Source organism: Myxine glutinosa, chromosome 3, assembly GCF_964187855.1.
Source record: "Myxine glutinosa chromosome 3, kmMyxGlut1.1, whole genome shotgun sequence".
In the NCBI taxonomy this organism is placed as follows: Eukaryota; Metazoa; Chordata; class Myxini; order Myxiniformes; family Myxinidae; genus Myxine; species Myxine glutinosa.
Window position 1 is genome coordinate 160113716 of NC_136263.1, and position 144179 is coordinate 160257894.

The window sequence follows — 144179 nt, forward strand, 5'->3', positions numbered from 1 at the left end:
AGCAACGTGGCACAGCATCTGACCGGAAGTGACATTTAGTCTGTAGTGTCGCCATGCAATGCGGCCGGCTTTGGTGGCCTTTGATGTGCTACTAGTGGTCCTTCCAAAAGCAGATTTGAAGTACACATTTATATTAAAATGCTTGAAAAATTAGGTAAATCCCTATAAGGCACCATCTTACTATAATTCACCAAATGTCTGTCCGTCTGTCCGTCCGTCTGTCTGTCTGTTCCCAGGTACTGCAAAAACGGCTGAACCGATCGCAACGAAATTTTGGGTGGGTAATCCTGGGACCCCCTGGAGTAAAATAGGCAATATCGTTTTTCCAATTTTCCAATTTTTCCAAACACGATGGAATAATATTTACCGATATGAACAGTGATGTGGCTTTTATTTAAATTCCAGAAATACTGTTTAGATTTTGATGATTTGCATGTGATATGATTTAACGGATGTTTATATAAATCGTTTAAAATAAAAAAGCCTTCAATTTCGGATATTTTGCCTTTTCATTTTGGCCTCCCAATTGAAGCCTCGCCTGTAGGGCACTTAGGGCAGGTACCGTTCGTTGCTAGTAGACTAAATTCAGTGTTTTAATTAATGATTTTTAAAAATGATATTTTTCATGAATTTTTTTTTTTTTTATGTGAGAAAACGGAGGGAGGGAAGATTGCATTCCCTACAGGTTCTAACAGTAATACAAATATTTTTTCGACCAAAATTCAAAGGAAAAAACATTTTGAATTATGACAACGACACTCAGCGACACTCATTCCTCCACCAGGCTGAACAGTTTACGTTTTGTATCCACCGATAGGTCAAATCTAGATTTGGACCTGAACCAGAATCGAATCAGCTTGTTCTTGTCACCTAACCAACTCATCCACCTCCACCTAATTTTGTCATGTCATCCACAACCTTTTTGAAATATCATGTTATATATCGTTTTGGCCCTATTACTCAATGGTGAAGAATTACTTTGAAAAAAATTTAAAGTGTTGTGTCCGAATTCATATTCGGATCTTCAACAAAATTGAATCGATTCGTCCTCGTCAAACACAACCTGTCCACACCCCAGGTCGAAAATTCCCATAGAAAACCACCAGGACAAATCCCATAGAAAATTGGACCAGTAGGATCTACTGGTTTCAATAAGGAAAGTGAAATACTGGACCAGTAGAAAATACCAATAAAAACCAGTAGGTCAATGAGACCAATATGAGACTAATAGAATACCAATATATACACAAAGAATTAAGTTAAGCACCCCCCCCCCCCCCGTTTTTTTACAACCTCGCACATTACAAGTTTGTTGTCGTCAAAACAGTGTAATATACCCATGATATTGCTATATTTTCTGGAGAAGTGATATTATGGTCACATAAAAACATAACAATCATGCCGTTTTCAATATTTTATTCTGAATAATTTAAGGTGGAATTTTTTGGGAATTTTAGGCATATTTTCACCTCAATTTAAGTATGGAGCTATAGGTCCATCACGGACAGTGTGGATGACGTTTATGTTTTCTAACGTACAGTCATTGTTCTGAGAAGACCTCTAGCGATCTTTGCGTCAATAACGTGTGTAGGACCCACGTGATCGGATCACTGACTCAACCCTACGTCTCATAGACCCTGTAAGCCGTCGTATGCGTTGCTGTGGCAGGTTGTTCCATTCCCGATGTAATGCACGTTCCAATTCATCCAGATTGGCTATTGGAGGGACCATCTTCGCAATTTGTCGTCCCAACATGTCCCAAACGTGCTCGAGGGGGTTCAGGTTCAGGACAGGATTAGGGGGTGCTTAACTTAATTCTTTGTGTAGGGGTGCTTAACTTAATTCTTTGTGTATATAAATGAACAGGATTGAAAATAACTAATTCACATATGTGGGAAATGACATGTGCAGAATGGGAATCGAACCCAGGTCATCCGGTGAACTGTACCAGTGCAAGAACAATAATAAAAAGAAGAAGAAGAACAACAACAACAACAACAACAAGAACAACTAGAACGGCACTCAGTGGAGAACAAACCTCCACCTGGTTGGCCAAATCACTCAATGGTGAAGAATCACTTAAAAAATTAAATAATTCTCATATCCGAATCCATATTCAGATCTTCACCGAAATCGAAGAACAAGACCAACTGGTCCATGTTACATGGCTATAACTCAATTCTATATGAAACTGTGTTTTGCGTTTATTTTTAACAAAATATAATTAAAGTATTTTGGTTGGTCCATGGGTTTTCAGAGAAGTTTATGCTAATGGTTTCTACAGGACCAGTTGAACTTAAAGGTTCCTATTGGTTGCTATGGGTTTCAGACCAGTTGCACCTAATGGTTTCTATTGGTTTCAACTGGAATCCAAGTTTCGTCCGAATCTGTCCACAACCTTTTGAGACTTCGTGCTGTATATAGTTTCTAGCCCTATGACTCAATGGTGAAGAATCACTTTTAAAAAATTCTCTAATACAGATCCGGATCTTCACCAAAATCGAACAATTTCTTCCTCATCACATACTCAACCTTTCCACCACATTTTGTCCGAATCTGTCCACAACCTTTTGAGACTTCGTGCTGTATATAGTTTCTAGCCCTATGACTCAATGGTGAAGAATCACTTTTAAAAAATTCTCTAATACAGATCCGGATCTTCACCAAAATCGAACAATTTCTTCCTCGTCACATACTCAACCTTTCCACCACATTTTGTCCGAATCTGTCCACAACCTTTTGAGACTTCGTGGCTGTATATAGTTTCTAGCCCTATGACTCAATGGTGAAGAATCACTTTTAAAAAATTCTCTAATACAGATCCGGATCTTCACAAAAATCGAACAATTTCTTCCTCGTCACATACTCAACCTTTCCACCACATTTTGTCCGAATCTGTCCACAACCTTTTGAGACTTCGTGCTGTATATAGTTTCTAGCCCTATGACTCAATGGTGAAGAATCACTTTTAAAAAATTCTCTAATACAGATCCGGATCTTCACCAAAATCGAACAATTTCTTCCTCGTCACATACTCAACCTTTCCACCACATTTTGTCCGAATCTGTCCACAACCTTTTGAGACTTCGTGGCTGTATATAGTTTCTAGCCCTATGACTCAATGGTGAAGAATCACTTTTAAAAAATTCTCTAATACAGATCCGGATCTTCACAAAAATCGAACAATTTCTTCCTCGTCACATACTCAACCTTTCCACCACATTTTGTCCGAATCTGTCCACAACTTTTTGAGACTTCGTGGCTGTATATAGTTTCTAGCCCTGTGACTCAATGGTGAAGAATCACTTTTAAAAAATTCTCTAATACAGACCCGGATCTTCACCAAAATCGAACAATTTCTTCCTCGTCACATACTCAACCTTTCCACCACATTTTGTCCGAATCTGTCCACAACTTTTTGAGACTTCGTGCTGTATATAGTTTCTAGCCCTATGACTCAATGGTGAAGAATCACTTTTTAAAAATTCTCTAATACAGACCCGGATCTTCACCAAAATCGAACAATTTCTTCCTCGTCACATACTCAACCTTTCCACCACATTTTGTCCGAATCTGTCCACAACTTTTTGAGACTTCGTGGCTGTATATAGTTTCTAGCCCTGTGACTCAATGGTGAAGAATCACTTTTAAAAAATTCTCTAATACAGACCCGGATCTTCACCAAAATCGAACAATTTCTTCCTCGTCACATACTCAACCTTTCCACCACATTTTGTCCGAATCTGTCCACAACTTTTTGAGACTTCGTGGCTGTATATAGTTTCTAGCCCTGTGACTTAATGGTGAAGAATCACTTTTTAAAAATTCTCTAATACAGACCCGGATCTTCACCAAAATCGACCAATTTCTTCCTCGTCACATACTCAACCTTTCCACCACATTTTGTCCGAATCTGTCCACAACTTTTTGAGACTTCGTGCTGTATATAGTTTCTAGCCCTATGACTCAATGGTGAAGAATCACTTTTTAAAAATTCTCTAATACAGACCCGGATCTTCACCAAAATCGAACAATTTCTTCCTCGTCACATACTCAACCTTTCCACCACATTTTGTCCGAATATGTCCACAACTTTTTGAGATATCGCGTTCACAAACAGACAGACAGACAAACAGACGGATGAAAACATAACATCGATCCACCTTTGTCGGCGGAGGTAACACGTTAGGCTTGTTACGGACTCCATTAACTCACTTGGTACATTCTTGCAGCCTGGGAGATTCTTGAAGTGAACCTTGTTCCTCCATTGCCGAAAGGTGGATGGGAAAAAAGCCACCAAAAATTACTTTTCCACTCAAATAAATGTTCTTCAGCTCTATTTGCGTCTTCGACCGGCACGACCCTCCACAACCAAGAGGCATGAACGTACATAGCAATAACACCTGCAGTAGCATGAAGAGAAAGAAATCACTTTCTGTGATCCTCATTACCTCCCTGGAAATTTTGTTTGGAAATTTTGGAACTTTTGGAAATTTGGAAATTTGACAAAAGATTAATATTTCTGATTATATTTGTTTGTTATGCATTTGTAAAATAATTATTGGACGATGTATAGTAAAGAAAAAATCACTTGTACATGAAGTACATATAGATGTGAAGGTGGTGTCTTTTAAAGGTCATCTGCTGTAGATATATAAATAATCTCAACTCGTTTGCTCAGTCTGACGAATAAGGAGACAACAATCCGAAGAGATATTTCGTAATAGTCTGTTAATTTTCCTTCAATGAAAATTGTTAAGTGGAAATATTGTGCCCCAAAGGCAAGTTTGATGAACATTTCCAAATTGTTCCAATTGAGAGGTTAGTGAATACAACTGATACATTTTCATCAAATACGCCTTCGGGGTGCAATACGTTCAATAACAATTTTCAGTGAACGAACTATCTCTTCTGATTATTTATCCACATCCACCCACCCTCTTCCCTCTTCCCACACCTCCACCCTCTCCAACCCTGCCACATCCCATCTGATTTTTTTTCCCCACCTGAGAAGTTGAGATTCATTCTTTGTTTTAATATTCAATATGTAAAGCTCGCTTTATTATCAGATTTATATTATGAAATTATGTAAATTATGAAATGAAAAATTATGAAAATGAATAAATGTTGAAAATTATGAAATATAATATTTATGAAATTATGAAAATTATGAAATATGAAAAACTTTGAAAAACCAATGGTTCAATCACTTGATTTTTATTTGATTTAAATAGCACTTTGGAAATCAATTCAGCCAAGAACACCAAAAGCCATGGCGACAATAGCAAATATATCCGTAGCAACAGCAAACTTCCCTTAACTGCTGCTGTAAGCAGGAACAAAAGCCATGCCAACCAGGAAGCAAAATAAAAGGCTGTAAGAGATGAACCTAAACTCCTCATTTTGTGTTGATTGTTTTTGGGATTCGTTAGCAAGGGCAAGGCAAATGATTGCTGGAATGGCTGGGCTGGCCCTCCTACCTCACACTTTGCTCAGCTTGACGAAGTAGAAACTAAGGACTTCAAGATCATTGCAGTCTCCTGTAACGATGGCAGGTCAGTGGTCTCTCTTTCTTGCTTCCTCTACTCTTTCTGTGCCTTGTCCCTCTCCCCTCCCCAGATTTCCACAGGGCTCACACGGTCCACAAGAGCCTGGTGTTGGCTTAACGATTAGGGTTAACTTCCCCACCCCCCTACCCACGCCTCCTCCCCCCAAGCCCTCTTCCTCCCACAGATCTCCCGATGTCACTGCTCTCAAATGTTGTGTTTGTGTGCTTCCCCTTCTCTCCCCATCTTGTCTACCGCTCCCCTTATTATATGTTTCGTGTGTCTGTTTGATTTCTTGTGTGATAAATTTTAGTTCTTTCACGAGCCTCGATCTTGTATCCAAAAAAAAAAAAAGGGTGCCGGCTTGGGATCCTAGGATCCTGAGTTCGAATCCAGGTCGATCATTGAATTCACGCCAGGTGGGGTTGAGTGGTTGACTCAACCTGTCGTCCTTCCGAGGTAGGCAAATTGAGTACCAGCTCACTGGTAATTGGGGCACTGCATCAGCGGCACAAACGCCCTTCCAGAGAAATGATGCAACCAGCAGCCACAGGCTGCATACGAAACAACTATGACAACAACAACATACTGTAGTTCACAATCAATCCCCTTCTGGTGAAACTGCCTAAATCCAGAATCACTGCTCACCTCCACTCATTTGCTCCTCTTTTTCCCACCTGTGGAACCCACTTCCACATCCTCTTCAATCTCATTCCTCCTTCCAGGTCTTCAAGACAGGTGTTCACCACCATCTCAGATGATGGATGATGATAATGATGATGATGGATGCTAATGTTGATGATGATATTGATGGTGGATGGTGATGATGAAAAGGATGATGCTGACAATGATAAATGGTTGATGATGATAATGATGGATGATGCTGATGATGGATGATAATGATTATAGATAGTGGATGATGATGACAATGATAATGGATGATGCTGATAATGTTGATGATACTGATGGTGGAGGATGATGATGATGATGATAATGATAATGATGATGGATGCTGGTAATGGTGATGATAATGATGGTGGATGATGATTATGATCATGATGACAGATGATGGCTGATAATGATGATGTTGTTGGTGATGATAATGATGATGATGGTGTTGGTGATGATAATGATGGTGGTGATGATGACAATGATTTTGTATGATGATAGTGATGATGGATGATGGTAATGATGATGTATGATGACGATGGTAATGGATGGTGATGATAATGGATGATGATGATAATGATGGTGGATGATGATATTGATGATGGTAGATGATGATTATATCTCCGGATGATGATGATGGATGATGACGATAATGATGATTGGTGATGATGATGGATGATCATATATGATGATAATGGACGAGGATGATGATGGTAATGATAATGGACGATGATAATGAATGATGATGATGATGGATGATAATGATGAATAAAATGGTGTAGTCTGGCAGCATTTGCTTTTTTCCATCAAATGATTAAAAATGATGAGCGTGAAGCACGCGTAGCTACGTGCGTGACTTGCTACCAAGGAGGAAGCGGACAACGCGGTAAGTTTATAGTTCTTTATTCCAAAGAGGTCACTGTAGCACTGGCGCGCTCCGGGCTACGCGCCCGGTGTATATCCTGAGGCCGGGCCTACCCCTCGGGCGTGGCCGCCGCCCACTTGGTGCGCAGAATGATGTCACCACGCCAGTGGGCTTTCGTGTACGCCACATGCGCCCCCCCCAGAAATCCCACGCACCTGGAGGGCCAGTTTGCGGGGCAAACGGATGACCCGGCCGAAGCGCCCTCTGGCGTCCGCGGTGCAGGGATGCCAGGTGAGATGCCCCCGGCTGTACCCGGGATGGGTGCCGGACCGGGGGATGGCGTGCCTGCGGTGCTGGGCGGTGCCGGGGGTCCGCCCGCAGGGGGGCGGCCCCGACGCGGGGGCTGAGCCACCGGCGGTGGGTGGTCCACGTCGAGGTGGGCCGGCTTGAGGCGGTCTATGGAGACCCAGTCAGGAGTGCCACCGATGTCCAGGGTGAAATGTTTCACCCCGGTCTCCAGCAAGCGGAAAGGCCTGTCGTACGGGGGCCGCAGTGGTGTCCGGTGGGCGTCGTGCCGGACGAAGACGTACTCCGCGGTGCGAAGCTCCGGGGCAACGTGTGTAGGAGGGTGCCCGTGGTGCGCCGTCGGCACCGGGGCGAACCTACGGGCGGTCTCCTGCAGCGCAGAACGCTCCTGCGCCGCGGACCAAGGTGCCGTGGGGTCGGGGAGGAACTCGCCCGGCACCCGCAGCGGTTGTCCAAAGACCAACTCCGCCGCGGATGCGCGCAGGTCCTCCTTGGGCGCCGTCTGGAGGCCCAGCAGGACCCAGGGGAGTCTGTCGACCCAGCCGCCGTCGCGGAGGGTGGCCCAGAGCGCGGCCTTCAACGAGCGGTGGAATCGCTCACACAGGCCGTTGGCCTGGGGGTGGTAGGCCGTGGTTCGGTGCAGCTGGACCCCGAGCCCCCGCGCGACCACGGCCCAGAGCTCCGAGGTGAACTGGGGGCCGCGGTCGGACGAGATGTCCGAGGCGGCGCCGAACCGGGCGACCCAGGTGGCGATGAACGCCTGCGCGACGTCTGCAGCCGTCGTCGCCGCCAAAGGCATGGCCTCCGGCCACCGGGTGGTGCGGTCCACCATGGTAAGGACATGGGTGAAACCCCGCGAGGGGGGCAGAGGTCCCACTAGGTCCACGTGCACGTGGTCGAACCGACGTTCCGGCACCGTAAACGGGGCCAAGGGGGCCTGGGTGTGCCGGTGCACCTTCGCGTGCTGGCACGCGAGGCACATCCTGGTCCAGCCGCGGACGGCCTTCCGGAGGCCATGCCAGACAAACTTGTCGGCGACCAACCTCTGGGAGGCCTTCGTGCCCGGGTGGGACAGGCTGTGGATGGCGTCAAAAACCTGGCGCTGCCAGCCTGCGGGCACGATGGGGCGAGGCCGCCCGAGGGAGACGTCGCAAACGAGGGCCGTGCCCGTGCCGTCGAAGGGCACCTCAGTGACGCGGAGGCCCGTGACGGCGGTCCGCAAGGCCTGGACCCCGGGGTCGGCGGCCTGGTCCGCCGCCATCCGGGCATAGTCAATGCCAAGGTGGACTGCGTGGGCGACTGCCCGGGAAAGGCAGTTGGCCACCGGGTTGTCCTTTCCCGCGACGTGTCGGATGTCCGTCGTGTACTCGGACACGGCCGCGAGGTGACGCTGTTGCCGGGCCGACCACGGCTCGGCGACCTTGCCCATCGCGAAAACCAGCGGCTTGTGGTCGACGAAGGCCATGAACGCACGGCCCTTGAGCAGATGGCGGAAGTGCCTGACCGCCAGGTGAAGCCCAAGCAACTCGCGGTCGAAGGTACTGTACCGGCGTTCGGGCGGGCGAAGCTGCCGGCTGAAGAACGCCAGCGGTTGCCAAGCACCACGCACCCATTGCTCGTGCACCGCGCCCACCGCGTAGTCCGAGGCGTCGGTGGTGAGGGCGATCGGTGCATCGGGCGCCGGGTGCGCGAGCATGGTGGCGTTGGCCAAGGCGAGCTTCGCGCCCGAGAACGCCGCGTCCATCTGCTCGGTCCAGGTAACGTCACCTTTGCCCGGCTTCCCTCGAAGGGCCTCGTGTAAGGGGCGCAGGAGCTGGGCGATGTGGGGCAGGAACCGATGGTAAAAGTTTACCATGCCCAGGAACTCCTGGAGCCCCTTGATCGTGCGGGGGCGCGGAAACTCCTTCACCGCCTCCACCTTGGCCGGTAGGGGGACGGCCCCGTGCCTGGTGATGCGGTGCCCCAAAAAGTCGATTTCAGCGACACTGAACCGGCACTTGGTGGGGTTCACGATCAGGCCGTGCTGGCCCAGACGTTCGAAGAGCATGCGGAGGTGACGAAGGTGCTCTTCGCGGGACGCGCTGACGACGAGGATGTCGTCCAGGTAGACGTACAAAAAATCCAAGCCGCGCAAGACGCTGTCCATGAGGCGCTGGAACGCCTGAGCCGCATTTTTCAAACCGAAGGGCATCCGAAGAAATTCGAAAAGCCCGAACCGCGTGATGACAGCCGTCTTCGGGATGTCCTCCGGCCTGACAGGGACCTGATGGTAGCCGCGTACGAGGTCCACCTTTGAAAAGAAGGACATCACCGCCAACCGGGCGGAGAAGTCCTGGATGTGGGGGACGGGGTAGCGGTCGGGGGTGGTGGCGTCGTTGAGGCGCCGGTAGTCCCCGCACGGTCGCCATCCCCCGCCGGGCTTGGGCACGATGTGGAGCGGTGATGCCCACGCGCTCTCGGAGCGCCGCACGATGCCGAGCCGCTCCAGCGTAGCAAACTCCGCTTTCGCTACCGCGAGCTTCGTCGGCTCGAGGCGGCGTGCCCGGGCGTAGACCGGTGGCCCGGCGGTGGGGATGTGGTGTTCCATCCCGTGCTTGACGGTCCCCGCCGAGAAGGTGGGCCGCGTGAGGGCCGGGAAACCCGCGAGGTGGCGGGCGAATTCATCCGCTGCCGGAAGCGTACAGATGAACCTGGCCGGAACGGAACCGCTCAGCAAGCCGCTCGGCCAGCCGCTCGGTGAGCTGCTCAACGAGGCGGGCAGCGCACACGCGAGCGAGCTGAACGTCTCAGCCTGGACAAGCCTTCTGCGCTTTACATCGACCAGTAATCCATTAGCACATAAGAAGTCCGCGCCGAGCAGTGCCATGGGCACGTCGGCCGTAACGAACGACCAACGGAAAACCTGACCTACGAACCGCAGGGAGAGACAGCGTTTTCCGTACGTGCATATAGACGTACCATTGGCCGCAAGCAGCGCGGGACCTCGGCCCGCGGTGTGCTTGTCGGACGTACCGGCAGGAACGACACTCACCTGCGCCCCCGTGTCGCACAGGTAACGGTGCCTGGACAAGGTGTCCGTTATGTACAGAAGGCTGTTTGAATTGCCGACGCTCACCGTTGCCACCGAGCGCCGGCTCGCCCATTTCCCGACCTGCCGAATGAGCACGGCGGGCGACACTGCCAAGCCTCGTGGCCGAACTTGGCATGGAAGAAACACCAGGCGGGCAGCTGCGGCGTCGGAGGCCGCGGTTTTCTTCGCGGCGGCGGCGGTGGTGGTGGGCGGGGCGTGGCGGCGGACACGAGGTGCGGTGCATCAGGGGGAGCCTCGGGAGCGGCAACCGCGCCAAGACTCGCCTGCGTGTCCAAAGCCGCGTAGTATTTGTCGGCCTCAGCAGCGAGCGCACGGGGTTCCGTTAACGCGGAACCAGCCAAAGCGAGGCGGACTCGTGCTGGCAGCTGGCGTCGAAACAACGCCCGGAAGAGCGTTCGGGGTTTCGTCGCCCATGAGCGCCAGCATATGGTCCATACGGACCGACGGTCACGTGTCCCCGATCTTGGGGAGGTCCAAGAGGCGATCGGCCCGTGCGTCCACCGTAAGGCCGAACGTGGCGAGGAGGAGACGCTTGACCGCCTCGTACTTGCCGTCGGCAGGTGGATCCCTTAGGACCGATACGACGCGGGTGGCCGTGCTGGGCCCGAGGGCGGCGACCACGTGGCAGTACACGGTCTCGTCCACCGTGATGCCTCGAAGTCGGAACTGGGCTTCCGCCTGCAGGAACCAAACTTCGGCTTGTGACTCCCAGAATTCGGGGAGCTTGATGGAGACCGCGTTGGTAGCCATTGTTGCGGCGGTTTCGGGTAGTCAGCGACGGCTGACTCGAATGTCGGAGGTCACCAATGAAGCACGCGGTGCTATGCGCATGACTTGCTACCAAGGAGGAAGCGGACAATGCGGTAAGTAGGCTGGGCCAAATTAGGGGTGATTTTCAATTTTTCATACTACAAGGTTGTAATTTACCTAAAAGTTGTGGCTGGTAACAGAAACAAAACCATGAAATTTTTTTTCAAAAATATTGACGTCTTACGGTAAAACAGCCCGTTACCATAGCAACCGTTACAGACGACTCAAAAAATTCTTAAAATCGATGATTTCTCAGGCTGTGTATGACCCCCAGAGTTGATTCTGGTACCAAAAGATTCAGAATTGAAAGCCAAGGATGATTGGATAGCTTAACAATGTCTGTGACACAATTCAATACAACTTTTATCCCAAAAACTCATTTTTATCTCAAATTTAAGGCATTTGTTTGAAAAAAAAATGAAAATTTTGCTTTTTAATCATAGGATAATCATTAATCAGAGCTATAGTCAAATTAAATGTACTTTAAATTAACTTTTGTCATTGATTAAGCTTTTTTGTCTCAAATTTAAGGTCTGACATTGAACATTGATAACAAAATAAAAAACCTAGTCCCAATTGTAATCAATGGAGGCCAATGACTTCTTAGTCACAACCTCAGTGGATGTTGCCAGTCCATGCAACTTCTCCCTGACGCCCTTCACAACCCTGTATAGAGCCTGGAGCTGCGCCTCAGATTTGGGGGCCTTGTTAGTGTTCAAATATGTGGCGAGTCCAAGTGTCCGCTCTGCTGCGTCATTGACAACTGGGAGTTTGGCCACAACTTCCTTGCCATGACGATAGCTGTCTGAGGTGGGCCACTGTGCAACGGGGAGCTTGACAAAACTGGAGTCAATACCCAAGAGTTCAAACATGCTCCAAGAGTCGTAACCAACAAAGTCTTTGAGGGCTTTACTCCCCAATTGCTGTGAGGCTGGCATCTCCTGTATCATGTTATGTGCAGTCCCATGGTACCTGAGCATAGCCCTTCTCATAGTCTGCTTGTCAGATGACGTTCTGTCCGAGAAGAGTGCCAAAGAGACCAATCTCTCTGAGAGGTACCACAAATGGTTTTGTAGCTTCTCTCGGGCCACAGTCACAAAGGACAGAAATTTGGCAGGCCACTTTGTTGGATTCTTTGCGATACTGGCCTCAGCCTTGAGGAGGTGCTTCATCAGGTACATGTCGTTAGATGGTGCATCTGCAGCACTGGTACATGTCAACCACGCTTTAGTGTAGAAGACTGACATGAATGCAGCGAGACTGGTTATGTCTTCCAGCTCTTCGGGTGTGTAGATATCTCCCAGCTGCCAACGGAAGAGTGCCACCTTTATAGTGTATAAAGTCTTGCTCATCCAACGGGCGTGGTGGAATGCCCCAGGAGCTTTGATAGTGATGGTCCTCATACCATCAGGGACAGTCCCTCCAAGAAACAGCAGTGTGAGGTGTGCCAGCTCCAGGTAGTCGTGTCGAAGAGTCTCCTTTGTGCTATTGTCCATCCACGTCTGAAGGAAGGTGATGGTGGCATGTACATGGCCAGCCAGCTCTCTCTGTTGAGCAGACACCTCGACCAATGTGTAGTTGCCCTGGTCCAATTCACTCCAAGTGTTGAGCAGTCACTTGAACAGCTGTTCATTAGGTCCTGTGGTGGGGCCATACACTATTGAGCAAGACGCCCCTCCAACCAATTCGTGGATGTGGTGCCGACACGCCAGTTGCAGAAGACTCCTGCCAAACTCAGTCTCCAGTCTTACTACGACTCCACTCTTGACCCCAGAGTTCACTGCCGTTGTATCGAAGACAAGAGCGCCTATCCTTGATGTGTGCAAGAGCGCCTTGAACGCCCTGATGAATGGTTACAGTAACAACCGAAAGCAGGCATTAAAATTAATGATTGTAAGCTGCTTTTGTTAACTTTTTTTTATTGAAATGAAGATGGCCAAATTTAAACAACGTTATAACAGTTATAAAAACTGGACAATACAAGGTTGTAAAAGACAATTTAAAGTAAATTTAATCTGATTAATGGTTATCCTATGATTAAAAAGCAAAATTTTCAATTTTTCTTCCATAAATATGCTTGAAATTTCAGACAAAAATCAGTTTTTTGGATAAAAGTGGTATTGAATTGTGTCACAGACATTGTTAAGCTATCCAATCATCCTTGGCTTTCAATTCTGCATCTTTTGGTACCAGAATCAACTCTGGGGGTCAAACACAGCTTGAGAAATCGTCAATTTAGGCATTTTTTGAGTCGTCTGTAACTGTTGCTATGGTAACGGGCTGTCTGACCGTAAAACGTCAATATTTTTGATTTTTTTTTTCATGATTTTGTTCCTGATACTCACTCACAACTTTTAGGTAAATTACATTGAATTAGGAAAATCACCTCCGATTTGGCCCAGCCTAGCGGTAAGTTTATAGTTCTTTATTCCAAAGAGGTCACTGTAGCACTGGCGCGCTCCGGGCTGCGCGCCCGGTGTATATCCTGAGGCCACGCCTACCCCTCGGGCATGGCCGCCGCCCACTTGGTGCGCGGAATGATGTCACCATGCCAGTGGGCTTTCGTGTACGCCACAAGCGCTTTGAAATACATTTAAATAAGGTTCTGTCGTGTCTCACAATTATCTTCATAATATGCAATTTAATTTTACTGCAACAATAAACTAGAACGCCACTCAGTAGAGCGCATACTCCCGCCGTGGGTCAAGTTGGAATAGTACGATTTCACAAAAGTTTGAGGGAGTAGTTCAGTGACAACACAAGACAGATACTGCACAGATATATATTTAGAATATATAGAAGATAATGTTTTAAAAAAACAAGGCAATTTCACTTACATTTTCGGATTCAGCGTTCAATTCTATATAAGTGAGTGCATTTTGAGGCATGTGTGACTTCAAATAAAATTGTAAGCCAAGAAAAACCGCCGTTTCATTCCTTAGGGATACAACATGTAAAACTGGCCCAAACGTCAAAACAAAACTCGCTCATTTAAGTCGTTCAAGCTAATGCGTCCACTCATTCTTCTGGGAAGAATCCCGTGCACATGCTTGTCACACTTATAACTCACCTAAGTCTTTATAAGTTCATCAAATACTGACACCGCGATTGACATTCGCTGAGGTAAATGTTGATTGTTGATCTCTTCTGAGGTTAAAAAAAAAAACAGTTTTAAAGCATTATACGTATCAAACGATACATTTTATGAAACGGGGAAACCTAATACCCACTTTGGTGGTTTAAAAATGACAGAATATGTCGTTATTAGAAGAAAAAAAAAACCTTGGAGACGACGCTGCTAACAAAATACACCGCTCTAACGCATAACCACGAGTTTAAACTACATTTACAACAAATATGAAAACTATTTTCATATCACAATGTTAAATATAGAAGATAATGTTAAAAAAAAATGAGCCCTATCTTCCAATGGTAATCCTTCAAAAAATTCCTGGATCGGGAATAATATCCTGAGCTTCACCAAAAACTAATCAATTCTTCCTTATCCCAAGAACAATCATCCCACCAACTTTCATCCAAATCCGTTCAGAACTTTTCCAGATATCTTGTTCACAAACACACGAACACGATCGAATGCATTACTCCCTGGCGGGAGTAATAAATTGTGAATTTTGTTTTCCTCTGATTTGTCGGCCGTTATTATAAAACAAAAATAAATACAACGATTCATTAAGGTCAGCATTTTCTTTATATCCATTATAGCTTAAGAGTTTGACACACAAAGGCGTTTACATAATAGTTTATGCAACAAACTCTTCGGCAACAACAACCATTTATGTGACTAGTGGAGTGGAAAACAAGAATCGACTCGGTTTGAGGCGGTGTATAAAATACGTAACATTAAAGTTACTCGTATGTTAATATATCGATCGCTTCAGTGGTCATTTCTTTTAAAGGAGCTTTCAAGTTTAATTCATAGTAAATGTGATATTAATTTTGCTTTTATAAGAGACAGCAGTTTGTTATTTGAAAGTAAAGTATCAATTGACGAGCTGAGAAAATAAGAACTAAGCAGGAATTCTCTCATCGCAAAGTTTTTTTTTCTTAATTTCAAAAGCTCAGCCTTTTTAAGATAGATATTTTTCTCTTTTTCTAACCATTTGTTGTTTATTTCGTCAATTCGTGGTTCGTGCCATTGGACCAAAGGAAACGGAAAGAGGACGAAAGAATATAAGAAGAAGATTCGCCCTGTACTGTACGATTGATCATGGCAGCAGATTGTGCGAGTGGTCGCGCCGTGCTCGCTTCAGGCCTGCTCGAGGTGCTGCGGCCGGCGGTGCTGGAATTGGATGGCAAGGTGGCAGCTCTGAGGTGATACTGTGCTGACGAGTGAGGAAACGATGCGCTTGATGCTCGTTTTGATTCAATATATTGTTACGCGTGTGGGTCACATTATTTAACATCTCTTACTTGGGAGTAACGACCTACAGGGAGTAACGCTGACTCTCTCCACCTTGACCCTCCATCCACAACCTTAAGCTTAACACATGTGAGGAAGGTACGAGTACTCGTATGTATCTCGCTACACAATCTGTTGGTAATCTTATCCATCCATGTGGAGTGCGAAGAGGTAATAATGGATGGAATTTTAATGTGGATTGTTATCGATGTCTTCGGCTCGCGGCAGAGCTTACACACAAGGCAAGAGTATTATTATTAGAAGAAGAAGAAGACTAGCACACTTCAGATCACGTGGGACTTTCGAAACGACTGCCCCAGATTCCCAGAATGCTCGGCGCGCATGCGTAGAAACTGGTCATCGGGGCATGTTGTTGTGTTGCCCCAGTCAGTTGTAGTTGACCAGACCAGCTGCACGGAGATAGCCGATCGATCTCGCAGGAGCGACCAGAGATCCCTCATGTCCAAGATGTTCTCTTGCCTACGTGAAGCCAGGACCGCTCGGTCTTCCATGATGTGTTTTATTGTGTGTGCAGCGGCCTGGCAGCGGTTGCAGGTGTCGTAGGTGTATTTTGTGAGGTTGGTGAGGAGAGTGTGGTGGAGTGGTTTGATCTAAATTGGGTGTGAGAGTTTGTGAGTGTAAGTATAAGGTGTTCTGTAACTTTGAGGGTGTGCAAAGTAATGTGATGGGTGTGTAAGAGGCTGCTTTGGTGGTATCTTTGGTTTAAGGAGGGTAACGATTTTACCGAGTTTCCAAATTTGGGGAATTATTGAGTTGTTGTGAGAAATTGTTTATATTTGTGAGTGCTGATATGCCGTGTGGTCCAAGGTGTTTTAAATGTAAATTGGCGATGTCAGGGCCGGAGGTTTTGATATTTGTTGTTTGTGCGGGAGTTTTGTGCCAGTTTTGTGTTTTTGGATTTTTTTCATGAGTATTTTGTTGTTGATTTATGGATTTAGTGTTTGAATCCTTTCTACTACACCATGTGCTTGGTCTTCTAAAGCTTGTTTTGCAACAAACAAAAAATTGGGTTGTCTATTTATTCAATTTGTCCGTGATCAATTCTTACCTGTGACGTCACATGTCTACAAGTTTTGCCTTGCTGTTGTTGGGGTTAAATTTTTTGAAATGTGCACCCATTGGTGGGACAGTTGCCGGACCACACCCACATCCCACGCTCGACTCCACCCACTATATCGCCAGAGACAAATTGATATGGCCACCATCTTGGTTTTCTGGTGGGCCTCACATTAGGTCTGTCTGTCTGCTGAGTATACACCACCCGGGTTTGCTGCATCAGATTTACATTGGCTTTGTTTGGGTCGAGTTATTGACGATGAGGGATCCGCAAAAAATATAATCATATGTCGAATACAGGTTTAATCTAGCTCGTCAAAGCATGGTACATCAGAATGTACGGTAATCAAGCTTTATGTTATGTACTTGAGTGTTACGGTACACCAATTACTAAAAAAAAAAAAAGAAGCGTTATGTCATTTTTTTTTAATGATCCCATGTTCGGGTTAAGCAATCCAAGACTGTGATGAATCCACTTGTTCTGATGTAACTGTGGAGAAGGTGACCTGGATAAGAGGTGTCACGTTAATCTTTTAATAGTGCTTTAAATGTGCATTTCCCAATTGGCCCGTTTTTTTTTTGTTTTTTTAAAATGTATTACAAGAATCTGAGCATCAGCTATTACTGTGGTTTTGGTATGATCAATCGTTCATTTAGAAGTGTGTGGTTTTGGCTTCATCCAAGATGTCTGTGCTACAGGGCGGCTCAGCTTGAGCTCAGAGGACAGATAGAGAGCTTGGCTACAGGTGAGTGAAACGATTGTTACATTGGACCCAATGTTTTGCTTTTCAGTCGGTACGATTCCCCTTTTCGTGTAAATGCTATCAACAGTTAAAAGAGCAATCAGAGGTTGCACACCCTTGCCAGGATGTGCTTGTGTGGTGTATTTTGTGTGGTGTTTACTAGCGACTGTGATTGTGTGGTTTATTGATGGAGATTTATGTTCAATCCAATATGGCTGCCGAACCACGTGACCGATGACCAATTTTATTCTCGTATGAAATATTTGTGTAGGTCATGCTCAATAAATTTGAAACTGATCTTATCAAGCAAGCGTTCTACTTGTCGAATTATGACGTCATAAGGAAGGCACCAATGACGTCATTAATTTGTTCTTCTTGGAGTACCTGACAGCCATGTTACAATTTTTTTTTTTTCCATAGAGCGGTTTCGTTGATAGAGGTGCAAAGTTTTTCGGTTTTTCAAGATAGCGCCCATAGCACGTGACCCATGACGTCATAATTATCAAATTCTACAGGAGGCGATGCTCGTATGGTGAAAATTTCATATCAGACCCACGGTTGCAGAGAAAAGTATACTTGCATTCCGTGTGGACACAGACGAACACAAATATACAAAGATGAAAAATTACTCAGAGCGACACATGGCAAAAAAGAACAAAGAATGGCACTCTGTAGAGCATACTTTTGACCTCACAACTAATTGGTGGTTGAATTGTGACATGATATATGCAAATTGTCTTCAAATTAATTTAATCGGATGAAAATTGAGGATTTTAGAAATTTGGCCTATATTGACCTCAAAAATAGTTGGTTGAATTTAGTTCACTGATATGCAAATCCTATTCAGATTTCAAGTCAATCGGATGAAAATTGAGGATTTTAGTCATTTGAGAAAAGTGGTTGACCTTCTGACCTCAAAAATATATCGGATTTTGTCAGACCACAAACTCTCCCATTTGGTGAAGTTTCGTGAAGATTGGTTTAAAATTGTGATCTGTAGGCAAGTATAAGTGAGCAGACAGACAAACACACAAACTGGAGTGATCAACATACTTGTGAAAAATTTTTTTTGCCAAGTAACAAACAAACAGGCAGACAGACAAACGGACCCAAATGCAATACCCTCTCTTCTGGCGATGGTAAATATTCCCCAACTATAATTATTTTGTTTTATTGTTTGCTTCTAAAATTGCCATATGGTTTGTTCCAGCGAGGGACACTTTCATATAGTGAGCATATATAATTCCCGAGTAACATGTTTTGCAATGACAGCAGGGAATCGGGTTATGGGCTGGCAGCTTAGCTTTTTTTCTTCTTTTTTTGTATACATAATCGAGGCTCGTGAAAGAGCTAACATTTATCACACAAACAAATCAAACAAACAAACAAAGTATATAAAAAGGGGAGCGATAGACAAGATGGGGAGAGAAGGGGAAGCACATAAACACAACATTTGTGAGGGATATCGGGAATGTGTGGGAGGGAGAGGGTTTGGGGGAAGGCGGCGTGGGAAGGGGGAGGGGGTGGGAAGTATAAACACAAGGACACCAAGGACTTCCAAGAAAAAGTTGGTATTTCAAAAAAGTTGATTTGGGGTGAATTACCGGGGGTAGAAAAGATCAAGGTTTTGGATGGGGGAAGATAAGAGATGGTGGTGAACAGCTGTTTTAAAGACCTGGAGGGAGGAGTGGGATTGAAGAGAGTGAGGGAGTTTGTTTTTTTTGTATACAGAATCGAGGCTCGTGAAAGAGCCAACATTAGCTGAAGGAAATGCACTTTTTGGAACTTGTGAGCCTGGATTTGAATCTCGACCTAGCTATAAACTGTCGTGGTGTTTTGTGAGCAGGGCGAGGCATCGATGTGTGTGCCGGATGTTAAGCCAGAGGTTAAAGGTTAGAAAACGTGTTTCATGAATAGTCGGCGAGTTATCGCCAGCTAGGATGATGACTACATGAAATAAAGTGTACAATGCCATGAAATGTTTATATGCTATACTGGCAGAGCTGCAGCGTATAGGTGAAGAACAGCATGCGGTTTTGGACCTAGATCCCTACGTGAAGAAGCTCATGAACGCACGTCGGAGGGTCGTGCTGGTGAACAATATCCTTCAGAATGCACAGGTACTACTTGGCTATACTTGAACTCTTGAGGTTCCACACAAGCTTATGATTTGTAAAAATGCAAGCAAATGGACCGTTTGTCTAAGGAACACAGGCCAGCGACCTAGTGTTGGGTAACCCTGTAACTAAATTAATGGTGTGTTAACAGCTCAAATTGCTGCAACGGTCGATTTGTTACACTGTGTGCAGGAACGGTTGGGAAGATTGAATCACAACGTGGCCAAGGAGGCAGCAAGATTGCGAGCCATGTTGGCCAGTGGGAGCTCCGTAACCCATGTGGAAGAAAAAGGAAAAGCTTCTTGATGGATCAAATGAGGGGCTGGTATGCCCAGTTGTTTTGAGCACCCTGATTTATTTATTGTAGGGGGTGGGGGGGGGGCTGGGTGAATATTACGCTTTGTAATACAATGCTGTACATTATTAAATTGCAATTTGATGCAATAAAACCAAGGACACAATGTGTAAAACGTTAATCATGAAATTCCTTCGATTCCATGAGCAAGTTGATAGTCTGATAACTATAACGGCACGTGGGAGAAAACATACCTCCGCCAGGCTGATCAGTTTACGTTTTTCTGTCCCACTGATGGACCGGATCTGGATTCAGACCTGAACCAACATCGAATCGGCTTGTTCTCATCACCGAACCAACTCCTCCCCCAAGTTTAGTCATAACTCGTCCATAACTTTTTGAAATATGTTATATATCGCTTTTCACCCGATCTCAATGGTGAAGAATCACTTTAAAAATTATTGTATACAACAACACCAACAACATGCATTTTAAGGCCATTTTCCCTGCTAGAGCGGGGGTTAGCCTTGCGGTCCCCATGACGATCTTCTCCATTTTGCCCTATTTTCTGCATCTCTCCTTGTTAACCCCCTTGCCTGCATTTCTTCTTCGACCATCTTTTGCCAAGTCTTTCTCGGTCTTCCCCATCCTCTACTTCCTTCTACATTCATTTTCATCACTCTTCTCAACCAGTCACTTTCATCCTTCCTCAACACATGACCAAACCATCTCAACCTGTTCCTCTTCACAGCATCAATCACAGGCTCTATTCCCATCATCTTTCGCAATTCATCATTTGTCTTCCTCTCTCTCAACGATACTCCACACATCCACTGAACCACCCGCACCTCCACCCCCACCCCCTCCAGCCCTCGCTGCCGCTCCACATCCATCACCCATGTCTCGCTCCCATAAACCACAACACCTCACACATGCAGCATACACCCCTCCCCCCAGCTTCAACGACACTCCCCTCCCCACCAGCATGCCAGCCAGCTCCCGAAACTTCCATGCACATCCCACCCCCGCAACAGCCGCCGAGTCCGATCCACCCTCTCCACCGAGCATGTCTCCGAGGTAGCAAAATGCCTTCACACCCCCCAGCCCCACGCCATCTCCAACATCCAACTCAACATCCCCTCCATCTGCAGCTCCCTCCGTGCACACCCCACACTTGAATGTAGCTGCCACACTGGCCAACGACCCTCAGACCACCACACTCCCGATGAACCGACTCGGCGCACACTGCACACCGAATGGAGTCCACTCCAACACCCCTCCTGCACACAGCACACGGCCACCTCCCAGCTCCCTCCACCTCACCACACGCCCCACCACCCTCGTCCCTCCTATATTCACCTTCAGACCTTTTGACTCCATACATTCCCTCCACCCATTCATCTTCCCCTTCAGTCCATCCACACCTCCCGCAATCAACACCAGATCATCTGCATACAACAACTCCCACGGTAAACCTTCCTTTACGTTCCGAGCCAGCACCTCCATCACAGCCACAAACAGCAGCGGACTTAGTACCAACCCCCGACACACTCCCACCTCCACCCCAAACCCACCACTGCTCCCGTCCCTCGTCCCCACAGCTGCGCATGCCCTCCCGCACACCGCCACCACCACTCCGATCAACCACCCCTCCACTCCTAACCTCAATGCCCATGCCAACACTTTGCGTGGAACCCCATCGAATGCTCCCTCCAGATCAACAAACCCAAGAAACAACTTCTTCCTCTTCATGTACTTCTCCTGCAACTGCCTCACAACAAAGAGCACGTCTGTCGCTCCTCCCCCCGGCACAAATCCAAACTGCATTTCGTCGATGCCCACCCCCTTCCCCATCCTCCTCCCCAACACCTTCATTCCATGCACCAACAACCCCATCGCTCGGTACGTGCCACACTCCAGAGGGTCACCCCACCCCTTGCATAGAGGGACGAGGGTACTCAGCTCCCCATCCACTGGAACGCGGCCTTCCCTCACCACCAGACCACAGATCTCCGTCATTCTCCCCACACCCCAACCCCCTGCCGCTCTCAACACACGTCCCACAACTCCCGTCGGCCCTCCCACCCTTCCACTCCCCATTGCCTTCATCGCTTCCTCAACTTAAGTTATCTTCTCTGCCGGTCCTAAAACGGTTACTCTATGTTGCCATCCCTTTCATTCTCTGTATTCAACAGCATCTCCACACATCTCTTCCATCCTCCTTTAATTCCATCTGGGTCCACAACGATCCGTCCCACTTCATCCTTCAAGCAACTCACCCTCATCACATCACACCCCTCCCTCGCCATCTGCTTTGCAATCCTGAACACCGCTCCCTGCCCCGCCCCGGAATCCAACCCCTCTCCGAACATTTTCCCACATGCCACCCCGCCACCCCACTCTTTGCAGCCTTCTTGGCTGCCTTATAACTTTCATGCTCTGCCTTCTCTGCCCCCGTACCCTACGCCACTCCCTCGACCTCTTCCTATTCTCGTCAATCCTCTTTCCAACTTCCTCATCCCACCACCATGTTTCCGAGTGCCTCGGTGGTCCTTTTGTCCATCCACATACCTCACCAACTAATTTAAAAATTATTGTATCCAAATCGATATTCAGATCTTCATCAAAATTGAATCGGCTCTTGTCACACACACACACACACACACACACAACCTGTCCACCAAGTTTCGTCCAAATCTGTCCATAACTTTGAGTTATCCTGCTATGTATCGTTTTTGGCCCTATCTCCCAATGATGAACAATCACTTAAAAAACTAGAACGCCACTCAGTAGAGCGCATACTCCCGCCGTGGGTCAAGTTGGAATAGTATGATTTCACAAAAGTTTGAGGGAGTAGTTCAGTGACAACAAGACAGACACTGCACAGATATATATTTAGAAGATAATGTTTTAAAAAAACAAGGCAATTTCACTTCCATTTTCGGATTCAGCGTTCAATTCTATGTGAGTGTATTTTGAGACATGTGTGACTTCAAATAAAATTGTAAGCCAGGAAAAACGTTCGTTTCATTCCTTAGGGATACAACATGTAAAACTGGCTCAAACGTCAAAACAAAACTCGCTCCTTTTAAGTCGTACAAGCCAATGCGACCACTCATTCTTCTGGGAAGAATCCCGTGCACATGCTTGTCACACTTATAACTCACCTAAGTCTTTATAAGTTCATCAAATACTGACACTGCGATTGACATTCGCTGAGGTAAATGTTGATATCTCTTCTGAGGTAAAAAAAAAAACAAAAAAAAAACGTTTTAAAGCATTATACGTATCAAACGATACATTTTATGAAACGGGGAAACTAATACACACTTTGGTGGTTTTAAAATGAGTCATTAGAAGAAGAAAAAACCTTTAAGACGCTGCTAACAAAATACACCGCTCTAACGCATAACCACGAGTTTAAACTACATTTACAACAAATATGAAAACTATTTTCATATCACAATGTTAAAGATAGAATATATAGAAAATGTTTTAAAAAATGAGTCCTGTCTTCCAATGGTAAACAATCCTTCAAAAAATTCCTGTATCCGGAATAATATCCTGAGCTTCACCAAAAACTAATCAATTCTTCCTTATCCCAAGGGCAATCATCCCACCAACTTTCATCCAAATCCGTTCAGAACTTTTCCAGATATCCTGTTCGCACACACACGGACACGATCGAATGCATTACTCCCTGGCGGGAATAAAAATTCTACTAGCCGGATCCGAATCCGGATCTTCACCAAAATCTAATCATCTCGTCCTCGTCACATACACTACCTCTCCGCCAAATTTCATTTGAATCCGTCCACAACCTTTTGAGATCTTGTTCACAGACACATGGGTGAAAACATAACCTCAATGCACTTTGCTGGTGGAGGTAATAACAAAACCAATTATTGTTAATTTTTTTCCAAAACCTATTTTTTAAAAATTTCAGTGGCTTGACATTGCAGGTGGAGGCCAATCCATCGACACATTCACCTTAAATTATACTTTCCAGTTTAAAATCTGCATTTACTAGTCATCTCTGTTCCTCTTGTGCATGTAGAATTGCATTCCGACATCAGTATAATCTCGCTCTCCTCTCCTGGCTTCAAGCTGGAAGCTCAAATGGCTGTCTATCAACTTCCATCTCTTACAATATTATTTTCCCACAGTGACTAATAAAGGGCAGATTATGCCCCAAATAGTGGTATTTCATTCAAAAATCTTCTCAAACCGACAACCGTATCCAGACCAAACTGGCCATGCGGCATCGAGACCATGACCTAACCTTAAGTTATGCTCCCCATGGCCGTATCTCCTCTGGAAAGGTGGCCACGGGCTCCCTCCTCTAATCCCTCTTTCGATTAAACATATTTTCCTCACAAACTACCTGACCATGAAGGACCAAATTTGGTACAATACATCAGAACAGCGAGGTCTCATGAGGTTGTGATCCCCATCTGCATCCACCCCCCAATAAGAGGTGCAAAAAGGGGGTTTTACTTCAAATTCAGGAAATCTATCTATAATTCCAGTAATCTCTGTGTGTTTGTTTGTTTGTACGTTTGTTTGTCTGTGACCGCTGTTTCTCGACAACCACGGGTCCGATATACTTTAAACTTGCCAGGTATATTGCTGGGGACCCGAGGATGTGCCTTTTCAAGGTTTCATATTAATCGGACAATTACTTACCGAGCTATGTCCAAAAAACGATTCAACCAATCAGAGAGCAGCGAGCTATCGCGTGTGCCGAACGTGGCGAACACACTCTGCCTCGGATGGCACATTTGAGAGCGTATTCATTTATTTCACGTTTGCAAACTATGTTGGCGCTATGTTGGCGTTAAACGATGTTTTAAAACTAATTAAAACCCCGGGGGGATTGTCACTGTACTCGCAAGCCGTTCGCCGTTCGCTTTGGCGTTGCGAATGGACCAAAACATTTCATGTAAAACGTTCGCCGTTCGCTTTGGCGTTGCGAATGGACCAAAACATTTCATGGACCAAACCATTTCATGTAAATAGAGGGGGGGATATAATTTTAGATATAGATATAGTACGGGCATGCCCTAGTGTTTTAAAATCTCGGAAATCGTGAGGAAATAACCATGAGTCCCCCACAGGACTATATTTATAGAAAAGAGTAGGCCATTGTGTGCTTGAACTTCGGCCAAATTTCATATTCCTGCTTCAAATTTCTCAGGGGTTGGAAATGAACTACAGCTAGCACCAACCAAGTTTCAATAGCAGAAAAACACATACTCTTCCTTCTCAAATGGACAAATTTCTTTTGGGAGGAGGAACAAAAAGTTTAAAGTGCTTTCTCCTGAACAGTAATCATTTGGTGTAGCAGCACCAAGTATTGTGCCACATAGTTAAATCTTTGGCCTTTGTCCATAAAAAGATTCCCATCAACCAGACTTGGTGGCATAAAGGTTGGGGCTGATCCAAGTCCGTGAGGTCACTGGTGAGAACTCGACTGAGCCACACCAGACTAAAAATGGTACGTGCTGCTGCCTTACTCAACGGTCAGCATTTAAAAAGGATAGAGGACAAGACCATAGCTTGGCAACCACAACACACGCCTGATGGTCCTGATGGCCTGTGTTGAAGTATCTTCCATGAACCAAGTGACTTTTTTTTTTTCTTTTTTTCTTTTTTTGTATGCAAGATCGAGGCTCGTGAAAGAGCTTGTGATTAAAGATTAAAGAAACGTGATTGTGAACTGTGATTAAAGAACAACATTAATCACACAAAAAGTCAAACGACACAAAATAAAGGGAGCGGTAGACAAGATGGGGAGAGAGCAGGAAGGACACAAACGCAACATTTGAGAGCAAGGACATCGAGAGAACTGTGGGAGGGAGAGGGCTTGGGGGGAGGTGGGAGAGGTATAAAACATGGACACTGCATGGACTTCCAGGAAAGAAGTTGGAATTTCAAACAAGGTGGATCTGGGGTGAAAGTTAGCAGGGGTACAAAAGATGCAGGTTTTGGATGGGGGAAGATAAGAGATGGTGGTGAACAGCTGTTTTAAAGACCTGGAGGGAGGAGTGGGATTGAAGGGAGTGGGGGAGTTTGTTCCAGAGGTGGGAGAAAAGGGGAATGAAGGAGTGAAGGTGAGCAGAGTCTTGATTTTGGCAGTTTAACCATAAGAGGGTTGCAGGCAGATCTTGTGCGACCTGTAGGAATATTAGGAGGACAGAGCACAGAGAGAGCTGGGGGAGCAAGTCCGGAGAGGAGTCGGTAGAAGACAGAAACCACCAACCTGCCTGCGGTGAGTGAGTGAAAGGCCCTCGGAGTTAGCTTCATCGCAGGAGATTCCAATGATTCTGAAAGCTTTGGTTTCAACAGCGTGAAGCCAAGCTCGGTGTGAGGCAGGAGCACCATCCCAGAGGGGGGAACAGTATTCCATTGAGCTGCGGATGAAAGCCTTGTATGTGGTGAGAAGCTCAGGTGTGCCGAGGAAGGACCGCACGACGGAGGATGCCCCGTTGGCGACTGGCTTTGGAGGCCAGCTTGGAAATGTGGTTTTCCCAAGAAAGATCATGGCAGATAGTGAGATAATTCACATGGAAAACAAGCTCAATGTTGACATTTTCCATGGTGGCAGCACATCCACTTTTTTTCCCCCAAATTACACAAAAGTTTTCCATTTTTATGACATTTAATCGTTTTATTAAAAAGTGTAATGCAATCGCAGCAACATTCAAATGCCTAAGTATTAAAAAAAACAAAAACATTTTGTAAGGAGCGAGCACTGGTGTCGGCATCGCAAAGCAATCAAATTGACAGCTTCAGTAAGTAACCAAAGACAGTCAAAGGTTCCATATCAGATAACTGCATGGACTAAACTTTACATGATCAGCAATAATGTCATTTTCTACAAACCAACAGTGACCAGTGTTACACCAGAGCTTGAAAAAGACAGGTAAATTACGACTTCATGCGAGAAGTATTAAAGCCGGTAGCTCGAGCATGTGCATCAGACAGAATACAAAAGTAACTATGACGCAGCAAGTGCTACTGCCCAAAACCCCTTCGCTCCAGTGAACGGACCGCTTCAGTGTACTGACTACCGTGCAAAATGTGAACGGAAAACTTACAAACACACACGCTTGTCTTGAAACAAGCGGATAAATTATCAGCACATATGCAACTTCAGCAATGCAGTTTTACTGCAGGATTAAAACGATTGGATGTAAAATATAAATCTTTCCTCAAGTACAGTGTAAGGTAGTAAAAAGTGAATTAAGAAGACCGTCAGAGTTGAGACGTGTCATGCTATCGTAATAGATGGAGTCTCGCCCGGCTAAATTACACGTTTCAAAAGTGACAAAATAAAAACTACGATATGCGGATGTCGTCATCCAGGGATAAACACATCTCAAACTCAGACATTTTCATTCACGAAAATTAAAATCAAGTTCCATTTTGATCATGATCACAACCGATCATCGTGCAAAACTGCAAACCAGGAAAAAATAATTGCTGTTTTTTTTTTGTTTGTTTTTTTTTGCAAAAAATGCAGAAAAAAGATTGCAATGTTCTTCGTACCTACGAGCACCTGTAGCCTTTTGAGTAGTTGCATCGAAAGCAATAGCTGGCAAGAAGGTGCGACTTCGTCCACTCGTACAGTCGATGCCTTGCTATTGGTGGAACCTTCTCTCCTCTCCAAGGGGGGGTCGGAGTGCCTCAAGGAAGTCTTGTGCCCAGTCTTCTTCCTCATATACACGAATACATTTCTGACGCTCTGGCAACCACCCTCATCATTTTTGCAGATAACCCCACATTTTGTCATACAGTACCTCCATCCCATTGATGGTCAGGCAGCATCTGCATCATGCTCCGCTGATCTCAAATTGACGAGATGGTCTCGTAATTTTATGGCGCATGTCCTTTAATCCTGGATAATCTTCCAGTGTCATGCTGTTGCTCCAGAACCGTCAAACGAACCCACTTATCTATTCATTTCCATGGTCAGCCAGTGGAAAAGGTTCAATCTCTTGCACTTCAACATCACCAACAGACTTGACCTCTCCTGGATGGACCATTGGACCATGGAGCAAAGCAGGCCTGCCAAACCAGCTGTAGAATGGGAATCCTCCATCGTTCCAAGGCTTTCCTTGAAAAATAAGATATACTGAGAATCTACAAGGCCTTTGCTCATAGTTCAACGGAGTAATGTTCTTCTCCGAGCTCGTACCCCAGTATCACATTTGTCTCTTCTGGCGTATGTCGATTCTTAAGCTCGGCATTATTGGCATCTCCTACAATGAGGCGGAAGCACAAGGTCTGTTGCTTTCACATTGCAGACAGGAAGTAACCTTTGTTGGTTTTTTTTTCTGCCTCTCCTCCAGCTGAACTCTTTCAGTCCTCCAATCCCCCTCAGAAACATTAGGATACACATTTCCCCATTAACCCTCTCCTGGTTCAATTTCCAATATCCAGGTAGACTGCACACCTCAACTCTTTTGTTCGCTTCTCCCATCTGTGGACCTACCTTCCTGAGGCTGATCTATCAAACTCCTCCCTCCAGGATCCAAGTAAGTGGTGCACCACCATCTCACATTACATTACCCCCCCCCCCCCCCTTTCCACACCCCCCATCCTTACCCACAATCTATTATCCTCATTTAACCTTCTTAACCCAACACTCTTACTTATAGGTTAATGTTTCCTCCTCTCCTTTTCCTATTCATTTATTCCCTTGCTTATTGTGTCCAACTGTTGCCCCATTGCCCATTTTCAGTTCATACAGTATCATCTGGCATCTTAGTCTTCCATGAGCCTCAAGTCAAAAAAACAAAAACAAATTAAAAGGTGCCTTTCCATTTTTGGTACATTCTGAACGCATGTCCATGACGATCTCTATCATACTCTACAGAGCATTTGTTTTGCCACAGCAGTTTCTTGGCAAGGGTTAGGGCGAGTGGATCTCGCCAGCAGTCATTCTGGGTAGGAATTTGTAATTTGTTCAGTGCCGGCGATAACTCACTCTTCATGAAAGACACCATGTGATCTAACACCAACTAAAGCTAGCAGAAGGGATGCCCGGGTTTAATATCCATCCACGTTGATGCTTCGGCCTGCCTGGAACACATGCTACACAAAATGAGATTGAAAACGTAGAAGTGATTGGGCACGTTTTCACTGTGAATACTATGTGTGACACTGCTAACCCATAATCCAAGAAGTCTCTGATCCATGAATCAAGCAATTAGTCACACTTACTCCTCAAGCTGAAAACACCTCAACCATAACCCTGTCAACTCGTTTTGTAGGATGGAAACCTCAACATATAGCAGGATCCTTTGATGCATATGGCTCCCGAAGCAGTTTTTTGACTATTGGGCACAATCCTGGTCGGGGTGCCACTCCTACGCAGGATACTCGAATGGCTCATTGATCCCAGTAAGCTGGTACTCATTTCGCCGACCTCAGAAGGATGACAGGCCGAGTCAACCCCACCTGGTGTCAATTCAACGATCGACGGGATTTGAACTCAGGACCCTGGAATCCAAAGCCAACACCCGAACCGTTAAGCCAACACCAGGCATAACAGGAGCCTTTAGATTTTTAAAGATTTGTTAGTCTAATCATATCAAAATGTCATAATCATGAAAAAATGTGATTTGTGTCTTGTTCTATGTACAATTGTGCATTAGTATCAAAAGGCATTACGATGGACAGACTGCTGCAGATCAGGATTGTGCCTCTTCGTCAAGTAATTGAATAATGGTGGAGAATTCAGGCCGCTGCTGACTTTCTCGCCTCCAGCACTGCAACATGATGTTGTAGATATGGGGCGGACACACGGCAGGGCAAGGCAGGTACCGCTGCGGGCAGATTCAATAACGCCACTTACGACATACACATGGAAATCGAAATCCGTGCAAGTTCACGGCAACTTATTGATTGGGGATTAAGGGAGGTCGTCGCTCATAGAGACAAACCAAATCGATTTGCTGTTCACCATACCTGCTTCCCACGGTTCATGAACACTTCACTGGCATTTTCAACCACCTCCTCGTCAGTTAGTTCCTGGTAGGGCTGCTTCTTGCAAGAGGTCAACACCTCCCATAAGGTCACACCATATGACCACACATCACTTGCTGTGGTGAATTTCCCCTAGATAGGTTGGACAGGCATTGTGTAAACACAAGAACGCTATTAACGACAAAGTTTAAGCAACGATTGCCGTAGTTGACCCTATCAGACGTCCTCCAACCATTGCCGAACATGGACTATCAAACATTCCAGTTAAACACGACACAGACAGCATACGAGACATGAAGACAGGTGCACATCATCCAATAATCTATAGTTCATTGATCAGGCCATACCTATACACCATACAGGTGAAGACCATGTGATACATTCCGTTAAGGTGTACGAAATACACTGATAAAATAACTTGCATATATATTATTTTTCCTCACGGGGAAAGTGGTATTACATTTCCGTGGAATGTTACGGACATGAAAGACAAAAAGAGCAGCTGTTGCAGTGATAGTTCCAATATAATTTGCCAATTGCTGTGAATATGATATTGGCTCCTCAAAAGGGCCCAACAATAAGGAAGAAGAACCACCACTCCCTTCATATCTTCATTTGCATAGTGCTGCCGAGGCAGGTTTTCCTTGGCTAGGGGAAACAATCTTGGATGGGTTGCCACTCCAACGCAGGATGCTCAAATGGCTCGTTCTTCCCAGTAAGCTGGTACTCATTTTCCCGACATCGGAACAATGATAGGCTGAGTCAACACACCTGGTGTTATTTTAATGGCACGACAGAGGCTGAAAATCAGGACTCTTAAGATCTTAAGCCGGTCATCTTAACCGTTAAGCCACCACCAGGGTGAACAACAAGGTACACACAAAAACAAATTGCCGAGTGAAAATCCTTCATATGGACCTGGAAACATCCGCCCAATGCTGGATATGATTGCCCCAGCTATGGAGGGACATAGAAGATGGTTTTTAATCCTGGACCAGCCCCGGCAAATGTTTTGCCACAACCATGGGCCTTTCATTGATGACTATTATTCATTTCATTCCTCTCTTCCTCATTCGAAAATCATAATCAAAGCACACTGCGCAATAAAACCAAGGCAGTTATAGAGGGATTCACATGAGGAAAGACCGCCAACCACACATCTTGAAACGACCAACAACTGGTAGCATATGATGGCCTATACTTATCAAATCATCTCCTCCAATTTCCTCCACAAGGCTTAGATGCCAGCTCTCGTAAAAAAAATAGAAATCGTACATTCAGCAGCTACAAGATCAAAGGCTACAAGGTGAAAATACAAGAATAATATTGAGTGCCCAGAAGAATTTGCAATCAAACAGACCCATACATCTCGCCACAACCGATAGTAAATCTATACTATAATAGAGATGTTTGTCTGTCTGTGTCGCCATTGTTCAAAGATGGTCGAAAGAATCGTTGTCAAACTTTCAGAGATTCATCGGTGAGTGTTGGGGAGTGTTTCAGGCAACAAAAAAAAACATTTGATAAAAAGTTGGATTTATTTTTCTCTTTATTGAATCGCTCTCTAGTGCCTAAGTCTTTGTAGCGATTCAAATGGCATTCTAAATTCAAACTATTTCTGTATCACAGTACTTTATCAACTTGTGATTTTAACATAGCAATAACAATTATTGGAAGTCTACAATATTCTACGACAAGCAGATTTTCGAGAAAAACAATCCCTCAAGTGTGACTATGTTCCACAACTCCTTGGTACACATTTCAGCTAGCATCAATATTTCAGTATTTCCTTTTTTCCTGAATATAGTACCTACCAATATGTCTTTCTTTAAACACAAATAATGACAACGCACAAGCACCCACACACATACGTGCACAACCCCTCACCTGTAAAAGGCTTTCCCAGGCAAGCCATCGTATAGGCAAGACCGCTCGACCTTTGATCCGATAATAATCTGCAGAGTATAGCTGGCGGCTCAGACCAAAATCTGCGACCTTGATGGAAAGGTCTGTGCCCACCAGACAGTTTCGTGTGGCTAAGTCACGGTGCACAAGGTTCACCGAAGCAAGGTAGGCCATGCCGCAAGCAATCTGCCGTCCAACATGCAGCAGGCTGCGCACACTAACAAAAAGTTTGTTTTTTTTCTTAGAAAGTGTTCGGATCAACTTTTCTCAAGATAAACGTTTCAAGAAAAACAAAAACTTTACAATATGTGGAAAATTTAGAGTTGATATTGCTTTTGGAAATAACTTGTATTTTAATGATGATAACACAGCAGTTTTAAGACACTGGTACACCCGTTAATTATGGGTGTGGCAGGAAGGGTCATTCTTCTCTGGGATATATAGATTCCAGTAGATCTACGGTCGGGGGTGGGAATTGGTGTACTAGTACTAGTAATTGGTGTACTAGAACATTGGGGTGGGAATAGGTGTACTAGTATCTGAAACTAGAAAACAGGTTGTTTTCCATTCATGTAATATTAATTGTTCATGAATGATTGTAGAAAGTGTAAGTAAAAACAAAAGCACATTTCATTTGAATACCTTATACAAGTTAATTTGTTGCAGGTAGGCTCTTTTGATATCGTGTGCAGCTGTAGAAATTGATGCAAATCTCCATTGGACATGTACTCCGTGACCATACACATTGGATCGTCTCGCAGAGAGACACCCAGCAGGCACACGATGTTTGGGTGGTGGAGACAGGAAAGGATCTTCACTTCCTGCAGAAAATCCTTCCTGTGTCGGACACCATCGGTGTCAAATGCAAAACAAATCGGTGTCAAATATGCAGACGTACAAGACATCCTTCACTTTATTCAACCTCCTTTCATGTGTGGACAAAAAATGCAGCACACTTCATTCATTGAGTATACAACATGCATTTTAAGGCCATGTTCCCTGCTAGAGCGGGGGTTAGCCTTGCGGTCCCCATGACAATCTTCTCCATTTTGCCCTATTTTCTGCATCTCTCCTTGTTAACCCCCTTGCCCGCATTTCTTCTTCCACCATCTTTAGCCAAGTCTTTCTCGGTCTTCCCCGTCCTCTACTTCCTTCTACATTAACTTCCATCACTCTTCTCAACCAGTCACTTTCATCCTTCCTCAATACATGACCAAACCATCTCAACCTGTTCCTCTTCACAGCATCAATCACAGGCAATATTCCCATCATCTTTCGCAATTCATCATTTGTCTTCCTCTCTCTCAACGATACTCCGCACATCCATCGAACCATTCGCATTTCCACCCTTTCCAGCCTTCGTTGCTGCTCTACGTTCATTACCCATGTCTCGCTCCCATAAATCATAACACTTCTCACACATGCAGCATACACCTTTCCCTTCAGCTTCAGCGACACTCTCCTCCTCATCAGCACGCCACTCAGTTCCCGAAACTTCTTCCATGCACATCTCACTCGAGCAACCGTTGCCGAGTCTGATCCACCTTCTCCATTCAGCATGTCTCCGAGGTAGCAAAATGTTTTCACACCTTCCAGCTTCACGCCGTCTCCAAGATCCAACTCAACATTTCCTCCATCTGCAGCTCCCTCTATGCACACCTTACATTTGAATGTAGCTGCCACACTGGTTAATGACCCTCTCAGACCACTACATTTTTGATGAACCCACTCAGCACACATTGTACATTGAATGGAGTTCACTCCGCCACCCTTCCTGCACACAGCACACGGCCACTTCCCAGTTCTTTCCACCTCACCACATGCTTTACCACTTGCCATCACCTTTGTCTTTCCGATATTCACCTTCAGACCTTTTGTCTCCATACATTCCTTCCACTTGTTCATCTTTTCCTTCAGTCCATCCATACTTTCCGCAATCAACACCAGTTCATCTGCATACAACAACTCCCACGGTAAACCCTCCTTTACGGTCTGAGCCAGCACCTCCATCACAGCTACAAATAGTAGTGGACTTAGTACCGACCCCTGATGCACTCCCACCTTCACCTCAAACTCACCACTGTTCCCATCCTTCGTCCTTACAGCTGTGCGTGCTCTTTTGTACATTGCCATCACTACTCTGATCAACCATTCCTCCACTCCTAACTTCCTCAATGCCCATGTCAATACTTTGCGTGGAACCCTATCGAATGCTTTCTCCAGATCAACAAACCCAAAAAACAACTTCTTCCTCTTATCCATGTACTTCTCCTGCAACTGCCTCACAATGAAAAGCGCATCTGTCGTTCCTCTTCCTGGCATAAATCCAAACTGCATTTCGTCGATCTTCACTTTCTTCCTTATCCTCCTCTCCAACACCCTTTCCAATACCTTCATTCCATGCTCCAATAACTTTATCGCTCGGTACGAGCCACACTCCAGAGGGTCACCTTTCCCCTTGTATAGAGGGACGAGGGTACTCAGTTCCCAATCCACTGGAATGCGGCCTTCTTTCACCACCAGATTACAGATCTCTGTCATTCTCTTCACACCTCAACTTCCTGCTGCCTTCAACATATCTCCCACAAAAATGTACAAAAGTATTGTTGTGTGATTCCCCTCGGTGAAGACCGGGAAATCACGGATGGCAATCGAGCGTTACTTCGAGGTGACGATCAAATACGGACTCACTATACAAGCGTGGAAAGAAGAAGAAGAAGCTGGCTGCTTTTACCTGACGCGATCTCCGAGCAGTCTTCAACCCTGTGGAAACAAGCGTTACGCCTAGGTCCCCCGTCGGGGAAGTGATGTGAGTTGACAGAGTGGAAGACGCAGAAAACACGCTATGATATGATATTTCGCTCACAAGGTTCAGACATACATGGAGGCGGCCATCTTGGATTTTGACGTGGCAACCCAATTTTCAATAGCGTTCTTCCTTGTGCCTAGATACACCCACACACCAGATTAGAAGTTGGTACGTCGCTTATTTTTCAAGATATTCAGCTCACAAGGTTCAGACATACATGTCGGTGGCCATCTTGGATTTTGAAGTGGCGACCCAATTTTCAATAGGGTTCTTCCTTATGCCTAGATACACCCACACACCAGATTAGAAGCTGGTACTTCGCTTATTTTTCAAGATATTCCGCTCACATAGTTCAGACATACATGGTGGCGGCCATCTTGGATTTTGACGTGGCGACCCAATTTTCAATAGCTTTCTGCCTTGTGCCGAGATACACCCACACACCAGATTAGAAGTTGGTACGTCGCTTATTTTTCAAGATATTCAGCTCACAAGGTTCAGACATACATGTCGGTGGCCATCTTGGATTTTGACATGGCGACCCAATTTTCAATAGCGTTCTCCCTTATGCGTATATACACCCACACACCAGATTAGAAGTTAGTAGTTCGTTTATTTTTCCAAGATATTTCGCTCACAAGGTTCAGAGATATATATGGTGGCGGCCATCTTGGATTTTGATGTGGCGACCCAATTTTCAATAGCGTTCTTCCTTATGCATAGATACACCCACACACCAGATTAGAAGTTAGTAGTTCGTTTATTTTTCACGATATTTCGCTCACAAGGTTCAGACATACATGGCGGCGGCCATCTTGGATTTTGACGTGGCGACCAAATTTTTAATAGCGTTCTTCCTTATGCCTAGATACACCCACCCACCAGCTTAGAGGTTGGTACTTCGCTTATTTTTCAAGATATTCCGCTCACAAGGTTCAGACATACATGGCGGTGGCCATCTTGGATTTTGACGTAGCGACCGAATTTTTAATAGCGTTCTTCCTTATGCCTAGATACACCCACACACCAGATTAGAAGCTGGTACTTCGCTTATTTTTCAAGATATTCCGCTCACATAGTTCAGACATACATGGTGGCGGCCATCTTGGATTTTGACGTGGCGACCCAATTTTCAATAGCTTTCTGCCTTGTGCCGAGATACACCCACACACCAGATTAGAAGTTGGTACGTCGCTTATTTTTCAAGATATTCAGCTCACAAGGTTCAGACATACATGTCGGTGGCCATCTTGGATTTTGACATGGCGACCCAATTTTCAATAGCGTTCTCCCTTATGCGTATATACACCCACACACCAGATTAGAAGTTAGTAGTTCGTTTATTTTTCCAAGATATTTCGCTCACAAGGTTCAGAGATATATATGGTGGCGGCCATCTTGGATTTTGACGTGGCGACCCAATTTTCAATAGCGTTCTTCTTTATGCATAGATACACCCACACACCAGATTAGAAGTTAGTAGTTCGTTTATTTTTCACGATATTTCGCTCACAAGGTTCAGACATACATGGCGGCGGCCATCTTGGATTTTGACGTGGCGACCGAATTTTTAATAGCGTTCTTCCTTATGCCTAGATACACCCACCCACCAGCTTAGAGGTTGGTACTTCGCTTATTTTTCAAGATATTCCGCTCACAAGGTTCAGACATACATGGCGGTGGCCATCTTGGATTTTGACGTAGCGACCGAATTTTTAATAGCGTTCTTCCTTATGCCTAGATACACCCAGACACCAGATTAGAAGTTGGTACTTCGCTTATTTTTCAAGATATTCCGCTCACAGGGTTCAGACATACATGGCGTCAGACATACATGGCGGCGGCCATCTTGAATTTTGACGTGGGTTGCACCCACACACCAAATTATAATTCGGTCCTTCGCTTACGCACGCACGCATGCATGTTCGCACGCACGGACGCACGCACGCACACACGGACGGAGGGGAAAACCATAGTCCCCCTTTCGCTCCGTGGTGCGACGGGGGACAATTAAACTCACACGAACCGGATTTTATGTACAAAAATAAACAGGGCTTTATTGCCACGGATGCCGATAACAAGAAAACATGCCGGTTACTAACTAGGGTTCCTATTTGGAGCGCTCCCACACCAGACTTAAACATAAACAAATGGGGAGGATAACTGGATAAAATTAATAGTGTGGGTTATCGTGCACTCAGCTCAACTCGCTCAGTGCGTCGTGGCAGCGATTGTCGAGTCCGAGCGCGCACTCCGGTGTTGACAGGAAGTAGGCCTCAATCCGCCTCGTTCTTCCGCTGCTAGGCCTAACCGGGCATCCCGCTCACCCCGGCCTTATGGTGTTCCAGCGGCAAGCCGCCCTCGTCCACGCGCAATCGCTCGCGATGTCCGGAACCAAGAGGAGAGAGTCGATGGTGGAGGAAGGCGTAAGGGGCAATTGAGATAGAAGGGAAGAGAGTCCAAGGCGAGGAGAACGACCATACCGCGAAGGGATCCAGAACCAGAGAGGGGAAATGCCGGCCAGCCAGTTCTCTTCTTGGCCGTGGTGTTACGTCATCGGTCCTTTCCACCAACCCCCGCAGGCCACCGCTACAAATCGTCCAGCTCTCCACCAATGCCCGCAGGCCACCCTTGGACGTCATCGGCGTGCCCTGCCAATCAGTCGTCTGCTTCCCTCTCAGCCTTCCCTCCACCAATCCGCAGGAAGCTTCTTGCCCCGCCCCTGGCCAATCACAAGTCCTTCCTTACTCTAGCCTTTGGGTTGGTCGACTCCTGCCCAATAGCAAGTCCTTCTGGGCGTGGCTCCCGGCCTGCCTGTGCTGTGTGGGTTGCTATACAAGTTGGTGACATAGTTGGCTGTGGTTATATCGGCAGTGCCCCGAACTGGCTTCCGGTGAGTTTTATTGTGGGGAATTTAAGTAGTGTGTGGTGTAACTAATGGGCCTGCCTAGTGTCTATGTGCGTTGCCATATGGGACAATGGATAAATCACAGGTCTCACACACAGGGGAATTAGCATAATCCCTACGATACCGAACACAAGGATCATCCTTGTATGATCACAAAGACACACTTACGCGAACAAACCGCCTAAACAAAATTACATATGGGGTTCCCCATCACGATAATCGGCGCATGATACCTACACAGATCTTCCTGATCTATATTTCACTCTACCCCAAAATTCATAACAGTATTTCATAAGCATCCAGATTAAAAAGAAGAGCAAAAACAATGGCTGGAACTTACATAAATCATCAAAACAATCTTGGAAATGAAAAATAATCAACCCGTACTTGTCACCCTTGCAAGCATCTGCACGTAGAGTCTTGACGGCCACTATTAAAGGTGAAGAATCGGAAACCTCAGCATTAACTCGTTCTTTGGACACTTCCGGTAGTTCTGTCGTTTCACACAAATGAACCTGAAAGAAAAATAAAATTCACACCACCAAGTTCATTGGTTTTCACTCATCATTGCATAAAGCTACCTAAACGTATGCAAGGCAATCAGATTTTGTGACTACATTACATGATAAGATCAATCCTAGTAACACTGATAACACTTTAAGAGTAACACTAATTAACAAATTGCTTCTCATGACCAGATGGATGAAACATTCACAATCATGAAAATTCATTCATTTCAACGAATGTTGGATTTAAAAAAAGAAAAGGCTCAAAGAATGTTGTTGGCTAAAAAATAATAATAATAATTGTACCTCCCCAAATTGGCCCTCTCCCAGCCTTTCACAGAAGCGCAGCTTTTGTAACGGCAACTCGAAGAGATCCAGATCAACAGGGCTTTGGTGCTTGGCGACAAAGCGAGGGATGGCATATGTGTTGATGCTCAAAGTGTCCGATACGATCACCGCTTCGGCGTAAGCCGGGATGCCATCAAAGGGTGGATTGCCAATGACTGTACAATCCAGGGTGGCATATGGAGGTGGAGGACCAAGTGGAGGGGCAGCTGGAGGTCTGCGAAGTGGAGGACTAGGGTTGCCTCTGATTGCGCCAGGCTTTGAATGGGCGGCATTCACCTCTGCCACAGAATGGATAACACGAGGCACTTTGTGTAAAATGTACAATGTTCGTTTGGAATAACAAGATAATTTTAGCAACATTTATTATGTTATGAAGAATAATATTTGAAATTTTATAAATAAAAAGTTTCATCTTAATAACTAGCTGGGGTCGTTTAATTGTCTTGTCTATCGTCTTGGTGCCTGTCTGTCCTTTAATTACTTGATCTTTGCCGCTGCATATCAGCGGGATTTCTTTTCATTTTGGTTTATCTATTCCTTGGTGATATACCCTGTGATTTTTCTCGATTTTGAGTAAAGGATTTGCATTTATGCCACCGTTTTGAATTTAAGAGCCTGGTGTTGGCTTAGCGGTTAGGGTGCGGCTTGGGATCCTGGGATCCTGGGTTCAAATCCCAGTCGATCACTGAATTAATGCCAGGGGGGTTGACTCAGCCTGTCATCCTTCCGAGGTCGGCAAAGTGAGTACCAGTTGACTGGTAATTCCCAATGTGTCGCAAGAGGCGACCAACAAGGTTGGCGGCAGGAAGGGCATCCGGCTGTAAAACATTGCTTCAAAAAGGGGACCACGGTGCCCGAAAAAGGCCAACCCCTGCTCTGCAGGGAAGAATAGCCTCTAAAAGGTGGCTGGTATCTTCATAACTCGCTCCCATACGGATCCACCGATATGCCTCCGCCCATGTCACATGTCAACCCACTGTTATGTTCAATCTCAAAAGTCACTTGAAAAGATAAAGGTAACATGAGAGCGCAAAATAGAAAAGAGACACCAGATTCCAAGAAGGTGAGGAAATGAAAAATAGGGGTTAACGCAAAAAAGGGAAGCACACAATAAGGAAAAAAAATGGGTACTGAATGTCTATTACACCCAGGAGGGGAGAGGGTGGGATTAAATAAGATATAGGGTATGAGGAAGAACAAGCACAAATACGAGCTAAACACCACCTTTATACCACCCGGAATGTGTCGGAAGACATATGTCATTCTACACAACAATCCGAGGAGTGCTAATGGGGTATTTATGGGACTTCAGTGTCCCATAAATTATAGTATTGGCAATGACATGTCATATTCTAATATTAGCTGTAAGATAACTACTAAATCCCCGAAACCATTTTTGTAAACCTATTAGATACTGTATATGAATATATTAGTGCTGGGCTGATATCGGTAATATTTTGGTCATCGGCATCAGCCGATTGGTCAGTGGGCGTGCCGATTACTGATTATAGTTGTGCTGTATACAACCCAACATGTATACAACCCATCTTGGGTTTGGGTGTGTTGATCTGGAGAAAGCATTCGATAGGGTTCCACGCGAAGTATTGACATGGGCATTGAGGAAGTTAGGAGTGGAGGAATGGTTGATCAGAGTAGTGATGGCAATGTACAAAAGAGCGCGCACAGCTGTAAGGACGAAGGACGGGGACAGTGGTGAGTTTGAGGTGAAGGTGGGAGTGCATCAGGGGTCGGTACTAAGTCCACTACTATTTGTAGCTGTGATTGAGGTGCTGGCTCAGAACGTAAAGGAGGGTTTACCATGGCAGTTGTTGTATGCAGATGCTCTGGTGTTGATTGCGGAAAGTATGGATCGACTGAAGGAAAAGATGAACAAGTGGAAGGAATGTATGGAGACAAAAGGTCTGAAGGTGAATATAGGAAAGACGAAGATGATGGCAAGTGGTAAAAATGTGGCATGTGGCATGTGGTGAGGTGGAAAGAACTGGGAAGTGGCCATGTGCTGTGTGCAGGAAGGGTGTCGGAGTGAACTCCATTCAATGTACAATGTGCGCTGAGTGGGTTCATCAAAAATGTAGTGGTCTGAGAGGGTCATTAACCAGTGTGGCAGCTACATTCAAATGTAAGGTGTGCACAGAGGGAGTGGCAGATGGAGGAAATGTTGAGTTGGATCTTGGAGACGGCGTGAAGCTGGAAGGTGTGAAAACATTTTGCTACCTCGGAGACATGCTGAATGGAGAAGGTGGATCAGACTCGACAACGGTTGCTGGAGTGAAATGTGCATCGAAGAAGTTTCAGGAACTGAGTGGCGTGCTGACGAGGAGGGGAGTGTCGTTGAAGCTGAAGGGAAAGGTGTATGCTGCATGTGTGAGAAGTGTTATGATTTATGGGAGCGAGACATGGGTAATGAATGTAGAGCAGCAACGAAGGCTGGAAAGGGTGGAAATGCGAATGGTTCGGTGGATGTGCGGAGTATCGTTGAGAGAGAGGAAGACAAATTATGAATTGCGAAAGATGATGGGAATAGAGCCTGTGATTGATGCTGTGAAGAGGAACAGGTTGAGATGGTTTGGTCATGTGTTGAGGAAGGATGAAAGTGACTGGTTGAGAAGAGTGATGGAAATGAATGTAGAAGGAAGTAGAGGACGGGGAAGACCGAGAAAGACTTGGCTACAGATGGTGGAAGAAGAAATGCGGGCAAGGGTGTTAACAAGGAGAGATGCAGAAAATAGGGCAAAATGGAGAAGATTGTCATGGGGACCGCAAGGCTAACCCCCGCTCTAGCAGGGAAAATGGCCTTAAAATGCATGTTGTTGTTGTATACAACCCAAAAACCTTGAGTAGCTTCCAACCTTGTTTTGGGCGAATTTCAATGAACAAACTTTTAAAACAACCTCGCATTATGGACATTTAAAGATGTGCATAAACATTATTCTTCATAAACAGCTGGCAATCGTCGTGACAGGAAGAAAAAATTTGGCTCTGTAATTTGGAAAACATGTTAATATGGCAAAGGGCTCAGAAATCGGGTGTTATCAAATTTATTTTGCTACGAAACTCACAAAGTCACAACATAACCTTTCTAAACACACACGATTCATACAAATTAACCAATTGCTTTAGAAACAGCCGCTCATACAAAAGAAAACGCGATCGCTCGTATGCTGCTGAGGTTAATTAAAACTTACTGTACCTCAATCCTGGCAGAGTATGTCTTGACACGATACATTCCAGGAATTATCAAAGCGTCAGTTAAATATATTTTTTCACATTTCAAAAGCGGACTGACAGTATTCTGGGCCCCGAAGTAAAAGGGGCACATTTCACCTGCAGTCTATAACAGCCGCATTATATACCACGTTACTTGGAGGTATGTTATAAGTGCATATTGCATTTCTGCTTTGTGGTGTGCTGGCTTGAACGTTCCTTCCTCTTTGCTTCCATGCTGCTTCATCAGGATGAAGATTAACATTTTACTGCACACTGCCGAAAGTCCAGCATTATTTGGAATTATTTTCTGATCAACCTGCTTGATCATACTTTGGCCGATCAATTTGCACGATTGTTCGGAATGGAATCCCTTTCCTTTGGAACTCCCTGTACTGTATTTTGTACAAAACTGGCATTTCACACGACCAGAGTATGAAACGCTTCATTTTAATATTCCTCAATAGCTTATCGAATGAGAATGGACAGACAGCTTCACCAGCATGTTTTTCAGTTGTATATACAGTCAAGTGAAAAAGTAAGTACACCCCATGTAACGTTTTGACTTTTTCAACATATTTCAACATACAGCTATTTGATCTTCATCTATCTATAATTCCAGCAATCTCTGTGTGTCTGTCTGTGTGTCTGTGTGTTTGTCTGTGACCGCTGTTTCTCGACAACCACGGGTCCGATATACTTGAAACTTGCCAGGTATATTGCTGGGGACCCGAGGATGTGCCTTTTCAAGGTTTGAAATTAATCGGACAAGTACCTACCGAGCTATGTCCAAAAAACGCTTCAACCAATCAGAGAGCAGCGAGCTATCACGTGTGCCGAACCGTTAATGCAATGCAAGCGTTAATGCGTTAATGCAAGGCTTTTCTTTTTTCCCCTCTTCTCTTTCTACTTTTCCTTGCGATTAAATTGCAAACAGCCAAAATACGTTGGCGCTAATTGAATAATTGGCCATTAACACTAAAATAATCGTAACTGCGATATGCCAACTTCCGGACAGTGCAGCCTTCCATGTTGTTGTTGTTTGCAGCAGCTGTTTGCAGCAAGGCAAGGCTTTTCTTTTTTTCCCTCTTCTCTTTCTACTTTTCCTTGCGATTAAATTGCAAAAAGCCAAAATACGTTGGCGATAATTGAATAAATGGGCATTAATAGATAGATAGATAGATATGCGATATGCGAACTTCCGGACAGTGTGCGCGTTACGAGCTGACCGCCATTACGGTACGTAATTCGATTTCTTATGCGCATTATTTCTCCCAATTCAGTCAGAGCGAAGGGCGGAAGCGAAGAGCGTTGTTATTTTTTGTTTACGGGCGTACGGGCGGGGTAGAGCGTACGGGTAGCGTTTTTTTTTTTTTTGGGCAAGGAACGGGCACCCACGTACGGGCAATGCCCTAGTTTCAACAATATTGATAGATAAAGGTGCTATGATATAACAAATATCATGAAACATTTACATTTTGTAGTCCATTGTATAATTTAAATAAACATAAATGCAAATTTCGCATGTGGAAAAAGTAAGTACACCCTTGGCTCTAATAGGTGGTATTGCCCCCTTTGGCAGAAACAACCTCAAGTCGGTAACCTCAAGTGGTAACAAACAACCTCAACCTCAAACAACCTCAAGTAACCTCTCTGACATCGACTGGGAGAAATTTTTGCCCACTCCTCCATGCAGAATTCTTTCAGCTGTGCGATGTTTGAGGGGTTTCTTGCATTCACAGCTCGTTTCAAATCCACCCACAACATCTCGATGGGATTTAGATCCGGGCTTTGACTTGGCCATTTCCGAACCCTCCATTTCTTTCTTTTCAGCCATTCCTTGGTGGATTTACTGGTATGTTTAGGGCCATTGTCATGTTGCAAGGTCCACCTTCGGTTGAGCTTCAACTTTCCGACAGATGGCCTCACATTATCCTCAAGCTCCCTCTGGTACAATGAAGAATTCATAGTGGATTCTATGATGGTGAGCTGCCCAGGCCCTGATACAGCAAAGTTGCCCCAAACCATCATATTTCCACCACCATGCTTTACAGTTGGTATCAGGTTCTTGTGGTCAAATGCTGTCTTTGGTTTTCGCCAAACATGTCTTCTGGTACTGTGGCCAAATAGGTCTACCTTTGACTCATCTGTCCAGAGCACATTGCTCCAGAAGTGCTGGCCTTTGCCTAGGTGTTCATTGGCAAACTTTAGTCTTGCCCTGATGTTCTTTCTGGACAGCAAAGGTTTCCTCCGGCCACACCTCCCATGTAGATCAAATTTGTGCAGGCTCTTTCTAATGGTAGACTCGTGCACTTTGACATCAACAGTGGCAAGAGCTACATGTAGGTCCCGTGATGACAATCTGGGGTTCTTAGAGACTTCTTTCAGCATCTTGCAGTCTCTGCTCTCGGGCTGAACTTGCTGGGGCGGCCTGGCTTGAAGAAGTTGGCAGTGGTTTGGAATTTTCTCCACTTGTAGATGATCTTCCGGACAGTCGAATGATTGATTTCAAATTGTTTGGAGATCTTTTTAAATCCCTTCCCAGACTTGTAGGCATCTATAACCTTCTTTCTGAAGGCCTCAGAGAGCTCTTTTGATCTCGGCATGGTGACGCCACACACTTCAACAACAAAGAGCAAATCAAACTAAATGTCTGAGGTTTAAATAAGACAGGTTCCTCCAAGATCCTCTCCAACAGTGTTCTAATCATTTGCACCTGAGCTGGTGCACCTGATTCTAATTTTACGTATTTGAAGTAGTGATAAATGTAAGGGTGTACTTACTTTTTCCACATGCGAAATTTGCATTTATGTTTATTTAAATTATACAATGGACAACAAAATGTAAATGTTTCATGATATTTGTTGTATTATATCACCTTTATCTATCAATATTGTTGAAATGAAGATCGAATAGCTGTGTTGAAATATGTTGAAAAAGTCAAAACTTTACATGGGGTGCACTTACTTTTTCACGTGACTATATATATATATATATATATATATATATATATATATATATATATATATATAGATATATATAGAGGAGAGGCTTCCGTCATATATATATATATATATATATATATATATATATATATATATATATATATATATATATATATATATATATATATATATATATATATATATATATAGACGGAAGCCTCTCCTCAGTGAAAGACACATGAAAGCCCACTTGGTGTTTGCAAAAAAGCACCTAAAGGACTCTCAGACTGTGAGAAACAAGATTCTGTTGTCTGATGAAACCAAGATTGAACTGTTTGGCTTCCGTCTGGCCACTCTGCCATAAAGCCCAGATCGGTGGAGTGTTGCAGTGATGGTTGTCCTTTTGGAAGTTTCTCCCATCTCCACACAGGTCTCTGGAGCTCATCCAGTGACCATCGGGTTCTTGGTCACCTCTCTTACCAAGGCCCTTTTCCCCCGATTGCTCAGTTTGGCCGGGCGGCAAGCTCTAGGAAGAGTCCTGGTTGTTCCAAAGTTCTTCCATTTAAGAATTATGGAGGCCGCTGTGCTCTTGGGAACCGTCAATGCAGCAGAATTTTTTTGTAGGCGTCCCCAGATCTGTGCCTCGACACAATCCTGTCACTGAGCTCTGCAGGCAGTTCCTTCGACCTCATGGCTTGGTTTTTGCTCTGATATGCATCGTCAGCTGTGAGACCTTATATAGACAGGTGTCTGCCTTTCCAAATCATGTCCAATCAATTGAATTTACCACAGGTGGACTCCAATCAAGGTGTAGAAACATCTCAAAGATGATCAAGAGAATTGGGAGGCATCTGAGCTAAATTTCAAGTGTCATAGCAAAGGGTATGAATACTTATGTCAATGTGATATTTCAGTTTTTTCTTTTTAATAAATTTGCAAAACTTTCTAAAATCCTGTTTTCTCTTTGTCATTAGGGGGTATTGAGTGTAGATTGATGAGGGAAAAAATGAATTTAAACGATTTCAGCGTAAGGTTGCAACATAACAAAATGTGAAAAAAGTAAAGAGGTCTGAATACTTTCTGAATGATATATATATTTATTTATTTATTTTTTTAACCTGTATATGTGTAAACTAACGAGTAAGTATACAAACTAAGTGAGCAATAAAAATGAATATAACTCGAGATTGCATGAACAACAATAATTTTAAACTTCCACTTGCACTGTCGGGACCCAAGATCTCTTAAATGTGGTATAATTATAGCATTGTACATGCTGTGGTTATGATTTTTACCCTGATCAGACACAATCAGGCACAACTTGCATATATATACTTGTGGAAAATCTGGTTCCACTGGGCTGTTCCAAAATAATTAGTTCCTCTTAGAGTGTAGAATAATTAGGGAGTTTGACAGGAATGTCCTTTGACTGCAGAATGGCAGGGACCCGTTGAAATTGGGCGTTATGTAAAATGTTACCTCAAAGTCCTCAGTACCCCTTTCTTCCTCAAGCCCTCCTCCCAAATCCCAAGTCCTCGACTTTCCTCTCCCAACCCAAAGGTTTCAATCCTGATCCTGCCCTCCACACTCGAAGCCTTCAAACTCCCACCCCACAACACCCTAACCTCCCCCCAATCCTCCACCAAAAGCCCTCAATACTCCCCCCCCCCCCCCCACCCCCACCCAAAAGTATAAACCTCCCACTCCCAAGTCCATCTTTGCTCTCCCTACCCCTTCTGAACCCCAACCTCCTGTCCTCCCATGGTTCATCCTCCCTCTCCCTCATAAAAGCAAAAGCGTATTCTTACATCAATCACACATTCTTACATCAGATAGATAGATACATACACACATATAAACATGGATAGACAGCCAATACAAAATTACATTGCAAATGCTCCTTTTACAAAAGATTACAAAAGCAAAATGTCGATCTCTGGTTTTGCCCGAAATAAGAGCCGAGTGAACACAGAAGTTGCACAAGAGGACATAGATTCAAACAGCGAGTTATTAATGCTTGACTGATACATATTATGGTTGAAACACGAAAACATGGAGACAAGCAGAAGAAACCAAAACAACCTTTACATTTCTTTTTTTTCACCAAGCAATCAAAATTAGATGAGAAAAGACAACAGTGAAGAGGAGGGAGGAATTTTGAGTGCACTAGTTTTAATTGAACAACAGTATCAGTGTTTGAGTAGTAAAAATGTTTGGAATAAACACATTTAATAAGGGAGTCTCAGACATGTTTGAAATGTTGAAGTATATACGGTATTTTATAATTACAAAATGATAATATACGGTATATATTTTATTATTATACAGCTATATTAATGATCCCTGGTGTTGGGTGTTGGGCTAGCGGTGTTGCCTGGTGTTGGGCTAGCGGCTAGGGTGCCAGCTTAGGATCCTAGGTTCGAATCCCGGTCGATCGCTGAATTAACGCCAGGGGCGTTGACTCAGCCTGTCATCCTTCCAAGGTCGGCTAATTGAGTACCAGTTCGCTGGTAATACCCTGTTTGTCGTAAAAGGCGACAAAAAGGGTTGGCGGCAGGAAGGGCATCCAGCCGTAATACATTGCTTCAAAAAGGGGACCAACAAAAACAACAACAACCACGGTGCCCGAAAAAGGCCAACTCCCGCTTTGCGGGGAAAAATGGCCTCTAAAGGTGGTTTTTTTTATATTAATGATCCTGGGTTCTGGTCGTGTTGAGGCTCATCAGGCACACTTTTCAGATCCTGGAATGAACACTGCTCAAGACAAGGTTGATTTTCCTCATGCCAAACGTTCACACAAAAATAGATTTGATTGTCAAATTTTTTATCAGTAAAAAAATGATTTATCTAAATCTCACCGGCTTTGTTTGCTGCTGCAGTGCCGGAAGTGCAACATGCATTTGGTTCTCCATTTTCAGAGCTTTGGCCAGGAACAGTCTCATAGGCAATGTCATGACTTGGCAATCTTGCGGTTGAACCTTCTGCTCTTCCTGCAACCCATCTCATGTCAAGTCCTCTTCCACGTTCCTCGCGGCATAACTGGTGGATTGAACAAGCAAATCGTCAAATTAAATATTTGTTTGAAGACAATAATTTATTTTTCATTATGTATGGCAGAAATAGTCCGACAGGTTGGTGCCGTTTCACAGGCACGCCATTGGTTCACAAAGTGTGCCGTCCCTCAGACGGTCGTTAAGCTGGGTGCTGGCATGAGTTTGTGGCCATTTAAGATGCCACTTTCACGAAAAGTAAGAGAGTTAGCATGAACAAATTACAAATGCCTGTTTCTGAAAGGCTTTGACCAACTACTTTCCCCGGCCAACCCCACATGAAGATAGGAATAATTGGGGCCGTTAGAGTAGTCGTTGTAGTATTGCAGAGCTACAAATAAGTTGCATTATCTATTCACAAACAACTAATTAAAGTTTTAGTACTACGATAAAAGGATCCAATTATTTAATACTACGATAAAAGGATCCAATTATTTACTTGTGTATACCCAGCTTTACAGCCCTTCCTCATCCCTTATGGGAACTAAACCAGGTCACTTTCATCTTGTTTCATTTTTTACTGCTTATCAAACCCAAATGAAACATTTTATCAGCAAGCATAGCCTGAAAACAATAACCACATACATAATGTAAACCGAACCGTTGTTCCACACAATCAGAAAAATGTGGTGATTTGATTCTGTATTATCGTTGATGTTGTCTTTATGAAACTTACCAATTGCAAAACTTCCTTCCAGTGATGTCTACATAAGATAGCAGCAATGATCAAGAGCAGAAGCAAAATGATGACAACAAGAACAACCACAACCACGTGAACATATCCTCCAGGTTGAGGTTCAACCCCGCTGGTCACCGTCACCAGGAGTGGAGATTCTAGTCGTGACAAATAATGGGAAAAGATGCACGCTTAATCTTGATTTTCTTTTGTTGTTGGTGTTATTATTAAATGTCAAGTATTAAAAACATTTTGAAAAACGTGAAGGGACGAAGGGAAGTTACTCCAAAAAGTATGTAAACAAGGTAGGGGTGATCATAAAAAAGGAAACCATACCTACACCTTTCTTTGAATAATGGTTGTCCCTAGAAAAGACAAAGTTATAACGAACTAAAACAACACACACACACACACACACACACACACACACACACACACACACACACACACACACACACACACACACACACACACACACACACACACACAAACACACACACACACACACACACACACACACACACACACACACACACACACACACACACACACACACTTTTCGAGGTACAACCATTATATTCAAGGAAAGATGTGGGGATGGTTTCACATGATCATTTCTCGCATGACCATCCCTACTTTATTTCCATACTTTTTGGAGTAACATCCCGACATCCCTTTACATTTAAAAAAAAAAAAAGTTTTATTACTTGTTTCTTTACTTTTTAAAAATATATATTGATAATTACAAGCTTCAAACCATAAGGATGTGATTACGCTCCAGCCTTAAGTGTGCGGTGACATATCCAGTACTGGTAAGAAGCAGCTACACTGGGGCAATGTTGATTCAGCTGGTGGTTGTCCAGCTTGTGTGCGCGCAATAAGAAAAGAAAAAAAACCCATGGGGGTCAGGGCGGAGGGCAGGGGGAAGATGCCAAATAGAGGCCAGGAAGGGCAGCAAGACCAAATGGCTCCCAACTAATTCATATGTACAAAATGTTAACCAAAAACAGATCGAGCATGACAGCAAAACCACAGTCTGTGCTCTTTACTAGAAAGAGCATACACTTCAATGAAAAATACTCCGTACTAGCGGTGGGGACCAATTAAAGAGACAATGCAATGTGGGGGTCGTCAGTGTGATTGGTACAACTGCATGCAAACAAGCTAAATCTTACAGACACAAACTATTGTTTTTGTTACACGAGTGTAATCCTTGCAATGCCATGAGCAATTTGAGCATCAATATCTAAAACATTAGAAACATCCTGTGTGCAAACAGTGGATATTGATTATTAAACCTCCTCCCTCCTCCCTCCAGGTCAATAAAACAGCTGTTCACCACCATCTCTCGTCTCCCCCATCCAAAACCTTGATCTTTTCTACCCCCGTTAATTCACCCCAGATCCACTTTTTTGAAATTCAGACTTCTTTCCTGGAAGTCCTAGCAATGTCCATGTGTTTTATACCTCTACCCCCCCCCCCCCCCCTTTCCCATGCCTCCTCCCCCCAAGCCCTCTCCCTCCCACAGATCTCCCGATGTCCCTGCTCTCAAATGTTGTACTTGTGTGCTTCCCTCTCTCTCCCCATCTTGTCTCCCGCTCCCTTTATCATGTTTTATGTGTCAGTTTTGTCTTTTTGTGATTAATGTTAGCTCTTACATGAGCCTCGATCTTGTATACAAAAAACAACAACAAAAAAAAACGATCTATAGTGTATTGTCCCAAAAGAGCAGGGTTGCTGTCTAAATTTACTCACCTGTCCCAAAAGTTCCTTTACCGTCGACAGGGTTTTGATCCATCGTGTCGCTGGGAAACAGCCCTTTGGTTCGCCCACTTCGTTCTGCTCACGTCACGAGTGCAACTTTAATTATTTCATCAACATACAGCAGTGACACCCATGCCCGGTGCTCTCCCCAACTGCTAAGCATCATAAACCATGTGATACAGGTTTCAATGCAGCTCAGCATCCCATTTATCCAAGACTCTTTTAAAAATGAAGTCAACGCAGAACTGTCCGACACTCTGCTCTCACCATTAGTGAAAGAAACCTCACTGAGCAAAAGCCATGGTGCAGCAAAGTATAGATGGCAGGTAACAACCCGGCCCCACTGACTCTTCAAGGGAACGTCGATCACCTGGCCTCCAGATTCTCGGCCGACCTTGACCTTGTGGTGGATCTCCAGCGAGGCGTCCCACGGCAAACCCACTGTTGGCCGAACTACACAGCGAGCCTCTTCAAAAACCTGAATATTCAGTTTTGGTTGATGATTGCAGTACACCTAGAGGGTACAGTATAACAAAAGGAACTTTAACTGTCACAATTGCTTTCTAATGTTTCAAAAGATTTCCCCCATTCACACCTACCTTTTCCCCTCCTGTACCACATCGCCTATTCTCCCAGCTGTATATACTTTTTTGTTGCTGATTTTAGACTTTATATGATGGAATAATAACTTGGCCTCTAGTCCGGTCATTAAATAGTTGATGTTCAACAAAATTTGTACAAAAAGTTTCTCGATGGGTTTCACCTCTTTGATACCTCTACTTTAAACAAAAAAAAAGTTTACCAATATATGACATGGGGAACTACCTGAAAATAGGCCAAATCCAAGATGGCCGCCATTAAAATTAACCAAAGTGGAATTTTTTTTTAAATATGGAACCCGCCAAGATAAAAACATGTATGATGAGTCTATTCATATCAGCATATACATATACATGTTATGGAATGTAATTTTCAAGTTCAATGCTACATAAAATGCAAAATGGCCACCAAGATTTGACGAAAAATGCAAAATTAGTATATCTACATGTACATAACTAACGGCATTAGAAAGTGGGTAGAAATCTCTATCAATTTGCATATTCAAACCCCTGACATCTATATATTCAATGTTGATGACAAAATTATAATGTCAATGGAACTCTAAAACATGTTCTTATTCACTTTAATTGTTGGATTAAGGTTAATACTACCATGCCTCTCTGCACCTATAATGGCTTATCTCAAATGTGCACAGTGCATCACTATTAGTCAGTGGTGTCACTGGAATCATGAATTTGCACATTTGTGCATGTTATCCCTTTACAGTGACCACACACCAAGTTACATTTGAGTCCATTTTTCCTGCAGGAGCATGTGTTTTTGGCACACATTCCAGTACAGTTGCATTTAATGATCTTGAGTAGAGATGCAGGTGCAGCAAGTTGATCCATTCTGTGTGGCTTCAAGATAGACTCATGCTGGGTCTTGCAGAGCACCCAGCCCCATTCTGTCGCCTCCATGTTGTTGCCTAGCCAGGCCTGCACTTGGAGATAGACCCGCTGGCTGTGGAATCTGGCAGCATCTGATGTCGGTGGAAGACGTTCAGGGGGCACATAGCCGGAGCTTGAAGCAACCTTCTCGGTGAACGTAGATGCACGTTCAAAATTCAACTCTGAACCATGCTTACAACCATAAATGTTTGCAATGGCCTGATTACCAGATAGCTCAAGATCCTCACGATTAATATCTGCCACCATGAACAACTCTGCGAATTCCTTGAGGCCATGGTATTTACCCATAGCTGACATTTTTCCGATGCCATAGGGCCTCAATGTCGTATCACATCCAGACAGTGCATGAATAAAGGGCAGGGAATGACTGAGGTCAGGGTCAAGTTCCTTCTGCAGGATGGATATATCAATGAACTTTGTGCTAGTTTGAAGATAGATGGTCTCATGTTTGCTGGGCGTGAAGTGGTGTTGCAGCAGAATGAGAAGGTCAGTGTCATCCCCTACAACTACCCCAGGCAGTGTCAGAGCAATTGTGCAGGCAGTCATTGCAATGTCATAATCAGCATTTCCAGATGAGTGACTGACCTGAATGCCTTCTTTCTTCTCCATCTCAGATCCCAAGAGATGAAGGAATTTCTGTTTGTTTCTCGTGTTTGCCAAAAATGGCTTTTTCGTCATTTTGAGCAACATATCTGGAGTTAAATCCACATCCACTCCCATCTCACCACCAGTTCTCCTCTGATGAGTGTCATCTTTGGTAGAAGGGCCACTGCCATAGCCATCAAACACAATGTGAGCATTGGTATAGTGGTTGCGCACAAACGCAATATATAGTTGGCAGAGATTGGCATATGATGTGGACTTGGCCCAGGGCAGGTGCTGTAACAGGGCGCCTCCATCGATGACGTAGGTAACACGGATGGGCAACTCCTTTATAACACATGCTGGTACCTTCTTGACTAACCCATTCAGTAGATCAGCCTTAACTGCAAGTCGCATAAAAAGTTTTGTGTCGAACAAGGATGAAGGATAGGAGCACAGCTCATACTGGAACAGTGTCTGGATATCAATAGTGCCAATGCCTGCAACAAGGAGGCGCTGATACAAGATATTTATTGCTTAGGATCGATCTGGATCTTCTCACCATCAACAGATACATACACTGAGGAAGCTAGGTTATTAACCTGTTGTTTTTTTTGTGAATTTGTGTTTTGAAACTGACAGTCCCTCCATAGATACCAGAATAGCAGCACCAACAGTCTCAGCAGAGTCAACGTCTACTGACCCTTCTAGTGCTATCACTCCTGATGACAGGCTCCGGAGTTCTTTAGAATTCTGTGAGAATGGCTTTCTCTCCAAGATAATCAATGATGGACTGTAGATCTTTGGCATCACGCTTGAGTTTTGCCTGTGTGAGATCTTTGTGCATCTCCCCTGGACTAGAGATACCTGTTACCTCCTGCATAGCCTTGTGCACTTCACCACATGCAGGCATAGATAGTAGCCAGCTCAGACTGGTTGACTCCTCGAAACAACGTCCTCTAGTCAGCCCACCGACTGACTTTATACTGCCCATCAGAACTTGCTCAATATACAGGTCGCTAAATATTCCTGCCCAGTGACTGTCACTGCGACGGAGAACAAACAGCAGAAGTGTTTTCTGAGCTGTATCTGTAGATGCACTACGTTTTTGATCTGCCTTGATTGCTTTTGGGTTAATATGCTTACTTCGACACTCTTTGTGTACAACAAGGCAGCAATTTTCAGTGTATATGATGTCTGGAACATCTAATTTGTGCAGTCTATTGGCATTAGTAATACCAATACAGCCTTTTTCTGTCAACTTTGCATAATCCTGAGGCTTGTCCAGGTTAATTGCCTCCAGGCACAGCACACAGGTAGCCATCTCTTTCTTGTCTACAGTTGACACAATCAGTTGAGATCAGTCACCTGAAAAAAAGTAAACAGATGTTGCATGATTAATATTAATAAAATTGTAAATAATTTCATATTTTCTTTTTAATTTTATATATTAATTTATAATTAATAAATAATTTTAGCCATTATTGGGCAAACATTTTGTATTTGATTTAAAATGTTATTTCTTTTTAAACAGTCTACAATCTCTATGTTATCATATCAATCAGCACATATAAACAATACATTCCAATGCATTTATCTTTTCAGGCTGATATAAATAGACTAATCATACATGTTTTTATCTTGATCAATTCCATATTGTTGCGGTTTTGAGAACCCACACAGGTAACATCATTAAAGGTTAAAGGTTGAACCCCATAGATAGGCCACATGCAACATGTAGGTCACCTTAGGACGTTAGTTATTTCATAGTATGTGTTTAGAATAAGGCCATTCCCAATAGTTGCAGTTGCGTTGTGTAAAACAAATAAGAGTAGGCCCCATTCGTTCATTTTAGCAGCCTCCCTTCCATCGACGCCATTAAGCGCTAACCAGTCTGTACTCCATCGCCCTCGCAGTTTGTTACACCTTTGCCAGCAGCGTTCGCAACCTCGCTGGGCTTCCGCTCGAACCAGCTCAAAAGCCACGAGGTAAGGCCTGAAAAAGGGGGCGGAGCACAAGGGTGGGGGTGCGGCCACGTCAAGCAGCCATCAAGGCGGAGCCGGTAAGCCCTCACCAGCCAATCAGGGCTGAGGTGACATCGCCTTACAGGGTGTGGCTGGACATTCGAGAGGGTTCGCTGGGCGTGGCAATATAACCCCTTGCCCGAGGCCCCCACCTCAGTTATGAGCCGAGGTCCTCTGTGGAAGAGTCTAGTTTTGTGTTACGGGAAAGACGCTGGGAGAGTCAGGAGGAGAGACGCGCTGTGGCAAGCATTTACAAGGGACTGGGCGCGGTGCGCATTGCAGAGGACTGCAGCATGAGAAGGACGTTGGTGAAAGGCACTTGGATCGATCATAATACCGGTAGCGCATATAAAGGCGCCGGTACAAGTATTACGTACGATATATAATCGCCAACCGACCTTTCCCCGATATATAATTGTCCGCGTCGCGCCAACGTCATGGGGAGCTGCCTGCCGTATTCCACCATCTGCACGGTACGAGTCGGGGACCGGACGAGCTGTGGACCCTTGGACCCTCAACCCGACCATCTACAAACCCCGTGTGAGTGACCCTGAGAGTGAGTCTGAGAGTGAACGGGCCCGTGTCCAGGGAATAAGTTAAGACTGTTATTAAGGCTGCCCTGTGTATCTGCTTCTTCCTCTTCCCTGTACATTCTCTTCTTCTTTTCCTCTTCTAATTGTACAAAGTGTGAATAAATTGCCTGTTCTTCCTGGTTTTCCTCTTAATCCGATCGTCCTAGTGATTTCTCAATTGGGTAAGCGTGGCACGATTACAACCGCTTAGAATCGGGTTTAGTACCTGTTAACGGCCCGAATCGCGGCTCGCTTCGCTCGGCGTGTCCACTAACGCCGTGTTTCGGGCGGGAGTTATTTCCTCGTTTCCGGTCAGCGTTAGTACTTAAGTAATAGGACTAATTCGACCAACAACCCTATTTAACGCTGCCCGGGAAGGACGTTATAGCCCCCTGGGATCGCGTCAGCCAGTAAAAGGACAAGGGGATTAATCCCCCCTTGATAAGGGGAGGGCCGACGTCGGAGAACCGCAACAATATTTATGACATTTTTCCACTTTGTTTAATTTTGATGGTGGCCATCTTTGATTTGGCCTATTTTCAGTTAGTTCCCTATGTCATATATTGGTAAACTTTTTTTTTTGTTTAAAGTAGAGGTATCAAAGAGGTGAAACCCATCGAGAAACCTTTTGTACAAATTTTGTTGAACATGCAGTAATAATTGTTGTTTAATGACTGGACTACTCCACAAAGACAACAAGATAACATTTTCCAAGACCACCATATTTGTCTTTACTTGATAATCCCTTGTTAATAATGTTCCCTCTCTCATGAGCCTCATTTTGTGAGGTCAATTTTTTTCAATAGAACATTCATATAATTCCAGGGGGTGGGGAGGTGTGAGATAGAGAGAGAGAGAGAGAGAGAGAGAGAGAGAGAAGGGTGGGGAGGGACAGAGAGGGAGAGGGACAGAGAGGGAGAGAGAGAAAGAAGGAAAAAAAAAAAAAAGAAGAGAAAGGTGAGGGGAGGAGGTGGAGTTAGCAAAGAGGATGATATTTTATGCTTAATGACCGTGTGCATGTGCATGCGCATGCGACACACAAACACACACACAAAAAATCTCCCGTATGAGCGCTTAGGAGTGAACCATTGTGTCCGATGCATCGTGACCTGTTTTAAGTTCCGTTGTGGTGATCTATACACACACACAAACTTAAAGTACATCAAAACAGCAACCCAAAAGGTTTCCCTTTAAACAGGCCTTTGCTCGTCAATCAATGTACGTTCTACTTTTTAAATGAAGGAAATAAATAAAATAGACTATAGCATGAGGAGGGAGCAGGCCACATTATTTTAATTTGATTTATTTTGCCTTCCTAACTCCAGAGATTTCCCCCACAGAGCACTCAGGTTTGACTGCGGAAGCAATGATAGCGATCCTGCGGGTTAATTATTTTCATTGCACTCAATAAAGTTATACTTTTGGCCACATTTCTTAATCTTTTATTCTCTCAAAATAATTCCTGGAACAGCAAAAAAAAAAAAAAGGTAAGTTTAATGCTTTGGCAATATGGAGAAAGAGGAAGAATATCTCTCCACATTCAAGATTGAACTCTCAAACCTGTCTCCTTCGTCCAAATCCTGGTGGCGTCTGATCAAATCCGTTTCTGGTGTTTGTTCCCCCTCCATCACCTCAAATGGCTACACAATCGACACCGCACGTGACAAAGCCGAATGCCTCAACTCTGTGTTTGCCTCAAAATCTTGTCTCAAACCCATCTCTCTCTGTTCCCACCTTTCCCAGTCGAACCCAACTGCTCCTGGACTCTGTGTCCTTCTCTCCTGACAAGGTGGAGAAGTTTTTGTCAAACCTCGACTCTGATTGTGCAACTGGACCAGACGGCATCAGCCCACGGGTCCTAAAATCCTGCTCTGCCGCTCCATCTCACCCTCTCTCTGTTCTTTTCACCCTCTCTTTTGCTCAAGGTCATCTGCCAGCATCTTGGAAATCAGCCAACATCACCGCTTTACACAAAAAGGTGCAAAAACCGATCATTGCAACTACAGACCAATCAGCCTGCTCCCAATTATCAGCAAAGTCATGGAATCCATCATTGCCTCGGATATCAAATCCTTCCTCTTCTTCAATGGCTTTATCTCTGATCATCAATTTGGATTCAGACCAGGTCATTCTACTCTGGACATGTTGCTTCTGCTGTCTCAACAATGGATGGAGGTCCACAATGCCAAACAAAAAAATCAGAGCCGTCTCCCTCGACATATCACGTGCCTTCGATACGGTCTGGCACCCAGCTCTGCTCACCAAACTCTCCTCCTATGGTATCCATGGAAATCTCCACTCATGGCTTGCAGACTTCCTCTCTGGTCGTAGGCAACGTATGGCCCTGAATGGATTTCTCTCATCTCCCCTTCCTGTTCTGGCTGGAGTTCCCCAAGGTAGTGTTCTGGGCCCTGTGCTATTTCTGGTCCTCATCAATGATCTCTCCTGGTGTTGGCTTAGCAGTTAGGGTGCCGGCTTGGGATCCTAGGATCCTGGGTTCGAATGCCGGTCGATCGCTGAATTAACGCCAGGGGGGTTGACTCAGCCTGTCATCCTTCCAAGGTCGGCAAATTGAGTACCAGCTTGCTGGGATGAATGATCCCGGTGTGTACCCCGGCTTTGAATAGGTACACCGTATCCCTGCGCATCGAAGAGGCGACCAAGGGTTGGTGTCAGGAAGGGCATCTGGCCATAAAAACTTTATTATTATTATTATTTTATTTTTTTAGTATACTGAATCGAGGCTCGTGAAAGAGCTGACATTTACTTCACAAACAAATCAACCAGACAAACAAAATATATAAAAAGAGGGAGCGGAAGACAAGAGAAGGGGATGCACACAAACACTTGAGAGCACACAACATTTAAGAGCAGGGAGATGTGTGGGAGGGAGAGGGCTTGGGGGGAGGAGGCGTGGGAAGGGGGGGGGGAGGTGGGAGAAGTATAAAACACAAGGACACCAAGGACTTCCAGCACAGAAGTTGGTATTTCAAAAAAGTGGAATTGGGGTGAAATTAGCGGGGATAGAAAAGATCAAGGTTTTGGATGGGGGAAGATAAGAGATGGTGTGAACAGCTGTTTTAAAGACCTGGAGGGTGGAGTGGGATTGCAGAGAGTGAGGGAGTTTGTTCCAGAGGCGGGAGAAAATAGGAATGGAGTGAAGGTGAGCAGAGAGTCTTGATTTTGGCAGTTTAACCATAAGAGGGTTGCAGGCAGATCTTGTGCGACCTGTAGGAATATTTGCAGGACAGAGCCCAGAGAGAGCTGGGGGGGCAAGGCCAGAGAGGAGTCGGTAGAAGACGGAAAGACCACCAACCTGCCTGCGGTGAGTGAGTGAGAGGCCCTTGGAGTTAGCTTCATCGCGGGAGATTCCAATGATTCTGAATGCTTTGGTTTCAACAGCGTGAAGACGAGCTAGGTGTGAGGCAGGAGCACCAGCCCAGAGGGGAGAGCAGTATTCCATTGAGCTGCGGATGAAAGCCTTGTATGTGGTGAGGAGCTCAGGTGTGCCAAGGAAGGACTTCGCACGACGGAGGATGCCCAGTCGGCGACTGGCTTTGGAGGCCAGATTTGAAATGTGGTTTTCCCAGGAAAGATCATGGCAGATAGTGAGACCCAAAAGCTTGAGTGACAGAACTTCTTGGAGAGGATTATTCAGAAAGTGGATGGGAGGGTTGTCCAGTCAGTCTTTTTGGAGAGACATCGTAAGAGTGTGAGATTTGTCAGGATTGAAAGACATGTTCCACTTATTTGCCCAGTCTGTGATTTTGTCCAGGTCTGCAGAGAGTGAGGAGGCTGCAGACTGCCGATCTGTGGGATGAAGAATGGAGCGACAGAGAGTAGAGTCATCAGCAAAGAGATAGAGAGGATTTTCAAGAGAGTCAGAGAGATCATTGATGAAGACCAGAAAAAGCACAGGGCCCAGAACACTGCCTTGGGGAACTCCAGCCTGAACAGGAGGAGATGAGAGAAACCCATTCAGGGCCACACGTTGACTACGACTAGAGAGGAAGTCCACCAGCCATGCGTGGAGATTTCCATGGATACCAAAAGAGGAGAGTTTAGTGAGCAGAGCGGGGTGCCAGACCGTATCGAAGGCACGTGATATGTCAACGGAGACAGCTCTAATTTCCTGTTTGGCATTGAGGACCTCCATCCATTGTTGAGAAAGCAGAAGCAGCATGTCCAGAGTAGAGTGACCAGGTCTGAAACCAAATTGATGATCAGAGATCAAGCCATTGGAGAAGAGGAAAGATTTCATATCTGAAGCAATGATGGATTCCATGACTTTGCTGATAATTGGGAGAAGGCTGATTGGTCTGTAGTTGCTGGGATCTGTTTTTGCACCTTTTTTGTGCAAAGCGGTGATGTTGGCAGATTTCCAAGCAGATGGCAGATGACCTTGAGCAAAAGAGAGGGTGAAGAGAACAGAGAGAGGGAGTGAAAGAGAGGGAGTGAAAGAGCGGAAGAAAAGGATTTTAGGACCCGTGGGCTGATGCCGTCAGGTCCAGTTGCAGAATCAGAGTCGATGGTTGACAGAAACTTTTCCACCTTTTTTTTTTTTTTTTTTTTTGTATACTGAATCGAGGCTCGTGAAAGAGCTAACATTTACTTCACAAACAAATCAACCAGACAAACAAAACACACAAAAAGCGGGAGCGGAAAACCAGATGGGGAGAGAAGGTGAAGCACACAAACACAACATTTGAGAGCAGGGAGATGTGTGGAAGGGACAGGGCTTGGGGGGAGGAGGCATGGGAAGGGGGTGGGGGGGGGGTGGAGGGAGAAGTATAAAACACAAGGACACCAATGACTTCCAGGACAGAAGTTGGTATTTCAAAAAAGTGGAATTGGGGTGAAATTAGCGAGGGTAGAAAAGATCAAGGTTTTGGATGGGGGAAGATAAGAGATGGTGGTGAACAGCTGTTTTAAAGACCTGGAGGGTGGAGTGGGATTGAAGAGAGTGAGGGAGTTTGTTCCAGAGGCGGGAGAAAAGAGGAATGAAGGAGTGAAGGTGAGCAGAGAGTCTTGATTTTGGCAGTTTGACCATAAGAGGGTTGCAGGCAGATCTTGTGCGACCTGTAGGAATATTTGCGGGACAGAGCCCAGAGAGAGCTGGGGGGGCAAGGCCAGAGAGGAGTCGGTAGAAGATGGAAAGACCACCAACCTGCCTGCGGTGAGTGAGTGAGAGGCCCTTGGAGTTAGCTTCATCGTGGGAGATTCCAATGATTCTGAATGCTTTGGTTTCAACAGCGTGAAGACGAGCTAGGTGTGAGGCAGGAGCACCAGCCCAGAGGGGAGAGCAGTATTCCATTGAGCTGCGGATGAAAGCCTTGTATGTGGTGAGGAGCTCAGGTGTGCCAAGGAAGGACTTCGCACGATGGAGGATGCCCAGTCGGCGACTGGCTTTGGAGGCCAGATTTGAAATGTGGTTTTCCCAGGAAAGATCATGGCAGATAGTGAGACCCAAAAGCTTGAGTGACAGAACTTCTTGGAGAGGATTATTCAGAAAGTGGATGGGAGGGTTGTCCAGTCGGTCTTTTCGGAGAGACATCGTAAGAGTGTGAGATTTGTCAGGATTGAAAGACATGTTCCACTTGTTTGCCCAGTCTGTGATTTTGTCCAGGTCTGCAGAGAGTGAGGAGGCAGCAGACTGCCGATCTGAGGGATGAAGAATGGAGCGACAGAGAGTAGAGTCATCAGCAAAGAGATACAGAGGATTTTCAAGAGAGTCAGAGAGATCATTGATGAAGACCAGAAAAAGCACAGGGCCTAGAACACTGCCTTGTGGAACTCCAGCCTGAACAGGAAGAGGAGATGAGAGAAACCCATTCAGGGCCACACGTTGACTACGACTAGAGAGGAAGTCCGCCAGCCATGCGTGGAGATTTCCATGGATACCAAAAGAGGAGAGTTTGGTGAGCAGAGCGGGGTGCCAGACCATATCAAAGGCACGTGATATGTCAAGGGAGACAGCTCTAATTTCCTGTTTGGCATTGAGGACCTCCATCCATTGTTGAGAAAGCAGAAGCAGCATGTCCAGAGTAGAGTGTCCAGGTCTGAAACCAAATTGATGATCAGAGATCAAGCCATTGGAGAAGAGGAAAGATTTCATATCTGAAGCAATGATGGATTCCATGACTTTGCTGATAATTGGGAGAAGGCTGATTGGTCTGTAGTTGCTGGGATCTGTTTTTGCACCTTTTTTGTGCAAAGCGGTGATGTTGGCAGATTTCCAAGCAGATGGAAGATGACCTTGAGCAAAAGAGAGGGTGAAGAGAACAGAGAGAGGGAGTGAAAGAGCGGAAGAACAGGATTTTAGGACCCGTGGGCTGATGCCGTCAGGTCCAGTTGCAGAATCTGAGTCGAGGGTTGACAGAAACTTTTCCACCTTGTCAGGAGGAAAGGACACAGAGTCCAGGAGCAGCTGGGTACGACTGGGTACGGTGGGTACAGAGAGGGATGGGTTTGGGACACAAGATTTAGAGGCAAACACAGAGTTGAGGCATTCAGCTTTTTCACGTGCGGAGTCAGCCGTGTGGCCATTTGAGGTGAGGGAGGGGATGGAGGGGGAACAAACACCAGAAACAGATTTGACCAGACGCCACCAGGATTTGGAAGAGGGAGACAGATAAGAGAGTTCGGTCCTGAGAACGGAGAGATATTGTTTCCTGGCTCTCCTGAGGGTGGACACACACTTGTTTCGGGCTTTGTGAAAGGAAATGAGATTTCCTTCCGTTGGATTTGCTTTCCAGGAGACGAAAGCAAGTTGTTTCTGGGCAATAGCCTCACCACAAGATTCCGTGTACCATGGACGGGAGGAAGGGTATGACAACAGAAGACGAGATGGGATAAATCTGTGCATGAGAGAGAGCAGTTTGCTTTGGTAGAATTCCCAGGATGAGTTGATGTCAGAGGCGGTGGAGATGGGAGACCAGTCCAGATGATTGATGGCTGCTTGAAGACCGTGCCAGTTGGCCTGAGTGAAATGCCAAACTCGTCGACGCTGAGGAGGCTCTCTGAGAATGGTCAGAGAGATGTCCACTTTAACAAGCACATGATCAGATGAGCCGATTGGAGCAGAAGAAGAACAGCAGACATTTTCAGGGAAGTTAGTCATAACCAAGTCCAGAAGAGAAGATGCTCCGTTGACTGAGATCCGGGTCGGGAAATTGACAGATTGTGTCAGTCCCAGTGAGTCACAGAAGTCCTTTGCTGAAGAGCCATGGCTGGTGAGAGAGGTACCCACACCCAGCCAACTGGCATGGTGACAATTGAAATCACCACATATGAGGAATAGAGAGTTGGGATGGGTAGATAGAAGTTGGTCCATATTATCAGACAGCGGGATGTAGATGGAGTCATCACTATGTTGGGAACCATGATTGTCATGGGGCCCGCAAGGCTAACCCCCGCTCTAGCAGGGAAAATGGCCTTTAAACGATCATTCATTCATATTCATTCATTCATTCATTCATTCATTCATTCATCAATGATCTCTCCGACTCTCTGGAAAATCCTCTCGATGTCTTTGCTGATGACTCCACTATCTGCCGCTCCATTCCTAATCCCTCAGATCGGCAGTCTGCAGCCTCCTCACTCTCTGCAGACCTGGACAAAATCAGACTGGTCAAACAAGTGGAACATGTCTTTCAATCCTGACAAATCTCACACCCTTACGATGTCTCTCCGAAAGGACCGATTGGAAAACCCTCCTATCTACTTTCTCAACAATCCTCTCCAAGAAGTTCTGTCGCTCAAGCTTTTGGGTCTCACTATCTGCCATGATCTTTCTTGGGAAAACCACATTTCCAAGCTGGCCTCCAACGCCAGTCGCCGACTGGGCATCCTCCGTCGTGCAAAGGCCTTCCTTGGCACACCTGAGCTCCTCACCACATACAAGGCTTTCATCCGCAGCTCAATGGAATACTGTTCCCCCCTCTGGGCCGGTGCTCCTGCCTCACACCTAGCTCGGCTTCACGCTGTTGAAACCAACGCTTTCAGAATCATTGGAATCTCCTGCGATGAAGCTCACTCCGAGGGCCTTTCACTCACTCACTGCAGGCAGGTTGGTGGTCTTTCTGTCTTCTACCGACTCCTCTCCGGCCTTGCTCCCCCAACTCTCTCTGTGCTCTGTCCTCCTAATATTCCTACAGGTCGCACAAGATCTGCCAGCAACCCTCTTATGGTTAAACTGCCAAAATCAAGACTCTTTGCTCACCTTCACTCTTTCATTCCCCTTTTATTCCGCCTCTGGAACAAACTCCCCCACTCCCTTCAATCCCACTCCTCCCTCCAGGTCTTCAAAACAGCTGTTCACCACCATCTCTTATCTTCCCCCATCCAAAACCTTGATCTTTTCTACCCCCGCTAATTCACCCCAGAAACACTTTTTTTGAAATTCCAACTTTTTTCCTGGAAGTCCTTGCAGTGTTCATATGTTTATACCCCTCCCACCTCCCTCCAAGCCCTCTCCCTCCCACATTTCTCTCGGTGTCCCTGCTCTCAAATATTGTGTTTGTGTCCTTCCCCCTCTCTCCCCATCTTTTCTACCGCTCCCCTTATTTTGTGTTTTATGTGTCGGTTTGACTTTTTGTGTGATTAATGTTAGCTCTTTCACGAGCCTCGATCTTGTATATAATACAAAAAAACAAACAAAAAAAAACAGCCTTGCTTAAACCTTAGTTATAAGATATACACTTAGCTTAGCTTTAAGAGTCGCTAATATCTTAAATTTTGGCACATTCCTCAACTTCTTCTACTGTTTGGAGAATTGTGTTGAGTGAAGAAAAGATTAAGTTTAATGTTTCGGCAATTTCATTTTCTTGTGAAAGTATTGAGGAGGGGGATCAGAGCCTTGCTTGCTTTAAGTAAATACGTAGATGCAATTAGTAACAAGAATCGTTAATATCTTTAAATCGTTACATTTCACTCCAGATTTTGATACATAATCAGTCCTCATGCTCCGATCATGAAATCCAAAATATTTTGATTATAAAATTTAATTGGTCTGTGAGAGCAGATCGTGTTTCGGCCTATTCAGGCTGTTCATGGCCTATTCAACCTATTCAGGCTGTTCATGGTCTATTCAACCTATTCAGGCTGTTCATGGCCTATTCAACCTATTCAGGCTGTTCATGGTCTATTCAACCTATTCAGGCTGTTCATGGCCTATTCAACCTATTCAGGCTGTTCATGGCCTATTCAACCTATTCAGGCTGTTCATGGTCTATTCAACATATTCAGGCTGTTCATGGTCTATTCAACCTATTCAGGCTGTTCATGGCCTATTCAACCTATTCAGGCTGTTCATGGCCTATTCAACCTATTCAGGCTGTCCATGGCCTATTCAACCTATTCAGGCTGTTCATGGCCTATTCAACCTATTCAGGCTGTCCATGGCCTATTCAACCTATTCAGGCTGTTCATGGCCTATTCAGGCTGTTCATGGTCTATTCAACCTATTCAGGCTGTTCATGGTCTATTCAACCTATTCAGGCTGTTCATGGCCTATTCAACCTATTCAGGCTGTCCATGGCCTATTCAACCTATTCAGGCTGTTCATGGCCTATTCAACCTATTCAGGCTGTTCATGGCCTATTCAACCTATCCAGGCTGTTCATGGCCTATTCAACCTATTCAGGCTGTTCATGGTCTATTCAACCTATTCAGGCTGTTCATGGCCTATTCAACCTATTCAGGCTGTTCATGGCCTATTCAACCTATTCAGGCTGTCCATGGCCTATTCAACCTTTTCAGGCTGTTCATGGCCTATTCAACATATTCAGGCTGTTCAAGTATGAATAGGCCAAAACAAAATGGTGGCTTAAAAACCCAGCAATGTGACAGGATTGACAAAGATGGTGCACCGCCATTTTGTTAAGGCTTATTTTGGGGGGTTTTTGTGATGAGCACCCCCTAAATGATCTTCAAAAGGTGTGTTTAAACACCCAAACACCCAGTTTTCATTCGTGTACTCCCTTTAAGTTTGTTAAGCATGCATGCGCACACATGAGTTATGGAGGGGACGCGCACACACACAGTTGTGTGTGTATGTGTGTGTGTGTGCGTGTGTGTGTGTGTGTGTGTGTGTGTGTGTGTGTGTGTGTGTATGTATATGATTGATGACCCCTTGTCCTACCTTCATCGTTGTAAAGTTGCGAGGTAGCTGGAACACAAACTGCATTTCCAAAAAGGGTAAGCGCAGCATGTTCTTGTTCCAGCCAACATATTCGTAACCTGGTCTGTGCAACACGTCCTTGGTCTGTGTCGGGTAGTCTGGTCCCACCTCTCCATCGGAGAGCTGCCCAAGACCCTCAACCAGGTTCCTGTGAAAGACAATAGAAAATTGGTCACCACAATCCCCAATAAATGATCCAAAAAAATGAGATATTTCTGCAGAGGTTTGTTGAGCACAAAACAAAGAACAACAGTATTATCAAGGAAGAAAATGAGATACACGAGCAGAGCGCATACCTCTGCCAGGCTGAACATTTTACGTTTTGTATCCCACTGATAGGCCGTATCTGCATACGGACCTGAACCAAAATCTAATCGGCTTGATTTTGTCACCAACCCAAACTCACCCACCAAGTTTTGTCATTCTCCATCTACAACTTTTTAAGATATCATGCTATACAGTATATCATTTTGACCCCATTTCTCAATGGTGAAGAATCACTTATAAAAATTAAAAATTTATCGTATCAGGATCTAGATTGGGATCTTCACCAAAATCGAATCAATTCGTCCTCTTACACACCCAGCCTGTCTACCAGATTCCGTCCGAATTCATCTATAATTTCTTGAGATATCATGCGATATATAGTTTTAGCCCTGTCACTCAATGGTGAAGAATCACGTAAAAAAAATTATTGGATCCGCATTCGGATCCAAATGTTAACCAAAATCTAATAATTTTGTCCCTGTCACATACCCAAACTGTCCACCACATTTTGGCTGAATCCTTCCACAACTTTTTGAGATGTCCTGGTCAGACAGACAAGCAAGCAAGCAAGATGCTATGCAGAGCACGATACTTGCAAAATTCATCCCCACCCGACCCCCACCCCCGAAAAAAGGTTGCCATGGATACATCAAACTGTCCACTTCATTTAGATTTAAATTGACGATCTTAATCAAAGCTCGGTTAAATCGGATGACAATTCATCATTTTCATGTCAATTGGGTGAAAATAGACGATTATTTTAGATGAAAATTGATGATTTTAGAAGTTTGACCTCGAGTCGACTTTCGACCATTTGACCTCAAAATAGTTGGTTTCCCAATTTAATGACTCAATATACAAATGCTGTTCAACTTTCAAGTCAATAGGATGAAAAATGACGATTTTAGAAATTAGACCTCAACATGACCTTTGACCTCAAAATCAATAGGCTTCTCAGTTGTGACTATCTCTACAACTTGGTAAAAATTTATGACAATCTGTTTAGAATTGTGAACTATAGGCGAGTGACAAACAAACAAGAAGACGTCATGCGGAGCACGATACTTGCAAAATCCGCCCCCCCACCCCAAAAAGTTTTCCATTGATACAGCAAATTGTCCATTTCATTAAGATTCCAATTTACGATCTTGATCAAAGCTTGGGTCAACAGGATGAAAAGTGACGTTTTTTTCAGAGGAAAACTGATGATTTTAGAAGTTTGACCTTGAGTTGACCTTTGACCTCAAAAATAGTTGGTTTCCCAATTGAGTGAGGCACTATAGAAATGCTGTTCAATTTTCAAGTCAATAGGATGAAAATTGATGGGTTTTCAGATGAAAATTGATGATTTGGGAAGTTTGACCTAGAGTTGACCTTTGACCTTTTGACCTCAAAAGTAGTTGGTTTTCCTATTTAGTGACACAATATGCAAATGTTATTCAATTTTTAAGTCAATCGGGTGAGAATTGATGGCTTTTTAGATGAAAATGGATGAGTTTGAAAATTTGACCTTGAGTTGACCTTTGACCTTTTGACGTCAGAAATAGTTGGTTTCCCAATTCAGTGAGGCAATATACAAATGCTATTCAATTTTCAAGTCAATCGGATGAAAATTGATGGTTTTTCAAATGAAAATTGATTTTGGAAGTTTGACCTTGAGTTGACCTTTGACCTTTTGACCTCAAAAATAGTAAGTTTCCCAATTTAGTGACTCGATATGCAAATGCTGTTCAATTTTCCAGTCAATCGGATGAAAATTGAGGATTTAAGAAACTTGGCCTATGTTGACATTTTGGCCTAAGTTGATCTCAAAAATAGTTGGTGGTTGAATTCAGTGACCAGATATGTAAATCCTCTTCAAATTTCAAGTCAATTGGATGAAAATTGAGGATTTTAGAAATGTGGCCTATGTTGACCTTTTGGTCTATGTTGACCTCAAATATACTTGGTGGTTGAATTCAGTGACCAGATATGCAAGTCCTCTTCAAATTTCAAGTCAATCGGATGAAAATTGAGGATTTTACAAATTTAGCAAAGTTGGTGACATTTGGCCTATGTTGACCTTTTGACCTTTTGACCCCAAAAACAATAGGCTTCTCAACAGGGACGACCTATACCACTTGGTGAAGTTTCGTGACGATTGGTTTAGAATTGTGACCTGTAGGCTGGTGACAAACAAACAGACAGACAAACAGACAGACAGGTAGAACCACAAACGCAACAGACCAATACTTTTTAAATCTTCGATTTTGCAAGTAACAAAGACAGAATAACTGTTTGTACAGACACAGACAAACAAACATACAGAATGACAAGCCCAACCGAACAATGTACGTAACAAACAGACAGAATAACAAAGACCCTCTGAGCTGGCTCGGCTGCCTCATATCTTCCTCAGCTTAACGCCATAGAAACCAAGGCCTTCAAAATCTTTGGAATATCCCGTGCTGAACCTGTCTATGGGCCTATCACTTCCCCATCGCAGACAAGTCGGTGGTCTCGCTGTTGCTGTTTCCCCCTCTCTCTACTGTTCATTTTGCATTCTGTTTTTGTCCTGTTACATCCTGATCCGTCCAGTGCACCAGCTCTTCCACGAGCCTCGACTATGTACACAAAAAGCTAAGTTTCATGTGCAGCATCCTCGATTTCCTCTCTCACACAAGGTTTTTCACCCAATATTGTGCTTCGGGAAAGATCACTTTGTGTTCACTCAATACTCTCATTGCACTTGGGATCAGTAGATTGGCATCCATTTATCGGGTCGCTGCATTTCAGATACATCGTCGTCATTCTACAGTTTATCTTCATCTCCACCTTCTCAAGTTCTTACCCATTTGACACACGTCCATCATATGTGAAATCATTAAGTTCCAAACTCGTTTCTCCTGCAATTGGCATCACGTGGCCAAATGGAATAGAGTACGAAGTCAAACCATCTGCAGAAATGCACGTACACGTTCAAAAATAAATTTCCATCATCAAGAAGGTGTCAAATCCCTGTGGATTTGACATATATATATATATAAAACACAGTTTGTGTGTGTGTGTGTGTAATGTTACCGATAGACTCCTAAACGGAGAGGCTTACGTGCTTGATATTTGACATAGACATGGCCATTGAGCCTGGGACGAACATGGCCGAACTCAAAATATTTGACGATCCATATTTTTTATTCATATTTACCTCAGCGCATTTCAGCGAAGTACCCGCTAATCTCAGCCGGTTCCAGAGCAGCTCACTGATTCGCTCAGAGCGATCACGTGATGTTCCATTCCCGCCGCCAGACTGATTCGCTCAGAGCGATCACGTGATGTTCCATCCCGTCACACGTCACACGTTTTTTCACCTTTTATGCGATCGTCTTTTGTATCGATTTTGTGCAATATGAATTAAATGTCTTTGAAACAGCTGTGAAACGTCTTTCCACAACCCTTCCGTAACCGATTGGAGCAGTTTATTGCCGCACAAAACGAGATCCGCGAAGCGAGTTGGTCGAGTCGTGCTGACAAAGATGGTGACACGGCGGCTTTGTGCAACACGTCCTTGGTCTGTCCTTTCACTTTTCACTGAGTATGAGCGTTCTATATATTTTCAATTCAGTCCGCCCGTGATTTGTGGCATAGACATGACCATTGGGCCTTCACGGTGTAATTTGTGCGAGGCTTTTATCCGAGTGAGCTTGAGTCGAGAGGGCGAATGTACGGGTTGGGAATGTATGGGTCTCCCTTCCCCCGCCCGGCAACGCCGGTACTGGAGGACGTCACAGGATCGGTGAGTCTCCAAAATCCGCTTTGTGCTGTTGCGAATATGCAGGACTATGTCCGATTGTTGTGCTGCTCTCCGACCATGAGAACTGCAACGTCATTGTTGACTTGCCATCCCCTTCCCTCCACCTTCCCCCTCCCCCCTCCGTCCCCCCTTCCCTTCCCCCTCCACCCTACCCTTCTCCCCTCCCCCCTCCATTCCACCCCCTCCCCTTCCCTCCCCCTCCCCTCTTCTCCCCTCCCCCCCCCCGTTCCCCTCCCCTTCCCCGTTCCCATCCCCTCCCCTCCCCCCTCCCTCCCCTCCCCCACCCAGCAATGCCGGGTACTTCTGCCGGGTCCCCCCCCCTCCCCATCCCCCCCCTCCCCTCTCCCCTCCCCATCCCCCCCCCCCTCCCCTCCCCTCCCCTCCTCCCCTCCCTCACCCTCCCCATCCCCCCCTCTTCCCCTCCCCTCCCACTCTTCTCCCCTCCCCCCCGTTCCCCTCCCCTCCCCCCCGTTCCCCTCCCCCCCATTCCCCCCCCCCCCCCATTCCCCTCCCCTCCCCTCCCCCCCATTCCCCTCCCCTCCCCTCCCCTCCCCCGCCCGGCAATGCCGGGTACTTCTGCTAGTCTTATATATTCCAAGGCTGGTTTACAACAGCACACTTCAGCACAAATTCCATGACTGCGGTTTACTACAATATGCCACCAAAGGTGGATTTGGCCCCTGTGCGTTTGTCCGTTTGTGAACAAAATATCTTATAAAGTTGTGGACGGATTCGGACGAAATTTGGCAGAGATGTAGCGAATGTGACAAGGACGAAATGATTACATTTTGGTGAAGATTCGGATCCGGCTACTATAATTTTAAAGTGATTCTTCACCATTGGGAGATCGGGCCAAAAACGATACATAGCAGGATCTCTCAAAAAGTTGTGGACGGATTTGGACGAAACTTGGTGGACCGGTTGGGTGTGTGACGAGGAAGAATTGATTCAATTTTGGTGAAGATCCATATCCGAATCCAGCTAGTAGAATTTATTAAGTGATTCTTCACCATCAAGTGATATGGCCAAGAACGAGGGGTAGATCAGAGAATGAAAGACTGGACCTATGGTGATTCCTGTGATTGATTTTGATTAACTGTCATTCTGTATTGTGATTTTCTGGTCTACTCTGATATACAAAACGTAAAATGTTCACCAGGTGGAGGTATGCTCGCTACTGAGTGCCGTTCTAGTTTGAAAAATGAAATGACGAAGCAACAATCTCATATTTAAATTGAGGCTGCTTTTTCACAATACAGTGGCTTGCAAAAGCATTCAACGACTACCAATAATGCCACATTTAGATGAACAAGTGTGCCCGTTGGTCCATTGGAATAAATTTTCATTGCTGTTAACGACCTTGTAGCAAGGCTCTGCACATCTGGTGGATGAGAGTCCAGTCGACTCCACCAGCACGGGCGGAAGAGGGTGAATTCTCCAACAACCAGCAGCGAGACGGAGAGGAGTGGCGACCCCCGTCTATACCACACACTTACCCGTGTGTATCAGCCATAGAAAGGCAATGCCATCATTGCCCGAGGAGACTTGACGTAATTATTGCAGAATACCTGCCTGATGTACCGTTAGACCATTAGGTTGCCTTTCACCAGGCCCAGATGTGCTTGGGCCAGGGAAGAGGGTTGGGGGTGGGGCTGGAGTGGGTGATTATTTAAAATGTTATCATTGTTTTTGTTATTTATTTTGTTATTTATTTTAGAACGCCATGCCATGACCAATTAAGCTACTCGATACACCTCAACATGGCATGTGTTTAAAACAAGGGAATTCTTCAAGATTCTTTGTAGTGTAGCGGTTACCGCTGGATGCACACAATCGCCTTGCACCGGCCAGAACACGGCCAGACGCGCCTCTCCTGGGCATGCCCGGACTCACTGTTCCCGGGCACGCCCAAACCTCCCGGGCACGCCCGGTCTCGTCTTTCCCGGGCATGCCCGCTCTCGCCTTTCCAGGGCTCGCCCAGAGCGTCCGGGCATGCCCGCTATCGCCTTTCCAGGGCTCGCCCAGAGCGTCCGGGCATGCCCGCTATCGCCTTTCCAGGGCTCGCCCAGAGCGTCCGGGCATGCCCGCTATCGCCTTTCCAGGGCTCGCCCAGAGCGCCCGGGCACGCCCAGCCTCGACTTGCCAGGGCACGCCCAGAGCGTCCGGGCATGCCCGCTATCGCCTTTCCAGGGCTCGCCCAGAGCGTCCGGGCATGCCCGCTATCGCCTTTCCAGTGCTCGTCCAGAGCGCCCGGGCACGCCCAGCCTCGACTTGCCAGGCCGCAGCCAAACACGCCCGGGCAGGTCCAGACTCGCCTTTCCAAGGCTCGCCCTTGACACCCGGGCATGCCCGGTATAGCTTTTGCCGGGCAAACTTCCCGACATAAATGTGTATATATATTGCTGCCCGATAAACGGGCTTGTCAGAATACCTGAGCTGTTTTGTTTCAATAAAGCAACTCGGACGAATTCCGTCTTTGGTCGCGTCAATTCTTTCGACTTGCGTTGGAGCGCAGTTCCTTCAGTAGCCAATTAGCCTAATCAACCCAGGATCCTTGGTAAATATTGCTTTCACAATTGTTTGCTTAACATTCATCCTTAATGGTAAATATTGCTTTTATTGCTGAACAGTGTTTTTTCCTTTAACAAACTTCATTTTTCCCCTAACAATCTGTTTATTTTCAGAATCAATTTTTATTGCAGTAGAATATACACAAGGCATGACAAATGGCAAGTTAAGAATAAACATGTACACGTTAACTCCATCTGAATCACTGTTGTTGCAAAAAGGTATTTTATTTACCTCTCTTCTGTATCTCCTTTGAAATCGTCAGCGTTTTATTTGTTGGTTTTTTATTTTAGTGCCAGTATGTTGTTTACCATGGTGTTGGTGTTGGCTTAGCGGTTAGGGTGCCGGCTCGGGATCCTAGGATCCTGGGTTCGAATCCAGATCGATCGCTGAATTAATGCCAGGTAAGGGGGGTTGACTCAGCCTGTCATCCTACCAAGGTCGGCAAATTGAGTACCAGCTTGCTGGGATGAATGATCACGGTGTGTACCCCGATTTAGAATAGGTACACCGTATCCCTGCGCATCGTAAGAGGCGACTAACGGTTGGCGTCAGGAAGGGCATCCGGCCATAAAAACATTGCCTCAAACAGGGAACCATGATTGTCATGGGGCCCTCAAGGCTAACCCCCGCTCTAGCGGGGAAAATGGCCATAAAACGATCATTCATTCAACCCAGGAGGTCATGACGATCGTTTCGGTGTTTCACATTCCACATCAGAAAGCTCCGGTAGATCTCCATTCCATCCCCTGAGGCCCACCCATGTGGGGATAACAGGCAAAAACAACTTAGAAGCACATGCACACCTCAGCCATTTATAAAAATAAATAAAAAACCACCTTTAGAGGCCATTTTTCCCCGCAAAGCAGGGGTTGGCCTTTTTCGGGGACCGTGGTTGTTGTTGTTTTTTGTTTTTTTTGGTCCCCTTTTTGAAGCAATGTTTTACGGCCGGATGCCCTTCCTGCCGCGAACCCTTTTTGTCGCCTTTTACGACAAGCAGGGAATTACCAGTGAACTGGTACTCAATTAGCCGACCTCAGAAGGATGACAGGCTGAATCAACCCCCCTGGCGTTAATTCAGCGATCGACCGGGATTCGAACCCAGGATCCTGGGATCCTAAGCTGGCACCCTAGCCGCTAGCCCAACACCAGGCTATTTATAGCCATTTATAGTTGGACATTAATTACGAATTATGTAGAAACAATTTTTCCAAATAAACTTTTTAAAATTCCTAACTGGAGAGATCAAACTAAACATTGTTCAAACAGTTGAAGGAGGTTACAAGTAAATAATACTTCCAAAAGACATGTATAAATCAAAATTCACTGGTTGTAAAGGTATTCATATCAGCCCCTTAGGTCAGTCCCTGGTGGAAGCACTTTTGCAGCAATGACTGCTATGAGTTTTTTGAGTAGATCTCTAACAGCTTTTCACTGTGAGATGGTGAAATATTTGCCCATTTTTCATGTGGAAATTGCTCTAATTCTGCCAAGTTTGATCAGGATCGTCGATGTACTTCAATCTTCAAGTTTATCAATGGACACTGACCCCCATCTCAGACATAGAGCCTTCTAGATTTTTCAGTCATTGTGGATTTACAGTGACATCCCGAACCAGTTTCCTGCTTGCTTGGCTGCTGAATTTGGATGGGCGACCTGATCTGGGTAGAGTCTGGGTGGTATGATACGTCTTCCACTTCTTAATGATGGATTTCACCATACTCAAAGGGATAATGAGTGATTTTCAAATCTTCTTATAACCCTCTCCTGAACGGTGCTTCTCCACCACTTTATGTCTGACTTCTTTGGAAAGCTCCTTGGTTTTCATGTTTGTGTTGTTGATTGGGCAAGTGAGTTGCACCTTAAAACTCCTTAGATAAGTGGGGGAGAGTAATTTCTAAGTAAAACCACTAATTACAAACAGGTGAAACCTATTACACTTATTTTGTAACATTTTAAACAAATAATTTGCTCCTGAAGCGATTTGGGGTTAATTAGGCAAAGGATTTGAATACTTGTACAACTGAGAATCATCTGACTTTATCTGTTAATCTAAGTAATTCACATTTTATCTGCAATTTTTAGCTTTATCGCTTTGGAGTAGTTTGGGGAGACTCTATATTTTAAGTTTGATTTGAACGCAACATGAAATAAGCTCAGGTGGCTTAAAATGTGAAAACTTTGGAGGGGGTGAATACTTTAGCAGGCCACTGTACATCCCTGTTCATGTATTGGCTGGTCAGCATGACAAACAAAAAGATAATTTCCATTGCAACTTACCTTCCCAGGTACAACCAAATAGTTCAACACGCATGCAGACAGTGGTGGGTCGTTCAGTAAATGGTAGGAAGCGCAAAGCACGAGCCACCACAGGTGGCTGGAGGCCTTTGAGGACGGCAGTGTATGCATCATTGTTCCCTTGGATAACCTACATGGAAATGATAATGATAGTGGTGACAATCTAGATATTTTCAATTCCACCTCATTGCTCACGTTAATTTTCTTTATGTCGTCATCAGTAAAGTTATGATGCCACAACCACAAGTTAGACAGAATTCCACGTCGTGTCGATACGTCCATCATTTCCAAATACCATTACCCTTTACGAACTTACAAACTACTGTATTCTCGAGTTGGCTTCTCCTAGGGCCCAGTCTCCACTTTTATCATGATTTATACCTTGGAATAATTCTTGTATTCCTTCTACATATTCATTTCCATAGCAGTAATGCTATACTATATGGGATGTTCATGTTCTTTCTATGCTTTGCTACTGCCCTGTACTGTGTACGTGTGCTTGGTCATTGTTCCTGGTGTATGTTCCAGTATATGCTCCCCCCCTCTATCCCCTCATTTTAATGGAGACAAGGTGGAATGTCTCAACTCGGCGTTTTCTGCCAACACCACATGTACTCAACCAATCCCGCTCTGTCGTCACCTCACTCCATGATACTCACAGCCTCATTAACCCTGTCTATTTCACACCTGAGAACAGAGGAATATTTTGTCTTTTCCGGGTATCTCTCTACCCCTTTTTACCCCTTTTCCGGGTATCTCTTTCCAGGTATCTTTCCGGGTGCAATAGGTTTTTTGTCATTGTCCTTTTCGGTTCAACAGGCCAAGAGTTTCAGTTTGTGCCAGGAATTTCCAATTCCCACTGTCCATGTACCATTGTACCACCCTTCCCCCTTCTAACCTCCAGGAGTACCTTCGGCTGCACCTTCTTCTCTGCAACCACCTCCTGTTTGTCGATGTGCTGCATCCATCCCCTCCTAACAGGGGCGACTCTATTTACATCTCCCTCTCTGCCAACGTGGACCATCTTGTAACCACTCATCCCAACTCTTTCTTCCTCATATTTGGTGATTTCAACTGTCACCTTGCCAATTGGCAGGGTGTTGGTACTTCTTCAACCAGCCTCACCCAATGAAGGACTTCATGGGCCTCACCCAATCAGTGAATTTTCCAACCAGAATTTCTCCCAATGGCACACCCTCCCTTCTGGACTCGGCAATGACGAATTTTAACACAAATGTCTCCTGCTCCTCTTCTTCTGCAATGGATTTGTCTCTTCATGTGATTGTGAGAGTCAACATCTCTCTGGCTATTCTCAGAGAGCCACCTCAGCACAATATAATCTGGCAGGTCAGACAAGCTGACTGGCAGAGACTGCAGGCTGCCCACATATCAAGACTGGACCTTCATTTCCATCTCTCCTGATATTAATACTGCCTGTGAATCCTTCCACACAAGTTTGCTTTCCCTTGTGTACAGAGTTATACCATCTCAGCTGCAGTTATCATACCTATCCTCTCACCCCGAGTACACAAAATCCTGTGTTGAGGCAGTTGCCTTCAAACAATAAGCCTTCTCTTCCTAAAAGGCAAATCCAACTGAAGGCAACACTAGATCATTCCACAAAGACTGGAACAAGTGTGCGTCCACTCTTGAGAAAGCCAGAAAACAACATCTGGTCAACCTCAAGGATGAATTCTCAAACCTGTCTCCTTGATCTTCAAAGACCTGGCGGCGCCATGTTAAGTCTATCCCTGGAGAATGTTCCTCCCTCCATTCCCTCCCTCACTTCCAATGGCAACATGGCCAACTCTGCTCAGGAGAAGGCCGAATGTTTTAATTCTGCGTTGCGTCCAGATCTTGTGTACCCAACCCCTCACTCTATACACCTACCCTCATGTACCCAACTGCTCCAGGATACATGACATCCCTAATCATTCTGACAGACAGGCAGTCAAGCAGGCAGCAGCCTCTTCTCTCTCCTCAGGCCTTGACAAAATAAAAAACTACCAAGTTTTTGGAATATGTCTTAACCCTGAGAAAACACACACACATGCACACGCACTCTTTCTCTCTCTGTCTCTCTCTCTCTCTGAGGACCATACTACAAACCCTCCTATCTCCTTTCTCAACAACCCTCTCAAAGAAGTTCTGTCACTCAAACTCTTGGGTCTGTCACTCAGCCATGATCTCTCTTGGGTAAGCCACCTTCCAAAGTTGGCCTCCAAAGCCAGCCTGGGCTTCTTCCGTCATGCAAGGTCCTTTCTTGGCACACCTGAGCTCCTATCCACCAAAGATTTCATCCGCAGCTTGATAGAGCACTTCTCTCCGCCCTGGGCTGGCGCCCCTGCATCACATCCTGCTTAGCTTGACGCTGTGGAAGCCAAGGCCTTCAAGATCATTGGAATCTCTCACGATGAAGTCAAGTCTATGGGCCTATCATTTCACCATCAATGACAGGTCAGTGGTCTTTTGTCTTCTTCCTCCTCCTTTCTGGTCTTGCACCCTATGCCCTCTCCGTGCTTTGTCCTGCACGCACTACCAAGGTATTTGCAGGATGCAAACAGTGCACGAGCAACCCCCTCCTAGTGAAACTCCCAAAATCCAGACCACTACTCACCTCCACTCATTTAGTCCTCTTTTTTTTCCCCCACCTGTGGAACCAACTTCCACACACTCTTCAATCTCATTCTTCCTTCAAGGTCTTGATCTTGAACAGCTGATCTCCACAATCTCAAATCATCCCCCACCCATAACCATGATATTTTGTACACTCCTTAAATCACTCCCCCACTCCATCCAAAATTTTGCTTCTGTATCCATCTTGTTCAACACTTGTGTTCTCCCCTGCCCCTCATCATTACCTGCTTCTCTTGTTTGTCCGTCTCCATCTATTTTTTTTTCTTGTGTACTGAATCGAGGCTCGTGAAAGAGCTAAAACCTATCCTAATGTTCATTTTGTTAAGTAGTGTCCTGATCCTTTTTGTGTTCCAGCTCTTCCACAGGCCTTGACTATACATACTAAAAACAATACCAAGAAATGGAAGGGTTTTAAAGTGCCAAAAAGGTGATTTGTGTTCTGCAGTGTTCAAGTAAATAGTTTGAAATAAAATTCTGATTGAAATAAATTAAACAATTGAAATACAATTAAGATTTTAGAAGTTGTAGAAAAAAAGTATTCAGAAGTTTACCACCGTTGATTCAGCGTCTTTTACACCACCTTAATTTAACACGTTACATTAGTTCTTCGTGCCTGTCGTTTATGTCCTTTATGAGGTCCATAAAAACAGTAAGGTTCCTGTTTGGAATGATTGTCAATTTTGTTTGACTGCCAGACAGGCAGACTAAAAATTATCTCACTCTGTGCGCATGTCCCTTCGGGACGAATTCATAGCCAAAAGAACTGGTAAACTTCAAGATATTTTTCTGATTCATGTTCCAATTTGTGTTCAAAATATAACATTCAATTGAAAGTAAGTTGTTCCTCGATCATCAAGTGATGTTTGTAGACAGACAGAGACAAAGTGAACCACTTGCTTAACCACACTTTTCACTTCATGTGTGGGTAATAAACCCATCCCCCATAATCGGAATCATCAGCAAAAGATTGGCAGGATTTTCCAGGAATCAGGAAGATCGGTGATGAAGATAAGGAACAAGAATGGGCTCAAGACACTGCCTTGAGGTGCCTATTTTTTTTCTTTTTCTTTTTTGTATACAAGACCGAAGCTCGTGTAAGAACTAACATCAATCCCAAAAAAAAAACGGACACACAAAACATACAATAAAGGGAGCGGGAGACAAGATGGGGAGAGAGAGGGAAGCACACAAGTACAACAGCAGAGAACAGGGACAACGGAAGATCTGTTGGAGGGAGAGGGCTTGGGGGGAGGAGGCATGGGAAGGGGAGGGGGGAAGGTATAAAACACATGGACAATGCTAGAACTTCCAGGAAAGAAAGAAGTCAGTATTTCAAAAAAGTGGATCTGGGGTGAATTAATGGGGGTAGACAAGATCAAAGTTTTGGATGGGGGAAGACAAGAGATGGTGGTGAACAGCTGTTTTAAAGACCTGGAGGGTGGAGTGGGGTTGAAGAGAGTGAGAGAATTTGTTCCAGAGGCGGGAGAAAAGAGGAATGAAAGAGTGAAGTTGAGCAGAGAGTCTTGATTTTGGCAGTTTCACCAGAAGAGGGTTGCTGGCAGATCTTGTGCGACCTGTAGGAATATTTGGGGGACAGAGCACAGATGGAGCTGGGAGAAGCTAGGCCAGATAGGAGTCGGGAGAAGACAAAGACCACCAACCTGCCTGCAGTGAGTGAATGAAAGGCCATTGGAGTTAGCTTCATCGCGGGAGATTCCCATGATTCTGAAAGCTTTGGTTTCAACAGTGTGAAGACGAGCTAGGTGTGAGGCAGGAGCACCAGCCCAGAAGGGAGAACAGTATTCCATAGAGCTGCGGATGAAAGCATTGTATGTGGTGAGGAGCTCAGGTGTGCCAAGGAAGGACTTCACACGACGGAGGATGCCCAGTCGGCGACTGGCTTTGGAGGCCAGATTGGAAATGTGGTTTTCCCAGGAAAGATCATGGCAGATAGTGCGACCCAAAAGCTTGAGTGACAGAACTTCTTGGAGAGGATTGTTCAGAAAGTAGATGGGAGGGTTGTCCAGTCGGTCTTTACGGAGAGAAATAGTAAGAGTGTGAGATTTGTCAGGATTGAAAGACATGTTCTACTTGTTTGACCAGTCTGTGATTTTGTCCAGGTCTGCTGAGAGTGAGGAGGCTGCAGACTGTCGATCTGAGGTATGAGGAATGGAATGGCAGAGAGTGGAGTCATCAGCAAAGAGATAGAGAGGATTTTCAAGAGTAAGAGAGATCATTGATGAAGACCAGAAAAAGCACAGGGCCCAGAACACTGCCTTGGAGAACTCCAGCCTGAACAGGAAGGGGAGATGAGAGAAATCCATTCAGGGCCACATGTTGACGATGACCAGAGAGGAAGTCTGCAAGCCATGCATAGAGATTTCCATGGATACCATAGGAGGAGAGTTTGGTGAGCAGAGTGGGGTGCCAGACCGTATCGAAGGCACGAGATATGTCAAGGGAGACAGCTCTAATTTCCTGTTTGGCATTGAGGACCTCCATCCATTGTTGAGACGGCAGAAGCAGCATGTCCAGAGTAGAGTGACCTGGTCTGAAACCAAATTGATGATCAGAGATCAAGCCATTGGAGAAGAGGAAAGATTTGATATCCGAAGCAATGATGGATTCCATGACTTTGCTGATAATTGGGAGAAGGCTGATTGGTCTGTAGTTGCAAGGATCTGTTTTTGCACATTTTTTGTGCAAAGCGGTGATGTTGGCTGATTTCCAAGCTGACGGCAGATGACCTTGAGCAAAAGAGAGGGTGAAGAAAACAGAGAGAGGCAGTGAAAGAGCGGCAGAGCAGGATTTTAGGACCCGTGGGCTGATGCCGTCTGGTTCAGTTGCATAATCATAGTGGAGGATTGACAGAAACTTCTCTGCCTTGTCAGGAGAGAAGGACACAGAGTCCAGGAGTAGCTGGGTACGACTGGGTATGGTCGGTACAGAGAGGGGATGGGTTTGGGACACAAGATTTTGAGGCAAACACAGAGTTGAGACATTCAGCCTTTTCATGTGCGGAGTCAGCTGTGTAGCCGTTTGAGGTAAGGGAGGGGATGGAGGGGAAACAAACACCAGAAACAGATTTGACCAGACGCCACCAGGATTTGGAAGAGGGAGACAGATAAGAGAGTTCTGTCTTGAGAGTGGAGAGATGGGGTTTCCTTGCTCTCCTGAGGGTGGACACACACTTGTTTCGGACTTTGTGAAAGGAAATGAGATTTCCTTCCCTTGGATTTGCCTTCCAGGAGGCGAAGGCAAGTTGTTTCAGGGCAACAGCCTTGCCACAAGATTCAGTGTACCATGGACGGGAGGAAGGGTATGACAACTGAAGACGAGATGGGATCAATCTGTGCACGAGAGAGAGCAATTTACTTTGGAAGAATTCCCAGGATGAGTTCATGTCAGAGGCGGTGGAGATGGGAGACCAGTCCAGATGATTGATGGCTGCTTCAAGACCGTGCCAGTTGGCCAGAGTGAAATGCCAGACTCGTCGACGTTGAGGAGGCTCTCTGAGAATGGCCAGAGAGATGTCCACTTTAACAAGCACATGATCAGATGAGCTGATTGGAGCAGAAGAAGAGCACAAGCACAAGTCACAAGAGCTTCATCGACATTTATCGAAAAATATTTATCGCATTCCAAACAATAATTTTTTTGTTAACAAAATAAACAAGTAAACGAAAATGCATGTTTTAAGGCTACACACTTCTTCTTTTTTTAATTACATTTTGATAGATGAAAATATACCAGAAAAGAGGACCGTGGGCCAAATTTCAGCTCTCAAGGACGCATGGAACCGAGAAAACGAATGGCTCAAAATTTTGAAACGGGACAAACAAAAAAAATTTTAGATTCATTTAAATAAAAGTGTGTAATAAATGAAAGCAACAGGATGGGCCGTTCATGCGACACGAGTCTGATGTAGGTCGACACCAGTACGGCACAAACACGAACCGTCCATCAATCCCAAAGGGAGGTGGGGGCAGGATAAGCACAGCAAGAAAACAAAAAGGTAAGAGTTTAAAAATAAAATAGTGGTGGGGGGTGGCGATGGCGCTGAAACAGAAAACTTGACTGCCCTCGGCTACGGCGGCAGACTGAGGGCTGGCGGGAAGAGCACAACCAGGACCCAGAGCCCATCAAGGACCAGATAATGAGGACCGATCTTCTACAGTACCAAGAGGGTCTAAAGTCACATGAGCTTGAACCACAAGGCAACCAAATGAGTACATGAAATAGACACAACCGTCCTGACTTAGGAGCGTTAAAGTGGTGCCCGGAACCATCTTACACTCTTCGTGTCAGGATTGCTGGTCTTACTTTCTGTCTTATTAAAACTACAGCTAACTTCAACCTCTATTTCTTGCAAACAAACACCATACACTTTTCTTCTCTTTTATTTAAGGCATCGATGAGGGCTATACAGTCCGTGCCTGGAGCCTTCAACATAAAAAAAAACACAGTAAGAATCGACTGATTGACTTCCCCGAATGCCATGCGAACCCTTCTCCTCATAGCTACGAGCCAATAACGTGCTTCCAACAAGGCTCTACTCCACATTAAGCCCCGGGGGTGAGGCAGCGGGTTGGGGTCGACCATGTTTTCTCTCCTGCATCATGCACATCAGTTTGAGATGGTGTCAAACTACGTGTTTTGCTTGGGCTTTCCGTGAGTTGAAGAAAGAAAAAAAAAAAAAGAAAAAAAAAACCTTTAGAGGCCATTTTTTCCCCGCAAGCGGGGGTTGGCCTTTTTCGGGAACTGTGGTTGTTGTTGTTTTTCGGTCCCCTTTTTGAAGCAATGTTTTACGGCCGGATGCCCTTCCTGACGCCAACCCTTTTTGCCGCCTTTAACGACAAGCAGGGAATTACCAGTGAACTGGTACTCAATTTGCCGACCTCGGAAGGATGACAGGCTGAGTCAACCCCCCTGGCGTTAATTCAGCGATTGACCGGGATTCGAACCCAGGATCCTAGGATCCTAAGCCGGCACCCTAGCCGCTAGCCCAACACCAGGGCTGATTCAATTCGGGCACCTTTCGGGCAATTGTTACGGATCGCGGATTAGATGTTATTTACCGAGCGGTGGTATTGCCGCGACCTAACAGTTCCCCCGATTCTTCCCCAACTCACCCGATTCCACCCGAACGTTGGCCAAATCGCGCTACGCTAAATCAATGATTGGAAAGGACACAACGACTGGGATAAATGAAACGACGCAAGGGGTACAGTTCTCAATTCGGGTACAGTTCATCAATTGCTGATGCAATTCGGGAGACAGCAAGTTGAAGGAGGCAAGTAAATCCTTCTAAACTGTCACAGGCTTGATTACTTTCCTTCTTCTTCTTCTTCTTTACCCCACTCCCCAACACTTTCCATTTAGGAGGGGGACACAGGCTAGACAGCATAGATGCAAGTGTGCGTACCCCTGTGCTATTCTGCCAGCCCAATTGTCTACGAAAGAATAAAACAGAATAATTGGGTAGCATCGATTTGTGAGACTAAAAGTAAAGACGTCACAGCAACCTGTTGACCAGACAACCACATGATAATTTGAAAGCATGGTGATGATGAAAGAATTTTGGAGAGTTGAGGCCATTATTAGACTGGATTTTGCAATCATTAACATTGATATTATTAGACTGGAAGGACACAAATTACCCAGCATGATCAAAATGGAAAAAGTAACGCCAATATTGGTGTCATTCAAAGAAAAGTTAAAGGCCAAATGATGAGGGGATAAGGTGAGCTGGTCATAAAAAGGGTGGTGAATATGGATGTGAGATGCTCATGCAAACTTGAAGACCATGACAGGTTGAAAGGGGAAAAAAAGGTTACTCCAAAATCAGTGATTTCTTCAAACATCTGATGTCATAAACTGCAAAGGTACCTGGTTATCACTGTGGTCTCGCCATGGCATCCAGCGCTGCCCATTACGGGTGTAGTTCAGACGAAATTGGCGAGCAAATTCACGACCACGTCCATGGGCAAAACGGCCCTGAGTTGCCAGAGCAGTAACCAGGTGCAGAGAACCTAGGGACACTTGCAGGAACTCTTTGACACCCTGCCGCAAGAGACCGGCTGAGCACCAGGCCCCATCACCTCTTTCGGTCTCCAATCTAAAGACAATGTGGAAGCACAGTTATTTACCCCATGCACATGTATGCTATTTGCATGTCCATTTACATTTGTTTTATGGCAAAAACAACAACTGATCTGATTTTAGTATTAAATGTTGACATTACATAAGTAAATTTTCATTTTTAATACTGCCAAGTTATTTTTGTCGATCATCTTTGGAAGAATAGTTGAATAGTTGAATAGAATAGTTTGGAAGAAGATCATCTTATGAAAAGTTTAAATAGTTGCAGTTACCGACATAGTTTATTGCATGCACAGCATGCCTATCCCATATTAAAACATATAATGAGGGCTTTGCCACATTCACCCTGGTGTTGGGCTAGCGGCTAGGGTGCCGGCTTAGGATCCAAGGATCCTGGGTTCGAATCCCGGTCGTTCGCTGAATTAACGCCAGGGGGGTTGACTCAGCCTGTCATCCTTCCGAGGTCGGCTAATTGAGTACCAGTTCACTGGTAATTCCCTGTTTGTCGTTAAAGGCGGCAAAAAGGGTTGGCGTCAGGAAGGGCATCCGGCCGTAAAACATTGCTTCAAAAAGGGGACCGAAAAACAACAACAACCACGGTTCCCGAAAAAGGCCAACCCCCGCTTTGCGGGGGAAAATGGCCTCTAAAGGTGGTTATATATCTTTGGAAGACCTATATCATTACCTCGGAGAAAATGCTTCATATAAATCACCTCAGTCGGCCATCATTAGCTATTTCGGTTCACGGTACCTCAGGGATGGTTTAACAAGGATCAACTGTAATGTTTCGGAAAGCAGTGACCTACTTTGATTTATGAATGCAGTTTTTTGTATTCCTAAAGTATAATTGGTATCGACTGCATCCAGCAATTTATGAAAATCCAATGCAAATTTATGGCTTATGAAAAGTTTAAATAGTTGCAGTTACCGACATAGTTTATTGCATGCACAGCATGCCTATCCCATATTAAAACATATAATGAGGGCTTTGCCACATTCAGAAGAGTTACTGCAAATGGTGTGGATGAGAATGGTGCGTTTGACGGTCCAGGTGGAGCAAAGCCGACAGGTGCATACATACCTGGCATACCAGGGTGCAGTAGATGGGTACCACTGACTCGATGCAGTTATGGAAATATCAGGGATCGACCCGTCTTGCATACCCAGAGGAAATCGACAGTCCTCTGAAATGGTGAAAAAGATGGGTTGGAGTAAAAATGGGATTATAAGATTTTTCAAAGCACGACTCCTGGCAAATGTTTTTTGTTTCCATTTTTATGCGTGGTCTAAGGCTCGTAATGGAGGTGACACACACACACACACACACACACACACACACACACACACACACACACACACACACACACACACACACACACACACACACACACACACACACACACACACACACACACACACACACACACACACACACCAACAACTGAGCTAGCGAGAAGTGCCGTCACTTCCTGAGATACTCTGGGTACCAGCAACGTCATAACAATGGTGCCTCTTTTCTCACCACACTCAATGGGGCATATACTCAGGAGGAATTTCCTCCTCCCCATGGATGCCAACCAATGGGGATTGTCCATGCTCTATCCTTTTCAAGCAAGGAAGCAGCATGTACCATTTTAAAAGTATTTGGTATGACTTGAACCGGTCAAAACTGGATGGGTGTTTTTTAGGAGACACCATTTCCTTACTTGACGGCCATTGGCTCCCTTCAGAAGCTCATCCACCCTTTGTCAAGGGTTGTTTCTAGTCCTGGCAGGGTGTCACAGTCACCCTCCCCACTAGCAAAGGCTATGAGGGGTGTGAGCTGAGTCGCCGAGAACCCGACCGTGTGGCAGGTAGCACTTGGTTACATGTTATCAGTGGGCATCATCCATTAAAGTTGGTTTGCAACTTTAGTTTCATGCAGTGTCCACTTTGGATGTAAACAAGATTCCCTACAAGAGGCCACCAATGTTACTATTGTTTAATAGTCAAATTATTTCCACATTCTTGTGAGATTGGTGTGGGGGATTGGGGAGGGGCTGGGGAATGGGGGTTCTATCCCAACTCTGTTAGGAACGGGCTGGCCAGGCCTTGCGATCAAACGAAGGTGGCAGGACTTTGCAGTTTGATCAGGGTGCTGGTGATAACTCACCTACTCTTCATGAAAGACACCGTGTGATCATAAACAGTCCTCCCTGTGCTAGCAGACAGGTCCTCTGCTCAACGTATTTGTGATGGATGGCCCGCACATCGATGCCTTGCTCTGCATGCGAAACGCTAGGGCGACAGTTTTTAGTTTCCTTCCCCCGTGATCATGTGCTTAAGAAATAGACCTGGTCTTGGGGGTTAATTATGGTTGTCATGGTTCTCCTGAGGTCCTCAATGGAAGACCTGTTGAGGGATAATTGGCTGCGGTGAGTCAACACCGCACACCCAACTCATCCGATTCGCTCAGTCTCATTTGCATACAAGGTGACACCTAATTGGCATAGCGCTGGGCCAATTCAGACATCCAATCCATAAGTTATCAGGGCATTTAGGCGCGAAATCAGTCCGGTGGGGAAGATGCCGAAATGGTCGAGCGTTATGAGCACATTAAAGCGGCTCACCGGATTTGAACCGGGAAACTGGGACGACCGGGTTCCCATAACAGCAGGTTTACACTGATATGTCGATAGAGGAAGATTTTTTCATGTATGCCGTTGCGTGTTGTCACTTGCTTTTCCGTGTTAATGCTAGTTTCCGCAAAAAAGTTGCATTTTCATTCATAAAAATACTTTCAACATACCGTTTCAAAATGAATATTTTCATAAGACACCGACAACAATAAATTCCTTTCCAAAAAATAAAGTACCTTTTGTAGAAAATAAAATAAAGATAAAACTATTGACTATTGAAACTATTGAAACACACCATTTCATGCAAGTAATGTACAATACAACCACCTTAACCAATTGTACGCTTCAATTCTCACCGACACCAGTCCATGCTAAGGTAGTGAAGACGTCGCCCAGCAACAGCAGCAGCAGCGACCAGCACACGAGCATTGCGAGTGGTGCTGCCTAACCGCAAATTCATGGGCGTCGCTCCTGTTGAGTAACCGATACACAATGGACATCAAAATTCCATGAGTGCCGAGACTTTAAGTGTGTGTAATACAAGTTGGGTCGCCGATCAAGATCAGGTCATTCAGACTTCGGTAAAGCATCGAGATGATTATAAGCCAAGATTAAGTCAAAGTAAGTAAGCAAAGCCGTACATATATGAACACATTGAATAGCAGGAAAACACACCAACAATAAGATCATTTATTGGTTGGATGCATCTTTTTCTTTAAAAAAAAAACAAACAAAAAAAACATTCACGGAACTTTGGCGCAGGAGTATACTCCGCCATGCTGAGACACTTCACATGGATATGCAAGGAACTTTGGTGCGTGAGGAGCCCATTCGGTCTATCATGCCTGCGATATACCAACCCCAGTATAATCACCCATCCACATACAAGCCATGGTACGCATGTACCTCCATGCATGCCAATATCCCCATACCCCTCTATCACCAAAGCATCACAATACCTGTCTAAATCCCATTTAAAGTCATACACCCTCTTCGCAGCTTCTACCATTCCATGCATTAACCACTCTCCGATTGAAAGACCCCTGCCTTAAAAACGTCATAACTCTAATCTTCCTTACCGTGAAGCTATGGCCCCTAATCCTCACACTGTCCACTTTGCTGAAAAGCTGCATTGCACCTTTCTTGCCCACACCCTCCATTGCCTTAAACATTTCTATCAGATCCCCTCACAATCCTCTCCTCCCCTTTCCAATGTATACATTTCTGTCTCCTTCAAACGTTCCTCATAGTTTAATCTTGCAAGCCCTGGAATCTATCTAGCAGCTTTATATACATATATATATATATATATATATATATATATATATATAGGATACATACATACATGCATACATACATGCATACATACATACATGCATGCATACATACATACATACATACAGTGCCGAAAGAAAGTCTACACCCCCTTTCAAATTTTTCACTTTTTGTTGCTTTTTAACCTGGAATTAAAAGGCATCAATTCAGACTTTTTCCACCTTTATTTACACATCATAACCCACAATTTCCAAGTGAAAAACAAATTCTAAAACTTTCAGAAAATTAATTTAAAATACAAAACTAGAATATGTTGGTTGGATAAGTGTCCACCCCCCTGAGTTAATACTAGGTGGAAGCACCTTTGACAGCAATTACAGCTGTCAATCTGTTGGGATAGGTCTCTACCTACTTTGCACACCTTGATTGGGCAATATTTGACCGTTCTTCTGTACAAAACTGTTCAAGCTCAGTGAAGCTGCATGGGGAGCGTTGATGGACAGCAATCTTCAAGTCATGCCACAGATTTTCGATTAAATTTAGGTCCGGGCTCTGATTGAGCCACTCATGGACATTTATCTTTTTGTTCCCCAGCCACTCTAGTGTATCTTTGGTCGTGTGCCTTGTGTCGTTGTCAAAGTTGAAATTTTACATTTTTATGTAACTCAAAGGCAGTATGCCAGGAAAAAAACCCACAAAGCTGTCCGTATATGTCCATAAACGAAAATATGCGTAAACAAAAGTCAGCCAGTGCAGCCTCGCTCCCATTCATGGAGGATCACATCACGTGACAGGACAATGGGATGTCACATGATCTTGCACAGCACCAGCGCCGAGCAGTGTCCGTAGGTAAATCAATCAATCAGTCAGTCAGTCCGTAAAAACTTCAATCATTATCACTTGAACCAAACACATGATGTTGATGAAACTTGGCCAAAACTTTCAAATATCATGCTTAACAAAGGTGTATTGACCTCATCAAAATCTGCGCTCATTATTGAGGTTAATGGGGGGAGGGTTTGACCCCCAAAGAAATGTACTAAAGTTTGTTCACAGCATAAAAAAAATAATGGGATCTAAGGGAGTCTGCAGGGGGTTTGAGTGACTGTTGCTCCTGATCCAGGGACACACGGTCCTATTTTTTTATGCCTCCAGAGGCATTACACGATATTGACAGGTGACCAGAGGCACCAGAGGTGACCAGAGGCATTATGTTTTCGGGTTGTCTGTCCGTCCGTCCGTCCATCCATACATGCTAAACCTCGTTTTTCTCAGCAACCACGTGTCCAATTGAGACAAAACTTTCAGGGTAGGAGTGACACCCATGCAGAATGTTTTCATGATAATTGTGAATTCATAGGTCACGTGGTATGGCAGACATCTTGGATTAAACGTAAATAATTCAATTTTTTTTTTCTCGGAAACCACTGAATGGAAAAATTTGAAACTTGGCACATTGTCAAGTACTCCCAATGGGGAACAAAAGCATGATAATGATGACATACATCATATGTGAAATGGAATACCAGCCAAATATGTTTTAATCGAATTCCTTATCCTAAAAATCTGAAATTGCATGCACATGATCTATGACCCATTTGTATTGAAATATAAATTTATGACATCAGAGGTCACATAGTTTGGCAGCCATATTGGATTGAAGGAAAATATTAAACAATTATATCTCTGAACCCGCTCACCCTATCGATGCAAAATTTTACAAATATCATCGAACACCACTATTGCATATAGTTTGACATATTTACATTAAAATTAAGAGAGTTCATAGAACACGTTACCCACAGTGTTCAAGTATAATCTTCAATTTAAATAAAACTAGAACAATGTGACTGTCGCCAATATGCCTCCGCATAGTCCCACAACGGGTGGATGCCATCACTCTGCATATGTATGGGTAGGGGAACACGTTTGTGAAGTTTTGTGTTGATCAGATAAGGTTCGTTTTTCTATCCAAGATGGCTGCCAAACCACGTGACCTATGACATCATTTTCAAACTATATGCAACAATGCTGTTAGATATTTGTAAAATTTCGCATCGATAGGGTGAGCGGTTTCAGAGATGTAATTATTTAATATTTTCCTTCAATCCAATATGGCTGCCAAACCATTTGACCTCTGATGTCATAAATTTATATTTCAATACAAATGGGTCATGGATCATGTGCATGCAAATTCAGATTTTGAGGAAAAGGAATTTGATTAAAACATTTTTGGCTGGTATACCACTTCACCTATGATGTCATCATTATCATGCTTTTGTTCCCCATTGGGAGTACTGTACTTGACAATGTGCCAAGTTTCAAATTTTTCCATTCAGCGGCTTCCGATAAATAATTTTTCAATTATTTGCTTTTAATCCAAGATGGCTGCCATACCACGTGGCCTATTATGTCACAATTATCATAAAAAACATTCTGCATGGGTGTCACTCCTACCCTGAAAGTTTTGGCTCAATCGGATGTGTGGTTGCTGAGAAAAACGAGGTTTAACCCATACGGACGGACGGACGGATAACCCGAAAACATAATGCCTCCGGCGACTGTCGGTGGAGGCATAAAAATGATTTTAAAGATCGTTAAAAACATTCCAGAAGTTTAGCGCTATTGAAACAGTCATACATTACCTTATACACCACCCTATTTAACATGTCCAAATACAGAAGAGTTTTGAAAGTGAAAAGAAGGCGATTTGTGTTCTACAGTGTTCAAGTTTATAATTCAATTCAAATAAAATAAAGATTGTAAAAGTCGTAGAAATAAATAAATTCTGGAATTTACTGCCGTTGACGCAGTGTCGATTACACCACCTTATCTAAACATATTACATGAGTTATTCGTGCTTGTTATATGTGTCCTTTGGAAGGCCCTTAAAAGCACCATTATATCACTCCTCTCTGCGCATGTGCAATCAGGATGAATTCAGAGACAAAGCACCGCTAAGCTACAGGTTTGTTTTCTGATTTGTGTTCAAAATTTATCAACCAATTCAAATCATATCCTGACAAGACAGACAGACATCTGAAGGGCAAGTGACCGGTTACAAATCTATGCTCGTTGCTAAGGAAGAGCAATACCAGATTACAAATAGAATCAATGATTTATGAATAAAGAAAAAAACCCTCTGACGTATTACAGTATCTTCCTGTCAAAATACTTTTGTCAATATCGTGTACAACCTCTTATCCAACCCTAACCCTAACCCTAACCACAACCTCTTATTGTATAACCAGTACCATGCTGTAAAGCTACATTATAACTTCCACAAAGTTTAAAAAAAGGTTTTAATGGCTCAAAATTTACATTCAACCCACTTTCAAGCCGTGAGCAGGCAATGGAGCTGTTCAAAAGAAGAAGAAGAAGAAAATAAATAAATCAAAGACTAACAGACGAGTATTGACAAAAACAGCGCACAAAAACTGTGCAAGAAAAAGGACAAAAGGCAATGGAACATCAAACTTACAGAGGTTTTTTTCCCCACAAAGGCAGAGACTCAAATGATACGAGAGAAGATTGTGCAATAAAGCACCTCGACGTCAACCAGCTGCACGGATAAGGATATCTTAAGGCGGTTTTCAAAGCCAAGCCAACGTGAGCCTGCCCATGCATAATCATTCACTGCCATGGCAACCAATCGTCCGACCAGGCCTTGTGTTCTATCCAATAACCTCTCTTTTACCTCCTCCTCCTTCTCTAATCCCCCACATTCACCCCTTCTCCTGTCATCTTATTCTCTCCATGCTCAAGGCCAACCCGTCTTCTCAATTGTTCATCATACAGTTAAAATACAAATATTTTGAGGTTTAGGCCTTTGGAACATGGTGAAGGGATCTAAGAAACCAACAGCTCCTCCTCCAAATCACAATTTTGGAATCAAAGCATTATGGAGGCCTTTCAGCCAAACGAATGCTTCCCACTTGTAAACAAACTCCTCATTTTCATTCACCACGCAGACTCTTTTCTAACCATGCCCAATGCCACTCCTTGCTCTCCGCACTCAAGGTGGTCGTCAATCGACATGCCATGGGGTTGAGTCTCAAATTAATGGTCCCCATTTGAGTGCTTATAACCAATCTTGATTTTATTTATTTATTTTCCAATATCTGCTCCATCGGGACTCGCAATCTCAAAAACTACATTCTTTCATAGAGCAGTTTGCATCTCACCGTTTGTTTTTTGGACGTTTGGAAGAGCTTTAATCAGAAAGAGCTCTCCGGACGTTAAGGAAGAGCATGACCCTTGCATAGATCAAAAGTAGTCGAAGATGTTTCGTGAAATGCGACATTCTTTGAGGAATACCGAGTGAAACCAGGCAGGAAAGCTTTCTCCAAAGAATGGCACATGCAATGCTCTTCAATTAAAGCCTCAAGACAACTTCAGGAATCCATCATCAATGTCCTCAGGAAACCCATCCAGACTAGACAATTTGGAAGAGTGCTACTTTGATTTATCCCAAAACAAAGATCCAATTAAAAGGAACAAGCATTCTGAGTATTGCGCTGCAATACATGTCGCCTACCGGTAGTCTGTCGCCCGGAAAACTGTTGGGGAAATCACCAAAGTTCAAAGTGCCATAACTTTGTCAAAAATGATCGAAACGTCGTGAAGTTCGAACTTGAACTGTAACTTATCATGAGGAAACCATGTGCCAAGTTTGAATTCATTAGCATTAAGAGTTTAAGAAAAAATGTCCGGAAAACTGCTCTTTGCGTGATGGACGGACAGACGGACAGACCGACACTGACAGACTGACGGACTGACGGAGGGACGGAGTGCAAACCTATAGTCCCCTCCGGTGTACACCGGCAGGGGACCAATAAAAGCAAACATGCATGTGAATCCGAGTTTTTTAACATTGCTAATAATACTGTTGAGGGAATGCCTTCCAGTGGTTAACTTTGCACAGTACAACAATAGTTATCTCCCTTAGTGCAAGTATTAGCATGAGGTAAAAGTCTATATTGATGGATCCGGATCCGAGAATTTTTTTTTAAAGTGAATCTTCACCATTGAGAGATCTCGGCCAAAAGCGATATATAGCAGATATCCCAAAGAGTTGTGGACGAATTTGAACGAAACCTGGTGGACAGGTTCGGTGTGTGACAAGGAAGAAATGATTTGATTATGGTAACTATTTGAATCCAGATCTGGATCCGAGAATCTTTTGAGCAATTCTTTACCATTGAGAGATAAAGTCAAAACGATATACAACACGATATCACAAAAGGTTGTGGATGGATTATGACAGAACTTGGCGGATGAGTTGGTTCGGTGACAAGAACAAGCCGATTAGATTTTGGTTCAGGTCCGGATGCAGATCCCACCTATCGGTGGGATACAAAACATAAACTGTTCAGCCTGGCGGAGGTATGCACTCCGCCAAGTGCCATTCTAGTTAGTCTCGTCCCAAAGGGGATGACGTGTGTGTGTGTGTGTGTGTGTGTGTGTGTGTGTGTGTGTGTGTGTGTGTGTGTGTGTGTGTGTGTGTGCGTGCGTAATTTTGCATGTCTTTATGCATTCACTTTAAAAATGGTCCTCTTTGCAACCTCTTGTCCGATCAATGCAAAACTTTAAACATTGGGTCATAAAGTATTTAGTAAAAGATGGTATTTTTGTTCAGAATCAACATGAGAGGCAAGACTCTGCGCTCTACGAATGCTGTTGTCGTTCCATATGCATCTATAGAATATTCCAACCTAAACTGAAATGGATTTGGATAAAAATTAATTTGGTTCATATGAATTGAGGCCAGAGTAAGTAATCACAATGAGGGTTGGGACGAGGGAAGAGGAGAGCGGGCGGGATAAGGTGGGGGGGTGGGGGGGGAATGAGAGTGGGCAGGATGGGGATGGAGCTGAGAGGCAGTGGGATGGGCGCCGGGATGAGGGTGGGGGAGATGAGACAAGGTGGGACATGAGGGGGGGGCCGAGATGAGGGGGGGGGGCCAAGAGGGGACGGGACAAGAGAAGCCGAGAGGGGGGGGGGGGACAAGAGAAACCAAGAGGGGGGACGAGGGAAGCTGAGAGGGATGGGACATGGAGGAATACAAGAGGGGCGGGATGAGGGGTGAGCCGAGAAGGAGTGGGACAGGAGAAGCCAAGGAGAGGGGGTTAAGCGGAGCCAAGAGCATTTGGACGGGAGTCGCGTATTCCCTTGCATCACTTTGAAAGTTGCGTATTCCCTGCATGATGTGAATAAACTTGTCGTTATCGTTTCCCATCATGTCTCTATGGTCTGCAATACAGGACAGGATTTATGGAACATTGACAGAGAAGTTCTACTTTTTGCAATCAAGAACGTTTCTAGAACAGTCCAGTGCAGAAGACATTATTTTGCTTATGCATACATGCAGGTGGGTGAGGTCCCTTATGTAGAGTGGCAAGAGATCCACTAATTTGTATAAGTAATAAATACATGGTCCCAAACACAAGCATTCCAAAAACAGGATTAACATTGGAACTGCGTTGTGTCACCCAAACTAGTGCAGCTTCACGGGAAGAATTGATATTGTTGGTATGTTGGTTTGAGTTATTTGACCCTCATCCCCAAGTCTTCATTGCCCGGACACCATACTCACGGTGTTCTGAAGAAACCATTGTCAAATCGAAATACTTCTGAAGAGACAAATCGTGAGCAAAGAAGCTAAACAGCAACGAAATGGTTTCACCAACATTCCGCAATGAGAGAGCAAAGTCCAGGCGTGCTGAGGCACAGCTTGAGAGTGTGAGTGAACAGGCATTGGGTGATTGGGTGATGGGGTGATGGGGTGATGGGGTGATGGGGTGGGTGACGTGTCCATAATCATCATCAACAAACAACAACAACATGCATTTTAAAGGCCATTTTCCCTGCTAGAGCGGGGGTTAGCCTTGCGGTCCCCATGACAATCTTCTCCATTTTGCCCTATTTTCTGCATCTCTCCTTGTTAACCCCCTTGCCCGCATTTCTTCTTCCACCATCTTTAGCCAAGTCTTTCTCGGTCTTCCCCGTCTTCTACTTCCTTCTACATTCATTTCCATCACTCTTCTCAACCAGTCACTTTCATCCTTCCTCAACACATGACCAAACCATCTCAACCTGTTCCTCTTCACAGCATCAATCACAGGCTCTATTCCCATCATCTTTCGCAATTTATCATTTGTCTTCCTCTCTCTCAACGATACTCCGCACATCCGTCGAACCATTCGCATTTCCACCCTTTCCAACCTTCGTTGCTGCTCTACGTTCATTACCCATGTCTCGCTCCCATAAATCATAACACTTCTCACACATGCAGCATACACCTTTCCCTTCAGCTTCAACGACACTCCCCTCATCATCAGCACGCCACTCAATTCCCGAAACTTCTTCCATGCACATCTCACTCGAGCAACCGTTGCCGAGTCTGATCCACCTTCTCCATTCAGCATGTCTCCGAGGTAGCAAAATGTTTTCACACCTTCCAGCTTCACGCCATCTCCAAGATCCAACTCAACATTTCCTCCATCTGCAGCTCCCTCTGTGCACACCTTACATTTGAATGTAGCTGCCACACTGGTTAATGACCCTCTCAGACCACTACATTTTTGATGAACCCACTCAGCGCACATTGTACACTGAATGGAGTTCACTCCGACACCCTTCCTACACACAGCACAGGGCCACTTCCCAGTTCTTTCCACCTCACCACATGCTTTACCACTTGCCATCACCTTCGTCTTTCCGATATTCACCTTCAGACCTTTTGTCTCCATACATTCCTTCCACGTGTTCATCTTTTCCTTCAGTCCATCCATACTTTCCGCAATCAACACCAGATCATCTGCATACAACAACTCCCACGGTAAACCCTCCTTTACGTTCTGAGCCAGCACCTCCATCACAGCTACAAATAGTAGTGGACTTAGTACCGACCCCTGATGCACTCCCACCTTCACCTCAAACTCACCACTGTTCCCGTCCTTCGTCCTTACAGCTGTGCGTGCTCTTTTGTACAATGCCATCACTACTCTGATCAACCATTCCTCCACTCCTAACTTCCTCAATGCCCATGTCAATACTTTGCGTGGAACCCGATCGAATGCTTTCTCCAGATCAACAAACCCAAGAAACAACTTCTTCCTCTTCTCCATGTACTTCTCCTGCAACTGCCTCACAATGAAAAGCGCGTCTGTCGTTCCTCTTCCTGGCATAAATCCAAACTGCATTTCGTCGATCTTCACTTTCTTCCTTATCCTCCTCTCCAACACCCTTTCCAATACCTTCATTCCATGCTCCAATAACTTTATCGCTCGGTACGAGCCACACTCCAGAGGGTCACCTTTCCCCTTGTATAGAGGGACGAGGGTACTCAGTTCCCAATCCACTGGAATGCGGCCTTCTTTCACCACCAGATTACAGATCTCTGTCATTCTCTTCACACCCCAACTTCCTGCTGCCTTCAACATATCTCCCACAACTCCCGTCGGCCCTCCCGCTTTTCTACTCTTCATTGCTTTATCGCTTCCTCAACTTCCTTCTCAGTTATCTTCTCTGCCGGTCCTAAAACTGGGTTACTCTCTATGTTGCCATCCCATTCATTCTCTGTATTCAACAGCATTTCCATATATCTTTTCCATCTTCCTTTAATTCCATCTGGGTCGACAACGATTTGTCCCACTTCATCCTTCAAGCAGCTCACCCCCATCACATCACACCTCTCTTTCGCTATCTGCTTTGCAATCCTGAATACCGCTCTCTGACCCTCTTCCGAATCCAAGCGTTCTCCGAACATTTTCCTACATGCCTCCTGCGCCTTTGCTACCTCTTTCTTTGCAGCCTTCCTGGCTGCCTTATAACTTTCATGCTCTGCTGTTTCTGCTCCCGTACCCTTCGCCTTCTGCCACTCCTTGAACTTCTTCCATAATAATCATCATCGTTCGCAGATATTCTGATGAGAGGATAAGGGCAGGTTTTACAGCATGAGGGAAAGGGAATCCCAGAATTGGTTGGAAAGGTGGTGTGTGGGGTTGTGAGAGCGAAACCACAAATTTTGGGGAAGGGTTGGGTTGAAAGGTTGGTTCCCCCTGAAAGAAATGCGAATGGTTCCATGGATGTGCGGAGTATCGTTGAGAGAGAGGAGGACAAATGATGAATTGCGAAAGATGATGGGAATATTGCCTGTGATTGATGCTGTGAAGAGGAACAGGTTGAGATGGTTTGGTCATGTATTGAGGAAGGATGAAAGTGACTGGTTGAGAAGAGTGATGGAAGTTAATGTAGAAGGAAGTAGAGGACGGGGAAGACCGAGAAAGACTTGGCTAAAGATGGTGGAAGAAGAAATGCGGGCAAGGGGGTTAACAAGGGGAGATGCAGAAAATAGGGCAAAATGGAGAAGATTGTCATGGGGACCGCAAGGCTAACCCCCGCTCCAGCAGGGAAAATTGCCTTAAAATGCATGTTGTTGTTGTTGTTGGTTGGGTTGAAAGGAAATGTACGGATTGAGGAGAAGATTGAGAGGTAATCCCCAAAGTTGTGAGAGGAAAGGTTGCGAGAGTAGATTCCTGAATTGGGGATGAGAGGGGTGAGAGCAAGTGCCTGGATTGAGGGGGGGAGGGTATTCGATGAGAGCAAATGTATGCATTAAGGGGTGTGGTTTGAGAGAATGTATACATTGAGGAGTGTAGGTTGAGAGTGAATGTATGCATTGAGGAGGTGTAGTTTGAGAGTGAATGTATGCATTGAGGATGTGTAGTTTGAGAGTGAATGTATGCATTGAGGATGTGTAGTTTGAGAGTGAATGTATGCATTGAGGAGATGTAGGTTGAGAGTGAATGTATGCATTGAGGAGGTGTAGGTTGAGAGTGAATGTATGCATTGAGGATGTGTAGTTTGAGAGTGAATGTATGCATTGAGGATGTGTAGTTTGAGAGTGAATGTATGCATTGAGGGGGTGTAGTTTGAGAGTGAATGTATGCATTGAGGAGGTGTAGGTTGAGAGTGAATGTATGCATTGAGGATGTGTAGTTTGAGAGTGAATGTATGCATTGAGGATGTGTAGTTTGAGAGTGAATGTATGCATTGAGGAGATGTAGGTTGAGAGTGAATGTATGCATTGAGGAGGTGTAGTTTGAGAGTGAATGTATGCATTGAGGAGGTGTAGTTTGAGAGTGAATGTATGCATTGAGGGGTGTAGGTTGAGAGTGAATGTATGCATTGAGGAGGTGTAGGTTGAGAGTGAATGTATGCATTGAGGAGGTGTAGTTTGAGATTGAATGTATGCATTGAGGTGTGGGTTGAGAGAGAATGTATGCATTGAGGGGTGTAGGTTGAGAGTGAATGTATGCATGGAGGGGGTGTGGGTTGAGAGTGAATGTATGCATTGAGGGGGTGTAGATTGAGAGTGAATGTATGCATTGAGGATGTGTAGGTTGAGAGTGAATGTATGCATTGAGGGGGTGTAGGTTGAGAGTGAATGTATGCATTGAGGGGTGTATATTGAGTGAATGTATGCATTGAGGATGTGTAGGTTGAGAGTGAATGTATGCATTGAGGGGTGTAGGTTGAGAGTGAATGTATGCATTGAGGGGTGTAGGTTGAGAGTGAATGTATGCATTGAGGGGGAGTAGGTTGAGAGTGAATGTATGCATTGAGGGGGAGTAGGTTGAGAGTGAATGTCTGCATTGACGGGGTGTAGGTTGAGAGTTAATGCATGCATTGAGGGGGTGTAGGTTGAGAGTGAATGTCTGCATTGAAGGGGCGTAGGTTGAGAGTGAATGTATGCATTGAGGGGGTGTAGGTTGAGAGTGAATGTCTGCATTGAGGGGTGAAGGTTGAGAGTGAGTGTCTGCATTGAGGGGGTGTAGGTTGAGAGTGAATGTATGCATTGAGTGGGTGTGGGTTGAGAGTGAATGTCTGCATTGAGGATGTGTAGGTTGAGAGTGAATGTATGCATTGAGGAGGTGTAGGTTGAGAGTGAATGTATGCATTGAGGTGTAGTTTGAGAGTGAATGTATGCATTGAGGATGTGTAGTTTGAGAGTGAATGTATGCATTGAGGAGGTGTAGGTTGAGAGTGAATGTATGCATTGAGGATGTGTAGTTTGAGAGTGAATGTATGCATTGAGGATGTGTAGTTTGAGAGTGAATGTATGCATTGAGGAGATGTAGGTTGAGAGTGAATGTATGCATTGAGGAGGTGTAGTTTGAGAGTGAATGTATGCATTGAGGAGGTGTAGTTTGAGAGTGAATGTATGCATTGAGGATGTGTAGTTTGAGAGTGAATGTATGCATTGAGGAGATGTAGGTTGAGAGTGAATGTATGCATTGAGGAGGTGTAGTTTGAGAGTGAATGTATGCATTGAGGATGTGTAGTTTGAGAGTGAATGTATGCATTGAGGAGGTGTAGGTTGAGAGTGAATGTATGCATTGAGGATGTGTAGTTTGAGAGTGAATGTATGCATTGAGGATGTGTAGTTTGAGAGTGAATGTATGCATTGAGGAGATGTAGGTTGAGAGTGAATGTATGCATTGAGGAGGTGTAGTTTGAGATTGAATGTATGCATTGAGGTGTGGGTTGAGAGAGAATGTATGCATTGAGGGGTGTAGGTTGAGAGTGAATGTATGCATGGAGGGGGTGTGGGTTGAGAGTGAATGTATGCATTGAGGGGGTGTAGATTGAGAGTGAATGTATGCATTGAGGATGTGTAGGTTGAGAGTGAATGTATGCATTGAGGGGGTGTAGGTTGAGAGTGAATGTATGCATTGAGGGGTGTATATTGAGTGAATGTATGCATTGAGGATGTGTAGGTTGAGAGTGAATGTATGCATTGAGGGGTGTAGGTTGAGAGTGAATGTATGCATTGAGGGGTGTAGGTTGAGAGTGAATGTATGCATTGAGGGGGAGTAGGTTGAGAGTGAATGTATGCATTGAGGGGGAGTAGGTTGAGAGTGAATGTCTGCATTGACGGGGTGTAGGTTGAGAGTTAATGCATGCATTGAGGGGGTGTAGGTTGAGAGTGAATGTCTGCATTGAAGGGGCGTAGGTTGAGAGTGAATGTATGCATTGAGGGGGTGTAGGTTGAGAGTGAATGTCTGCATTGAGGGGTGAAGGTTGAGAGTGAGTGTCTGCATTGAGGGGGTGTAGGTTGAGAGTGAATGTATGCATTGAGTGGGTGTGGGTTGAGAGTGAATGTCTGCATTGAGGATGTGTAGGTTGAGAGTGAATGTATGCATTGAGGAGGTGTAGGTTGAGAGTGAATGTATGCATTGAGGTGTAGTTTGAGAGTGAATGTATGCATTGAGGATGTGTAGTTTGAGAGTGAATGTATGCATTGAGGAGGTGTAGGTTGAGAGTGAATGTATGCATTGAGGATGTGTAGTTTGAGAGTGAATGTATGCATTGAGGATGTGTAGTTTGAGAGTGAATGTATGCATTGAGGAGATGTAGGTTGAGAGTGAATGTATGCATTGAGGAGGTGTAGTTTGAGAGTGAATGTATGCATTGAGGAGGTGTAGTTTGAGAGTGAATGTATGCATTGAGGATGTGTAGTTTGAGAGTGAATGTATGCATTGAGGAGATGTAGGTTGAGAGTGAATGTATGCATTGAGGAGGTGTAGTTTGAGAGTGAATGTATGCATTGAGGATGTGTAGTTTGAGAGTGAATGTATGCATTGAGGAGGTGTAGGTTGAGAGTGAATGTATGCATTGAGGATGTGTAGTTTGAGAGTGAATGTATGCATTGAGGATGTGTAGTTTGAGAGTGAATGTATGCATTGAGGAGATGTAGGTTGAGAGTGAATGTATGCATTGAGGAGGTGTAGTTTGAGAGTGAATGTATGCATTGAGGAGGTGTAGTTTGAGAGTGAATGTATGCATTGAGGGGTGTAGGTTGAGAGTGAATGTATGCATTGAGGAGGTGTAGGTTGAGAGTGAATGTATGCATTGAGGAGGTGTAGTTTGAGATTGAATGTATGCATTGAGGTGTGGGTTGAGAGAGAATGTATGCATTGAGGGGTGTAGGTTGAGAGTGAATGTATGCATTGAGGGGGTGTGGGTTGAGAGTGAATGTATGCATTGAGGGGGTGTAGATTGAGAGTGAATGTATGCATTGAGGATGTGTAGGTTGAGAGTGAATGTATGCATTGAGGGGGTGTAGGTTGAGAGTGAATGTATGCATTGAGGATGTGTAGGTTGAGAGTGAATGTATGCATTGAGGATGTGTAGGTTGAGAGTGAATGTATGCATTGAGGGGTGTAGGTTGAGAGTGAATGTATGCATTGAGGGGTGTAGGTTGAGAGTGAATGTATGCATTGAGGGGGAGTAGGTTGAGAGTGAATGTATGCATTGAGGGGGAGTAGGTTGAGAGTGAATGTCTGCATTGACGGGGTGTAGGTTGAGAGTTAATGCATGCATTGAGGGGGTGTAGGTTGAGAGTGAATGTCTGCATTGAGGGGTGAAGGTTGAGAGTGAGTGTCTGCATTGAGGGGGTGTAGGTTGAGAGTGAATGTATGCATTGAGTGGGTGTGGGTTGAGAGTGAATGTCTGCATTGAGGCTGTGTAGTTTGAGAGTGAATGTATGCATTGAGGAGATGTAGGTTGAGAGTGAATGTATGCATTGAGGATGTGTAGTTTGAGAGTGAATGTATGCATTGAGGAGGTGTAGGTTGAGAGTGAATGTCTGCATTGAGGATGTGTAGTTTGAGAGTGAATGTATGCATTGAGGAGATGTAGGTTGAGAGTGAATGTATGCATTGAGGAGGTGTAGTTTGAGAGTGAATGTATGCATTGAGGAGGTGTAGTTTGAGAGTGAATGTATGCATTGAGGAGGTGTAGGTTGAGAGTGAATGTATGCATTGAGGAGGTGTAGGTTGAGAGTGAATGTATGCATTGAGGAGGTGTAGTTTGAGAGTGAATGTATGCATTGAGGATGTGTAGTTTGAGAGTGAATGTATGTATTGAGGATGTGTAGTTTGAGAGTGAATGTATGCATTGAGGAGGTGTAGTTTGAGAGTGAATGTATGCATTGAGGAGGTGTAGTTTGAGAGTGAATGTATGCATTGAGGATGTGTAGTTTGAGAGTGAATGTATGCATTGAGGAGGTGTAGGTTGAGAGTGAATGTATGCATTGAGGAGGTGTAGTTTGAGATTGAATGTATGCATTGAGGTGTGGGTTGAGAGAGAATGTATGCATTGAGGGGTGAAGGTTGAGAGTGAATGTATGCATTGAGGGGGTGTAGGTTGAGAGTGAATGTATGCATTGAGGGGTGTAGATTGAGTGAATGTATGCATTGAGGATGTGTAGGTTGAGAGTGAATGTATGCATTGAGGGGTGTAGGTTGAGAGTGAATGTATGCATTGAGGGGTGTAGGTTGAGAGTGAATGTATGCATTGAGGGGGAGTAGGTTGAGAGTGAATGTATGCATTGAGGGGGAGTAGGTTGAGAGTGAATGTCTGCATTGACGGGGTGTAGGTTGAGAGTTAATGCATGCATTGAGGGGGTGTAGGTTGAGAGTGAATGTCTGCATTGAAGGGGCGTAGGTTGAGAGTGAATGTATGCATTGAGGGGGTGTAGGTTGAGAGTGAATGTCTGCATTGAGGGGTGAAGGTTGAGAGTGAGTGTCTGCATTGAGGGGGTGTAGGTTGAGAGTGAATGTATGCATTGAGGATGTGTAGGTTGAGAGTGAATGTATGCATTGAGGGGGTGTAGGTTGAGAGTGAATGTCTGCATTGAGGGGGTGTAGGTTGAGAGTGAATGTATGCATTGAGGAGGTGTAGGTTGAGAGTGAATGTATGCATTGAGGGGGTGTAGGTTGAGAGAGAATGTCTGCATTGAGGAGGTGTAGTTTGAGAGTGAATGTATGCATTGAGGATGTGTAGGTTGAGAGTGAATGTATGCATTGAGGGGGTGTAGGTTGACAGTGAATGTATGCATTCAGTGGGTGTAGGTTGAGAGTGAATGTCTGCATTGAGGGGTGTAGGTTGAGAGTTAATGTATGCATTGAGGGGGTGTAGGTTGAGAGTGAATGTATGCATTGAGGATGTGTAGGTTGAGAGTGAATGTATGCATTGAGGGGGTGTAGGTTGAGAGTGAATGTATGCATTGAGGGGGTGTAGGTTGAGAGTGAATGTATGCATTGAGGGGGTGTAGGTTGAGAGTGAATGCATGCATTGAGGAGGTGTAGGTTGAGAGTGAATGTCTGCATTGAGGGGGTGTAGGTTGAGAGTGAATGTATGCATTGAGGGGGTGTAGGTTGAGAGTGAATGTATGCATTGAGTGGGTGTGGGTTGAGAGTGAATGTCTGCATTGAGTGGGTGTAGGTTGAGAGTGAATGTATGCATTGAGTGGGTGTGGGTTGAGAGTGAATGTCTGCATTGAGGGGGTGTGGGTTGAGAGTGAATGTCTGCATTGAGGGGTGTGGGTTGAGAAAGAATGTCTGCATTGAGGGGTGTGGGTTGAGAGTTAATGTCTGCATTGAGGGGTGTGGGTTGAGAGTGAATGTCTGCATTGAGGGGTGTGGGTTGAGAGTGAATGTATGCATTGAGGGTGGGGGCAGATTGTGGGTGAATGTATGCATTGAGGGGGGGGGGGAGTCAGCTTGTGAGTGAATGTATGCATTGAGGGGGGGTCAGCTTGTGAGTGAATGTATGCATTGAGGGGGGGTCAGCTTGTGAGTGAATGTATGCATTAAGGAGGGAGGAGGCATATTGAGGATGAATGTAAGCATTGAGGGTGGGAGCAGATTGTGGGTGAATGTATGCATTAAGGAGGGAGGAGGAATATTGAGGATGAATGTAAGCATTGAGGGTGGGGGCAGATTGTGGGTGAATGTATGCATTGAGGGGGGGGGAGTCAGCTTGTGAGTGAATGTATGCATTGAGGGGGGGGTCAGCTTGTGAGTGAATGTATGCATTGAGGGGGGGGGGTCAGCTTGTGAGTGAATGTATGCATTAAGGAGGAAGGAGGCATATTGAGAATGAATGTATGCATTGAGGGTGGGGGCAGATTGTGGGTGAATGTATGCATTGAGGGTGGGGGTCAGCTTGTGAGTGAATGTATGCATTGAGGGTGGGGGCAGATTGTGGGTGATGTATGCATTGGGGGGGGGGGGGGAAGTCAGCTTGTGAGTGAATGTATGCATTGAGGGGGGGGGGTCAGCTTGTGAGTGAATGTATGCATTAAAGGGGGGGGTCAGCTTGTGAGTGAATGTATGCATTGAGGGTGGGGGCAGATTGTGGGTGAATGTATGCATTGAGGGTGGGGGGGGGTCAGCTTGTGAGTAAATGTATGCATTGAGGGTGGGGGCAGATTGTGGGTGAATGTATGCATTGAGGGTGGGGGGAGGGGGTCAGCTTGTGAGTGAATTTATGCATTAAGGAGGGAGGGGGCATTGAGGATGAATGTAAGCATTGAGGGTGGGGGCAGATTGTGGGTGAATGTATGCATTGAGGGGGGGGTCAGCTTGTGAGTGAATGTATGCATTGAGGGGGGGGGGTCAGCTTGTGAGTGAATGTATGCATTAAGGAGGAAGGAGGCATATTGAGAATGAATGTATGCATTGAGGGTGGGGGCAGATTGTGGGTGAATGTATGCATTGAGGGTGGGGGTCAGCTTGTGAGTGAATGTATGCATTGAGGGTGGGGGCAGATTGTGGGTGATGTATGCATTGGGGGGGGGGGGAAGTCAGCTTGTGAGTGAATGTATGCATTGAGGGGGGGGGGGGTCAGCTTGTGAGTGAATGTATGCATTAAAGGGGGGGGTCAGCTTGTGAGTGAATGTATGCATTGAGGGTGGGGGCAGATTGTGGGTGAATGTATGCATTGAGGGTGGGGGGGGTCAGCTTGTGAGTAAATGTATGCATTGAGGGTGGGGGCAGATTGTGGGTGAATGTATGCATTGAGGGTGGGGGGAGGGGGTCAGCTTGTGAGTGAATTTATGCATTAAGGAGGGAGGGGGCATTGAGGATGAATGTAAGCATTGAGGGTGGGGGCAGATTGTGGGTGAATGTATGCATTGAGGGTGGGGGGGGAGGTCAGCTTGTGAGTGAATGTATGCATTAAGGAGGGAGGAGGCATATTGAGGATGAATGTAAGCATTGAGGGTGGGGGCAGATTGTGAGTGAATGTATGCATTAAGGGGGGTTCACACTCCGTCCTTGGTTTGGGGGCGGAGCGTTGTGAGAGCGAATGCCAGAATTTGGGGTGTGAGGGGGGAGGAGTGAGAGTGAATGCACGGACTTTGGGAAGGGGAGTGTGGGTTTTCAGCACGAAAACGTGGAAGAGGAGGAGTGGAACGTAAGTATCGTGTAACATCAAATGGTTCGGCAGAAGAGACAATGTTCTCATAAGAAACGTTTGTAAAAACATTCAAACACTGAACATTCTGATAAACACAACTCACGTGTGCAAACAAAACTAATAAACCACGTTGAGGTAAAATCGAATTAATAAACAACTCGAGATCGATTGAAGAATTAAACTTCACGTTCAGTTTTCTTTCACACGGAACCTGCGGCTCGGTAACCTCCCGCCCATGCTCCCAAAACCCCCTAAACCCCCCATCCCATACACAGGTACAGCACGTACACATGAGGCTGCCAGTCCGCTCGGATCGTACGTCTCCGTTTTGTGTCCACAGATGTCCGCAGTGATGGGACCGGGTTCATTGGTTCCGCATTGATCACCACGAACCACGTGATTCAGGCACGTCCGTGCGACTCCTTGCGAAACTTTTTCACTCAAAGATGACACGCCGAGCACACCTATTGGTGGAAGAGGATGTTATTGCCGAAGTACACCGCCCAGCCAAAAAAAAAACAAAGACAAAAGTTTTCAAACAAAAAGGTCCTTTTCCCTCCTGTTTTCCGATTTATTCATCAATTCGCTTAATTAGACATATTCATGGATTGTGTTCGTTGTTTAACTTCAGGGGAGCAGTGACCAGGGGCCAAAGTTTGAGGGTAAATAATTAAGAGGTAATTAGCGAAGAGGGTGGACAAGTTATAATGGGATTTAGAGACGTACCTGGATGCATTCGAGGTATATGCGTATGGCATGGTCGGTACCGTAGCTTGTACGCTGATGGGTGATGACACTGGAGTTGGCGCAGCGCAGTCATGATGGTCCGAATGGCCTCTTCATGCGCCAAAGTTCATTCTGAGGTGTCGCAGCATATCGGAGCACGCCGTCCTGCAGAAGAGGTGAATAAACAGCTGTTTTACCGTCATTTTGAACATCTATTGAAATATATTCACATGCATTTTGATGCAAAAACAGACATTTAATTTCATCTTGTGTGTGCTTCTTATCACAACCGTGAAACGTTCAAATTTAAACGAAGGAATCATTAAAAATGCCCAAGATGAAGGACACTGTAGCAATGGATTTTAAAAGATGGCGGACTGAGCCAGTCGGACAAGTCTAGGTTCTGCAAGACAGAAACAAAAACAGAAAGTACTAGTCACCTGCTCTCAGGATGGAAAACACTATTATCAGAACAACTTTACACACAACGGCACAACAAAGTATACAAAGTCATTAATTGGCACATCTGCAAAAATGTAAACATCCCAGAACCAGAAAACTCTTGGTAACAGGAACCAAGGGCAATCATTGAAAACGAGGACGTCATGCTCACGTACGACCTGATGATTCCATCGAGCGTGAACATATAAATCAAAGCATTGTGTCTGGACGTTGTACTCAGGAACAAAAAGGAAAGGACAGCATTGATGATGAGATATCAGTACCAAGTAATTTTGGCCTAAACAATGCAGAAATCAAGAAAATGACCAAATTCCAGGACCTCAAAAATGAGGTCAAGAAATCTTGGAAGCTCAAGAGAATCGAAATTGTACCAGTGATAATTGGAGCAACAGGAATGATGAAGAAGAACCTCAGTGAGATATTAAAAACCATCACCCGGAATATTACGACAAATTAACTATAATTGGAGGCATTTCGGGGTTCAGTGACGATCCTGAAAAGAGCCCTTGGAACAAAACTCTGAAAAAGTTGAACAGTTTGGTCCATGAACCGCGATCCCTTACCGAAGAGGAGGTGGATACTTTGGGTCCTGGGAGGACTCTGTTCCACCTCCTGAAACCCGCAAATGGAGAAAACAACCAACGACACACACACACACACACACAGGCAAAACCCCATCATCACGCTGCACGGGAGGACAAGCTAAAAGCAACATCCTCTTTCATGCCTTCTCCTACAAATAGGAAAAATATCAATATCCATGTACCTTAATTGGGCGAGGCTAAAACAAGAAATCAATTTGGGTTTAAATTAGATGAAAAATTGCTATGGTTACATCAGGTAACTTTGTCTAACTGTGATTAAAGCAGCACACTAAAGTAGATCTGCGTTCAGACGCCAACACGACACACACACACCACAATATCCTCCTCTAATTGACTGACTAATATTTTAATTTATGGAAAATTGACACTCAATTGCAAGGGTTTGACAAAGTCTGAATGCTGAATGCCTCAACTCTGTGTTTGCATCAAAATATTGTGTCCCAAACCCATCTCTCTCTGTACCCACCTTACCCAGTCGAACCCAGCTGCTGCTGGACCCTGTGTCCTTCCCTCCTGACAAGGTGGAGAAGTTTCTGTCAATCCTCGATGATGATTCTGCAACTGGACCAGATGGCATCAGCCCACGGGTCCTAAAATCCTGCTCTGCCGCTCTATCTCACCCTCTCTCTGTTCTCTTCACCCTCTCTTTTCCTCAAGGTCATCTGCCATCTGCTTGTAAATCAGTCAACATTACAGCTTTACACAAAAAAGCTGCAAAGACAGATCCTTCCAACTACAGACCAACCAGCCTGCTCCCAATCATCAGCAAGGTCACGGAATCCATCATTGCTTCGGATATCAAATCCTTCCTCTTCTCCAATGCTTTATCTCTGATCATCATTTTGGATTCAGACCAGGCCATTCTACTCTGGACATTATGCTTCTGCTGTCTCAACAATGGATGGAGGTCCTCAAAGTCAAACAGGAAATCAGCGTCTCCCTTGACATATCCCGTGCCTTCGATACGGTCTGGCACTGCTCACCAAACTCTCCTCCTATGGTATCCACAAAAATCTCCAATCATGGCTTGCAGACTTCCTCACCGGTGTAGTCGACATGTGGCCCTGAATGGAAATCTCTAATCTCTTCTTCCTGTCCAGGCAGGAGTTCCTCAAGGCAGTGTTCAGCGTTCTGTGCTTTTTCTGGTCTTCATTAATGATCTCTCCGACTCTCTGGAAAATCCTCTATCTCTTTGCTGACGACTCCACTCTCTGCCGCTCCATCTCTCAACCCTCAGGTTGGCAGTCTGCTGCCGCTTCACTCTCTGCAGGCCTGGACAAAATCACAAACTGGTCAAACAAGTGGAACATGTCTTTCAATTCTGACAAATCTCACACTCTTACTCTATCTCTCAGAAAAGACCGACTGGACAACCCTCCCATCTACTTTCTGAACAATCCTCTCCAAGAAGTTCTGTCACTCAAGCTTTTGGGTCTCACTATCTGCAATGATCTTTCCTGGGAAAACCACATTTCCAAGCTGGCCTCCAAAGCCAGTCGCTGACTGGGCATCCTCCGTCGTGTGGTCATTTCTGGGCACACCTGAGGTCCTCACCACATACAAAGCTTTCATCCGCAACTTCATGGAATACTGTTCCCCCCTCTGGGCTGGTGCGCCTGCCTCACACCAAGCTCGGCTTCACGCGGTTGAAACCAAAGCTTTCAGAATCATTGGAATCTCCCGTGATGAAGCTGATTCTGAGGGCTTTCCTTTCTTTCACCGCAGGGAGGTTGGTGGTCTTTCTATCCTCTACCGACTCCTCTCCGGCCTTGCAACCCCACTCTGCCCCCCAAATATTCCTTCGGGATGCAAAAGATCTATCAGCAACCCTCTTCTGGTGAAATCGCCAAAATCAAGACACACACTACAATAGTAGACACCAATATCACCCACACGCTCCCCTTTACTCTTTCATTCCTTTTTTCCCGCCTCTGGAACAAACTCCCACACTCTCTTCAATCCCACTCCTCCCTCCAGGTCTTCAAAACAGCTGTTGACCACCATCTCTTATCTTCCCACATCTAAAACCTTGATCTTTTCTACCCCTGTCAATACACCCCAAATCCACCTTTTTTAAATTCCATTTTTTTTCCTGAACGTCCTTGCAGTGTCCATCTTGTTTATCCCGTGTAACCTGCCCCAGCCCTTTCCCTTCCACCGTCCTCCTGATGTCCACGTTCTCTCCTGTTGTGATTTCCTCTCTCTCACGCTCTTGTCGCCCACTCCCTTTATTATATTGTTACGGTTTTTAGAACCTTCACTAGTAAATTTTAGTAAATGCATCCCTTATAAATGTTCCCCTGTAAATATCCCCATCAATTGGTTTGTTAAAGATCGCACCCTAGTTAGTCCATGTACAATACGTAGCGAACCATAGGACCTCTCCGTAGTTATTTCATTATTATGTGTTTCAGTTAAGGATCTATTCCCAGTAATTGAATCTGCGTTGCATTAATCAAATAAGATAGGCCCCATTCCGTCCATTTTGCTCTCCCTCTTCAAATTGTGGTACCTCGCTTGCCAACAGCGTTCGCCGCCGTTGCACTGGGCTGTTTACTGGCACCACACCACCATTAGCCATGCGGTCAAGCCGAGGAAGGAGGGGGACGGAGCCGCCAGAACAAGGTGTGGCACGTCGATTCGTCATCGGAGGTGGAATCAGCAAGCCCTTACCGACCAACCAGCGCCGCGGTGAGCGAACCGGTAGGTGTATCATCAGAGCCGGCGGCTTGATTCCAACACGAGCAATAAAAGCGGCTGCGAGGGACTGCTTGAGAGAGACGTGATCCGGCAGATGAGGGAGGTACCAGGCGAGCATACCGCTGGATCATGAGGCAGAAGAGTGGGTCCGTGATGGCGACAACAATACAGTAGTCAATTGACATTGTCCGACCGTGTGCGTGAACGAATACGTGAAGCTGCCGCTGGCTGTTCGCTTCCAGCCCGGAGCGTGGACCTGGAGCGGACCTCCTTGCTGTGCCCTGCCGAACCTTCCAGCCCTGTTGTCCCACCTGGACCTTCTCCTTCGTCCAGTCATTCCTGCCTGCTATTCCCCTTTCGTGTAAGTCTGTTTGTCTGTCTGGGGCGTTGATAATATAAGACTGCTTAAGGCTGCCCTGTGTCTTCTTCTTCTTCACTGTATATTACTTTCGTTTCCTCTTCTTTGGTTTTGGTTTTGTAAATAGTTAATAAATATCTGGTATTCCTTTACTTTGGTTTCTTCTTTCCCCCGATCGCTTTAGTCCCTTCTTTCGATTGAGTACCTGTGGCACGATTTGGCCAACGTGCAGAATCGGGTTAGTCAATTGCTCGCGGCTCGAATCGCGGATTGCTAAACCGCTCGGCAAATACCATCTTGTCCGTGGTTCGAGCGGTACTTGTCTCCCTGTTTTGCGGAGGGATTGGTAAAGGTATTCGGGAGAACACCTTGACCAATAACCCTGACCAATTTCACCCTGCAAAAGAGCGTTATAAGTACCAGGACTAGAGACGGCCAGCTTAGCTGGCCAAGGGGATTAACCCCCCCACCCCCCTTGCTAAGGGGAGTGCTGTCTCTTAGATCCATAACAATATGTTCCATGTGTCAGCTCTAACACGAGCCTGGCAGTTTTCCATAAAACAAATGTTCGTAGGTGTGAGCCCCAAATTGCCTGGCATCAGAATGCTCAAAATTCCCCACATAGTCATTTTCACAATGTTTATTGTCAAAATATATTTCAAATATGTTCATGACCTTTGTAATATGGTTCAGTTGGCAAAAAGAAAAACATTAAAATGTACATTTTTGGTTTAAAAAAATATAGTTTTCTTTATTCTCCAAATAAAACAGGATGTTAAATGCAATTCATAAGAAAATATTTGTTCTCTTTGGCATATTATTTCTCTTCCTCCTGCACTTTTCCACGAGAAAACAAATTTGAGAAAAAAATCAATATAATTTTAAAATCCCAATAATAGGCCAACCGAAGGTATCAAAAATTCTTAGCACAGGTGTGTTTTTTGTTCCAATGCATCTGGTTCACTCGCGAGACGACAGACTTGCATCCAGTTAATGCATACTCGCATTTTCCTGCAAGTACATAACGCAGCTCTGAGGCAAGGAGTTCCATTTCTTGTTCTGCCGGTACAAACCCTTCTGCAATCATCTCTTCCCAAAAGCAGTGACGAATGTGTTCACGACCCAGAAGACCAAATGGAATGAGAAGTGTGTTGGAATACAGTGGATGCTTTTGGGAAAGCCAGGAAGCAAGATGACCCTTTATAAGAATGTCAAGCTCCAGCGGCTGGAGTGAACAAAGCGAGGCATTACGCAAGACAAAGTCAGAAATAATATCATGACCAAGGCTACTAATGAGGATATATATGGCTGAGAGATGCTCAGGTGGTTGATTCGGTCCAGTCAGAATCTGCAACAGGTCCAGAACCTCTTCAGGTAGAGCCTCCACATCATCAAAGACAATTAGGGGAACCTTTTCTTCCTGTTCAGCCTTCTGTACTGCCTGTCAAGCAAAAACATTATGATTAACATGTGGCAAACAACCACAGACTTTATTGGGATGTAAAGTACAAAAACATAAAAACCAAGCATCTATTGGGATTAAGTCACAAACACAACCCTTGCATATCCATTCAAAATGCAGCCTGTTTTTAAAATTTCGCAGTACATAATAACAATTACATAAACTCGAATAAAAAGATAGAATAGTCAAAATCACACCCCATTATCAAGAGTCAAACACACACACGATATATGAACCAGCATTGGTCCATCTTGAGTGCTCATCTCTGCCCAACTTTGGTAATATTTCCCAAATGGTAATATTTCCACAAATTTTAAGACACACGCCACCAGAGGGCACTACTCCCATCATATATACACTACATGATCAAAAGTATGCGGACACCCCTTCTAATTAGTGGATTTGTCTGTTTCAGCCACACCCATTGTTGACAGGTATATATAATCAAGCACACAGCTATGCAAGTCAAACATTGGCAGTAGAATGGGCCATACTGAAGAGCTCAGTGACTTTCAACATGGCACCCTCATAGGATGCCACCTTTCCAACAAGTCAGTTCGTCAAATTTCTGCCCTGCTAGAGCTGCCCCGGTCAACTGTAAGTGCTGTTATTGTGAAGAGGAAACATTGAGGGGCAACAACAGCTCAGCCGCGAAGTGGTAAGCCACACAAGATCACAGAACGGGACCGCCGAGTGCTGAAGCGTGTAGCATGTAAAAATCGTCTGTCCTCGGTTGCAACACGCACCACCGAGTTCCAAACTGCCTCTGGAAGCAACATCAGCACAACTGTTTGTCGGGAGCTTCATTAAATGGGTTTCCATGGCCGAGCAGCCGCACACAAGCCTAAGATCACCATGGGCAATGCCAAGCATCGGCTGGAGTGGTGTAAAGCTCGCCGCCATTGGATTCTGTGGCAGTGGAAACGTGTTCTCTGAAGTGATGAATCACGCTTCACCATCTGGCAGTCCGACGGACGAATCTGGGTTTGGCGGATGCCGGGAGAACGCTACCTGCCCAAATGCATAATGCCAACTGTAAAGTTTGGTGGATGGGGAATAATGGTCCGGGGCTGTTTTCCATGGTTCAGCCTCGGCCACTTAGTACCAGTGAAGGGAAATGTTAACGTTACAGCATACAATGACATTCTAGACAATTGTGTGCTTCCAACGTTGTGGCAACAGTTTGGGGAAGGCCCTTTCCTGTTTCAGCATGACAATGGCCCCGTGCACAAAGCAAGGTCCATACAGAAATGGTTTGTCGAGATCGGTGTGGATGAACTTGACTGGCCTGCACAAAGCCCTGACCTCAACCCAATCGAACACCTTTGGGATGAATTGGAACGCCAACTGCGAGCCAGGCCTAATCGCACATCATCAGTGTCCTACCTCACTAATGCTCTTGAAGCTGAATGGAAGCAAATCTCCACAGCAAGGTTCCAACATCTAGTGGAAAGCCTTCCTCGAAGAGTGGAGGCTGTTATCGCAGCAAAGGGGGGGGGGGACCAACTTCATATTAATGCCCATGATTTTGGAATGAGATGTTCGGGTGTCCACATACTTTTGGTCATGTAGTGCGCGCGCGCGCGCACACACACACACACACACACACACACACACACACACACACACACACACACACACACACACACACACACACACACACACACACACACACACACACACACACACACACACACACAAGTTAAAAATGAAAGAAAGGAAAAGGACTCCTTTATAGATGGGTTCGGGGGCATGTTCCCCCAGGAAAAAAAATTGTAAAATTGATGTTCGCTTAAGTGACGAGGTTCTTGGGTTCGAGTCCCAGGTTGAGTCAGAAGTTTTAAATACTAGCCTTATGCAGGAATTCATTCCTGTTTACAAATATACAGTCACGTGAAAAAGTAAGTACACCCCATGTAAAGTTTTGACTTTTTCAACATATTTCAACATACAGCTATTTGATCTTCATTTCAACAATAGATAAAGGTGATATAATATAACAAATATCATGAAACATTTACATTTTGTAGTCCATTGTATAATTTAAATAAACATAAATGCAAATTTCACATGTGGAAAAAGTCAGTACACCCTTGGGTCTAATAGGTGGTATTGCCCCCTTTGGCAGAAACAACCTCAAGTAGGCGTTTCTTATAACTGTCTACCAGTCTCTGACATCGACTGGGAGAAATTTTTGCCCACTCCTCCATGCAGAATTCTTTCAGCTGTGCGATGTTTGAAGGGATTCTTGCATGCACAGCTCATTTCAAATCCCCCCACAACATCTCGATGGGATTTAGATCCGGGCTTTGACTTGGCCATTCCAGAACCCTCCATTTCTTTCTTTTCAGCCATTCCTTGGTGGATTTACTGGTACTAGGGCATGCCCGTACTATATCTATATCTAAAATTATATCCCCCCCTCTATTTACATGAAATGGTTTGGTCCATGAAATGTTTTGGTCCATTCGCAACGCCAAAGCGAACGGCGAACGCTTTACATGAAATGGTTTGGTCCATGAAATGTTTTGGTCCATTCGCAACGCCAAAGCGAACGGCGAACGGCTTGCGAGTACAGTGACAATCCCCCCGGGGTTTTAATTAGTTTTAAAACATCGTTTAACGCCAACATAGCGCCAACATAGTTTGCCGACGGGAAATAAATGAATACGCTCTCAAATGTGCCATCCGCGGCAGAGTGTGTTCGCCACGTTCGGCACACGCGATAGCTCGCTGCTCTCTGATTGGTTGAATCGTTTTTTGGACATAGCTCGGTAAGTAATTGTCCGATTAATATGAAACCTTGAAAAGGCACATCCTCGGGTCCCCAGCAATATACCTGGCAAGTTTCAAGTATATCGGACCCGTGGTTGTCGAGAAACAGCGGTCACAGACAAACAAACAAACGTACAAACAAACAAACGTACAAACAAACAAACACACAGAGATTACTGGAATTATAGATAGATGTTTAGGGTTATTGTCATGTTGCAAGGTGCACCTTCGGTTGAGCTTCAACTTGCCGACAGATGGCCTCACATTATCCTCAAGCACCCTCTGGTACAATGAAGAATTCATAGTGGATTCTATGATGGTGAGCTGCCCAGGCCCTGATGCAGCAAAGCTGCCCCAAACCATAATATTTCCACCACCATGCTTTACACTTGGTATCAGGTTCTTGTGGTCAAATGCTGTCTTTGGTTTTCGCCAAACATGTCTTCTGGTACTGTGGCCAAATAGCTCTACCTTTGACTCATCTGTCCACAGCACATTGTTACAGAAGTTCTGGTCTTTGCCTAGGTGTTCATTGGCAAACTTTAGTCTTGCCCTGATGTTCTTTCTGGAAAGCAAAAGTTTCCTCCTGTCACACTTCCCATGTAGATCAAATTTGTGCAGCCTCTTTCTAATGGGACACTCGTGCACTTTGACATCAACAGTGGCAAGAGCTACCTGTTGGTCCCGTGATGACATTCTGGGGTTCTTCGAGACTTCTTTCAGCATCATGCGGTCTGCTCTCGGGCTGAACTTGCTGGGCGGCCTGGCCTGAACAGGTTGGCAGTTGCTTGGAATCTTCTCCACTTGTAGATGATCTTCCGGACAGTCGAATGATTGATTTCAAATTGTTTGGAGATATTTTTAAATCCCCTCTCAGACTCGTAGGCATCTATAACCTTCTTTCTGAAGGCCTCAGAGAGCTCTTTTGATCTAGGCATGGTGACGCCGCACACTTCAACAACAAAGAGCAAACCAAACGAAATGTCTGAGGTTTAAATAAGACAGGTTCCTCCAAGATCCTCTCTAACGATGTTCTAATCATTTGCACCTGAGCTGGTGCACCTGATTCTAATTTTAGGTTTTTGAAGTAGTGATAAATGTAGGGGTGTACTTACTTTTTCCACATGCGAAATTTGCATTTATGTTTATTTACAGTCACGTGAAAAAGTAAGTACACCCCATGTAAAGTTGACTTTTTCAACATATTTCAACATACAGCTATTTGATCTCATTTCAACAATATTGATAGATAAAGGTGATATAATACAACAAATATCATGAAACATTTACATTTTGTCATCCATTGTATAATTTAAAAAACATAAATGCAAATTTTGCATGTGGAAAAAGTAAGTACACCCCTACATTTATCACTACTTCAAACACCTAAAATTAGAATCAGGTGCACCAGCTCAGGTGCAAATGATTAGAACATCGTTAGAGAGGATCATGGAGGAACCTGTCTTATTTAAACCTCAGACATTTAATTTGGTTTGCTCTTTGTTGTTGAAGTCTGCGGCGTCACCACGCCTAGATCAAAAGAGCTCTCTGAGGCTTTCAGAAAGAAGGTTATAGATGCCTATGAGTCTGGGAAGGGATTTAAAAAGATCTCCAAACAATTTGAAATCAATAATTTGACTGTCCGGAAGATCATCTACAAGTGGAGAAGATTCCAAACAACTGCCAACTTGTTCAGGCCAGGCCGCCCCAGCAAGTTCAGCTCGAGAGCAGACCGCAAGATGCTGAAAGAAGTCTCTAAGAACGCCAGAATGTTATCACGGGACCTACAGGTAGCTCTTGCCACAGTTGATGTCAAAGTGCACGAGTCTACCATTAGAAAGAGGCTGCACAAATTTGATCTACATGGGAGGTGTGCCAGGAGGAAACCTTTGCTGTCCAGAAAGAACATCAGGGCAAGACTAAAGTTTGCCAATGAACACCGAGGCAAAGACCAGCACTTCTGGAACAATGTGCTCTGGACAAATGAGTCAAAGGTAGAGCTATTTGGCCACAGTACCAGAAGACATGTTTGGCGAAAACCAAAGACAGCATTTGACCACAATAACCTGATACCAACTGTAAAGCATGGTGGTGGAAATATTATGGTTTGGGGCAGCTTTGTTGCATCAGGGCCTGGGCAGCTCACCATCATATAATCCACTATGAATTCTTCATTGTACCAGAGGGTGCTTGAGGATAATGTGAGGCCATCTGTCAGAAAGTTAAAGCTCAACCGAAGGTGGACCTTGCAACATGACAATGACCCTAAACATACCAGTAAATCCACCAAGGAATGGGTGAAAAGAAAGAAATGGAGGGTTCTGGAATGGCCAAGTCAAACCCTGGATCTAAATCCCATTGAAATGTTGTGGGGGGATTTGAAACGAGCTGTGCATGCAAGAAACCCCTCAAACCGCACAGCCGAAAGAATTCTGCATGGAGGAGTGGGAAAAAATTTCTCCCAGTCGATGTCAGAGACTGGTAGACAGTTATAAGAAACGCCTACTTGAGGTTGTTTCTGCCAAAGGGGGTATACCACCTATTAGAACCAAGGGTGTACTTACTTTTTCCACATGTGAAATTTGCATTTACGTTTATTTAAATTATACAATGGACTTCAAAATGTAAATGTTTCATGATATTTGTTATATTATATCACCTTTATCTATCAATATTGTTGAAATGAAGATCAAATAGCTGTATGTTGAAATATGTTGAAAAAGTCAAAACTTTACATGGGGTGTCCTTACTTTTTCACGCGACTGTATATATATATAAATATATATCTATATATATATATGTATATATATCTGTGCAGTGTCTGTCTTGTGTTGTGTTGTCTTGTCTCGTCACTGAACTACTTTCTCAAACTTTTGTGAAATCGTACCAAACTTCTGGTATGCACATATCTCTCCCGTCGGTATGTCCTAAGGGTATTATTTTTGAAAAATTTTCCAAATTCTTTTTTTTGGGGGACCTTTTGGGGGAAAAAAAATAAATTTCAACTTCAATTGTTTATAAAATGTGATATCGCGTATATTACAAATACATTTGTGCAAAATAATTGTTTGAATTATGATTGGTTTAAACCAGGACAAAACGGCAACTCGGGTACAGTCATTTATCTATATATATACACATCTGGGCATTGTCTGTGTTGTCACTTAAGGACTCCCTCAAACTTTTGATTCCGTGGTTGTGAAGCGTTTTTAATAACGTTGTGGTGTTTTTAAATCACATGGTGGTGAGGTGTTTTGAATTACGTGGTGGTGAGGTGTTTTGAATTACGTGGTGGTGAGGTGTTTTGAATTACATGGTGGTGAGGTGTTTTTAAATGACGTGGTGGTGAGGTGTTTTTAATTTCGTGGTGGTGAGGTGTTTTTATTACATGTTTTATGGCTGTGAGGTGTTTTAAATTACTTGGTGGTGGTGTTTTGAATTACTTGGTGGTGAGGCGTTTTGAATTACGTGGTGGTGAGGCGTTTTGAATTACGTGGTGGTGAGGTGTTTTGAATTACGTGGTGGTGAGGTGTAATCGTCCCAAACTTCCAGTCTGCACCTACCCCTCCCCTATGTATGTGCTGAGGGGTTCTTTCTTGAAAAAAAAAAAACATTCAACCTTTATCTTCAACCTAAATTGCCTATAAAAATGTAATATCACAAACACAACAAATACATTTGTGCAAAATAATTGTTTGTATTATGATTGGTGTAGATCATGACAACACAGCAACTCAGGTACGGTCATTATCCTCAGATAAAATAAGCCCGTTTCTCAGTATCGACGCTTGGTGAGGCGAGCGCAGCGCGCCGAGCCAAGCTAGTGTATATATATATATATATATATATATATATATATATATATATATATATATATATATATATATATATATATATATATATATGTATATATAGGGGGTGCCTGCCACCGCATCTCAGCTGCAACTTAAAGTTCTTATTAACTGGTCATGGTTACCTCAACATTGGTCAAGCATTCATTGGCTAAAATGAACGTACTTGTTTTACAATTGCTGTTATACGTGAAGCACAGCTGGCTCCATCATCAGGGCAATGGGACCTTGCAAACAGCTGAAAGACCAGGTGACGTCCAGCAACCACCTCAAAATGTTTTGCTATTAGTCTGCCCACAAAGCTTTTCCCAGTACCAGTTGGGCCATGCAGTGCTAGAACCACTGGGCAGTCATGTACATGCGTGCTCAGATACTGAGCCAGAGATTTCACAAGGAGTGCCAGGGCTGTGGGCTGGCCCAACACCTCTCGCCATAGAGTTTTTTCCAAGCCATCAATGTCATAACGAAGAAGGTTGTCATCCAAGTTCTCAATGGCATTAAACACCTGCACAAATAAAAAGGTGACAAAACTTCAGGAAAATAATACACAGAAGTAGAAACAAACTTGAGGAATACTGCAAAAAAAACACTAAATACTGTACAAAATTAAAATAAAAAATAAACCATGAAGTCACCTCCCTTGCTCCCAACCCACCACATTAAATGAAATAAAATACCTTCTATAAAAAATGTTTCAATAGGAGATAATAACACCAATAATAATACCGTGTTGGCCTGAGTACAAGACGGCTTTGAATATGAATATAAGAGGATCCTCACCAGAGTGTTGAGTGCAAAAAAATTGTTTTGCCAAAATATTGTTTTGTGCAGTCGCGATTAAAATACGACCATACTGCTACTTTAGGCAATCAATTATCTGCACAGCATTTTTTTTCTCTTGGTTTCTTGAAAGAATTTGAAGAAAGAAAAGGTAGGGTAAATTAAAACTTCCAGTAATTTCAAATAAGCTAAATTTGTATTCGAAGATCCCAAAAAACAAAATACTGTAATTGAAATTTCTCAAAACGTTTATTCTTGTTTGCACAAATCTTCCGGCTCACTTCCACCTTCTCTCAGTATCTTCGAAATCCATTCTGCCTGCCTCTTCCCATGAAATGTTATCTTCTGTGCCATCCACCAAATTCGAAATAATACACTTCTCAAACCCTTTTACAATGGTTTCTGGTGTGATAGCATTCCAGGATTCAATAATGCGAGACAGAGACAGAGAGAGACAGAGATTTGATCCAAACTGCACTCATTTTATTTCTGGAATGAAATTATGTTATGCTGAAACGCTCTGTTTTTCACTATAGTCACTCGGTTGCACTCAGTAATACTATAGTTTTCTACAGCAGTACAGTTTTTTGTTTCTTCAGCTGTTCTTGTAATCATCATCTTCAAATTTGCATGGTAACTTTTTCACAAACCATTACTTACCTATCCTTTTTTGAACGACTTTTTTCCATTGGATCCATAACGAGCACAAAGTAATGTACCAGAAAACAATGCACATCAATCACATAAGGAGCAGCATGCTTCCGTGAAGAGAATAAAAAAGGAAAAAGGAAGGGGAAAAAAAACCAAAAGGTCAAAAAAAAAAAAGAAGATTCTTTTTTATTATTATATGAAAATAAGACGAGCTGCATTTTTGAAGATGAAGTTTTTGAAGATCAGATTAAAGATAACAGTTAAAAAAATATATATATATATATATATATAAATAACCATCGTATATTTGGGCAAATACAGTAATAAAAAGGGTGTTCAAAAGCTCCTTAAAACAAAATAGAATGAGTAAAGACCTGGAAGGCAAGAATGAGCAGCAAAAATAACAACAGGTAATTTGCTGCGCTGCTGCCTTGGGTCGGATCTTTACGACTGGTGCCTTCAGGATAAAGCACACGCTTTTTCCGATTTCGAACAGAGCGGCAGCGTCGTTTGAGCCCATTTTCCACAGGCACATCAAAAGTAAAAGCAGTTGAAGTAGAGCGATAAGTCTGAGATCGAATCCTCAGTCTTGGTGATATCTGGCAAAAAACATGAAGTGGGAGCAGCCGGTGAGGGAAAATTTATTAATTTATTTTCTACACAGTTGCAATAAACAAGCGAAAGCTATTTACCACAACTGATCTCCATACTAATTGGATAGGAAGCTCCAAACTGATTGGAACAAGCAATTATTGTGAAGCCAAGCGGTGGGCATTTGTTACCCCCAAAAAGTGATGCTACTCTTGAAACAAATGCCCTGAATGCAGAGCTTAGGTTACATGAAAGCTAATGCTTTACACTTGGACTTTACACTCTTCATCCTGTGATTTTTGCAGTATCCTGAATATATATATATATATATATTTATACATATACAGTACATTCAGAAAGTATTCAGACCCCTTCACTTTTTTCACATTTTGTTATGTTGCAGCCTTATGCTGAAATTGTTTAAATTCATTTTTTCCCTCATCAATCTACACTCAATACCCCATAATGACAAAGAGAAAGCAGGACTTCAGAAAGTTTTGCAAATTTATTAAAAAGAAAAAACTGAAATATCACATTGACATAAGTATTCATACCCTTTGCTATGACACTTGAAATTTAGCTCAGGTGCCTCCCATTTCTATTGATCATCTTTGAGATGTTTCTGCACCTTGATTAGAGTCCACCTGTGATAAATTTAATTGATTGGACATTATTTGGAAAGGCACACGCCTGTCTTTGGTATTCGCAATCGGTAATGATAATCGCATATTGTTAATGTTATTACAAAACAATATTAATAATAATGATATGTCCCACTTCCCCAAGGCGTTTTTCATGCAGTGATAACGTGTATAAATAGCTTGTAGTTATAATGACGTTTCTGTGGGAACAACGGCTTCTACAACAACAACAACAACAACAACAACAACAACAACAACAGGCATTTTAAGGCCATTTCCCCTGCTAGAGCGGGGGTTAGCCTTGCGGTCCCCATGACAATCTTCTCCATTTTGCCCTATTTTCTGCATCTCCTCGTTAACCCCCTTGCCCACATTTCTTCTTCCACCATCTTTAGCCAAGTCTTTCTCGGTCTTCCCCATCCTCTACTTCCTTCTACATTCATTTCCATCACTCTTCTCAACCAGTCACTTTCATCCTTCCTCAACACATGACCAAACCAAAAAAACAACAGCTTCTACAGGAAGTAAAAAATATTATACACCACAAACACGTATGCTTAGCTTTTTAAACAGTCGGTGATGCTCTTTATAAACACTAAATGAAGAAATTTGGAGGAATCCCAACATCCATGAAGCAAGCTTTACTTCCAGAACTGAGTGAAGATCTACTGTACTCTATATAACCCGCTTGCCAAGCCAGCCGTCCCTTAATGGTTTTGAATGGAGTGCTTGCTCAAATTCTTAAACCACTTGGCAATCTCTTCACAAGAAACTTGGTAAATGAACACACACCCAATGTTCTTGAGACCCGCCCATAGATCGATTGTAATCTATATACCCCAAAGAGGAATAACCAACCCTTCCTGCTCCTCCCGGAGACTGCGGGTGTACTAATATATATATATATATATATATATATATATATATATATATATATATATATATATATATATATATATATATATATATAGATAGATATACGTAGTGTGTTCAAAAAGTATCCGACCTTTATTTTTCGTGCGTAAAAAAAAAAGAAGCTAGGGAGGCGTTGATTGGTGCACGTATGTAGGCGATCCTAATGCGCACGTGTGAATTTTTTCCCACCTGCAGAAGCTGTCAGTCGACGGCAGCCCGCCGATGAGTGAGGACATGTAAGTGAGCGCCGTCGGATTTTCGTTTTTGACAAAATGACGGAAAAACTTGAACGCTACTGCATCAAATTTTGTGTTTTTTGACCTCGGGGATGTTGGATGCTTCCATTGTGATGACTGCAACTTGGTTTCTGGGTCGTACCCATAAACCCAGGACTCATCGCCAGTGATCACTGTGTTGAGGAAGCTGGGATCGCTGTTCAGTCTCCAGCATGTCCTGTGCGATCTCCAAACGGAGTTGCTTCTGCTCAATCGTTAGCAGCTTTGGTACGAACTTCGCTGAGATTCTCCTGAAGCCCAAATCCTCCTTCATAATGGAATGAACGGTGTTGAATCTTGCGGATCGTTTCCACTTGGGAATCGCCAAGCTTTACACAAAATTTGATGCAGTAGCTTCCGTAGGGCTTCCGAATTTCAAACAAAAAATAATCTGAAAAAAACCAACACAGATTAAATTCTCATACATTAAGGAACAAACACTAAAAATTTGAGAAAAATATTACAATAAATAAATAATTTCTAAATATTTTAAAATAGGGAGTTACTTTTCAATCACCCTGTATATATATATATATATATATATATATATATATATATATATATATATATATATATATATATTATAGCTACGGTTTTGAGATTGGCACATATTTGTCATTAAAGGTTAAAGGGTTGCCCCCCATAGTTAGTTCACGAGCAACACGTAGGCCACCTTAGAGTATTAGTTATGTCATAGTATGTGTAAGTATAGACCATTTCCACTAGTAATATCTGCGTTGTGTAAAGACATGAGTTTAGGTCCTTTCATTTTTGCGCCACCCTCCAATTCCACCTATGGGCATAATTGATCCCGCGCCCCATTTGGCTGATCCCTCAGTTTGTTACGTTTTGGCTACCCGCAGCATTTGTTACGCTTTGGCTGCCAGCAGCATTCGCTGCCCTTTGTTCGCTCGCTTGTCGAGTAACACGAGGTAGGCCTGAGAGGGAGGAGCGCGGGGTCGGGGTGGGGCGGCGTCAAGGCAGCGCGTCAGAGGCGATGACGGTGAGGGCCACCAGCCAACCAGGGCTCTAAGGGCATGGCGTGATAGGGCGTGGTAAGGCGCATCTGGTGAGTGCTAGAAGGTTCGCGGGGCGTGCCTATAAAAGTCTTGGCACAAAAGCCCTTGAACAGGACTTATGCACGAGAGAAGAGGACTTGCACGAGAGGGAGGACTTGCACGAGAGGGAGGACTTGCACGAGAGGAAGGACGAGCGCTGGGAGGACTTGTGTCAAAGGACTTGGTGGAAGGCACTTGCTTGAAGGACTTGAAGAGGGCTGGTTGGGAGCGCATTGTGAGCCCTTCGAGGCTTAGCGCTTCGAGGCTATTGAACTGTATTCGCCTATTACGTACGCGGCCACAGCCAAACCAGCCGATAGCGAATGACCCAGCCACGCGAGTAAACGCGGCAATAGCCACCAGTGAATTACCGCCAGCCGCGCCAGAGCCGCCCCTACCATTCGCCCCGTAATAACCCAGCGCGTCCAAATGGCACGTCACAAGCTCCTGCCTGCTACGGGATCCATCTTCGCAGTACAAGCTGGGGACCGGAGAGAGCTGACCCTCCGTGGACGTGCCCTCCATCCCTGGACGTGCTGACCTTCATCTGTAATCCCCGTGTGAGTGTGTGTGAAACGGGCCCGTAGTCTCTGGGATATTAAGTATAAGACTGCTTAAGGACTGCCCTGTGTCTCTGCTCTCATCATTGTGAATAGTGTAAATAAACTTGTTCTTCCTTTCCAATTCGATCGCCTCTGTGATTTCGCCATTGACTAAGCATGGTACGAATAAGACCACTAGAATCGGGTTCACCATCTAAACGGCTCGGATCACGTGTTCGCTACCGCTCGGCGCATCCACCAACACATGTGATTCATGCGAGGCTTATCTCCTCGTTTCAGGGCAGCACGAGTAATTAAGTAATAGTGAATTCGGCCTAAAACCCTATTTCGTGCTGTCCAGAAAGGACGTCATAGGCCTCGGGTCGCGCCTGGTCAGTCAAAGACAAGGGGACTAATCCCCCCTTGGTAAAGGGGAGAAGGCCGGCGGCAGATCTGCAACAATATATATATATTGTTGCGGATGCCGGGTTCGTCGACGTACTAAGGGGGGGGGGGGGGGGGAGAGGAAGATTATGCACCATTTCCCCAAGAACTCCGATTCCACTGAGGCCGCCGATGGCGAGCAATTCCGACCGCCAATCTCCCAGTCACGCGCCGAAGGGTGTTGGTCAAATATTCCCAAATACCTTCAAGACACGTGACTGGAGAAACCGGGGATCGAACCCTCGCTTTCACACACCTTACGGATGCCGAGCGGATTTGCACGGTGTGGAAAGCGGCGTTACCTCACGTGATTTATGGACCTGATTCCAGCCAAATTCGGTCTCGGATGATGCTAGGCCAATGGAGAAAAGACGTATCCAAACAGGTTGGAAAGTAACCAAATATACAGCCTTTTATTTTGAAGGCACAGAGAAACAGAGACGAAGATTCAATCTTATCAATCCTTACCTATCATAAACCCCACAGGCGCCTTCACACTCACACACGCAGGGGAAAAGACACTGGTTATTCTCGTACCGATCGATGTAAGTGCCGGGATTGCCTCCAAAGTGGCCACGTGGTCTGGTGTAGTTTGCAGTGCGATCCTCGATCCGCACGTGCAGCCTGGACGAGGTCAGGTCCGAAGGACGAACTCCAGCACAGTTAGATGAGCTTCAGGTGAGTCGCGGGAGAAGCCAACGCTTGCAGGTCAGCCGGATCAGAGCGAGAGATCGGCAAAGAGCGATGGGTGTGGTGCGTCGACGCAACAAGCACGAGAGGAGTGTTGGCGAAGGACAACGGCAAAAGCACTGTGGTCGGCGAGGCAGAGTCCAAGAGGGGTGTGGTCCACGAGGCGAAAATGCAAGAGATGTCTCGTCGGTGAGGCAAAATCCAAGAGCAGTGTCCTCGGCGATGCAAAAAGCAAGAGGTTGAAAATGCGCTGGACGTGGATTTTATCAGACCCGCCCACGCCTTCAAAATGCTCCACAGCCTCCCATTGGCTGAGATTTGTCGCATGTTGGCCTTCAATCCTTCCTTCTCCCAGGAAGGTTTCAGTTTTCCTTCCCCCTTTCATTCGGGGAGATTTCCCACCCCCCTCGGTCGCGTGGGCCTGTTCTTTTGGCCACGCCTTCCTGCTCATTAGAAATGGCTTCCCTCAACCACACGGAGGTTTGAAATCCTGTCTAACTTCAATGCATATTGGTTTTGATTACTACACAATGGGAAAGAGCTAATCTTTACATTCAATAAGAAATAACTAACTACTGCAGGCTACATGTTGTCGTGCAATAAACTATAGGGTGTTTGCCTTCATGGCAAAACTGCAACAATAAATATATATATATATATATATATATACATATATATATATACATACATATATATACATACATATGTGTATATATATATATATATATATATATATATATATATATATATATATATATATATATATATATATATGGGAGCATATGCTGGATCAGCACGTCGCTGCATCCTTGGACTCCTCCTCAGCACCATCCCGACACACACCACTGTGTGTGTGCTATGGAATGAGGTGTTTTTACGGTGGCGGGTTGCAAATCCTGCCACCAACCTCCTTGAGAGAGGACCCAGTACTCTGGTAATCATTTCGCCGACCTCTGACAGGCTGAGTCAACTCCACCTGGTATTAATTCAACAGCTGAACGGGATTCAAACTTAGGACCTTAGGATCCCAAGATCCTGCTTATAATTGTGACTTAATTGAATGTCTTGTATTGTGTAATTGTATAAAGCGCGAAAGAGTGATCAATGCAAAAATGGTGAGACATTCCACAGGTGAGTGAAAACTAAAATGTCACGTCGTGTTCATTCTCACCAATGTGAATCGATGTAGGGGATTTAGCCTTGACCTATTGTCACAAACAAATGTGGATTCCCCAGCTGTTGGATTGAACCAAGCAATAATCAAGATAAGTAGATCGCCAACACAAGAAAACCAATTTGTGAAAACCAACAAAAAGACCAGAATTGACCACTGTATTTTTTATTAAGGCTAGAGCAATTGTTATTGTCATGTCCAGCTGTCATGTGAAAAATATGTGAAGAAGACTTACTTTGTGTGTCGGTAGTTTGCCACAGGGTGATGACATGCGTCCAGTGCAATGGTCTCTATCCATTGCCGCTGGTTCACATACAGCGAAGAGAGAGCCGAGTGCATAAGTCTCTCCTGCTGTCAGTTCACAACCTCTGTATCACCAAGACTCCTGTAGTGCCTCCTTGTGGTGACACACGGAAACTAGGCACCTATTGGACATAGGCTAATCTACAGGGGATCTCGGAGGAGCCTCGGCCCCAAGAGATGTGACGTAAAGACTCACCAGTGTGTGGATATGCCCTGGTGTCCCATCATCCAGGTCCCAGCTATGAGTTAAATAGAACTCACTGCCTTGTGAGTCGGGCTTCGGTGTGTCCAAGGCTAAGGGAGCCAAAACCCCACAGAAAAGTTACGGTGGAGTGGAGCCCCATTAGGCGGATGGTGATCCATTTAAGCAAGCACCTTCAGGCAGCTCCTACAACCAGACAGGCTCCAGACAAAGGGACTTCCGACATTCCTCTTGATTCAGCCTGCGAGGTCGAGAGGGGGGCTCAGATACTGGGCAAGTATGAGCCCCCAAAACATGCCCAGGCTATGCAGCCACATACACACATACATACCACACACAATTAAACACACACATACACACGCACACCAAAAACCAAATTGAGAGGACACTTCATCCTTACTTTGATAAATATCACCTGGTGTTGGCCTAATGGTCAGGGTGGCGGGCTCGGGATCCGAAGGTCCTGAGTTTGAATCCCGCTGAATTAACGCCATGTGGGGTTGACTCAGCCTGTCATCTTTCCGAGGTCGGCAAAATGAGTACCAGATAACTGGTTATACCAAATAACCATATACCAGATATACCATATATACAGACTTGGCATTTAATATGGAATTTTTTTTTTCTCGACTTGGGTTTACTTTCTGAACTCAGTATATCAATCTGGTGAGTTTATTTTACCCTTCGGTGATGTCTTTGTTGAAAGAACAATGTCACTGATTGTCTTTCGCAGCAAGATGTCAATAACAGGATTATATCACAGGTGGCGTGACAAAATGTAAGGACAGGTACATTTGACGATTGGCTTCACAATCGGGTATATAAGGGTTGTTGCGTTCTGTATTAGTGGAAAACAACTGCTGCACGTCTACAAAAGTTATTGCCGCTTTCTCTGGAGATTGTCCGTCAACTTGACAATGCTGTTTGTCATGGAGTGGTGGCTTTACGAAATTCTGGCATGAAACAGCGTGCTAATGCTCAGCAGTATGGCATCACTCAAGGTCAAGTGTCAAAGATCCTGAAACTAAATGCTCAGAGGGGTGTCCCTACTCCAATACCGAGGCCAGGACGTCCACGCAGAACCACAAGGAGAGATGATCGCCAGCTGCACCGGTTAGTCTGCAATGGCCGTACAAAGTCAGCTAATCGGCTTAAGGCTGAGTGGCAGCAACTGACAAATGTGCCTGTATCCAGAAGGCTAGTCAACCAACGACTGGTTCAAGCAGGCTATCAAGCCAGGCATCCCCTGAGAAAGCCACGCCTGACCAGACAACACAGCCAGCGCCGATTGAAGTGGGCCAGAGAGCACCGTCAATGGCAGCCAGGACACTGGAATCACGTCACCTTCAGTGACGAGTCTAGATTTCTGGTCTATCGTCAAGATGGCTGTGTCCGAGTGCGCAGACAGGTGAATGAAGCCCACAACGAAGATTGTATAGTGCCAAGAGTCCAAGCTGGAGGTGGTGGGGTGACCGTTTGGGCTGCTTTTCATGCAGGGGGCAAAACTGACCTGGTTGTTCTGAATGGAAACCTGAACCAGTTCAAGTACAGGGTCATTCTGGAAGAAACATTGCTTCCATTTGCTTGTGCAGCCTTTCGAGGAAACTTTGTCTTCCAAGATGACAATGCACGGCCTCATCGTGCTCGCATGATCCAACACTTTCTTGCTGACCGTGGTGTAGAGCATATGGAGTGGCCTGCCATGTCCCCGGATATGAATCCGATAGAGAACTTGTGGGCAGAATTAACGCGTCAAATCGACCCCTTGGACCAGCAGCCGACCTCTGTGCGTGAATTGCAGCAGACTATTGTCACTGCATGGCAAGCGATTCCTGTCCAGACCTTGGCAAATCTCGTGAACAGCATGCCTCGACATGTACGTGCTCTCCTGAATGCTCGTGGGGGTTACATGAAGTACTGAACTGTAATTTTACTGTCCGTAATCCCAGTCATAATTTAGCTTTTGTTTTTGTTGAAATTTTTTTTGGTTAATGTGCAAAATAAAGAGATACTTCTGGAAAACGTACAGAAGTTTAACACAGTACTGTCCGTGAATTGAGTTCGATATCAGTTTACATCACTTTCAAGGATCAATTTATTTGCTTCGAAATGTCAAATGTGGTTTTTGTTTCTTTTAAAGTTCACATTAACAAAATCTAGAATAATTTCCACATAATTCCAATGAACTTTTGGTTCTCAGTCATCTTGAAAAGTAAGTTCACCCCCACAAAAAAATATTTCATATTAAATGCCAAGTCTGTATATAATACCAGATACCATAGATATACCATGTGGATCCCAGATAACTGGTTATAGAGAGGCATTGCATCAATGGCAGACGCGCCCAATGGAAATGATGTCACCAGCAGCCGGGTAGCTGCAAAGTGGTGGGTGGCCGGGATCCACCCACCACTTTGATAAGTGAGCCACCACTTTGATAAGTGAAGGAACCACCCAACACAGGTGGTAGAAGTCTACAGGTTATATGTCTAGCTCGATTGGCGTAGAGCAAAGGCACCAAGGGTTACCACCGACGGTGGGAAGGACCATCGCATCCTATTGGTCAGTGACCACCCACCTCAAACTGGGCAGCCCCCAGCCAGTAAGGTACTGTCCCACCAACGTCTAACTTCGCCTCTGGGTGGGGATTAGGGATCTTTTTCCTGATGAACAGATGGTAAGAGTGGACCCAGCAAACAAAAAGAAAATTATCCAGCTTGGAACCTGGAACGTCAGGACTATGTGTCCTGGCATAAATGAAGAAGACTTACTTTCACCATCAAATGTACATGAAACAGCAGTGATAGTGAGCTTAACGAGCTTAACATTGTCGTTGCTGCTCTTCAGGAGTCAAGATTGGCTGACAGGGGATCCATTCAGGAGACCAACTACACTTTTTACTGGCATGGCAAGAGTGCAGATCACCATCAACATGGTGTAAGCTTTGCAGTCAGTAACAGAATGATGAGTTGGTCATGGTACGGTTAGTAACATTACCCTATGACCATCCCAGGAAAATTTGTGAAAGATGCTACTTTACTCACAATTTCTAAGGAGATAGGTCTTTTTGCTTGCAGAACGAGAACCAAACCCCAAGATTCCTTTGTAGTAATAAATCTGCACTGCGACCATACATAGCACTAACAAACTTTCATACACGAACAAAAAAAAATCTTTCCACTTTTGTAAATACATGTACAGTACACATCCTAGTTTGCATCTTCAAATATATCATTGCTGAAACAACATATGAAGCTAAATACAATATCACGTTTTCTTTTCAGGTTGAATCACTGGAAAATTCACAACTACACCGTGCTTGTAATATGCATGAAACAAGCCTCACATTTTTGTGGTACATGCACTGTACAAGTATTGAAAGAGTGTGACATGAGGTATGTCTTGAATGCATGCAGAGTTGTTCTTTAATGATCACGTACTCCTGACATTATGAATGTATGACTATAAATAAGAGCATCAAATACAGGCTCTTTCCTTAAATTTGAACAGAAAATTTGAAGTGTCCACAACTGTTGGCAAATTCTGGCAGATCCAACTTGGAAATCATTTTGTCCTTCATGTAGAAGTTAAGCTTGGTGTTGGCTTAGCGGTTAGGGTGCCGGCTTGGGATCCTAGGATCCTGGGTTTGAATCCCGGTCGATCGCTGAATTAAAGCCAGGGGGGTTGACTCAGCCTGTCATCCTTCCGAGGTCGGCTAATCGAGTACCAGTTCACTGGTAATTCCGTGTGTGTCACAAGAGGCGACTAACAGGGTTGGCGGCAGGAAGGGCATCCGGCCATAAAACATTCCTTCAAAAGGAGGACCACGGTGCCCAAAAAAGGCCAACCCCTGCTCTGTGGGGAAAAATGGCCTCTAAAGGCGGGTCTTCATGTAGAAGTTAATTATCGACCTAATAATAAAGACAGTAACGCAAAAATAAAGTTCATTTAGTTGTAACACTTAACAAAACAATCTGGAGTCCAAGTTTCCGTACAGAAGGTGCCACGTGGACGTGGTGCAGGAGATCGTTATTTTTAACCCTTTCATTCTGAAAGGTTAATCCCCCCCATTGAAAGAATCACAAGACAGTGGCAGCTCCTTCATCAAGCGAACAACAGCCCAAACGCTCCTAAATGAAACCAATCATCATTCGTTAAGCTGGGGATACCTGTATACAATGTTGTCTAAATTACACCTTTGATTAATTTAATTATATTTTGTGCAACATTAAATTGTCACGAAGACGCAAAATAATGCGTTACTTCACTCTCGTCCAACTTACCCAACTTTTTGTCACCAGATGAAAGTTGTTGAAACAATGATAGTGCTGACTTATTAGATATAGATGCGGTACATGTGAAGAATGCGCTTACACAGTTGCATTATGGGTAAATAATTGGCTCACACTGCCCTCTCTTTGTCTTTAATTATACATTGGTTAGTAAAGTTATAGCTTTGTTAGTAAAGCTACAGATTGGTTCGTAACCTTACAGGTTTTGACAGATTCTGTACTCCACATGTTACAATGTTCATCTTACTATAATTCACCAAATGTCCGTTTGAAGGTACCGCAAAAACGACCGAACCGATTGCAACGATATTTTGGGTGGGTATTCCTGGGACCTCCTGGAATAAAATAGGCTATATTGTTTTTCAAATTTTTCCCAATTTTCCAGTTTTTCCAAACACGATGGATTAATATTTACGAATATTAAGAGTGCAAATGTGGGCAAAATGCAAAAGAGTGGGCAGAAGAGTGGGCAGAGTGGGCAAAATGGAGAAGATTGTCATGGGGGCCGCAAGGCTAACCCCCGCTCTTGCAGGGAAAATGGCCTTTAAAATGCGTGTTGTATTAAGAGTGATGTGGCTTTTATTGAAATTCTACAAATACTGTTTCGATTTTGATGAGAATTACGAACCTGCCGCGAATGCGGAAGTGGAAAGATGACGGCAATGAGCGGGTTTGATAATATCCAAATGCAACCGTCATTCAATCGTAATGTTTAATCGTTAAACGTTAATCGGTTTCATCGTTTTGTTAAAGTATCAATTGATGATTGGAATTGAGTGAATACAATTACGATTTTGAATTCGTAATTGTATTCACCCAACCGTACGGAACTTCATATCAGGATTTAAATATTTGTTTATGTCACGAATGTTGTTAAAAGTTTATTTTTTATATTAATGTTATTTCATTTGTGATTGGAGTTATGCTGTTTGGAATGAAAAAAGAGAAATCGAGTTCAAGTGAATGACAGAATGCCATGATGGTTTCTACTTTCTAAACGTGAATTCGCGGATCGCCATATGCAAATTCGCCATTGACTGAGTATGGAACAAACGTACCCATTTGTTTGCAAACGGGTATGTTTTTCATGGAAGTCCTTCACGAACTTGCTGTCCATGTCTGACGTGCGACTGAAGGTGCTACAGGAATGTGGAATTCATTGGTTTCATGCTTTAGCATTTGCCGTTTCTGCATTGTCTGTTTGCTTCTGGCCTCCCACCCATGTGTAGCACGGGTACCTCACAAGTGATTCTAATTTCCTTATTTGAACTCAGGATTGTATAAGAAAAGGAAAAGTCCAGCAATAAAATTTCTAAACAAATGCTTTCTATTCAGGTAAAAACAAGTTGTCGTTTTCGTGAGTAACTTCGTTAGTAATGACTTGATCTCTGATCATCAATTTGGATTCAGACCAGGCCACTCGACTCTGGACATGCTGCTTCTGCTGTCTCAACAATGAATGGAGGCCCTCAATGCCAAACAGGAAATTAGAGCAGTCTCCCTTGACATATTTTGTGCCTTCGATACGGTCTGGCACCCTGCACTGCTCACCAAACTCTCCTTTTATGGTATCCATCGTAACCTACATGCATGGCTTGCGAACTTCCTTTCCTGTCGTAGTCAACATGTGGCTCTAAATGGAATTCTCTCATCTCTTCTTCCTGTTCAGGCTGGAGTTCCCCAAGGCAGTGTTCTGGGCCCTGTGCATTTTCTAGTCTTCATTAATGATCTCTCCAACTCTCTGGAAAATCCTCTCTATCTCTTTGCTGATGACTCCACTATCTGCCGCTCCATTCCTCATCCGTCAGATCGGCAGTCTGCAGCCTTCTCACTCTCTGCAGACCTGGATAAAAATCACAGACTGGTCAAACACGTGGAACATGTCTTTCAATCCTGACAAATCTCACACTCTTACAATGTCTCTCTGAAAAGACCGACTGGACAACCCTCCCATCGACTTTCTCAACAATCCCCCCCGAAGAAGTTTTGTCGCTCAAGCTTTTGGGTCTCACCATCTGCCAGGATATTTCCTGGGAAAACCACATTTCCAAGCTGAACTCCAAAGCCTGTCGCCAACTGGGCATCCTCCGTCATGCAAAGTCCTTCCTTGGCACACCTGAGCTCCTCACCACATACAAGGCTTTCATCCGCAGCTCAATGGAATACTGCTCTCCCCTCTGGGCCGGTGATCCTACCTCACACCTCGCTCGTCTTCACACTGTTGAAACCAAAGCTTTCAGAATCATTGGAAACTCCCGCGATGAAGCCAACTCCGAGGGCCTTTCACTCTCTCACCGCAGGCAGGTAGGTGATTTTTCTGTCTTCTACCGACTCCTCTCCGGCCCTGCTCCTTCTGTGCTCTGCCCCCCCCCCCCCCTCCCCTCCTCCCCAAATATGGCTGCAGGATGCACAAGATCTGCCAGCAACCCTCTCCTGGCACGGAGCTCACTGTGCAATAGTAATAAAGAGGTAAAAAGGTATTGAGCTCACTGAGCAATAGTAATACTGGATTTGTAATAGTAATACTGAGGTAAAAGGGTACGGAGCTTACCGTATAATACTGATGTAAAATAGAACAGAGCATACTGTGTAATACCAAGGTAAAAGTGTACAAAGCTTACCTTACTGTGTAATACTGACCCAAAAGGATAAAGAACGTACCACATAACACCGAGGTAAAATGGGTGCAGAGCTGGCTGTATAATAACGAGGTAAAAGGGTACAGAGATTACTGTTTCATACTGAGAAAAAGGTCAAGCGTGTACCATGTAATACTGTGGTAAAAGAGTACAGAGTGTACTATTTAATCCTGAGGTAAAAAGGTACAGAGCTTGCTGTATAATAGAGGTAAAAGGGTAAAGAGCTTACTGTTTCATATTGAGAAAAAGGTCAAGCATGTACCATGTAATACTGTGGTAAAAGAGTACAGTGTACTACTTAATCCTGAGGTAAAAGGGTACAGAGCTTACCTTACTGTGTAATACTGAGGTAAAAGGGTACACAGCTCACTATGCAATACTGAGATAAAAGGGTATCGAGATTACCCTGTACCGAGGTAAAAAGGTACTGAGCTTACCTTACTGTGTAATACTGAGGTAAAAGGGTACACAGCTCACTATGTAATACTGTGGTAAAAGGGTACCGAGATTACCCTGTACCGAGGTAAAAAGGTACTGACCTTACTGTGGAATACTGAAGTAAAAGGGTGCAGAGCATACCATGTAATAATAATATTGTAGGTAAAAAGGTACCCAGCTTAACTTTTAATTTTGAGGTAAAACGTTACTGAGCTTACTGTGGAATAGTAATACTGAGGTAAAAAGGTACTCGGTTTACCTTAACGTGTAATATTCAGTTAAAAGAGTGCTGGCGATAGCTCGCCTAACCTTAGCGATGTAAACCGCGGGATTCTTAAAGTTAACCACTTAATGCCGGCAGACAGGACACCGAGTGTACCGTCCATCCGAGGGACGGCACACACATCGACCAGGTGAAGCACCAGGATGGCAGTTTATACCTGGGTCGGGAATATAACTCAGGCAGACAACTAAGATAACCTCTGTAGCATCCTGTCGGACTACCCCGTGTTAGTGAAGAGACCATTGAACACCTCACGCTGGAGCGCCTGCTTCTTGTAACGTTGGCGGATTCTCTCAGCCACACGGAGCTGCAAGGCGAGGGAGGCCACGCTGGGTTTGATCTTGACCGGTGGTGACTCCATGCGACAGGTCCGGCAGTTCCTGCACCATGACATCGATAGATCAATCATATAATATACTATAGCCAATCAATTCCACGTCGAGCCGCCCACCTGGCCTTACCTTTATGGATCGGAAAATGACCATAAACCGGTTTAAGTCTCAACCACAACAAAACACAACTTCGGAATAAAATTTAAAAAATACAACTTCCGACTTCAAGCAACGCCCTGTCCCAAGATTATTATTTTTACCAAAATTATTTCATCTTTTTTTTTTTTTACTTCACCATTTAATACATTTAAGACTAAGAGAGTAAAGTAAAGTCACGGACACAAAATACTGTTTCATTTTACTCAAACAAGACAAATAAACGTACGAAGAAGCAAGGCAGACATAATATTAATAAAAATGTGTCATTTCCACAATTCCACTACCACACCGTGTGCTGATTTTCTTAACGAATTAACATTATAACGTTTGATCTCAGTCCTCAGATACAAAACATGTACAAAAACCAATGCCGCAAGAACCGCGTCTTCATATGTATAAATCAACACGACGCGTTTGAAAAGGGAAAAACCAGCGCCGCTTGCATGCTATGACACCAATACACCAAGCGAATGGTCTAGGAGGTTTGGCCGCTTACATTATGGAGGAACTACCGACCGATGAGAGTCCGTTTGCTGATGAGGCCACGCGGCGGCCATATTGGGAATCCCACTAACCGAAAGTTCCATCGTAAACATCGTGGAGATAAAATTAAACATTAGCACGCTTTGAAATAAACTGTAAGTTTTTATATTTGATAGGGATTTTTCATTTTGTGGTAAGTACCAAGGACAGGTTTTTTGAAAAAATAAACTAAGTTTGTTTTTATTTTAATAGGGTTTTTTCCATGTTGTGGTGAATACCAAGATGGCGGCCGGTGACCGGTTTTTTTCGCCAAACCAGTGATCCAGTTATATTTAATCAATCAATTCATTATCAATGTGTATATGTTTAATCATCAATGTGTATATGTTTAATCAATTTAATATGTTTAATCATGTGCTTAATCATCAATGTGTTTGGCAAAAAAATTAATTCCGCCAATAACGTTTACTCTTTCAACATTTCAAGAGAAACTAGAACGGGCACTCGGTAGAGCGCATACCTTCGCCGCAGCTACTGTTCTGTACTTGGCATGGGAGTGTAGGGAACAGAACAACAAAAATACGATTTTGACCTTTTCGTGACCTTGACCTTGACCTTTGACCCGATTGCTCCCAAAATCTAATCAAATGTGTCCCGTATAATAACCAATCATCCCACCAAATTTCATGCAATTCGGTTGAATACTTTTTGAGTTATGCGAATAACATACACACACACACACAGACATACAAATAAATACACAGCGATCAAAACATAACCTTCCGCTTTTGCGAAGGTAACAAGAACAATGCAACTGTGTCTCCAATATACCTCAGCATCGTCCCACAACGGGTATATGCCATCACTGCATATATGGGTAGGGGATCACGTTTGTGAAGTTTCGTGTTGATGGGATAAGTTTCGTTTCTCTATCCAAGATGGCTGCCAAACCACGTGACCTATGACATCATTTTTGAACTATATGCAACAGTGCTGTTAGATGATATTTGTAAAATTTTGCATCGATAGGGTGAGCGGTTTCAAAGATATAATTATTTAATATTTTCCTTCAATCCAATATGGCTGCCAAACCATGTGACCTATGATGTCATAAATTTAATATTTTAATACAAATGGGTCATAGATCATGTGCATGCAATTTCAGATTTTTAGGATGAGGAATTAGATTGAAACATTTTTGGCTGGTATACCACTTCATCCATGATGTCATCATTATCATGCTTTTGTTCCCCATTGGGAGTACTTGACAATGTGCCAAGCTTAAAAAAAATTCCATTGAGCGGTTTCCGAGAAATAATTTTTTAATTATTTGCTTTTAATCCAAGATGGCTGCCATAACCACGTGACCTACGACGTCACAATTATCATAAAAACATTCTGCATGGGTGTCACTCCTACCCTGAAAGTTTCGTCTCAATCGGATATATGGTTGCTGAGAAAAACAAAGTTTAGCCCGTACTTTGTCGGCGGAGGCATAAAAATATTTTCTTTCCAGTTGATGAAAAACCCCCCCCCAAAACAACCAACGTGTATCGATTTTTTGATGGAATTAATGTTTCATGCAGTTGGATAAAACAACCCCCAGCACTCAATCTGTGGTTTATCTATTAAATGGATGGATAATGTAAACATTATGGCCAATCATACGAGTCTGATTTTGAACTGTCGAGCATGGGTTATAAATTAGAACCCCACCCAGCCATAAACTGTCATATTGGTGTTTCACATTCAGGTGAGGAATTTGTAGAAATTGCCAATATGCGCGGGCTCTACGAATAGCGCAAATTTGATTGAAAGAGTGGAAATTTCAGGATGGTTAATCATAATTGTTGTGTTCCCGGATGCAAATCAAATTCACAAATATCTATCTATAATTCCAGTAATCTCTGTCTGTCTGTCTGTACGTTTGTCTGTGACCGCTGTTTCTCGACAACCACGGGTCCGATATACTTTTAACTTGCCAGGTATATTGCTGGGGACCCGAGGATGTGCCTTTTCAAGGTTTCATATTAATCGGACAATTACTTACCGAGCTATGTCCAAAAAACGATTCAACCAATCAGAGAGCAGCGAACGATCGCGTGTGCCGAACGTGGCGGGCACACTCTGCCTCGGATGGCACATTTGAGAGCGTATTCATTTATTTCACGTTTGCAAACTATGTTGGCGTTAAACTATGTTTTACAACTAATAAAAACGAATTTGCGTTTCATTCGCTTTCCTGCGCGTTTGTGCACGCGATGGCGATTTCTTTACCAAACTCCGGAAGCCGTTCGCTTTGGACCAAACCATTGCATGTAAATAGAGGGGGGGGATTGTCACCACTCGCAAGCCGTTCGCTTTGGACCAAACCATTTCATGTAAATAGAGGGGGCGGGGGGGGGGATATAATTTTAGATATAGCTATAGTACGGGCATGCCCTAGTATATAGAAATAAGAGGAATATCCATGGATGTGAGATGTCAACTTCCTATACTTTCATGGTGATACAGACAATAATTGGTGACAGTGGTTCACACACACACACACACACACACACACACACACACACACACACACACACACACACACACACACACGCAATAGATGCAAAAATCGAGTACATTTTCACGTGTTGCCTCAGAATCAAACATGCACAATATCATTACGACACCTGTTTAGGGGTTTACCATGAGGGGAACTTCTCAAACTCCTCATAATAAAATGGTCATTCATAGTTCAGCGGATAGTAAAGCGCAAATGGAGGTTGAATCATGATGTTGTATTTACCTGAATACAAGGTTTGAATTTGACAATAAAGTTCCAGGACTGTTAGTGTAGCAGCAGAGCAAACCTGTTGTGCATTTTGTGATACAAGCACCAAATTTGGCACAAATGTACATTAATATGTTGCGAACATTTTCAGATATTGGGCCACTTGAAATTCCGTAATTTTTTTTTTCAAATTTTTTCAAATTTCGTAATTTCAAATTTTTCGGGTGACACCGTCACAATTTCGGTCTTCGAGGCCGGCCGATATAGTGGGGCGGCTTAGCCCAAATATTCAAAAGAATTGTGCATTTTGTGATACAAGCACCAAATTTGGCACAAATGTACATTAATATGTTGCGAACATTGTGTGGTCAGCAATGAAGACGAGAGTCTGAATTACATGTATGCAAAAGACCTTGTGAACCAGTGAAGCAAATACACGGGTAAGCATGAATTAAATCTAGGGCATGATATAATTTCCATGATGTTTACCTCTACACTCAATGGTGGAAGGAGGTAATGTTTTGATCCCAGCTTGTCTGTATGTCTGTTTGTCTGTTAGTCCACAAAATTCCAGACAAAGCTTGTCGTAGTGGTAGTTGTAGTGGTAGTGGTGATAACAGAAATTGTTATATAGAACTGAACTTATATTATTATTATATGCAGAAAATAACTTCATTTCTATATGCCCTGCAGTGGACAGGTTAATTGGTTTATGCACTGAAGGGGTCACCCTGGTGTGCACTGCTGTGTTCTGCCTCACTGAGTTGTTCAGGTATGATGTACTCAGCACAAGCTTCCGGTCGGCCCGGAGGTGGGGGTGCGGGGCCTGTCACGGAACGTCAAAACAAACGGCCTGCCGGGGCCGCCCAAAAGTCGGGCGTGAGGGGCGCGTCCACGAATGGAACGCCTCTCGCTTCCCAGATCGAGGGCCACGTGGTCAGGAGAACCTCGTCCCTTCCGGTCACACTTTGCCTATCGGCCGGCCTCGAAGACCGAAATTGTGACGGTGTCACCCGAAAAATTTGAAATTACGAAATTTGAAAAAATTTGAAAAAAAAAATTACGGAATTTCAAGTGGCCCAATATCTGAAAATGTTCGCAACATATTAATGTACATTTGTGCCAAATTTGGTGCTTGTATCACAAAATGCACAATTCTTTTGAATATTTGGGCTAAGCCGCCCCACTATGTTGTTTGTTCTCGAAGACCGAAATTGTGACGGTGTCACCCGAAAAATTTGAAATTACGAAATTTGAAAAAATTTGAAAAAAAAAATTGCGGAATTTCAAGTGGCCCAATATCTGAAAATGTTCGCAACATATTAATGTACATTTGTGCCAAATTTGGTGCTTGTTTCACAAAATGCACAATTCTTTTGAATATTTGGGCTAAGCCGCCCCACTATGTTGTTTGTTCTCGACATGTGACAGCAATGGCTTGGGTTTTGTAATTACCTCCGCCACCAAAGGTGGATGGAGGTTATGTTTTCACCCCTGTCTGTCTGTATTTTTGTTTGTGAACAAGATATCTCAAGAAGTTGTGGACGGATTCGGACGACATTTGGCAGAGAGGTAGTGTATGTGACAAGGACGAAATGATTAGATTTTGGTGAAGATCTGGATTTGGATCTGGCTACAATAATTTTTTAAGTGATTCTTCACCATTGGGAGATAGGGACAAAAAGGATACATAGCAGGATATCTCAAAACGTTGTGGACAGATTTGGACGAAACTTGATGGGCAATTTGTGTGTGTGTGACAAGGACTAATCGATTAGATTTTGGTGAAGATCTGGATATGGATTCGGATATGAGAATTCTTTAAAATTTTAAGTGATTCTTCACCATTGAGTGGGTGGTTCATGTGCAGCCACCCAGCTGCTGGTTGCATCATTTTTCTGTGGGTGCATCTGCCGCTGATGCAATGCCTCTCTATAACCAGTTATCTGGTACTCATTTTGCTGACCTCGGAAGGATGACAGGCTGAGTCAACCCCACCTGGCATTAATTAAACGGGATTCTAATTCAGGAACCTTAGGATCCCAAGCCCGCCACCCAAACCATTAGGCCAACATCAGGTATCACCATTGAATGATAGGGCTAATAGTGGGGCGGCTTAGCCCAAATATTCAAAAGAATTGTGCATTTTGTGAAACAAGCACCAAATTTGGCACAAATGTACATTAATATGTTGCGAACATTTTCAGATATTGGGCCACTTGAAATTCCGTAATTTTTTTTTTCAAATTTTTTCAAATTTCGTAATTTCAAATTTTTCGGGTGACACCGTCACAATTTCGGTCTTCGAGGCCGGCCGATAGGCAAAGTGTGACCGGAAGGGACGAGGTTCTCCTGACCACGTGGCCCTCGATCTGGGAAGCGAGAGGCGTTCCATTGGTGGACGCGCCCCTCACGCCCGACTTTTGGGCGGCCCCGGCAGGCCGTTTGTTTTGACGTTCCGTGACAGGCCCCGCACCCCCACCTCCGGGCCGACCGGAAGCTTGTGCTGAGTACATCATACCTGAACAACTCAGTGAGGCGCACACCAGGGTGACCCCTTCAGTGCATAAACCAATTAACCTGTCCACTGCAGGGCATATAGAAATGAAGTTATTTTCTGCATATAATAATAATATAAGTTCAGTTCTATATAACAATTTCTGTTATCACCACTACCACTACAACTACCACTACTACAAGCTTTGTCTGGAATTTTGTGGACTGACAGACAAACAGACATACAGACAAGCTGGGATCAAAACATTACCTCCTTCCACCATTGAGTGTAGAGGTAAACATCATGGAAATTATATCATGCCCTAGATTTAATTCATGCTTACCCGTGTATTTGCTTCACTGGTTCACAAGGTCTTTTGCATACATGTAATTCAGACTCTCGTCTTCATTGCTGACCACACAATGTTCGCAACATATTAATGTACATTTGTGCCAAATTTGGTGCTTGTATCACAAAATGCACAATTCTTTTGAATATTTGGGCTAAGCCGCCCCACTATATCGGCCGGCCTCGAAGACCGAAATTGTGACGGTGTCACCCGAAAAATTTGAAATTACGAAATTTGAAAAAATTTGAAAAAAAAAATTACGGAATTTCAAGTGGCCCAATATCTGAAAATGTTCGCAACATATTAATGTACATTTGTGCCAAATTTGGTGCTTGTATCACAAAATGCACAACAGGTTTGCTATGCTGCTACACTATAAAACCAACATATAGCAGGATATCTCAAAATTTTATGGATGGATTCGGATGAAACTTGGTGGGCAGGTTGTGTGTGTGACAAGGAAGAATCGATTCAATTTTGGGGAAGATCCAGATCCGGCTCCGGCGAGTATAATTTTTTACTTGATTCTTCACCATTGGGAGAAAGGGCCAAAAACGATACATAGCAGGATATCTCAAAAAGTTGTGGACGGATGGCTTTGATTCAATTTGATTCTGTATTGTGATTTTCTGGTCGACTCTGGGATACAAAAGGTATGAATAAATTAATTAATTAATACCAGGTGGGGTTGAGTCAGCCTGTCATCCTTCCGAGGTGGGCAAAATTAGTACCAGATAACTGGTTATAGAGAGCCATTCCATCAGCGGCAGACGCGCCCACTGAAAATTATGCAACCAGCAACCTGGTGGCTGCACACGAATCCACGCACACGAATCCACGCTGCACATGAAGATCTCTTATCTTCCCCCATCCAAAGCCTTGATCTTTTCTCTCCCCATTAATACACCCTAAATCCACCTCTTAAATCTGCGACTTCATTCCTGAAATTCCCAGTAGTGTCATTTGTTTTATACCGTGTACCCCTTCCATCCTCCCCCCCTCCCTCCAGCCTTCTCCCTTCCATAGATCTCCCGATGTCCCTGTTCTCTACTGTTGTGCTTCTGTGCTTCCCTCTCTCTCCCCCATCTTGTCTCCAACTACCTTTATTACGTTTTATGCGTCCGTTTATGTTTTTGTGTTTTTGTTGTGCTAATGTGTGTTTAATGTGCAAGCTCTTACAAGAGCCTCGATCTTGTATATATAAAAATATTTAAAAAAGAAGTTGCATGGACAAGTTGAAGCTGGTGTATGGGGAAGACACAATGTCAAGTTTACGTATGTTTTTTTTTTGTTTTATTGGGGATACAAGATCGAGGCTCGTGTAAGAGACATTCATGGAAAAAAAAACAGACACATAAGACAAATAAAGGGAGCGGGAGACAAGATGGGGAGAGAGGGGGAAGCACACAAGTACAACATCTGAGAGCAGGGACATCGGGAGATCTGTGGGAGGGAGAGGGCTTGGGGGGGAGGGGCGCGGGAAGGGGGAGTGGGCGTGGGAAGGGGAAGGGGGCGTGGGAAGGGGGAGGGGCGTGGGAAGGGGGATGGGGGTGGGAGAGGTAAAAAACACATAGACGCAGCTAGGACTACCAGGAAATAATTCTGTATTTCAGAAAAGTGGATCTGGGGTGAATTAACGGGGGTAGAAAAGATCAAGGTTTTGGATGGGGGAAGATAAGAGATGGTGGTGAACAGCTGTTTTAAAGACCTGGAGGGAGGAGTGGGATTGAAGAGAGTGAGGAAGTTTGTTCCAGAGGTGGGAGAAAAAAGGAATGAAAGAGTGAAGGTGAGCACAGAGTCTTGATTTTGGCAGTTTCACCAGAAGAGGTTTTCTGGCAGATCTTGTGTGACCTGTAGAAGTATTTGGGGGACAGAGCACAGACAGGGCTGGGGGGGGGGGGGGGGAGGGGGCGCAAAACCAGAGAGGAGTCGGTAGAAGACAGAAAGACCACCAACCTGCCAGCGGTGAATGAGTGAACGGCCCTCAGAGTTAGCTTCATTGCAGGAGATTCCAATGATTCTGAAAGCTTTGGTTTCAACAGCGTGAAGCCGAGCTGGATGTGAGGCAGGAGCATCAGCCCAACGGGGACAGCAGTATTCCATTGAGCTGCAAATGAAAGCCTTGTATGTGGTGAGGAGCTCAGGTGTTCCAAGGAAGGACTTCGCACGACGGAGGATGCCCAGTCGGCAAATGGCTGTGGAGGTCAGCTTGGAAATGTGGTTTTCCCAGGAAAAATCATGGCAGATTGTGAGACCCAAAAGCTTGAGTGACAGAACTTCTTGGAGAGGTTTGTTGAGAAAGTAGATGGGAGGGTTGTCCAGATGGTCTTTTCAGAGAGTCATAGTCAGAGTGTGAGATTTGTCAGGATTGAAAGACATGTTCCACTTGTTTGACCAGTCTGTGATTTTATCTCGGTCTGCAGAGAGTGAGGAGGCTGCAGACTGCTGATCTGAGGGATGAGGTATGGAGCCGCAGAGAGTGGAGTCATCAGCAAAGAGATAGAGAGGCTTTTCCAGAGAGTCAGAGAGATCATTGATGAAGACCAGAAAAAGCACAGGGCCCAGAACACTGCCTTGGGGAACTCCAGCCTGAACAGGAAGGGGAGACGAGAGAAATCCATTCAGGGCCACACGTTGACTAGGACCAGAGAGGAGGTCCGCAAGCCATGCATGGAGATTTCCATGGATACCATAGGAGGAGAGTTTGGTGAGCAGATTGGGGTGCCAGACCGTATCGAAGACACGTGATATATCAACGGAGACAGCTCTGATTTCCTGTTTGACATTGAGGACCTCCATCCATTGTTGAGACAGCAGAAGCAGCACGTCCAGAGTAGAGTGACCTGGTCTGAATCCAAATTTATGATCAGAGATCAAGCCATTGGAGAAGAGGAAGGATATCATATCTGAAGCAATGATGGATTCCATGACTTTGCTGATAATTGGGAGCAGGCTGATTGGTCTGTCGTTGCTAGGATCTGTTTTTGCACCTTTTTTATGCAAAGCAGTAATGTTGGCTGATTTCCAAGCTGATGGCAGATGACCTTGAGCAAAAGAGAGGGTGAAGAGAACAGAGAGAGGGTGTGAAAGAGCAGCAGAGCAGGATTTTAGGGCACTTTGGCTGATGCTGTCTGGTCCGGTTGCAGAATCAGGGTCGAGGATTGATAGAAACTTCTCCACCTTGTCAGAAGAGAAGTACACATCGTCCCGGAGCAGCTGGGTACGACTGGGTGCAGTGGGTACAGAGAGAGACAGGTTTGCAACACAAGATTTTGAGGCAAACACAGAGATGAGGCATTCAGCTTTTTCACATGCGGAGTCAGCTGTTTAGCCGTTTGGGGTAAGGGAGGGGATGGAGGGGGAACAAACACCAGATACAGATTTGACAAGACACCACCAGGATTTGGAAGAGGGAGACAGGTTTGAGAGTTCACTCTTGAGTGTGGAGAGTTATTGCTTCCTGACTCTCCTGAGGGTGGACAAAGACTTGTTCTGGGCTTTGTGAAAGGAAATGAGATTGTCTTCTGTTGGATTTGCCTTCCAAGAGGCGGAGGCAAGTTGTTTCAGGGCAACTGCCTCACCACGAGATTCCATATACCATGGATGGGAGGAACGGTATGACAACTGAAGACAAGATGGGATAAATCTGTGCATGAGAGAGAGAGCAGTTTCCTTTGGAAGAATTCCCAGGATGAGTTGATGTCAGAGGTAGTAGAGATGGGAGACCAGTCCAGATGATTTATTGCTGCTTGAAGACCATGCCAGTTGGCTTGAGTGAAATGCCAGACTCATCGACACTGAGCAGGCTCTCTGAGGATGTCCAAAGAAATATCCACTTTAACAAGCATATGGTCAGATGAACCGTTTGGAGCAGAAGAAGAGCAGCAGACATTTGCGGGGAAGTTTGTCATTACCGAGTCTAGAAGAGAAGATGCTCCGTTGACTGAGATCCGGGTCGGGAAATTGACAGATTGTGTCAGTGCCAATGAGTCACAGAAGTCATTTGCTGAGGTGACATGGCTGGTGAGAGAGGTACCCACAACTAGCCAGCTGGCATGATGACAGTTGAAATCATCACATATGAGGAAGAGAGAGTTGGGATGAGTCGGTAGAAGCTGGTCCATGTTAACAGACAGCGAGATGTCGATGGAGTCATCACTATTTGGTGGACGGTACAAAACACATATGAACAAAATTGGGAGCGAAGGGGAAGCCGTAGCCAGAGGTACTCCTGGGGGTGAGGTGGAGAGAGAGCAGTGCAGGGAGAGTGAGGAAGAGAGTTTTTGATAAAGATAGCAACCCTATCTCCAGGACGAGGCTCAGGTCTATCATACCGGAGGAGGGAGTAACCAGGGAGAGATATTAAGGAATCAGAGACATCTTGAAGGACGAAAGTTTCTGTGAAGCAGATTAAGTCTGGCTTGTCAGAAGCAACCTGTATGGAGAGATCAGTCAGGTTTGTGCAAGGCCCCGTATGTTTGAGGTCCATACTTAAGGAATAGGAAGGGGGAGCATCAGACACAGGACAGGGGAGGGGAGGGGTTGGGTAAGATGAGGAAGAGTAGGGGGATGTAGGGAGAGCTGTTGATAGTTTGTCAGAGATTTCAGAAGACCTAGGAGAAAGGGTAGGAGGAGGAGGACAAAAGGTTTGATGGTGATTGGATGAGGCACAGTGAGGTGCTGTTTGAGGGGTGGGGGGAGCACAGTTAGGAAGAAGGTTGGAGGAGGTGGAGGTGAGAGTTGGAAGGGAGAGGAAGCAGGGAGGACGCTTTGAGGAGGAGGGGTGAGAGCGGAGATTTGGAGAAAAAAGGAGGGTGGGGAGATTTGAGGGGGGGGGGGGTGGAGGTAGGGGGAGTTTTGAAATGGAGGGGTGAGTAGGGAATTTAGGAGGGGAGGGGTGAGGGGGGAGTTTGGGAGGGGAGCGGTGAGGGGGGAGTTTAGGAGGGGAGGGGTGAGGAGGGAG

At 44.5% G+C, this 144179-nt stretch overlaps 3 protein-coding genes across 6 annotated transcripts; 1 reads left to right on the forward strand and 2 right to left on the reverse strand.

Moving 5' to 3' along the window:
* Positions 1-15465: 15465 nt before the first annotated feature.
* Positions 15466-20120, forward strand: SNAPIN (SNAP associated protein). The gene is made up of 4 exons (XM_068109893.2): positions 15466-15619; positions 17484-17530; positions 19529-19647; positions 19837-20120. The coding sequence occupies exons 1-4, from the start codon at positions 15516-15518 to the stop codon at positions 19948-19950; spliced, it is 384 nt and encodes a 127-aa protein (XP_067965994.1). The 5' UTR covers positions 15466-15515; the 3' UTR covers positions 19951-20120.
* Positions 20121-26588: 6468 nt separating this feature from the next.
* Positions 26589-104227, reverse strand: LOC137423093 (discoidin domain-containing receptor 2). Of its 2 annotated transcripts, none has more exons than XM_068109898.2 (17): positions 104052-104227; positions 85574-85688; positions 83681-83783; positions 82387-82615; positions 73843-73990; positions 68035-68140; positions 64899-65085; positions 50336-50582; positions 50060-50143; positions 48305-48462; positions 47437-47617; positions 38367-38686; positions 37942-38069; positions 32480-32674; positions 31820-32054; positions 29915-30064; positions 26589-29772 (listed from the first exon to the last, which is right to left on the reverse strand). In XM_068109898.2, the coding sequence occupies exons 2-17, from the start codon at positions 85644-85646 to the stop codon at positions 29638-29640; spliced, it is 2679 nt and encodes an 892-aa protein (XP_067965999.2). In that variant the 5' UTR covers positions 85647-85688; positions 104052-104227; the 3' UTR covers positions 26589-29637. The 2 variants fall into 2 exon arrangements, with proteins under 2 accessions (XP_067965999.2, XP_067966000.2); XM_068109899.2 differs by lacking the exon at positions 104052-104227 and adding an exon at positions 93088-93127.
* Positions 104228-109239: 5012 nt separating this feature from the next.
* On the reverse strand, positions 109240-133405 carry TOR4A (torsin family 4 member A). 3 transcript variants are annotated; one of them, XM_078774701.1, is made up of 5 exons: positions 133338-133405; positions 132871-133000; positions 118508-118732; positions 116869-117207; positions 109240-110055 (listed from the first exon to the last, which is right to left on the reverse strand). In XM_078774701.1, exons 2-5 carry the CDS (start codon positions 132979-132981, stop codon positions 109528-109530), a joined length of 1203 nt encoding a protein of 400 aa, XP_078630827.1. In that variant the 5' UTR covers positions 132982-133000; positions 133338-133405; the 3' UTR covers positions 109240-109527. The 3 variants fall into 3 exon arrangements, with proteins under 3 accessions (XP_078630827.1, XP_067965995.2, XP_067965996.2); XM_068109894.2 differs by lacking the exon at positions 133338-133405 and adding an exon at positions 133082-133200; XM_068109895.2 differs by lacking the exon at positions 133338-133405 and adding an exon at positions 133082-133195 and having other exon boundaries at positions 132861-133000.
* Between the last annotated feature and the right edge of the window lie 10774 nt (positions 133406-144179).

Excerpts from the sequence above, each read along its gene's own strand:
- TOR4A (XM_078774701.1), bottom strand. The coding sequence starts at position 132,981 with ATGGAGTCACCACCGGTCAAGATCAAACCCAGCGTGGCCTCCCTCGCC. Across the intron at positions 117,208-118,507 it reads TGCTCATTCTTGCCTTCCAG|GTGTTTAATGCCATTGAGAA; the intron begins GTCTTTACTCAT and ends TTATTTGTGCAG. Across the intron at positions 110,056-116,868 it reads TAACAGCAATTGTAAAACAA|GCAGTACAGAAGGCTGAACA; the intron begins GTACGTTCATTT and ends TTTGCTTGACAG.
- SNAPIN (XM_068109893.2), top strand. The coding sequence starts at position 15,516 with ATGGCAGCAGATTGTGCGAGTGGTCGCGCCGTGCTCGCTTCAGGCCTG. Across the intron at positions 15,620-17,483 it reads GGCAAGGTGGCAGCTCTGAG|GGCGGCTCAGCTTGAGCTCA; the intron begins GTGATACTGTGC and ends TCTGTGCTACAG. Across the intron at positions 17,531-19,528 it reads GATAGAGAGCTTGGCTACAG|AGCTGCAGCGTATAGGTGAA; the intron begins GTGAGTGAAACG and ends CTATACTGGCAG.
- LOC137423093 (XM_068109898.2), bottom strand. The coding sequence starts at position 85,646 with ATGCTCGTGTGCTGGTCGCTGCTGCTGCTGTTGCTGGGCGACGTCTTC. Across the intron at positions 68,141-73,842 it reads ATTTGGTTGTACCTGGGAAG|ATGGTTTGACTTCGTACTCT; the intron begins GTAAGTTGCAAT and ends GCATTTCTGCAG. Across the intron at positions 50,144-50,335 it reads TGAGGTTTCTTTCACTAATG|AACGAAGTGGGCGAACCAAA; the intron begins GTGAGAGCAGAG and ends TGACGTGAGCAG.